This window comes from Camelus dromedarius, chromosome 4, assembly GCF_036321535.1.
Source record: "Camelus dromedarius isolate mCamDro1 chromosome 4, mCamDro1.pat, whole genome shotgun sequence".
NCBI lineage: Eukaryota > Metazoa > Chordata > Mammalia > Artiodactyla > Camelidae > Camelus > Camelus dromedarius.
The window spans coordinates 61167387-61311565 of record NC_087439.1 but is presented as its reverse complement, the minus strand read 5'-3'; the positions used below and the strand labels follow the sequence as shown (position 1 = coordinate 61311565).

Below are 144179 nucleotides of genomic sequence, written 5' to 3'. Positions count from 1 at the left end.
GAGCAAGGAAGTGCAAATATCAGACTGTGCTTCAGAAAACAATGGAAAGAAGACTGTGAAATGGTTAGGGAGAGGGACTGGAAACAGCGAGAAACAAGGGTCTATGGAAATAGCCCCGGTGACCTCTGCAGACAGCCTCCTCCTGGATGGGGTCTCCCTGCTCCTTCGGCCGTCCCAGCACCCATGTCTGCGAGTGCTACAAGGGTGGGGTTAAAGGACTGCTGGATGAGGAAGACGAGGAGAGTGTGAATGAGTCAGGTTCCTCACTTACTAAAAGATGGGAAAATCTAACTGAGGAAATGAGTTTTGAGCAAAGGACAACATTGATTCCTGCAGCTAAATCTGAAACTAGGTGAAAGATTAAGATCATCTGACAGGTGAGAAGTTAGAGTCACGAATGACTAAAAAGACCTGGAACTCTACTCATCGACTCTACAGCTCTCTCTCCCCTTCTCTTAACAGGGGGAATAATTTAATAGGTATATTCTCTTTCTTCCCTTGTTACTGCCTGCTGCTGCCTCAGAATACACACAACAATGGACAACTTTCATTAAAACACAGATTTTAAAAACCCACTTGATTGTATTTTTCCCAGATACAAAAATAGCATCTGCTCATCAAAGGTAAGTAATTAACAACTTAGATAATTCAGAAAAATCACTGAATTCCATCCCAGAGATAACCACATTTAAATTGTATAAGCCTTTCCAGATATGTGTGGGTATGTGGAATTTAAGTCACTAGTTTGGTACTCTCACAGATAGAGTGAGACATGTTGCTAGGTAAACTCTTCCTTTGGAGTGGTCGACTAATCCATTCATTATCTGAAATAAATTCACGGGCTCTTGGTTATCTTAAAATTTTGTCGTTGTTATCTTTACATCTCGCAGAGCCATCTCAAGATTAAGATCTACACTGAAATTAAAGAGCCCTGATTAGTTAGCTCTTGGACCACATTACTTACTGTCCTTACTTTAATTAGTTATAATATGTATATAGGACATTTGCTGCAAGGGAGCTGGCGGCCCTTGTCAAACTCCAGGAAGTAAACAGAAACTACTTTTCATCTCAGTGCTCAGATATATATACTCAGGCATTCAGCAGTTCATAATGAGCTCAAGGTCACCTGGTCTATAAAAAGCAGGCCTGGAAGTCAAAGCCAGGATTCCACAGACTGAAACGCTTACCCAAGGATGGAAATTTCTTCAGAGAACATCCAGTCTCTCGTCTCTGAACCTGAGAGGGTAGTTCAACCTCTTCACTCTACAAACATTGAAACAAAGATACAGAGAAGTTCCATGGCTTGCGTGGGTCATGTGGATGGTTAATGACTGATCTGGGTAGTTCTTTACATTATTTTAAAATTGGACAGTGTCCAGAATTCCCCCCCACCCCAATACTGGCAGAAGCAAGATATTCAGGGAGATGTTCTTCAAATTAAAAAAAAAGGTTAATTAAAAACAAACCCTGATTAAGTTGAAAATTAGAGTTCATTAAAACTGAAGAAAACATAGCCTATTTTTGACTTGATGAAATTGATTTAAAAGCGAATTTAATTTTTTTAAAAACTCAGTGTCTATTACTTCAATGAGTTTTTAAATTAAGTTATTAAGTCAATACGTGTTTTATGATTTTTAACTAACTTTACTTTTTAAACATTACATTAAGCTTTGCTACACATTTAAAACAGAGTCTGTCGATGTGTGATATGACTCTTTTTAACTATGTGTCACGAGGAAGGGGGGATTTTGTACGTAGGTGTTTGAAAGGTCATACATCAAAATATTAACATTGGATGGTGAGATTTCAGATGTTTTATTTACCTTTTGCTGATCTGTGCTTACTTATTTTTTCATTTTTCTATAATAAATATATATTTTTATATAATGCAAAAGAAGATTCTGCCAATGAATAGATGACATTCCCAGCCTTTGTGGGAAAATAGCCATTTATTTTATTTGAAAAGCTATGTGCTAGTTGCTCATTGTGGCAATGACTGTGTGTGGCTTGCCTGCTTAATACCACTCCAGCCCCTTTCTGTTACATCTTCTGACAATGCAGGGTTTGGAAAGCTGAAAATTATATTTTTAGACTCCTTTGCAGCTAGGGTTCCAGAGGAGACTTAGGTTCTGCCCAGCAGACACCCTCACACGAGGCTAGACTGTGAAAGTGAGTTGAGTGGGAAGGGAAGTGGGAAGGGAAGCAGGCTGTGGTGTGCAGAGGGAAGCAGACCACAGCAGGGGATGTTTCCTCTGCCCCAGCCCCAGCTTCCTGACGCCGCAGCTTCCTACAGCAGTGGTGCTAACTGCCCCGATCACAAGGGAGGCAGTGTGATTCTGGAGTTGTTCCTGGAAAAGCCTCCCACCACCTGTTCCTTCCTCTTTTCCTGTAACGTTGTGAGCCATCTTACACATAGTGAAAAAAAAAAATAACCCATTCTGCCTAAAACTGGCTATGATGGTTCAGCTGCTTGCAGTTGGGCACTAACCATGGAGTCATATTTAAAGAGATCCTCTCCTCCCAGCCCTTAAGCTCTACCATTCACTGTTCTCCTTTTGTAGTTACAATAATACCTGCTTGTTGTAAAAAAATAAAAATAAAAAATTCAAGCAATATGAAAGTTATACATTGGAAAAATGAAAATCTGTCCTCATGCTCCCCACCTGTCACCCTATATCCTAAAATAATTTTTTTTTGGAGGTACTGGGGATTGAACCCAGGACCTTGTGCATGCTAAGCACACACCCTACCACTGAGCTATTCCCCTTCCCCCATTTTTAATAGTTTGTTGTTTCATGTTCTTCCAGTTATTTTTCATGCCTATAGAAACTATGAACATACACAGAGGGTATTTTTTCATTTTTACAAAAAATAACTTGCTACTGCATATACATAAACCCTGCAACTTGATCTTGTTTAATCTTTCCATATTTGTATGTACTAAGCTACCCGGTTCTTTTGAACTACTATGTATTATTCTATACTGTGGAGAAACTGAAATATATGTCAACATTCTCCTATAAATGGACATATTAACATTTCAAAACAATGTAATAACCATCCTTTATAATACATCTTTGTATATTTGAGTATTTCTTGAGACAGGATCTAAAATCTAAAAGCACAAGAAAAAGTTAAATGTTAGCAGATTGCATTTAGCAATGTTTTTAAAGAAAAATGTCTGTTTTGCTTATTACTGTATCACTGGTGCTCAGAACAGCATCTGCCATGTGGAAGGCACTAAATAAATATGTGTGAAATGAATGCCAAATGAATGATTGAAAATAGATTAGGAAATGCACTAATGCATTTCATCACATGAACAGATTAAAGGAGAAAAATAAATACATAGGCAACTGTTATGATGCATATCTCCCAAAACTGGGTAAAACTCCACATCCATTCCTGATTTTTAAGAAAAATTACTCATCAAGAAATAGACGAAAACATCATTAATCTGATAAAAGGACTTATCAGAAGCCAACAGCAAAATGTATTTCTAAATATTTTTAAAGAAAGGTTACCACCTCCAAGGAGATCAATTATGAATAAAAATAAACTTGCAGACCCGAGATAGGAAAGGACGCAAAAATATTACAGTAAGATATAAAATATTCAAAACCTATAGACTTCCACAAAGAAATGCAAAGCAGGTCTAATCAAAAAGCAAAAGCACCAGCCACACAGGTGCATTGAGTTTACTCTGATGTTCATTATATGGAGGGCAGGCCTGGTGGTCCATTTATAATACCTGGAAAACTATGGGATCTGACAAGGAAAGGTTTTCAGACAGCAGTGAGCATCCCGCAGCCATTCTGCCTCTTCCCTGTTGCACCCAGCCTCCTCAACAGAGACAAAACCTATTCACATCTTTTCCCTAATGTTCTGCTGTCTCCGTTCCAAATGCTTCTCATCCGCTAACTGTGGTAATTTGTAGGATATGGACAGGCTCTTTTTAACTTCAGGAAACTCTGTGATATAAATTTGAATTACAGGAAAAAAATCAGCTATCCCATAATTTGGAATATTACATAACCATTTAAAAACATAGGCAGCTTTATATATTCTTAAAGGAAAGAACACTCTAAGATGTGTTAAATGAAAAAGTAAGGCGGTGGTGTGGATTTTCTTGTTTCTAACAACTTTTTTGAGATATAATTTGCATGCCATAAGCTTATCTATATAAATTGTACAATACCATGATTTTCAGTATATTTACAAAGTTGTACACCTATCACCATAATCCTATTATAGAATAGTTTCATTTAAAAAAAAAAAAAAGCCTATTATCAGTCACTCACCATTCTCCCTCCCTCCAGACCCAGATAACCGCCAAACTGCTTTCTGTTTCTATTGATTTTCCCTGAAGACTTGTGGTAGCAGTTTACACACATTATTTCTGTTGTGCATAAGAATCCTCATTGGTAGGTTCTATTATAATTTCCTTTTCCAGATGAAAGATCAAGACACAGGAAGATTAGGTAGCAGAGTTTCACAGCCAATAAATCAAACAAGCAGAATTTGAACCCCGCTGTTTGAACCCAGAGCCTGTGCCCTTAAGCACTGACCATCAAGTTCAACCACCACCAGTCATGGTTAAGGAGAAAGTATTTAAATATGCCACTGAACAATGTCTCTCAAATGCCTTCTCACTTAAGTCTTGGAACATTTATTTTCAGTTCATCCTTGCTTGAAACCATCAGGTTGAATGGGTAACACTGTATTTTAAGTGTCTAAACAACCAATTAAAAAACCTAAAAGCATCACATACATTTAAGTGTAAAACTCCAAACTGGATAGCAGCTGAGCGTAGACTCATATCGCCATGAGGACAAAGCAGGTGCACTGTCTTTTTCATCCTTAGGTCCTTAGCACAGTCTCTAACACTACAGATGAGAAACTCAACAGTATTTGTTGAATATGTGATTGAATGAAGAAATAAACAAAAGAACAAATTAAAATAGCTACTGAACAAAAAAAATTAGTCACAGAAAAGAAATGAGGACATCTCATTATGCAAACAAATATGAGTGGTGCCTCGATTACCTCCAATAATACAAAAGTTGTATGAAGATGATAGTTCACAATCTTGACATTGAGCTTATCATATCATTTGAAAGCTAGAATATTCGTTTTCCAAGAGACATACAAGATACCTAGTCTGACTCAATTCTGAAAGCTCCCTGGTACCTAACAGGATGTCCTTAAGCCTCCACCTGGATACACCCAATGGTGAAAAGTGCCTGTGATCAGCTTTAATTGCTTAATATACGAAAGTCTTCCTTTTTCCCAAAAGATCTTGACCCAGGTTCTGCCTCTGGTCCTAGTTCTACTACTGGAAACTACAGAGAACAATCTAATCCTCATAGCTCATAATAACCTATCAAATATTTGAAGACATTTATCACGTTTTCTTGTTTGCACTCCCCTATCTTTTCCATTTTCCCTGAGCACCATTTTTTCCTGTAGACTTCATATGACATGTGCATGTGTGTTTCAACAGAATGGTGACATGATTAATAGAAGGTAGCTGTAATCATGGTTAGAGGCTTGAGAGGTCCTTTAACAGCACATATTCCAAAATATATAGACAAAATTATGGGCTCCTGAATGGAGAATCTCCAAAGTTCCTCCACGGGAATAATAGATGGAAATACCACCTACCCATCTTCCTAGAGCGAGCATCCTGCCGGGCATATAAGCTCACTTTTGCATTTTCTTGGGGAAATTTTATATCCTCATGGCCTCTTCTCAACCTGCCTATGGTAGAATCTTGGTTTATACACTCAACAGGTGCAAAGAAATAATGCAACATGAGCGTAGGTATTTTCTGTGTTTACTAAGTGTTTACTGTCAGGGAGACTGACTTTTAAAAAGTCAAGTTCCCCAAAACATTCCTCAGCAAGCCTAAGACTCCAGCCTGGCTACGTTTCATTCCTTCATACCCAGGGTGCTTTTTTTTCTTTTCCTCACATCCTAATTTCCATCCCCTGGTCTTAAGTTTTCCAATAACCAGTCTTCCATTCCAGGAGAATGAAGGTCTCCACTCACACTATGCCCAATCAGTACCACTGTAGAAAAAAACCAGTTCAGGCTCAGACTATAAAAACAGGACTCTGCTGTGTGTAAGAACTGCCCTGCATGAAGTAAGGACACTCAATGAACGAACCAACCAACATATCCAGTTCCCTAACACATCAACATAAAAGACTTTGGTTGGTACATGAACACAATCTAAGATCCTTCAAGATTTGCTTTGTGGCCATCAGATGGGGGGGTGACATGATATTCAGTTAAAAAAATGAGAAATCATGGCATCCAATAGGAAAGGAAATTTTGCAGTGTGTATTCAAGTTAGCACAGTAGACAAAGGCTTTATGAAAAGGGTACCAGTAACAAACCTCAGAAGGAGGTCACAGGATTGTACAAGAGGACATTTAGGATCCATAAAGGGTCACAGCGTTTCTCCAGGACAACAAAACATTGCAGATTTATAAAAGGATCTCAGTATCTGGCCTGCAGGAGAAAATACCAATGATCTCCATTAGTTGAGAATATTCTCTTTTGGAAACTGACACAGAGTTTTGTGGCTTGTGAATCCTGTTTCCTTCTTTGGTACAGAACAGGCTGTGAGTCTCATTTCTAAAGGGCAACGTGTCCCCTTCCGTCTCCCTAGAGGAGGCTGCCCATTGCTCGCCACATCTGGAGCTGTCTTGCTCATCGTGTCTCCTGCTCCCGCTGCCCCCTCAGCCACTGGGAACTTTTAATGTTTTCATGTGGGCAGAGAGTAGTTTCAAAGTGTCATTACTAAACTAAATCCCCATTAAGAAAAAGAAAAAAAAAGTTCATATTTATCTGGCTCTTTACATTGAAATTATGTTAAGGAATTCCTTCTCTAAGAAGTCATTTTTTTGCCACTTAGTAATGAAACATCATTGCACAAATCAATGTTAATTTATGACAATGAAACAATAAAATATTGATGAAATAGAAATCCCTTCACTTCAGTAATGAGAACAGGCATTAAATCAATTCTCCACACCAGTAGCAAAGCGATCTTTCCAAAATACTAACCAGTTTGTGTTTCTTGCTTAAAGCACTTTACGAGCTTCCCATCATTTATAAAATAAAGTCATCAGTAAGAAAAAATGTTGCCTCCTCGGTTTACTCTTGCTTTTGCTCATATCCCACCATTCGGATTCAATCTCTTGTTTCATACTATTGTGATGCCATGCTACTTAGATTCTCCAAATATACCATGCTATTTTATCCCTCCTTGCTTGCATGTTTATCATTCTAATGGAATTCCCTTCTCCAGTGTCCGCTCAAGAAGATCCCACTCATTCTTCAAATCCCAGCCCAGATTTTACCTACTCCTGGGAATCTTTTTTGCACCAATGCTTCCCTGAATGACTCCGTCACTGTCCTCTCTGCCGCCTCTGACCCTCATCCATATTTCTCTATCTCTACTGTTTCCTTTAACCACAATGTCTTGTGGGCTCTTTGGAAACAAACTAATTTGTGTGTCAACAGTACATAGAACACTCTGTAGACGCAAGGACTCTATAAAAAATGTAAATTGAATGACACGGTTTAGATAATTTGATAAACATGTACTTTATATTTTCATAGACTCTGCAAAATGAATGCAAATACTGGTACTTTAATGCTAGACAGCTCAGACTTGATGCTCATGGTAATCTTGCAAACTGAAATATACAAATATTTTCATGTCATTAATATAGAACAGCTAGTGAGTAAAAATGCTAGGCTCCAACCCAAGACTTTTGACCCCTGCATTGACTAGTACTCCACATACCACCCGCTTTGACAACAAAACATTCACTCTCAGAGACTCTTCTGATCAGGGGCCTGATGAAAAAGATCCCTATGGGATAAGTATCAAAATAATGATGCTGAGGGAATGAAGCCAGACAAGAAAGTGTATGTATATACCATGGGATTTCATTCATATAAAACCCTAGAACAGTGGTTCTCAATCAGGGCCAGTTTTGCCCCTAGGAGACATTAGGCAATGTCTGGTTACATTTCTGGTAGTTGTAACTGGGGCAGGGGTACTACACACACAGCTGGTGTGGAGAGACCGGGGATGCTGACCAACCGCCTGCAGTGCAGATAACAGCCCTCTCAACAAAGAATTATCTTGTCCAAAATGTCAATAGTGCTGAGGTTGAGAAACTCTGCTGTAGAAAATGCAAACTAATCTATAGTGACTGAAAGGAGATCAGTTGTTGCTTAGGGATGGGGTGGCCAAGGAAGGATGAGAGGAAGCGATTACAAAAGACCACCAGAAAACTTGTAAGGATGATGGATACATGCACTCTGTTGATTTTAGTGATCAGTTGATGGATATAAACATATGTCAAAAATAATGTTTGTAAATTTTAAAATGTGCAGTTTATTACTTGTCCATTATGCCCCAATAAAGCTCTTTTTTTAAGTAGTTTAAAAATTAAATGATAGAAAAACAACAATGACCCAAAAAAGTCCCTGTGGTATGAGACAAAGGTCTCAAAAATCCTCTCTTATTGGAGGAATCATAATGTAGCTTTAGGATGCCATCATGATCTCTTTGATAATCAACATGTCCTTTCCAAGCATAATCCCTGGCAAGGCATGATCTGTTACTACTTCAGACAGAAAATAATATAATAGAATTATATGGAAGATTCAGAGTCCAAGTTGTTAGTGAGGGTTTGATACAAGGCACAAGGTGTTTCTTTACGTTTCAAACAGTCCAAAGCAGAACAGAGATGATGATCATAAACACTGTCCATCTGTCATTGGAGGAAAAGTCTGCTGTTCAAACTAAGGACCTTGTAAGTGCCCATCAGTGTGAATGAGTTTTGTGTATCCTAGAGGATATGCCCACTCCAAGAAATGCCCAGTGGTAAGACTACTGGCTTTTTTCTGTCCCCTATAGTTGGTGAGGACTGGTATAGTCAGACAGCTGGGTAGAATGCTTAATAAGAATAGGTAGAGAATCTCATCAAAATTCATACAGTTCTCTTGTATTTGGTCCAGCCCATCTGTGGTAGCGAGATTCTAAGATGGCATTCAATGATCCCACCTCCTCATACTGATGTTGTTATACAGTTTTATCCCATATTGTACTGGTGTTAGTCTGGATGAACAATAATCTACAGTAGAAATTATGGTATGTCTTTTCCAAGGTTAATTATAAAAAGTACTTCTGTTTATATCTTGGTCTCTCTGTTTCTCTTTCTCACTCTGACAGGCACTCTGGGATAAGCCAGCTACCACATTATGACCAGCCCTATGGAGAACCCCATGTGGTAAGAAAATGAGACTGCTGACCAATGGCCAGAAGAAACTGAGGCTGCCAACAGCTATGTGATGAGGATCCTCCAGCCCCAGTCAAGCCTTCAGACGACGATGTATCTGCAACCTCAGATCCTGAGCCACAGCCACTCAGCTAAGCCACTTCTGAATTTCTGACCCTCAGAAATTGAGTAAAATAATAATAAATGTCTGTTGTTTTAAGCTGCTAAGTTGTGGGATAATTTGTTATACAGCAATAGATAACTAAAACACTAACCTACTCTTGAAACATGAGTTAGACTTAGTCTACATTTGGTATGTATACGGTCTTAGGATATCCACACCCCAACATGAGAGCTACTTACAGGATGGCATCCCAGAGCCTACACATGATCCAGTATGCTCTTTGGATGATAGAAGAAATGGAAGAGGGATACAGGGTGGGCAAAGGAGAAGATACAACTCCACCCGGACTCTCTGGGTCTGTATAAAGGATCTGGGTACAGGAAGGAGATCCCTCTAATCCAGAACAAGTACCTGAAGCTGGTTGAGAAGCGTAACATGCAGACTTTAACAGAGGTCTTTCTTATCTATCTGTTCTAAGCAGACAGACCGAGGGCTGGAATATGACTCACAAGTAGAGACTTATTACTAAGTAATTCAGTTAAAATCTGTATCATTAGACTCCCAGCATTGAATAGAAATCAGACATTGTCAACAGAAGACATCAGTTAAAATGCACATGCCACATGAGAGAGTAGTAAGAACTCTCTTCCATTAATATTATGGCAGAAGTGGGGTTGGATATTAAGGTTAATTTCCTTGTTTTGTTTTGTTCTGCCAAAGACACAAAGAGAAGGGGAGAAAAATGAGACTAGGGACCAAGGTTGTTTTAACTGTGGTGCTGTCAGAGGCAGTTGATTTTAAAATAAACAAACAATAATAACAAATTCACAAAAGTGGCCCAAAACCTTAGCAGCAAATGGGAATTATGTAGGGGGATTTTAAAAATTCTGCTGTCCAAAATACACCCTAGATCTATATTAGCTCAGTGTCTTTGAGCATGAGAAGCAAGAGTCATGTTATTTTTAAAAGCTTACTGGATATGATTCCAATATACAGCCAAGTCTGACAAACACTGAGCTGTGAGATATGAGACATCTGAGAAAGAACACTGAAAGAGCAGAGACAAAGCAAAACAAGTCACTAAATTCAGCAAATTTGTCCTGTCCCTTTCATGGGGATAACCTAAAGGCTGTGACTGTCACTGTTTACTTGACAACATTAACTCATCAAGCAATCGCAGTACTGTAGTCCTCATTTTTCACAGCACCAAGCATGCTGTTGACATCCTGTTAAAGTCTTAAATAATAACAAGGTTTGCTGTCAGTTTTGTTTTTTTTTTTTTTAAATAGTTGCTGTTACTGTGAAGCTGGGTATCAGGGGAGAGGCTTTGTTCAGCAAATTCCAATTATTTGGACATCACAGAGTTTACCATGGACCTTAGGGCAGTGAAGGTACAAATGGAGTGTCAACAGAAGCCGTTCCTGGAGTGTCATCTTATTTTTCCAATAGCTACATGGCTCCACTGGCTTTCAAGAAAATCTGGGTCTCTATCTCTGCTCTCTCACCTTGCAGTCATCCTGTATCCCTTCCCATTGCTAAGACATGCTGTGACCTGAACCCATAACCCAGCCGACTGTCTCCCAGAGAAATGGCCCTCTGGCTCTTCTCCCTCTTAACATTTCTAAGATCACCTGCTGTGAACATTTTGGGTAGCTGTTGCAAAAGGAAGACTCTAAAGTATGCCAGGCCTGGGGAACCCTCCAGGTGTTGATAAGGAAAAAACAATTAAGGATCAAAGCCTTAAGAAAATTACATTTCCAATGTCATAGCAAATGACCTTTCATTGTGAATAGTTAAGAATTATTCCACGTTCAGACTCTCATGTGTCTATCTAGAATCTTTACATTACAAAATCCAAGCTTCTGCTTTGTTTTAATAATGTCTTTAGGCTTCCACTGAGAATTTTTTCAATACACAAAGATGTTAATTGGTGAACAAGAAAAGTATTTGAAGGACTTCCTGCCCTACAATGATTTGGGGGGAGAGTTGGCTTTCTTATCATATGAAAGAACAGCTCTGCATTATCTTCTCAGGGATTAACTTGTGGCCATAATTCTATCAGCACTAGGCTGTAGTGTTTTAGAATTGAGAACAAGAGTTTTCTCTGTCAAAAATAGCATCCCAAGACAACTTAACGAGAAAATAAAGCAAGAAAAGTACAGTTCTCTTGTGGATACAAATAGCTAATTTAATGAATTACACAATAGACAAAAAAAAAAAACTGAGGAAAATGCAAACAAGATTCTCATTTTTAATTTAATTTTTAATTCTCTCTTTCTTTTGCGCGCGCGCACACACACACACACACACACACACACACACACACAAGGCTCAAAGTTTCAAGTTTCTTTTTCTTTCCAATCCAGAGACCAAGGACATGAAAGGATGTGATTTTTTTCTTATTAAAAAAGACTTTTACCATAGTAATACCACATATTATTACCCAGAGTCCATTGAGAAGAGACGGGGGTGTCTTACAAAGCAGTGTTAGTGTTTTGGGGCAATTTTTGTGTGCCTGCAGTTCCTTATTATAATAATTTGAAATGGGGAGATGCAATTATTATGCAGCAATAAAGGACTATTGTATGGAAGGCTTACTCGTTCATTACTTGGTTTGGAGTACATTTTTATTGTGCTTTGTGCAATTGCTTGGTGGCTACTGTGACACAAGAAAGCACAATAAGCAAGGCTTTTGATTAAAGCACTGTTTATTACTGCAAATGACTGGGGGTAAACTAAATATCCATCAACAGGAGATATTTTAAATAAATGATGATATATCTATGTAATGAAAACTAGGCAAATGTTAAAACAGTGAAGTGATTTCTGAAATTCTCCTTAACAGATGGTTACATGAAATTAGAAAGGTGCAGTTTAGTATATATAATATGCAATCATTTGTGGGACAAAAGTGGGATTAGACATGTATATATAACTTGTATATGCACAAGGTGATAATAAAAAATCATACTCATGCAGAAAAGGATTGAGAGAGTAAGAAAGAGGGACAGGAAGGAGAATTTTCGCCTTTTCTGGGTTGAATGGTATCTGTACCTTTCTTTAAAAGACTAACATAGTGTAGTATATGTGTGCACATTCAATATTTTAAACTTATTCCTGTACCCTGGAGGGTTAGCTAGTATTTGAAGTGCCTTAATCAGGAATACACACTTAAATAATTATTGAATAATAGTAACTATTATTATTAATAATAACTAGCATTTAAAAGTACTAATCAAAAGTCCATATTTCACAAAGAGGCTAATATAATCACATCATCAGTCTTGCTATCTGATTAGTAGCAAAAATCATGTTAGTTTAAAAAATTAGGTTCTATTGATTTATTCACATATTTAAGAAATATTTACTGAGCAACTACATGATAACAGGCATTTTCATCACTTGGCCCAAATCAGTGAACAACAACCAAAAAAAGACTTACACTCATGTAAGAATTTAAAATATAGTTTTAAAAGTTTTTTTTTTTGATAAAATTAGTGGGTTTGACTTCTGATTCCAGCCATGATAGATTAAATAATACCTGACTCCCTCCTCCTCCACCCCCAGCACAATTAGAAAATTAAAAAATAGAAATAAATGTTACAGACACTGTAAAGCAGGGAGCCTAGGACAAGAACCCTAAGAGAAAGTAAACAAATAAGATGAACCTGATGTGTTTCCCTTGCTTTCTGCCTACAGTCACTTTCCAGACAGTAGCCCAGAAATGGGGACCCCAAATAAACCACAGGGGTCTTACTGGCTGGAGGAGAGACAAAGATCAGAGTCACAGAGGTAGCTGAAATCTGCAGGGCAGAATACTGGAGAGAAGGATTCTACACAGAGGAAGAACCCAAGAAACCTGCATAAGCATCCTCTTGAGTCAGAAAAACTATAAGCTGTACGCTGAGTAACTTTCAGTGCTCTCACAGGGCTGGGAGACATCCAAGTTGCAATGAACCAAAGTGGAGACATCATCGAAGCACCTGCACATTTGATAGAGACCCCAGAAGGGCCATGCGTTAGTAATGGGGCTAAACTAGTGCTACTGTAGAGGCTACACAAGACTCACTCAAACAACACTTAAGAACAAGCCTCAAAATTACCACACTCTCTCAACTGCCTGACAAAACAAAATTCAACCTTTCTAAAAAAGACAACAAAATCTTGATTCTCAAAAATTTAACATTATAATGTCTGGCATCCAATCAAAAATTACTATGCATGCAAAGAAGCAGAAAAATGTGATCCGTAACCAAGGAAAAAATCAATCAGGAAGAAAAGTCAGAATGTCAGAGACAATGAAACTAGACACAAAACAGCTACTATAAATATGTTCTAGATTTTAATGGAAAACAGAACAAAATGAAGAAGAAAATGGAACTAAAAAAGTAATAAGAACTTCTAGAAATAAAAAGTACAGTATGTGAACTGATAAACTCACTGCATGTGCTTATTATCAGATTACACACAAGACAGACTTGGAGATACGGCAAAGGAAACCATCCAAACTGAATTACAGAAAGGAAAAAAACTATAAATTAGCAAACAGTTAGTTATGGGAGAGTATCAAGAATTTAAATATATATGAAATTAAAATATTGAAATTCAAGAATCATCAGGGGGCAAAGGAAGAGAAATTAAAGAATTAATGGCCAAAATTTTTCAAATTTGTTGAAAAACATAAACCTGCAGAGATCCAATATGCTCAGCAAACCCAAGCAGGTACATCATAATTAAACTGCTGAAAAACAGTGATAAAAAGCCAGTCTTAAAAGCAACCAGAGAAAAAAGACACATCACTTGAAGGAAAACATTCCAAAAGACAATAGAATGACAGCTTTAAAGAGATAGGGAAAAAACTATCCACCTCAAATTCTATGGTCAGTGAAATTATACTTTAAAGATGAAGGGAAAATAAAGGCTTTTATCAGAAAACAACAGAAAAGAAAATTGTCACTATCAGACTTGTGCACAAGAAATACTAAAGGAAGTTCTTCAGATTTAGATGAAAGGCTCTTTCATGGAAACTCAAATGTACAGACTGGAATGAAGAGAGCTGGACATGGTTAATATATAGATAATACCTGACTTGTATTTCCCAAATTTTAACTTTTTAAAAATAATAATGAAACATTGTGGGGTTTATAACAGATGAATAAATATAATGAAACAATACTAAAAGGGACAGGAGAGAGAAATGGACATAAGGTGTTTAAGGCTCTTATGTGTGAAGTGGAGTAGTATTTTTTGCATTTTATTTTATTTATTTTTATTGAAGTGTAGTCAGTTTACAATGTTGTGTCAATTTCTGGTGTATAGCATAATGTTTTAGTCAAACATATACATACATATATTCCTTTTCATATTCTTTGTCATTACAGGTTACTACAAGATAATTGAATACAGTTCCCTGTGCTATACAGTAAGTCCTTGTTGATCTATTTAATATATAGTAGTGTGTATCTGCTAATCCCAAATTTATCCCTCCCCACTGCCAATTTTGCCTTTTAGCCGTAAGTTTGTTTTCTATGTCTGTGAGTCTGTTTTGGTTTTGTAAATGGGTTCATCTGTGTCTTTTTTTAGATTCCGCATATAAGTGGTATCATACAGTGTGACATCATGTATGACACCATACATCATTTTCTTTCTCTTTCTGGCTTATAAAGTGGTATACTATTATTTTAAGTTAGATTCTGATAAATTATAAATATATATCATAAATTCTACAATAGCCAATAAAAAATTCAGCAGACATAAATCTAAAAAGCTAAATACTATATAATTTAAATAATTTACACTAGTAAATAATTTTTATAATTTATATATTAACATATAAACTTATACAACATATGAAGAAATGTCCAAAGAGTTGGGAAGGATATTATATTATTTATCTGAATTTTGTGTTGGGACATCCATCAGTTCCACAAAAATGCATAATTTTTTGTGATTTCTTTTCTCTTTCTAAATAAATACTCATTTTCTTCTCAAGTTTTATATTTGGAATTTTGTACTATTTTTTTCTTAAAGAGAACTCTCAGACTTATTTCAGCTTTAGGCTACGTAAGACCTTCAGGCAAGGTGCTGCTCAAGGGCCTTTAAGAACAAACAGATGGCTTTCCATCAAGATTTCAGAACAGGCTATATGACAGTTTTTGTGCCTGCTTGCTAATAAAAGTTTTTATATGTGACAGAATTGGGTCTAAGACTTGTTTCCAATGTAATATACTACCCAGTAAGGAGGTTGCTGGGAGGAGACCAAAGCACTGTAACCATATAATTTATCATCCAAGCAGGACACTTATAAGAGTGCTAAGCTACTAAACTGAATGGGACTCTAGAATAACAGACACTAATGGAATCTGGTCCAGGCAACCTAAACCAAAAACCCCTTACTTCCTAACTACAGGTAGCTTTCATAAAAGGGCTTTTGTCATTTAGTGATAGCTCAAGTGTATATGTGTATGTGTAAATACATATAAATGTATACATACTTACATATACAGATGAACATATATACCTGTATATACATATATAGGTATGCATGTATGTATCTGTATTGTATACATGTGTACATGTGTGTATATACATATATTTGTGTATACACACTTGTAGATATGTATATGTGCATGTGTGCCTATACACATATATTAATTCAAACTGCTTTAGGTATATGTATAAATAGATGTGTATGTATGCATGTGTGTATGCAAGTGTATACCTGAACAGACATATACATGTAATTCAGTTTTTCAAAAATAAAATCTACTGCTGAGGTTTTTTTGTTTGGGGTTTTTTTTAGTAACTTGATAATTATTTCAGATATGCAGTCTTTGGGGGAATAATTTAAGACATGTTTTTAGTGTCATTTTGCACTGAAAAGACACAGAAACCCAAGAACAATATGAGGAACTTTTTTTTAGGAAGAGTAATTCTATTACTTGCATTATTTGCCTTTCTTATGGAATCCAATTCATTATTAGGCACAGTAAGAAAACCACAGACATCAATACATTCCCAGAACCCAACAAGGCAGAGATGAAAGCTGGGAATAAGGGAGCTATTTAAAGGGCTCTGAAAGCAGGAGCTACACTAAGTGTCTTCAGGTGTCTGCACTCTATGTACCCAGTCCCCAAAGCTCCCTCTTTATATGTGACTATCCCCGAAAGAAATTTGCTACAGGAGAGTATGAAGTTTCTGGCATTATAATCTCATGAAATAAGTAAATATGACTAGACTTCTCACCATGTTCTATTTTGAGCTGACTTCCTTAGACTCTAGAACTTGAAGCCAAACAATTGCCATAAAAAATATCATCAGATTTTTGGCATGTAGTTTTCAAGTTTATGAAAATCTCAAATATTTCCAAATGATGCTCTTTGTCTATTTCCTGTCTGGAGAGAAATCTGTCATCTCACATTTCCCAAAACAGTTGCCAATGGGCTTTCATCAGAAGAGGTTCTGAGTGCACATGTCAGTCAACACCCAAGTTTCCAAATGCAAGGTGACGGCAGAGTCATTAGGAGAAAATATATACTTGGTGTGGCTTCACACTCGAGTAGCTTTTCAGTTTCTCTTTTGACAGTATATTAAAGACAGTGAAAAGTGAAGATGTGCAACACAGAGAAAATAAAGCACTCAATCCTTAGTGCCCATGATTAAATTAACAGTAAGATTAAGAACAGTTTTTAGAAAATAGAATCTTCTGCCCTTGACTTTTTTTTTTAATTCAAAAACAGTTTACTTTTAATAGAATCTGGGACGTGGTTGATAGAGTTACATGATTTTTTGGAGGCTTTAGTAAAAGGGGTATTGGGTTTATTTTCTGTTTGTCAATATTTCTAATAATGTTTGTACCAAGTGGAGTTACTGTCATTTTCCCCATTGTCATCAGCAACCTTGAAGGGAACTTTCTTATGGACTGAATTAATTAATTAATTAATTAATTAATTAATTAATTAATTAAAAGGACTATAAAAAATTTTCAGGAATTATAAACGGGATTTGCTCCGCCCGTCCGTGCAGTGGCTGGATTTTGACTCAAGCCTCCCCACTCCACAAGGTCCCTTCGTGCTATTTCACTCTCTCTCCTGCTCCTCTGCTTTTTTATTGTCCCTTTTTTGTCTATATTTTGTCTACCTTAAGTTAATGATGCTCTACTCATGGCACATCATCATCACTAGCTTATTCACTTCGTTTTATTTTATTCTCTGCTTTGTCTCGGTCCCCATTCCATTCCCTTTCCTCATCTCAAGTCCCCTACTTTACTGTGTTTAAAATATATCCCCTAAATTACCATCTTTATGCATCTTAAACATGTGTCCTTAAAACATGTTCGTGTATAAAATTTCATATGTGATAGTAGGTTTAAATCTTATTATTTATTAACTTTTTTTAGTTACACTTTTCTCGAGCTCTCACCACATTGTTACTGGTTAATCCAGTTGATTGATTCTGGCAGCAGTATAGTATTGCTTCATGAAGTTATACCACAGTTTGAGTCTGATTTCCCAAGAGACCATCTTCTATCAAGGAACAAATTTTGCCCAATAAAAATGCAGCTGTGAGCTTCATCAAACACATCGCCTTATGTGTTTGTGCCAGAGTTTCTCTGCAGTATATGCACTGCAACGGGCTGGTTGGGTCTATGAGTACATCCATACTTAGCGTCACTAAGCACTGCCAGAACAGTCCCCAAATGACTCTGTATGACTATTCCCTCCACGTAGCCTCCCTACCTTCACCATGACTTTCCACTTTTGATGTTTGGCAAAATTAATGTTAGTCATAAATATAATCTGCATCTAATTTCTAAAAAATAAACATCTCTTTGTACACTTCTTAGCCATTTGGTTTCTTTTTCTCTGAATTACCTATTCATTGTCTTTGCCCAATTTTCTGTTGGTTTCCCTTCTTTTATTTGTTAATTTGCAAACCTTTCCTCTTTGTTCTGGGTATTAATCCCTTCTTATATTTTAGAAATTGCAAATATCTTCTCTGAATCTACCATCAGATTTTTCACTTGGTTCTGGTAAACTTGTTAAACAAAAAAAGTTAATTTGTGGTAAATGTCAAACACATGAAGTTTTTCTGATGGTTTATGCTTTAGGAAATCCGATTTTTTAAAAAATCTTTCCATAATCTAAAGTCATAAAGATATTCTCATTATGTTTTTTCTTATTTAGCTTTAAAATTTTGTCTTTACAGCAAAGGAAATGATCAACAAAATGAAAAGGCCACCTATTGAATGGAAGAAGATATTTGCAAATGATATATCCAATGGGTTAATATCCAAAATATACAAAGAACTCATACAACTCAACATCAAAAAAAAAAAAGAAAAAAAAAAACTACCTGATTAAAAACTGGGCAGAGGATCTGAATAGACATTTTTCAAAAAAAAAGACATGGATGGTCAACAGGCACATGAAAAGATGTTCAGCATCGCTAATCGTCAGGGAAATGCAAATCAAAACTACAATGAGATATATCGCCTCACATCTGCCAGAATAGCTATTATCAAAAAGACAAAGAATAACAGGTGTTGGCAAGGATGCAAAGAAAAGAGAACCCTCATGCACTGCTGGTGGGAATGTAAATTGGTGCAGTCACTATGGAAAACAGAATGGAGGTTCCTCAAAAAATTAAAAATAGAACCACCATATGATCCAGCAATCCCACTCTTGAGTAGTTATCCTAAGAAAATGAAAACACTAATTAGAAAAGATACATACATTCATTGCAGCATTATTTACAAAAACCAAGATATGGAAGCAACCTAAGCATTAATCAATAAATGAATGGACAAAGGAGATGTAATATATACATAAAGGAATATTGCTCAGCCGTAAAAAAGAATGAAATCTTGCTGTTTGAAATAACCTAGAGGGTATTACACTAACTGAAATAAGTCAGACAGAGAAAGACAAATACTGAATGATTTCACTTACATGTGGAATCTGAAAAACAAATGAACAAACAAAACAGAAACAGTCATAGATACACAGAATAAACAGGTGGTTGCCACTGGGGAGGGCAGTGGGGAGAGCAAAGAAATAGGTGAGGAAAATTAAGAGGTACAGACTGCCAGTTGCAAAATAAATGAGTCAGGGTGTAAAATGTACAATGTGCAGAATACAGTCAATAACTATGTAATGTCTTTATATGGTGACATATCATAATTAGACTTACCAAGGCGATAATTTTGAAGTGTATAGAAGTATGAAATGACTATGTTACGCACCAGGAACTAACATAGTGTTGTAGGTCAACTATACTTCAAAAACAGACAAACAAACTCAAAGAAAAAAGATAAGATTTTTGGTTCCCAGAGACAGTGAGTGGGGCAAGGGGGAATTGGATGAAGGTAGTTAAAAGGTACAAACTTCCACTTGTAAGATAAATGAATACTAGGAATGTAATATATAATATGGTAAATTTAATTAAAACCAATACATGTGTCATATATTAAAGTTGTTAAGAGAGTAAATCCTAAGAGTTCTCTAAGAGAAGACAATTTTTTTCTGTTTCTTTAATTTTGTATCAAAAAGATAACAGATGTTCACTAAACTTATTGTGATCATCATTTCATGATATTCGTGAGTCAAATCATTATGCTGTATACCTTACACAGTGCTATCAATTTTATCTCAATAAAACTGGAAGAAAAAATACATTAAAAATAAAAATAAAAAAAGCTATTAATTGCAATAAGGATTGGAACTTGATGCATAGAAAAAAATGACCTTTACAAGCTTAAATCTTTAACTCATTTGAGGTTCATATGGTATTTAGTAATTCAAGTTTATTTTTTCTCTCCATTGAAGGAAAGTTTCTCCAAGATCACCTAATAATACTCCATCCTATACTGACTTTTCCATGATGGTCATATACCAAATTCCTACATAACACATAGCTCTGTCTCTAGGAATTTTATACTCTTTCATTTGTCAATTCTCTTCCTGAGTCAGTACCATCTTGTTATTTCTTTCCCCTAGATCCCAAGGACTGATAACACATAGTCCTTGATTTTGTTCTTAAAGAGAGCTTGTTTATTAGTAGGCTTTTATTTTTCCATGTAAATTTTAGAAAGTTATTTTCTCCAATTGATTCTTCAAAGAATCCTCAAGGAATTCTAATTGGAATTGCATTGAATTTAAGATTAATTTGGGGGAGAAATGTGATCTTTACTATATTATATAATCTCATCTTTGAATACATTATATCTTTTGACTTAATTTGTCTTCTTTTACTAACTTAAAGAACTTTAAAAAATTTTTCTACTGGAAGATCTTGTGCAATCTGCTAGTTTTATTCCACAACATTTCATAGTTTCTGCTGCTCTTAAGAAAGCCATTTTATTTTCTTATATTTTCTACTTAGTTTTGACTATCTTTTGCAGAAGAATGCTATTGACTTTTGTATGTGGAACTTGTTTCAATCATTATTTACTTAGGTATCATTTCCCTTACGTTAATTTTTTTTCTTTCTGTGATTAATATCAAAGAAATGTTGGCATTTCTACCTCTAGCCATCATATATCTTAATTTTTCTTTCCTTCTTTCCATTTTTTTAAACCCTTTCTGATGCCTTACGAGACGGTCTCGCAATCTGATCTTCCAATGAACTAATTCCTACCTTAGTTGCATTCATTCTTCACCTCAACCTATCCACTGAGTTATTTCAACAGCTCAAATGTTAACTGAAGACCTGAGTCCCCTCACTGATGCTACATGGTGTAAAAGAATCACTTGGGTGGGCTCTGACCTAATCCCTGACACACAAAATTGTGAGATATAATAAATATTTTTCTTAAAGATGCCACTAATTTTGGCCCAGTTCACTACAGAACAATTGACAACCAGATCGTCATGAGATGGTAGTAAATGAAGTTGCAAGATTTTGAAAAGAAAATAAAAATAACCTAAAACTGGCTTAATCTGGACTTTAAAAGGAAAATAAAAGCTGCCCAGACTGGTCCTAATGCAGATGGTCTTTTCCCTGCTCTCATCTCTCAGTGGTGTCACAGGGGACACAGGAGGGCAGAAGTGTCAAGCTCTCAGGGGCCTTTCACATCACTAGTTTCATCTGTGTGGACCATTTGGGGGGCACTTCTGTTCATAGTGCTGTGGCCTGTTTATTAACTGAAGTAGCTAGCCTCATTATGAATACATCAAAGTGTGCTTATGTTTGCTCTTTAGATTCTCAGAGTGATTTTTAAAACATCTTTTTTTTATGCTAAGAGCCTCTAATGAGGACAGAAACCATCAATTCAAGAAAAACATTAGGCTTCAAAAAGAACAGCTAACTATCCTTTTTACTGTTAGTTGACAGTCCACACATAGGGGTTGAACAATAGACTGTCATTCATCTAAAGAAGACAACCTACTACTGACCTTGAAGAAAACAAACACATATTTGTCTTTAATTTACCTCAAGGATATAAAATTCAAGTCACTTGCCCAGGAGAGAACCCCGAGTAGCACTGTGTAGAGTTATTAGATACAATAAGCCCAATGCACCATGTGGAAAGAGTAGAAAGGTCCTCAGGACGGTTGTATTTTGTTTTTGTTTTTGTTTTTCCTATTAGTCTCAGCATCTTCATCCATAGAAGGAAGATAATAATATCCATTCTCAAGACCAATGTGAGAATTTAGTTAGAATTTATATCTAAATTGCCTGAGAAATATTCAATAAATGGTAGCACAGAAACCATCAGTAGTAGCTATCACCTTTATTACTATAATTATTAAAAAGGGAGGAATGAATCTCCGTTCTTCGGAGAAGGTTTACAAGATGAGATGATGGAGAGTGGAAAGCGTTTTGTCAAGATGTCACTCCAAAGCCAGTGAAGCTGTAGATTACTTAGAAAACCACCAGAAATACCACAACTAAGTTCCTAGGGACTGCTGGACTAGAACCCAAAAAGTCAGTTTAGGCAAAGTACTCAAATGAAGTCAAGAGGATGAAGAGCTCATGAAGAGAGAAAATTTTTGACCTATATAAGGCATCCCATTCTCTATGCCATTTAAAAAAAATTGGGAGGGGGCATAATTAGATTTATTTATTTACTTATTTATTTTAATAGCAGCACTGGGGATTGAACCTAGGATCTCACGCATGCTAAGCATATGCTCTTCCACTGGGCTATACCCTCCCTCTTTTCTACACCATTTTTAAAGGTTAATTTGCCTTGATCAATTCCCATTATAAAATTCAAGAACAGGGAAATCTTTGAGTGAGGGGCAATAGGATAAAACAGGAGGGAAAGATGTCATCAAGAATTCCCCTTGGAAGGGCAGTCACTATTTGGAAAGAATACTTCGATAAGAGTAGCAGACACTGTCAGTGTCCAGCCTACATCTTTTTAAATCTCTCACTCTGTTTCTTTGTGCCTCTTCACCCCAGCTTCAATGTGCACTTGCCTCTCGGGGACCATGGTGGTACCTCTTCTTTGAGGGACTACAGTTGGACCCCTGGAGTTCTTTGCCTGCACATACAGAGAGCCTCAAATACATGAGAGTTTATTATGCTCAGGTTGGTTTTTGGCCAATGATGGTGCCAGAGCATGGACGCCTAGTCTTCTCACTCCAAGTAACAAATTACGAGGTGTAATTTATACCACGTGGCAGGAAGCCTAGGACTTCACCTGAGGTTACAACTCTGCTTGGCTTCTTCCTCTTCTATGTTCTGCTTCCCTCACTTCTCTGGTTTCTCCTGGGAGCATCTTAAATAAACCACTTGCACTTGAATTCTCATCTCAGGGTTTGCTTTTGAGAACCCAACCTAAGACAATGAGCCACCTCAGTGTTGGCTGCAACACCAAAAGGATGCACCAAAAGGCAACTGCTATTCGCCCTCTAAAATTGGTAGAGCCTATTAATCAGAGAGCCCTTTGTTTCCATGGATTTTGAGAATTTAAATTTAGCTGAGACAGAGCTGGTGTTTGTGTGATATAACTACTCTCCCCACCACCACACACACACATAGTCAAATCATCCCCTCTATAAAATACCATGTATGTCTACATCACACACTTAGATGTTCACACACACAAGTGTATTCTTCTGAAGAACTGGACCACAGGCTGAGGTCTTCACTCAGATGGGCAAAAAGCAAATTCAGAAACTACTCTTGTGAATCTACACAGGGCCACAAAACTAGGGTGCATTTCACTCTGGTTATGCATATAAAAAAACAAGATTTTAAGCTGAAATCAACAAATGGAATGTTAAAAACAACAGCAATGTATTATTAGCCTAATCTATTTGCTCTCCTCTTTCATTAACTTTTAGTTATATAAAATGCTTACCCCATCTGTGCCAAGTTTCTCATTCTGTTATCAAAAATCTAACATAATTCAAGCATTTGCTTCCCTTCTTCCTTCAGTGACCAAACCCTACTCTCCACCCTCTAAACGCCTCGGCAGCTCTTTTCCCACCTTTCCCTCCCTCCTTCCTTTGGGTGTCCTCCATCTTCCTATAATTGAAGGCTGATGTCATCTGGAAAGAACACACAGTCTCTATTTTCAGAGGCTCTGTCATCAATGCAGCTGTCTGGCATCCTGTCATTGCCCGTCTCTGTCAGTTAATATAGGAACACAAGACTTCGGTGACATTATGCAAATGTTTAACCTTCCCAGGAGACGTTCTCCCTGGATGGCATTGTCGACCTTTAACGGAAATAACATATTGTCCACTCAGACAGCTGTAACTGACTCTAATGTGTCAGGAGAACAAAGAAAAATTATCGTGATCTCATTTGCTAAGGGAATCCACAATTTCTAGTGTGGAGTAGGCTTCCAGACCAAAGGTCCCAGAAGGAAAAAATGCTTTTGAAATCCATCATCCATGTCATCCAGGAGGAGCCCTCAAGAGAAGTTGAATTTAAAACTCACTGAGTAAAATTGCTCCTGCTGGAATCCAATAGGCAAGGTAGGATTTTCATGGTTCGTACCACACCCAAACTGAAGGGGACATCCGCTCTTCCCATTTTAATCACGTTCTCTTCTTCCTCCTCCTCTGTTCTCCTCTCCATCAGGTTCATCAGCCCAATGCAAGTAACCTAGATGTACTCACCTTCCAAGATAGCAAAGCATGTAAAGTCTTATTATTCAAGCATCTTAATAGACATGCTCACTAACAATTGCTCCTCATGGTCATTTTAGCCACACGCATCCTTAGTCTTCCCTTTCACTCAGCAAAGAGCTCTTGACTATTCACTGTGTTCAAACACTCAATAAGTCCTGGGAAAAACACAACCTTCAATCACCAAGGGCCTGTGGACAATGAGCTTAGAACCACTAGGGGAACTAAGAAACACAGACACACAAAATCAGTGATAGACTATGCATTGTTTTGATGACCCAGAAGTGTTTCAAGAAGGTAACAGTTATAAGCAAAGATAGAAAAGGAGGTTATAGTGACTTTCTAGTTGCTGCTGTAACAAATTCCCACAAATGTAGTGGCTTAAAACAAAACAAATTTACTCTCTTACAGTAAGTATCGGTCTGGAGGTCAGAAATTTAATGCAGTATTAGAGAGCTAAAATCAAGGTGTCAGCAGGGCTGGGTCCTCTCCCAGGCTCCATAGGAGAATCCAATTCTTGCTGACAAATCCTTGTTGTAAAATCCAGCTTGTAAAGGCTACCTTGGCATTTTTTAACTCATGATAGCATCATTCCAATATCTGCTTCTGTCTTCATATCACCATCTCCTGATCTCATCTCCGGTGTCTCTCATCTAAGGGTCCTGTGAATACGTGGGGCCCACCTGGGTAATACAGAATAATCTCCCCATCTCAAGATTCTTAACCAAACCACCTCTGTGAAGTTTCCTTTTCCATATAAGGTAGCATATTCACAGGTTCCAGAGTTAAGGACATGGACATCTTTGGGGAAGGGGAGACACTATTCAGACTACCAAAAAGGTGTTCCAGGCCACAGAAGTCTTCTGATGAAAGGCATGGAAGCAGGTGGGGGTCTCACCATTTGAGCAATCGCAAGGTAAGAGTGTATGCCATGGAGGTCAGAAATTCCATTATATGTGGTAGGAGAAAATAATATTAATGAGGCTGAAAACTGTTCAAAGACAACTAGAAGCAATCAAAAGTGCAGAATAGAAGTGTGTTTTCAAAAATTAATATGACAGTATTGTACAGAATGACTTAGGAGTCTCAAATATAAATGCTCTAGGGGGCCAACCTTAAATGAATGAAATGCTCGTAGGGTCAAGAGAACGGTCTTGAGAGGATGGGAGAACACAGGCTCCATCCTAAAAAGGCCAGCACTGGGCAGCCCTAGCCAACTGCAGCCCCAAAGGATACAGACCCAGTGGTGTCATAGCATCAAATTTATTGAAAGAAATGAGAAATCAGGATTTTATATAACATCCCTCAATTTGTAAATATTAATAACCATGCAAGCATTTTTTTCAAAAAGATTATAATATTGAAACAAAGCCTTATCTGTGGACTTGACATACCCAGAGCTGGCAGTTTACAGCCTCTGAATGAGAGGAAAGTGAAAGGAGTCATTCAGTGCTCAGGGTGAGTCTCCACTCTGGAACTCGTGGAAGTGTGACTGAGATTAGGAACAAGGTCATAATCTTAATCCCTAAATTGTCCTTTTGCTGATTTCCAGACGCCAAAATGTTATCCACCACTATTATCTAGTTGGGGAAACAACATAGACATGAGAGGATAATTAACTCCAAAAGGTCAGATATGCTAAGTGTCAGTGAGTATTATGCCAACAACTGCTACAGGAATCAAAAGGGACACTGATAGTTTGGCCTGACAGAAAGCCTTTTGAATAGAATATTTCCTCAAGTCTGATCTCAGTTATTTAGCCCTCGTTATTATGTGTACAATGATTCTGTGCAAGAATCTGTATCCTTGTGTTTAGAGGGAGCTGGGCCCCTCCCCAGTTCCGGAGGAAAATCTTGTTTAGTATAAGCCAGTTATGGCTATTCCATCCCCTTCCTAGTGACTGGCTTCCAGAATTGGTCCAATAACACAGTTATGACCATTGAGATGGGGGAAGCAATTCTGCTGATGTAACTTGTAGGGGAGTCTTCTTTGCTCTTATAAAGGCACAGACACTCTTCCAGACTCTTTTCCAGGGAGATTGCTGTGTGATGTCTGGAGTTGCTGCAGCCATCTTATATCCATGCTGTGGCAAGCAGGAAGCAAGATTTAATATGCTGAAAATGGCAAGGCCAAAAGACGGCATGGACCAGTATCAGTGGTGATAGTAGCTGCTAAACCTAAACATGGGAACATTACAAAAGGTGACGTGTGTCTAATTGGTTCAAGAACCATAAGGAAAGAAATGCACGTACTTTAATAGCAATGGTTAAAATCAGGCCTTTCAACACCCAAGCCAGATGGGTGAGAAGAAGAACATGAAAAGTGAGAAGGAAGAGAACAGATGAGCACAGTGAAGTGTCAAGGGAGCAGTTAAGGGAACTGATTGTAGAGATTCCAGGAAATAATAATCCAGTGACAGCAGGAAGATACCAAGCACAGCAGCAGGGAACGGGATGAGCTACACCAACTTCAGGGGCCCTGAAGGCATCCCTAAGTGTGTGGCGGTTCAGCCAGCCTAGCAATCTGGCGAGTATTTAGTGAAAAGTCAAATAATTTTTAAAGAAAAATTTTAATAACTGCCTAAAGAACCTCAAATGGTACCACTCTGAAACCGGGCTACACAGTACACAAAACCTGGGGACAGTGAATGGACAAGTTAATTTCTACTCTTTTAGTAGCAAACTAAATTCTGTCAACTCAAATGGAAATAACTGAGATAACAGGGGCCAAAGTAGGCATAGGCAATGATAAGGTAAATGATAAGACAGTGGGGACAAAACAGTGTACGAGTGAATGTGCAAAGCAAAGGAAGCAAAACAATGAAGACAGAGAGAAGCAGAAAAAGCTATATTTATCCTAAAGGAGAAATATGAGATGGCCATGCAATTTAAATAGAGTAATTTAATTAGAAAAAATTAATCAATAAAATATGACCCTATGGAAGTACAAACTAAATATCAGAAAATAAAAGCTAGTTAGACTTTTGAAAATTATAAAAACTATAAAAATTAAGACAATTATGGTCAAGTAAAATGAATAAGAAATACTGTTAGATGAATGGATAACGATGTGGTATACATATACAATGGAATATTACTTGGCCATAAAAAAGAATGAAATAATGCCATTTGCAGCAACATACATGGACTGAGAAATTATCGTACTAAGTGAAGAAAGTCAGACAGAGAAAGACAAATATGATATCATTTTTATGTGGAATCTAAAAAATAATTATACAAGTTTTATTTACAAACCAGATATAGACTCACAGACATGGAAAACAAACTATGGTTACCAAAAGGGAAAGGGCAGGGAGTGATAAATTAGGAGTTTTGGATTAACAGATACACAGTATATTATATAAAATAAACAAGGACCTACTGTATGGCACAGGGAACTATATTCAACTTCTTGTAATAACATATAATGGAGAAGAATCCGAAAAAAATATATGTATACATATGTATAAGTAAACCACTTTGCTGTATGCCTGAAACGAACGTTGTAAATCAATTACACATCAATAAAAAACAAAATTAAAAAATAAAATAAAATAAAAAAGAAATACTCAGTTAGAAACACAATTTGAGCAACTTAACTACATTTTTTTATACAAAAATCTCAGTAAAAATGTATAGAGTAATTTTCTGTCCTTGATTTTGGATAAATGAATATGTAAATTAATTTGTATTAGTAAACGTGTTATCTCTGAGTCATATGAATTTTCTCAAGGTGATATTGTTTGAAAATCCAATACAGCTATAAGAAGCTACATGTATTTTAAAGGAGGGGGGTCAGCAGACTATAACTGCTGAACAATTTTCCAAATTCAAAATAAATGTTAATATTTATAAATATCAGTAATATTTAATACACTTCACAGGTTGAAATGCAAAGTATTTAAGGACTACTCTATAAAAATCCTACCCTATCAGGGGCCAGTGAATTATAGTCTTAGGGAATTTCACCAGTACCAGGTAATTGCTTGCCTAAATACCAAGGCTTAGAGTGTCTCATAAAATACAAATTTATGCAAATAAACTTGTTTTATAAAGTAAAAATTATACTTATATCCCCAGATATGTATTATCCTAATTGCCTACATTAATGGTTCTCAACATTTTTTTTTCAGCTTTAACACATATAATGGACAACGTTCACACGTTCCATTCTCTTGGTTATGGAGATTTTGCTGAAACAAAGAAAGAAATAGCTGGGACCTAAAGCATTTTTAAATAGTCCTATGGATGTAATAGAAAGTTATAATTCACATTTTTATTCATACTTTCTTTATCCTTACTTTCTTTCCTATTATGGGTAAAAAAAAATAATAATAATAATAATAATAATAATTGCAATCTACAAGGATTTAATGATTTATAATCTCTCTGATAATCTCGCAATTATCAGTACGTTAATAGCAGCTGCATTTCAAGGACAAAGCTGTGCAATATGTACACTTCCCACCAAGCTAATGAATTACAACTCAACCCCTTTTCTCCCATATCAGAAAGCAGGTGAGAGAGACAATCTTGGATACATCTTAATTTCTAACAAACAGTAAATCATTTATAAACATTGGTACTCTTCTAAGTAGCAGATGACCTATACCTTGAGTTCACAACCCATTTTATCACAGATGTGTTAGTGTGACTTGATATGAGTTTCGAGAATTGCTAGCCTGTTAAATGCAAACTAAAGTGTTTGGAAATAAAAAAAATTCAATTTCATATGTTTGTGCCTTCATGGGGGGAGGGAAAAAGACGTGCTCAGCATAACACTTCTGCATCTTTATAGAGCATGAATTTGGAGAGTAGGGTCAGTGCATATTAGTAATTTTTATTATTTTCTATCTTCCAAAGTCATTGCATTCATTCTACCAATGGACCAGAGTTTAATGAAAATATGAAATGTTATTATAGAAGAAACTGCATAGGAAAATTCATTCATCATGCAGATCCTATGCAGATTTTCAAAATTTCATTATGAACTTAATATGCAATTTCTAATATTCCTTGCGCCTGGTGAGATACAATAGTGAGGGAGGGGCGGCAGGAAAGAAGTGGCTTCAAGTATTTAGAACTCTGAGTTGACAGTAAAGCTCAATACAAGGCAACAGTAGCAGGAGGTAATCAAAAAATCTCACACATTCTTTATTAGAAATGTAATATTCGGAATGAGCTCTCTTCCCCACCTCGCAGACTATGCCTAGATTAATATATGCTATTTGGACCTCAGCTTCTTGAATGGGATAGGGAAAAACAAGAAAGAGTTCAGAGAACAGTGACTGGGATGCCTTGAAATCCTGTTATAAAAGAACTACTTGATAAACAACAAGTTTATACTGTATAGCACAGGGAACTATATTTAACATCTTATAGTAATGTATGGTTAAGAAGACTATGAAAATGAATTTATGCATGTTACTATATGATTGAAGTATTGTGCTGTACACCAGAAATTGACACAACATTGTAAACTGACTATATTTCAATTAAACTATATATATATATATATATATATATATATATATATATATATATAAAATATAACAACAACAAAAAGAACTACTTGAGGGCATACGCGGTGAGATATGTCAGTCACGAAAACAAAGACAAATATTGCATGATTCCACTTGTATGAGGTACCTATAGAGTAGTCAAATTTGTTGAGACAGGGGCTCAGGGGAAGGGGACATAGGGAGGTGTCATTCTATTTTGGGGGGGCAGTGTAATTAGGTTTATGTATTTACTTTTCAAGGAGGTACTGGGGATTTAACCCAGGACTTTGTGCATGCTAAGCACATGCTCTACCACTGAGTTACAGCCTCCCCCCAGGAGTTATCATTTTAATGCTCATGGAGTTTCAGTTCTGTAAAATGAAAAGAGCTCTGGAGACTGGTTGCATAACAATGTGCCTGGACTTAATACTACTGAACAGCTGACTTAAAAAGAGTTAAGATGGTCAATTTTACGTTATGTGTATTTAACCACAATTAAAAACTTAAAAATAAATCTGCTGAAAGAACCAAGATTGTTTAATCAGGAAAAGACAAAGATTCAGGGTCAAAAGATAGAAGGAAGAGGGCAAATCTGTTAATGAAGAGTCACTCCATAGGAAATCAAAAAAAAAAAAAAAAAAAACTTATTCCTGTGATTTTCAGAAAAAGCCAGCACAAACTGATACTAGCTACTGCGCTACAAATTTTAGCTCAGCTTAAATAAGAATAATTCAACAGTCAAAATGTAAGACGGACAGAATAAATTATTGATACTTATGGTCCATGATATTAGTGACTCTGGAATAATTCATGCCCCAGGAACCAGTTAGTAGCAATGATGTAGTATGAAAGAGCCTTGGGGAAGGAGTCAGAAGATCTAAGTGTAAGTCCACCTTTGTCCTTATTAGCTGTTACTATCTTAACATACTTTAATGTACTTTAATGCCCTCTTCTGTGAATCAAGGGCTTGGAAAAGACTTCCAAGTTAAATGGCAACCGAGGTGGGCATTTCACTCCACATCACACAGATTTCTATTCAAATAATCAAAAGAGGAAAAAGTTGTGTAGCTATGTCAGAAACTAGGAAATCTGAGGGAGATATAATGCACATGGGTCAGAGCGAAAGGAGACACTGAGATGCTACCTGCACCTCTTACCAGTGAAAGAGCACCTCAAGAGTACAGAGGATCTTGGAGCATCACATTATAAAGCTAATTATCAATATAATCTAGAGGAATCAGAAATTAATTCACGGCTGAACCTAGGGAGAGATGAAAAACATCACTTTGACACTGCAGAGCAGCAATAGATCAGCTGTATGAGACTGTGGTTTGACTTTGTCACCTCTCTTTACTGAACCCCATTCAAAAGATGGTAAAGGATAAAAGTCCTCTAAGACGAGATGGAGGCCATCAGCAGATGAGCTATTTCAACATATTCCTAGAAGAGAAAAGGGAGATGGAAGAGCGTTGACAAATGAGACAAAATTGTCAAAGCTGTAGTCTAGAGTTTAAACGAAGTGGGATGCAGTGCAGTAGAGACATAATCAAGTCTCCAGACTTAAGACCAAGAGCAGGAAGGAAAAAGGACAGGAAAGAGAGAGGAGGTAAAAAATAGGGTTACTGTTGCCAGTCTCCGTACAGCACAGAAAAGCTGATTCACTTCCCACTCTACGCCCAAATCGCCATGCTTGCACGGAGAGTGTGGATAGCTGGTATTACCTCCAAGGGAGAAAAGGAAAAGCAGAGATCATTCTTAGATATTATTTTTCTGAGATCTGGGGACAATGAGCATAGCTAGTGAGTGTGTTCATGCCCTTGAGGATAGCCTTCCTGATTCTGACACTTGGCAATAATAATACATTGCTCCCTCAACACTCACTATGGGAGACAAAAAAAAAAAAAAAAAAAGCCCAATGGTACAAACACTGCCCTTATACATAGAGCTTCCTACCCATCAGTCCCCCTTTCTAGAATGTGACTTAATATCCAATGTCACCAAAAGCAGAGAAAAATCGAAAACATTGAAGATGAATACCAAGAAAAGCAACCCCAGATAAAATGACAGCTATTTTGTATCTTCAAAGGTACTGAAGAGGATACAGCATGCAAACAGGAACAAAACTGGTGTGATGACTTTTTAAAGTCTTAGCATTTTTAGAAATAAAGCTATAAGGAAATTTTTCACTACAATTTTGAAGTCAGAAACATTCTTTAGGGTTTCAAATTTATGTATTTTTTTCTTATCACTGTTTTCAATATCCTACAACTTCTTGGAAATATTCTTAGATCTAGATAAACATATCTCCGTGTTAATTCCAAATCAATCTATGGTATTACTTGAGATGATATCAAGAAAATAAAATAAGAGAAATTTATATTTAGAAAACAAGAGCACTTAAAAATTAATATGATTTTGAAACAAATTTTTCAGTAAATTGAAAATGCAATGAAATCTCCCAGAAGGTAGACTAAAAGATAAAGATATGAAATTTTTCAGCAAAAAAAATCAAATAAAATAAAGCAAGCAAGTAAGAAAGAAAGAGACAAAGGAAGAAATTATAGAAAGAAAGAAAGAAAGGAGGGGTTTAGAGGGAGGAAGGGGAGGAGGAAGGAAGGAAGGAAGGATCCAGAAGTTTAAATTTGAACGGATAGGCATATCAAGAAAAAGAAAAAAAATACTGAAAATGTATATATACTGGCTATTATTTTTAAAAATACTTATGTGTACAACCTCATACTCAAGAGATTCTGATTCAGGAGATTAACGGTCAGACTCTGGCAACTATAATTTTACAAGTGTTTCAAATGATTTTCATTTTAGTGCAATTGCTAAAAAAACAAAGGCTATCACTATTTGGAATTATCTTCAACTGGAAGGTTGGGCAGAAGTAAACATACAAAAAAAAGGAAGATTGATGAACCGGAAAAACTAGTAAGTACTCTTCCCAAAAGCATTTCTGCCATCCTCCATTCTTAAATGCTACAAAGTTGTACCTGTGAGGAAACAAAAGCATATTTCACCTTAAGGCTGAACAGAGGTTGTCTAATATCCTGTAGTATTTATGCTTTGTTTAATTATAAGATCTTCAAAATATTGGGAAGAGGTTGGTTTGGGGCAAGAGAGAAGGAAATGGGCCCTCCTAGAACTGCATAAGGATTCATCCTTTCCCGTAAAAGTAACCCAAATCTTCTGAAGGATCACTAACTGCCTTGTGCTTGACAGATGAGGAGGAATCAAGCTCTATCAAGTTGCTAAAACCTTTCAAACTGTAGCTTCTTCCGTTATGACATGATGCCACCTGGAATTTTTTTTTAAATTTCTTCAAGAAAAGCTAAGGCTGCAATCATGAAAAAGTGAAGGATTTGTGGGAAGTTAATGGCTAACCATGTAGAAATTCTTTTAAAAAATTAGAATGCTAGGTTCCAGCATACGCTTTTATTGAAAAAAATTATATATACACACATACACAGATAGGCATATCAAGAAAAAGAAAAAATACTGAAAATGTATATATACAGGCTGTTATTTTTCAAAATACTTATGTGTACAACCTCATACTCAAGAGATTCTGATTCAGGAGATCAAGGGTCAGACCCTGGCAGACCCCTGATCTATACATATACTCTGCTCTATGTATATATAGATCAGTAGTGGCTGACAATAAATAACATTAATAACAAAAATAATAGTTAATGTTATTGAACACTTTATGCTGGGCACTGTCCAAGCACTTTACAAGTATCTATTTAAGCCCATAATAACACTAAGAGGTAGGTTTTAAGAGGTGAAGTTATTTTCCCAAGTTCTTGCAGCTGGGATCAGAGGCAGAGCAAGGATTTGAATCTAACAGTTTGACTTCAGAATCTGTCTTCTTAACCAGTAAACTTATAAACTTTAAGACAACAATGGAAATGGAGAAAATATCATAACAATATAACAATGAGATGATGGGAGGTCAACAACTGTGACAAGAAGATTAAGAGTTAAAAAAGAAGAAGATGAATGATAAAAATAATCATTTTAACTTCAAGTGCACTGGGACACAGCATGAAAAAAGGGAGATAAAATTGTACAGAAAATTACGGATATTATCTTAGGTACCTCCAAGATTTGGTAATATGGAAATTGCGGCTTGAATGTAGATAAATGCTAACAATCAAATCAAATAGAAAGAGAAAAGAACTATATGTAAAGAAGGTATCTAAACACTTTAAAAATCAACACATTTGAAAGTGGGATGGACAACTTTTAGGTGAGAATTAAGGAAAACCAAGTGAGAGCTGTGAGAAAGTAGAAGATAGATTGTACAGACTGGCTATGGCTAATATATCTCTACTACTTACTACAAAAAAATCCCAAAATGTGGTCAGGATGAGCCTTTCCCAATGCCTCTTGGGAAGAAAATGCAGTGGAAAGACCATGGGCTCCGACATAGACAGAACTGCTTTCAAACCCCCGATACATCACTTATCATAGTGACTTTATGCAAAATTACTTAATTTTCCTGAGTCATATATGAAAAATGAGAACAATTCTCCTTACAACATGGCATTGTAATAATTAATTAAAATAACACATAAAAACATACTGGCCTATTAAATTTCAGTTATTTTCTGCTGGAACTCTAGTTATGCTGAAAGTAAAAGATGTACTACACACTTGACTTTCTTTGCTGCCCACATAACCCCTCAAGAGGAGGAGGGAGAAAAACTATTTTGTTTTGCTGATTGCTGATCAATCAGGAAAACTGAGATCAAATTAAGAAAAATATGGAGTATTGTAAGTGGTGAAAACACAATAAAACCATGGGAGGATCTATCCATACATACAGGTGTAAAATGAAGTGAACAATGGTGTGTTCTGTTAAGTGCAAGTTACATGCTTTTAGAGTAGGATCTGCTTCATACTATAAATTATTAAATTTTCTTTCAATATTTATTTTCCCCTTCTTATTCTATACTTTGACATCAAGGGTAAATATATTCCTAATAAGCAATGGATTAATGAAGCAATCACAAGAAAAAGTAGACAATATTTTGATATTAATGGAAATGAAGACACAATGTACCAAATTTTATGGGATGCAACAAAATCAGTGCTTAGAGGAAAATTTATAGCTGTAAATTTCTGTATTACAAAAAGAAAAATTTTGAATCAATAATATACTCTTACACCTTGAAAAAACAGAAAAAGAGAGGAACAAACTAAACCAAGCAATCAGAAGAAAAGAAATAATAAGATAGACTGAGTATAAGTGAAAGAGTTGAAACATAAGAGACAAAACTAATAAAGCTAAACATTGGTTTTTTTGAAAAGGTCAACAGAATTGAGAAACCTTTGCTTAGACTGACCAAAAGAAAAAAGAGAGAGAGAGAGAGAGAAGACTGAAATTATTAAAGTCAAGAATAAGAAAGCAGATATTAGAACTGAGTTTACAGAAATAAAAAGAATTTTAAATGACTACTAGGAACAACTGTATGCCAAAAACTATATAATAAATGAAATGGACAGATTTCTAGAAAAACAGAAACTACTGAAACTAAAGAAGAATTTTTAAAAATCTGAACATATCCATAGCCAGGAAAGAGATTAAATTAGTAATTAAAATATTTCCCACAAAGAACCCAGGCCCTGATGATTTTACCAGTGAATTCGACCAAATATTTAAAGAAGGCTCAACATCAATCTTTCACCAACCCTTCCCAAAAAATAGAAGAGGAAGGAAAATTTTCCAACTCATTCTTTGAGTCCAGAATATCCCTGATGCCAAATCCAGACAAAGATATCACAAGAAAAGAAAATTATAGGCCAATATCCTCTACATATGGAGCCACAAAATTCATCAATGCAACACTAGCAAAAATAATCCAGTAATATATAAAAAGGATTATTTACCGTGACTAAGTGGGATTTATTCCAGGAATGAAAGGCTCTTGCAATAAATTAAAATCTTATCAATGTAATGCACAATATTAACTGAATAAAAGACACAAATCACATGATCATCTCAATAGATAAAGAAAAAAATATGACAAAATACAAAGTCCTTTCATTAAGAAAACACTGAGCAAACTAGGCATAGATGTAAATTTCTTCAACTTGATAAAGAATATCTACAAAAACCCCACCACTAACATCATACCTTATGGTGAAAGAATGAATGCTTCTCTCCAAGATCAAGATAAGGATGTCCACTCTCACCACTTCAACACTGTACTGGAGGTTCGAGCCAAGGAAATTAGGCAAATAAAAAATAAAAAACATCCAGATGGAATGGTATAAATAAAACTACCTCTGTTCACATATATTATCTTGTATATAGAACATCATAAGAAATGCGCAGAAAAATTATTAAGGCTAATAACCATTCAGCAAGGTTGCAGGAATATAAGATCAATATACAGAAATCTGTTGTATTTTTTTAACTAATGATTTTTAAAAATCACAAAATAAGGTTAAGAAAATGCCATTTATGACAGCATCAAAAGATAAAATACTTAGAAATAAATTTAGCAAAAGATATATGAAGCTTGTGCACTGAAAAAACTACAAAATAGCATTGAAATAAGTTAATGAAGAACTAAATAAATGAAAGACACGCATCCCATGTTAATGAATTGGAAGACTTAATACTGTAAAGATGGCAAGACTCCCCAAATTTATTCACAGATTTAATAGAATACTTAACCAAAATTTCAGCTGCCTCTTTTACATAGACCAGCTGATCCTAAAACTCAGTAGGAAATGCAGAAAAATACAGAATAGCCAAAGTAATCTTGAAAAAGAAAAATACTGGAGCCCTCACACTTCCCAATTTCAAAACTTAACCACAACTTTACAGTAAATCAAGACAGTGTGGTACTGGCATAAAGCCAGTCTTTTAGATTAACAATAAAATTGAGAGTTCAGAAATAAATTTTTACTGTTTATGATCAATTGCTTTTTGGCAAGGGTACCAACAATTCAACAGGAACAAAATAATCTTTCTAACAAATGGTGCTGGGAAAACTGTATATTCACATGCAAAAGAATCAAGTAGGATGCTTACCTAACACCACATGTAAAAATTAACTAAAAATGGATCATGGACCCAACTAAATGTAACAGCAAAACGATGAAATATTTAAATGGTAACATACGAATTAATCTTCATGACCTAGGAGTAGGCAAGGGTTTATCAGATATGACACTAAAAGCACAACTGATAGAAGAAAAAATATATAAACCAGATATCATCAAAATTAAAAAGGATTTCTTTCAAAAGACAGCAGACGAAAGAGAAAGCCAGCTCACAGAATGGGAGAAAATGTTTGCAAATTATATATTTGATAAGGGACTTATATCTAGAATACGTAAATAACTCTTACTGCTCAATAATAAAAAGACAAATAACCCAATTAAAAATGGACAAAGAAGATGAACAGACATTTCTCCAAGGATGATATACAAATAGCCAGTAAGCACATTAAAAGATGTTTCACATCATTAGTCATCAGGGAAATGTAAATCAAAACCCAAATGAGATGACAGCTCACACCCACTAGGATGTCTTGAACCAAAAACTCAGATAACAACAAGGGTTGTGGAGGATGTGGAGTAATCAGAGCCCAAATACACTGCTGCTGGTGATGTAAAAGGGTGCAGCCTCTTTGGGAAACAGTCTGGTAGTTCCAAAAACGCTTAAACATAGCTACTGTGCAACCCAGCAATTGCACTCCCAGTGCAAGAGAAATGAAGACGTGCCCACACAAAATCTTGTACACAAAGGTTATTCTTACTAGCCAACAGCAGCACTATTCATAATAGCCAAAAGGTGAAAATAACTCAGTTACCCATTTACTGATGAACGGGTAAACAAAATATGGTATATCCACACGACAAAAATTATTCAACCATTGAAAGGAATGAAGTACTGATAAATGCTGCAGTACAGATGAACCTTGAAAGCACTATGCTAAGTGAAAGAAGCCAGTCACAAAAGGGCACATATTGTATGATTCTACTTGTAGGAAATGATCAGAATAAGCAAATCCACAGAAACAGAAAATAGGTCAGTGTTTGCCAAGGGGCAGGGGGTAGTACTAAAAGGGGGATGACTGGTCATGAGTATGAAGTTTCCTTCTAGAGTGACGAAAATGTTTTGAAATTAGACTGTGATGATGATGGTTACATAACTCATTGGATATACTAAAGCCCACTGAATCATATAGTTTAAAGGGTAAATTTTATAGTATGCAAATTATCTCCCAATAAATCTGTTATTTTTTTAAAATAGTACCATAGGCGTAAGGCCACAGTTCCAATGAAGAAAATTGTCAGAGCTATGTTTAAATATCTCTATCTACATAAAAATTTTGCATAATTTTCTTTGTATTGATTTTGTATTGATTATATTTTAGTCATGCTGATATTAAAATATTGAGGTTTCTACTTGATTTTAATTAGACTTACCCGTTTTCTATTTGGGATTCTCAGTAGCGCTCTGATAACCAAAGCAACAACCATGGAAGAGTCAGCTTTCTTTGGTGTAGTCTTTGGCCGATTATGGCTTGGCAAACAACAATCAGAATATTATCAGAGGCCAGCTTTAAAGTTTCCTGAATTTTCCTTGCATGTAAATGACCATGTATGAATACACAATGCTTCTTTCATTGAAGCCACCAAACAAGTGCCAGGCCAAAAAGCAAAAAAACAAGAATCACGTTGAACACATTACACACACAGAAGATATCTGACTACATTTTCACTAAGTTTTTAAGTCCAGGATGGAGGACTAGCTCAGCAGGTAAAGGAAGTTAAGTTAAGCTTCGCTCCTTATAACCAAAAAAAAAAAAAAAAAAAAAAAAAAAAAAAATCCCAAAGAGAAGTAACTACTACAGGGTACAAGTTTATCTCCCACATACAAGAAATCCTAAGGTTGTCACCCTGGACGGGTAGAGGCTCCCCAAGATGTCATCAGGGAAGCCGACTCTTTCCAGCACCCCATGCCATGATATCTGGGTGTGGTCCTTGTCCAGATCTATCCACTTTCAACAGTAAAATGAAAGAAGACAAGAAGGGTTCATCCAATACATTTCGTGACTGATCGTTGGCATTTAATCACACAATGAACTGCAATGGACACTTGGAAATGTAGTCTTTTGTTTAGGCTAAAAGATTATAAATCTATACCAAGAAAAGAAGGGAGAATAAATAAAAGGAGGCAACAACTGGAAATCTCTGCTAGGAAAAGTATGTATAACAATGATCAAAATTCGTCAGCTTGCAAAGTCTCACCAAACAACAAACATAAACAGGCTGTTTTTTCTTCTGTTTTTATGTGCTGATGGTAATTATCCTGCAGTCATTTACAAACATATATTTTTCCAAAGCTGTCTGCTGGATCAAAAAGTCACAATGTTCCATAAGCCAATGAGCTCTGTTATGAATCATTAAGCAATGAGGAAGGATGTTTAGAAAAAGCAAGTAATCATCTAAGTAATGGCAGAATCTGAAATAATTTACAGGATGCCATGACAATTTCTCACCAGACATGGAGACTTTTTCCCCTGCCACAGACTGAAGATGATTGCAAACCGTCCAGTCCCTCCTTCCTTTGAGATGTGGGCTCTGTTTCCCCTCCCCTGCACCTGGGCTGGGCCTGGGATGTGCTTTGATCAGTAGAAGGCAGCACAAGTGATGGTGTAACTTCTGAGGCTAGACCTCAAGAGATTTGCAGTCTCTTCCTTCACTGCTTGAAATACTACTCTCATTGGAACCCAGCTGACATATTCTTAGAAGTCTAAGCCAAGTCTAAGTTGAGAGGCCACGTGGAGAAGAACCAAGACACAAAGAGGTTGTGCAGCCAATACTGACCACCTGTCATGTGAGTGACACATAGTGAATGGCCCAACCCAGTCAAATCTATAGATGCCTGCAGTTGCATCTGATTACCATTAGAACAGAACATCCAGTGAGTCCAATCAAGCCACAGGTTGATGAAGTATGTTCAATTTTTTTCAAGCCACCAATCTTGTTACATAGTAATATACAATTAACACACACACCCTCCCATGTCAGATTAGTGATAAAATACAATTTGTTTTCATCTGACTTAGACTGAAAATATTTGTTCTTTTTAAAACAATTCTTAAACTTGTCAAATCATCAGAAAAAGCCAATTTCTCCTCATGAATCAAAAACTATGTCATTTCATCTTTAAATCCATATGCCTTGACCTGTAGAAGACCTGGTCATCGTGTAAATATTTATTTAAGAAATGATGCTTTTCAAGAGATATACATTTATAATGTCAAAAGTAAACAGAGTGTAAAAATTGAAGACTTTTTGATAAGCAGCTTAAAAATCTCTATCAAAGATATTCTTTTGGAAATTATTTTGAGCATTTTGAGAATGACATTTACACAGGGAATGCTTTCCTTTAAAAAAAAAACCAACCTAAAAAAAAAGAGAAGGAAGGAAAAAAGGAAATAACTTTTAGTAATCTCTCTGTTAGTCATATTGAATTGACCTTCAATTTCTGACTACTCTTGAGAACGTATTTCCTGTACTATTATGTAGTTTTGCAAGTTTATAAGTTTAGAGCCAAATTTCAAATTCTCGTATTTTTAATACACTGTAAAGAACAAAAATACATGTAGTTTTTTAGATCCCTCTCATGTGATTACTTTGGGAATTCTGTAGTCTAAGCCATCAAAGTCCCCGTTTTTAATTCTTGAAGGTGATATTGAATATATGCATGACTGAGAATTCAATGTAAAGATTAATCTTGATTGCAATTTATGATTCTCTGATACCAGTGAGAGTATGTAATTATGAAGAATAGCTCAAGAAGATACTCTTTATACTCTGTGAGGTTAAAAAAATACATGAGGATTAGGAATAAAATGTTTTCATGTCAGAGTATCTCCTTACTGAAGAATGTAAATAACCTCTTTCAATAAACAACTCACCACCTTAAACTCATACGAAGGAAGGACAATAAATAATCTGAATTATTATCAGAATTGCATAATAGTTGTATCTTGGAATACAAAAAAGTACCCATGATTTTGATAAGAGTGTAAAGCATTTATTTAAAATATCATTGATTTTATTTACCTTTAATTACATGACATCTATAAAACAGTTCTAATTTAGATAGGTGGCTAATATTCTGACAGTACTATTATAATTCCTGTAATCCTGTATGTTGAAACTAGAGAGCTTCTGGAGATGTTATCCATCTCTCAAACATCATACCTATTTGATGTCAAAAAAACTTCCCATTTCTCCTGACAGCCAATAACTTTGTCTGCTTTGATCAACTATATCCCTCAGCGATTTTCTTCCCTCGATAGGATAAACCCTGCATTTAGAAAGGCTAGTGTGGTGTTAAAAGCCTCCTAAATTGCGATTCCTCATACCTATAAAGGACCTAACAATTTACGCATGCGTTACTACTTGATGTGCAAAGCAACCCCACGGGAGAGCCAAAGTTTATTATTTTTGTGATCCAGGTCAATAAAAGGAGGCTGTGAAAAGCCTTGTCCGAGTCGACAGTTAGTAAATGGCCCAGTGGGAACTCAGTCCAGTACATCCGACTCCTGGCCTAATGCACTGGCTGCTTTATCACGCTGTTTCCCACCACGCGATATACTCTAGCTTGAGGGATTGATAGCAGAACCTACGGCTGCTGACTTAAAAAGAGAAGTGTACATTTATTTTATGTTGTATTAGGAATTACAGAATATTGTAAAGGACAGGACATAAAGTGTGGTTATTGTCAAAAAGAGCCTTTGCGAAAACAGCGCCTCAGAAGAACATATATTTCCCTCCCGTTTGTCTTCTGATTCACATCTGCTTAGCTTACTCAGAAAAAATAAATTTTTTACTACTGCCTCCTCTGCGGAACCAATATTGCTACAGAAGAGCAAAATGCATGCTATTCTGCCTCATAAATCAAAAACATAGCTGCCTAAATTCTGATTTCAGAGCCACCATCATTGGCAATGAGATATAAGCCACAGGAAACTTTCTTTGTTAAAAAAAAAAAAAAAGGTTTCAGTGCTATATTCTCAATATATAAAATAAAAACAAATACTTGGCAAAATGTTATATCTGAACTCTGTTTCAGAAATACTTGAATTTGTTCTGAAAGAAACAGAAATGCTTGACATCGTAAGTCATGGACGTGAGAGTATGCTCCCAGTCACAGATCTCATTATCAGGAGATGGTGATTTAATTTCATCAATCCTTGACTTTTATGTGGCAGAAATATGTAGCAAAGCTCCAAGAAATTGAGAAACATTGTACTGGCCCAATCATGCCTCACTGTGACTTGAAATTAGGTAAAGCAGAATCCTTCAAGCCACAGAGAGCCCATCTACATAAAATCAGGGGCTTCTGGGATTGCATCAGCCCTTATCTCTATAATGGCAATACCCCAGCCGCGGAGGCCAGAACACTCCATCAATGCCACAGTGAAACTGGCTCGACTCATAACTGCAGGACACAAATAGGCCTATCTTCCTCAGGGCAATGACGACTCTCAAACCTGCAACATCAAAGGCTCAATTCTGGATCTGGGGGTAAAATCCAAAGACAGACCAGCATGTAAATATTTCTCCCATTTTTCTAATGTTCCTTTTTCACTAGATGGGACAAAGTTTGCCTCTTTAATGCATTCTTTTGTTGCTAGGACATTCTGCCTACCGAGCAAGAATCTTCTGTGAAATGGCCTATGTGAGGAGAAGGTAAAAATGAATTTTATCAGATCAGAGGCAAAAGAAATGTATACAGGTCACTGTCCTCTCTCAAATGCAGGCATATTAAAATCATTTTTAAAGCAGAGAGAGAAAAATCATAGTTACCTTGTTCAGCCAGGCGGTTTCCTAGCATTATAAGAAATTTACCATTAGCTGTGCACCTGGACATTACTCTTCATGGGTTATATTTCTATCTGTTCCATCCATCTTGCACTGCCACTCTTGAAGATTCTGTGATTTAACCCCTTAATTATATGGCTAAAAAATGTATGTCCCTGTTGTTTATCATCTTAGCTAGTGAATATTGCCAATTGAATTTTTTCCTTTTTTTTTTTTTTTTGTTGGGAGGGATTAGGTTTATTGATTGATTGACTGATGGAGATACTGGGGATTGAACCCAGGGCCATGTGTATGATAAGCATGCCCTCTACCACTGAGCTACATCCTTCCCTGACCAGCTGAATTTTTTGAGTGAAACTCAGTATCATTGAAATTACCCTGTTTTATGGTTACCATTTCCTTGTTTTAAAGCAAACTCAGAAATGTGCTTGGCAAACCTATCTGCGTTTATCCTCAGATGAACTCAAGCTTTGTCAAACAAAGACACCAAAATGCTATCTAAATATAATCTGATCGTGTATCCAATGCTAAATTAACCTTTGATTACATAATTGTTTGAGCGATGGAGCCTGGGCATTGAAAGTCTTTATTTTTCATTACAGGTCAATAAGGCTCATGAAATCAACCATTTGCAGGGCAAAGGTCAAATAATCCACTGGATTGTCTTGGTAAGGAGAACTCTGATGTGAAAAGTTCACTCCAGAAAAGAATCCAGTGTACAGTGGGCTGATGACAAATGAGCCTTTTCTGGTGGCCACAAAGCCCCAAACCGACCATGTGCCATCTGTCACCACAGACCACCACTTGTCCTTTAGAGCAAAGATGATGCTGTCAGTTCATTATCTATTAAGGGAATGTTTTGTGGTTTTGGTTTGCTTTTCCCAGGGGAGTGAGGATCGGCTGAAAAAACCCACATCCATTATTGTCTGGACTACATCCCTTATGAGAAGGTTGGCCAAGGACAGGCGATAAATTAATCTCTGTGGAGTTCAAGCCCAATACAGAGGCTTTGTTATGACTCTGCCTAACCAATTAAGGGAACTTCTTAAGACCTGAATGTGACCTTTTTTACATATATAAAATGGCATTTGCATGCCATTCTTTTGCAAGGGTCAAGTTCATTTTTTCTGTCTTCGTATTTTACTGTTTGTAGCAGGAGCACCTTTTCATTCCCTGTCCAACTTCTCTCTGGCTTCTCCTAGCTGCTGCTGCTCCTCAGGCTTGCTGCTGGCCAGGAAAACTACTGATCTGTGATGGTTCTTTCTGTATAGCTTCTCATACATAGTACACACATGTAATCGCCATGTAAAAACACACACGCACACAAACACACACGCACACACCTGTGTTGGCTAGCCCTTTCTTCTTCGCTAACAGTCCCATTTTATTCTGTTGTTGTTAGAGTCAACACTCTGCAGATGGGGTGATCATGTGACTTTCTGGTCAATGAGACAGAAGAAGCAGATTTTGGGTGTGGTTGGCAGGGCAGGGGGGTTCTTTTGCTCTTTCCTTTCAGTCTAAAATGATGGCCAGAGCTAAAGTGAATGCTTTTTTTTTTTTTTAATTGAAGTATAGTTGGTTTACAATCTCATGTTAATTTCTGGTGTACAGCATAGTGATTCATTCATACATATATATATATATTCCTTTTCACATTCTTTTTCATTATAGGCTATTACAAGGTATTGAATATAGTTCCCTGTGCTGTACAGTAGGACCTTGCTGTTTATCTATTTTATATATAGTAATATATATCTGATAATCCCAAACTCCTAGTTTATCCTTCTACCCACCACACTTTCTCCCCCCTGGTAACCATAATTTTGTTTTCTATGTCTGTGAGTCTGTCTCTGTTTTATAAATAACTTCATTCATGTCATTGTTTTTTTAGATTCCACATAAGAATGATATCACATGGTATTTTTCTTTCTTTTTTTTTGGCTTACTTAGTATGACAATATGCAGGTCCATTCATGTTGTTGCAAATGGTATTATTTTATTCTTTTTTATGGCTGAGTAGTATTCTATTGTGTATATATATACCACAACTTCTTTATCCAGTCAACTGTTGATGGACCTTTAGGTTGCTTCCATGTCTTGGCTATTGTAAATAGTGCTTCTGTGAACATGAACACCCTTAACAAGGCTGCAAAGAGGAGAATGGGACTCACTCTATCAGCCTAGGACCACTTGCCTCTAGATTTCTAAGATAAAAACAAGTTCATCCCTGTTTTAGACTGCTGGCTTTCAGATCCATGTGACTGATCTATTCCTGAGACAGATCCCAGGTATAATTATTATACTATTCATGCCAAGCACTTTATATGTATTCATTTAATCTTCATGCCCTTTCAAGACATTTTTGTCCCCATTTTACAGATGAGGAAAACTGAGTGTCAGACATGAATCATTCAGGTTAACTTTTATAATTTAAAGTTAGCTCATTATTAACTGCTATACTACACTGCCTCTTTCACACTGCTTTTCAAAGTTCATTCTCTTTAGAATTGTCCCTTCAGTGGGCTCAGGGTTTGATTCTTTGCACCAAAAACTTTTCTGGAGTCACTTCTGGGTTCAGAGATGTTGTGGAGGGCTGAGGTAGTAGTTCATAATTCACAGCCTTGAGTCCAACTATCTGGAGTCAACCTTCAGCTGGACTAAAGCTATCTATATGACTTTGGTCAAGGAACTTAAACTTTTAAAGCTTGTTTTCTTATCTTATTTTTTTTAAACATTTTTTATTGAGTATTGTTTTCTTATCTTAAAATAAGACAAAAATAGTACTGAGGACATAAAGGCTGTTGCAAGAATTATTTAACACAAATATAAACCAATGAAAACAATGTCTCATCGTGATGGGCACACGACAGGAAAGCATTCCCTGCTATGGTTAGTACAGAGTCCTGACTTTAAGGAGCTTATACAAATTAGGTAATGGTTTCTTTAATAAGAGCCAAGGGACCACTGACTTTCACTAGTAACTAGAAATACATGTTTTGGTAATTTTCTGATAGCTACACTGATTAAATGTTGAAGTAAAAGCCAAATTCTGGGGAGAAAAAAAGAGAGAAAGAAAAAAAAAGCTAATCATTCATAGGGTGAATTTTTTTTTAAAGTAGTGTTTCATTTACTAAAGTGGGTGAACCTCTGATGTTTTTATAAAAGTAGACAATGCCAGGAATCCTGTGGAACCTTTTTTCCTCTTGGATAACAAAGCTAGAAAATAACTGGAGAGCATCAAAGCTTGAAATTTTGAGACTGAATGCCATTGAACAGTTAACAAGGGGTAAAAACAGGGAAAGCAGGAGGGTGGTGATACAGGGGGAATGGCAGTCTAGAAGAAGCAAAACAAAAAGGCAAGCCAAAGACAATGCAGTTAGTCTGTGTAAGATGTAGGACAGGAATGGAAGTAGAGACCTGTCTACTAAGGAAGAATCTATTAAAAAAAATCTGGTGACAGACTTGGCAAGAAGAAAACACTCAAATATAAGATAGAGGAAAAAAGGAAAAAAAAAAAAAAAGAAAACCTGAGGTCCAGTTCTGAAGCCAGTTCATTTAGTTTACATGGGCTGTAACACTTCAACCAGAAGATACCTGAAACAGTATGCTGTTTTTCGTGATCCTTATGATCACCTTCAAGTGGAAATGATTTATAAGGGAACACAATTTTAGAAAAAGTTCAAAATAAGAGAAGGAAATGGCTCAGGATCAAGATGCTAATTCTTAATTTCCTGACACTCGGCACAGCTGACAACATGACCAGGGATGATCCCAACCAAGGACGTGTTCATCTCTCAAATTCTTTTTTGTTCTAAGGATTCTTCTCCTTCAAAAATTATTGTATAGGATTAATATATTCTCCAGAGATAACCACCTGAATATGATAGTTCTCTGGATCATGTATCACCTAAAGCAGGCTCAAAAGGTTGTCCTTAACTCACACAATGTAGAGAGACATTGAAAATAGAATGACTATATTTCCTTGCAGATGAACAGCCATAATGCCACAGACTTTCCTTTCAATAAAGAGGCATAGCTTACCTGCCAATCCTTAAGAAATTATATTATAATATAAAATGTCATGAAGCTTCATTAGGTATACTTCATTTTATTTATTCTTTCTTCCTCTTTCCTCAACCATGGTTAGAGGAGATGGATAGACTTTCTACTTAATATTCCACTCCCCAAAATGTCCAATTCATCATCATTCACTGGCTTTATTTTTTGGGTCACTGTTAACTGATAGCTTTCTCTTCTTATGCTCTTTTAAAATCCCCACCACCTTCCTACACCTAAATGACTTTCATTTCATTTCAGCAGACCTCTTGTGAATACAGCCTTTACTTTTAGGCTATAAGATTTATAAACCTCAATAGTACTACCTAAAGAAAAATGTGCCAGGCCAAGAAACAGTAGATAGGAAGGCTTACTGCTAACAAGATTAACCATGAATATCATGAGAGTTTGTATACAGAATGTTACACGTGGAATCAGTGTGCTTTCTGGGCAAAGAATGGTATAAAATCATCATTCAAGGGCCCAAATCTCATTCAGAGAAGAAACTATTTAACTAAGGTAAGTTAGCAAGTTGCTCCAAGCCCCATATGACTAACCTGCCTTATTTTGTTAAACATTACTCTAAAAGGGCCAGATTACACCGTTTTAAACAAGAGTATGCTCAGTGATTTCCAAATGGCAGAAGTAGTCCAAAACACCATTTTATTAACTACATAGAAAAGGTAAACATTTCTGGCTTTCAGAAGAGTGAGTACAGACGTTAAAGACACTGCTCCATTGCCTGCCACTTTTTCTGCCTCAAAAACACACTGAATAATCCATGTAACTCTCAAAACAATATACAGTGGATGCAAATGACTTTGTATATGGGAGCAAGTTTAAACCCCAGCGCCTACAAAGGGAACACAGGCAAGAAGTAAGAAGCTGATTCATCCCTTAAAAGGGAAAACAATTGTCACCTAAAAATTATCTACTAAGCAAAATGTCAGGGGTGAGAGCAGAATAAAAACATTTTTCAGACAAAATATATAAGAGATTGTATTCTTTCTCATGAAACTACTGGAGGATGCCTTCCATCAAAATACTATTGTACACACCGGTCACAATGGCCATCAGCCAAAAGTCTACAAATAACAAATGCTGGAGATGGGGTGGAGAAAGGGGAACCTTCCTACACTGTTCGTGGGAATGTAATTTGGTGCAGCCACCATGGAGGGCAGTATGGAGGTTCCTTAAAAAACTAAAATAAGAGTTATCATATGATCCAGCAAACTCACTCCTGGGCATATATTCAACAGAAACTCTAACTCAAAATGATACATGCACCCCAGTGTTAACAGCAGCACTATTTACCATAGCCAAGACAGGGAAGCAAACTGAATGTTCATCAACAGATGACTGGATAGATGTGATGTGTGTGTGTGTGTGTGTGTGTGTGTGTGTGTGTGTGTGTGTCTGAATAGGGGTGTGTGTGTGTGTGTGTGTGTGTGTGTGTAATATTACTCAGCCATAAAAAAGAATGAAACCATGCCATTTGTAGCAACATGGCTGGGCCTCGAGTTTTTCTTACTAAGTGAAATAAGTCAGACAGAGAAAGACAATTATCATATGATATCACTTATATGTGAACTCTGAAAAAAAAAGATACTAATGAACTTACAAAGCAGAAACAGACCCACATCATAGAAAACAAACTTATGGTTACCAAAGGGTAAGGGGTGGGGAGAGATAAATTAGAAATTTGGGGTTAACAGATACACATTACTATATATAAAACAGATAAATAGCAAGGCCCCACTGTATAGCACAGGGAACTATATTCAATATCTTGTAATAACCTATAATGGAAGAGAATATGAAAAAGAATAGATATATCTATGTACAACTGAATCACTTAGCTCTACACCTGAAACATTGTAAATCAACTACACTGTGATTTAAAAAAATGAAATTAAATGCCACACACACACAGAAAACAGGGACTCCAATAGAGAAGGGAAGCAAAGAGGTTTCCCAGGATCTGGGAGAGATGGGAAGTCGCAGGATGAAAGCTATGCAGCAGATCGTACTGGCAAGCAGTCCACACTGGAGAGGGGAAGACAGAGGGCTTCAAGAGGGAAGTGTCCAGAAGACACTGAAACTAGTTTGATACCAAATAGGTTCATCTTGGAGAAAAATTATATTGTGAGACGTTTTTCAAAGATGTCAGAAAGTAGTGGAAGATGTAGACACAGGTTTGAACATTTAGACATAAATTCTGAAAACTAAGAAAAATTCAAGAAAACCAAAAAGGTTCACAAAAAGGAAACAAAATCACTGCAAGTAATTTGGAGGAGCAGGGACCTATTCACAACCATCACGGTGAAAATCCAGAAAGAGATTTAAGTTACCTATTAGGAGGATTTGGAGAAGCAAGGAGACAGAAGCTCAGAGTGCGGAGATGATCAACTACTATGAGAGGAAACCAATAGATGTCCAGGATGGATGAATCAAGAGATTCATTACTCACTAATACACAAGGCTGATACCAGAGTAAACTGCTCAGAGTGCCAAGTGATTGTTTTTGAGGAGGGACTGAGAGAGAAGTACGACCGATCCTTTTTCGTCTAAATCTTTTAGTACTATTTGACTTTTTAAACTACTTACACAAATTACTTTGCTACAAAATGGAAATATTTTAAACACCAACAATCCATTTTAAAAACCTTTCTTACATTAAAAAAAAACTCTTCTTAATGACTACATCTGAATTCATAGAAAACTGGCATGAATATTAAAAATATGCTTTTTTTAAAAAAGGTAGATGAAATAAATCTGGATAGCTTTAACTACTGTTTAAATTATCTTGATATTAAATTTGCTAACTTAGCAAATTAAACACTGATAGCCAAAAAAAAAAAAAACCCTCATTTCCTATTCATGACTTCAGAAAGCTGCGTTTCCTATTTCTGACTTGACTTTCTAATTAAAGAAAAAAAGCTTCTAATAAAATATTGATAAAATGTCATTCTCTTCTGCAAAAGACTAGAAGTATCACTCAAGGGGAATCAAAGTGAATACCATGGTGAATATTAATTCATCTGATCAGAAGAATGAGTTCTAGAAAACTTTTCAAAAACTAAGACATAGAAAACAAACTTTTGGCTGCAAGGAGGGAAAGGGGGCAGGAAGGGATAAATTGAGGGTTCTAGATTTGCAGATACTAACTAGTATATATAAAATAGACATACAACAAGTTTCTTCTGTATAGCACTGGGAACTAGATTCAATATCTTATAGTAACCTATAATGAAAAATATGAAAACAGATATATGTATGTATACATATGATTGAAACATTATACTGTGCACCAGAAATTGACACAACGCTGTAAACTGACTATACATCAATGAATACATATACACACAAAACAAACAAAAATAAATAACCTTCATGTCCAGAGCAAACGCTGAGTTGGCTCTTCTGCCAAGTAAGTCATGTGTGGCTATGTGGCTAGGTAGCCTTCTTGATGTCCTGACATAGAAATGCCCACAAGGGTACAGGTCTCCACCAATCTTCCTGCACTGGTAACAGGCCTGCCTTGCTGGAAACAGTACCTGTGCAACCATCTGTTTACTTGTTTGACTCTCCTACTGGAGTTTAAGCCCCTCGAGGGCTGTTTTTACGCACCTTAGTGGCTCTAAGTGAGCAACAAAGTCTGATATTCAATAGTTTCTCAGTAAATATTTGATGAAATAATATACAAATCAGTGAGTGAATCAGTATCAGATTCTTGTTCAACCTCCTTTGAAAATGGAAACCAGATCTATATTTTTCAAAAGGAAAAAGGCTAAAACACATAGGTATCATTGTGAGTGAAACTTTGCATAGCATTTCAAATAGGAGGATACTTCCTGAAAAAGTCAATTTCCTGCCCTTTGTGCCTCTGTCACAGATCAGCAAAAGAAAGGTCAATAGAAAATGCCTTCAGACTTTATTAACTTTTCAGGGTGTCTTAATTCCCTTTAAAAATAAATTAAACATCATCCTTGTTAATTATTACTTCCACAGCCCAGAAAAGTAATATGAACTTACCACCAGGTGTCAGAACTTCAGAACTCACAGAAAAAGGAAATAATTATTATGGTGAAAGCAGTGGTGATTTTAAGGCACATGCATCAGCCATATTCTATGGCAAATTCCACATACCCTAGCTTTAGAAATGCGAGTCTTGAGGAATCAGATATATTATATACATAACACATGGTTACATTAGGTCAAATGCATACATGCACATTTTGTATTGCAATAGGTGCCTGAACCAGAAGTACAGTCTCTAAGTGGTGCAACCACATCACAAATTTACAGCAAAAAGTGGTGCCAAAGCAGTAACTTGCAACTGTGGGAAGTACAGGCATAAGTCACCTAGGGAGATTTTTCAAACCCTATTACTCTTTCCCACTCTTCCCTTGTCTTTGAGCTTCCCCACCCCCTTCAACTCCCAGTTAGGAGGTCATGGCCTCCCAGTTGTGAATCACTTCTACCCCGAGCCGAGCCGTAATTACTGACCAGAATAGGTCCTCTACTTCCCGTACGCTGTGGGGAAAGCAACACACGTATTAAGATTACTTAAGTTTTTAAGCATGGGTGAGTGATGATAAGTACGTCTTAGCTGATAAACCAACTTGACCAGTTGGTTGTAGCTGCCTAAAATAAAAGTCGAGAAAGATTTTAAGACCCTTTTTGGTCTTGATGGATACACATGACTATTAGACAAACAAGGAACTACTGTGTAACATGGGGAACTATATTCATTTTCTAATAATTTATAATGGAAAAGAATCTGAAAAAAAATGCACATATAACTGAACACCTGAAACTAACACTGTGAATCAACTACACTTCAATAAAAATTTAAAAAAAATACAACACATGCAGCGATTAGCAATGGGTTAGAGGTGGGGGCTGCAGTACATGAGGGAGAGATGCCATCTTCTTTTCTAGATGTTCTAGACCAACGTAATAAATTCATTCAAGTCAAAGTCTGATTGCAGTCTCTGTGAAAGCAAGTGCTTTGGTTTTCTTAAAAGAAGCAGTGCACCCTGGAAGGTGATGCAGCAGAAACAAAAGAACACGTGCTTTTAACCTGGGCCCTGCCTTTAATGAGCGATGTGATTGGACGTTCTCTGGGCCTGTGTCCTCATCCTAACACAAGAGCTCCTCACTGCCATGATGATCTCTCAGGTCTCTACCAAGAGGCCTAAAATTCCTTTTTTTCCCCCTTCTTTTTCTAATTAATCTCTAGCCTCTAAGAGCTGGAGTGTTCTGAACCTTACATGTAAAGCCTCATCAACTCATGAAAATCATGGCAATCAACTAAGGCTCATTTTCTAATTTTTATATTTCAAGCATAACTATAGATCTTAATTTAAATATGTAGGGTGTGAGCTGCATTTTATAGAGATGGTAATGATAGATGGTGACTTAGCTTGACATTTTAAAGAAAATCTCTCCCTTCCCCCAGCACCAGAATGTATTACAAAGAAGTTTATAGAGCTTTATCTGTAATGGAAATAACCCAAATATTCAATAGCAAGAATTTGATAAATTATAATACATGTTGTTGATAGGCTACTATACAAGCATAGGAAATCATATATAAGAATATTTAATTACATGGAAAAATATGGAAAGTATTTTTCAGGGTTTAAATCCTTAATCATAAAAGCTATATGTGTGTGTGCTTGAATAGAAAAAAAGACAAGAGTGTTATTCTGAGTTGTGGATTAACTCAGTATTTCCAAGGCCCAAGTAAATGAATAAAGTGGAAGGAGGGTAAGACAGCAGGAGTGGTGGGGGCTGTGGAAAGTTGAAGCACACATGCCCTTTCAAGAACATGCAGCCTATTTTTTTACATTATGAAGGCTAAAAAACAATCTGTCAGTTTATGGTCCCTGAATTTGGAGATGATTTTCTTGCTTGTGTTTTTGCACTTTGCAAATATTCTACAGTAATTATGTAATACTTCTGTAAGAAGAGTTATTTAAAAACTCAAAGGTAGCCACACTGATAAAATTCAAAAAAAGACCTACATATTTCATTGATGGAAGAATATTTTGGTAATATTATTTTAGCCAGCAGGTAATAAGGAGTGAGTTTGAAAAGTTTAAAGTGTTAATAATTAAAATGTAAGTTTCACAAATTATGAACTAAAGGTAGAAAAAAAATTAACTTCCTTTTTTTTTTTTAAAAAAGAGATGTGTAAAACAAGGTTATCTCAAAGTCATATAGCAGAAGAGCTGAGGTGCCCAAAAGGGATTGTGACACAACACTCACAGAAGTTTGCTTTCTAATGTGCATATAGTAAGTATGGAGCCATAAGTAGTCTTGGTACCCAAAGTAAATGCATTCAGAGGACGAAAGCTAAACAAAATCTTAGCTGTACGGGCAATGCAGGCTACATAGCTGGGGAAACTTCACTCATAGCTGAGGAATCAGAGGGAAGAAGTTAGCCAGACAGGCCATGTCCTGGATGTTGTTAAAATCAACAATAGTAAAGTGACCACAGGAAGGCCAGTAGTTGAGCTGGGGTTGGGGACAATATCCAGGTCTTCTCAGGATGGAGGTGGTTGTGCTACCAAAGGCCAACTTTCAACAAGCTACTATTCGAGATGTCTCTGTCTGATCCGTCTTCTCACACAGGTTTTAGAGGGGGATCCTGTGAGTGCCTGCCGGTGCTCAGTGCTTTTATCCATCTTTATGTCCATGTAAGATGGACAGTATTTTCCCAACTTTATAACTGTGGACCCAGGTTAACTGAACTAGTAAAGAGATATAAACAAACTCGGGTCCAAGTGACTTCAAGGCCCGTGAAGGAGTTATACCCTCCTGGGGACTTTAATCCAATTTCCAAGCCTGGCATTAAGTTTACTGACCTTCTCAGAGCGGCAGCACAGGCAAACTGGAGCACTGGGGCCAAAGGAGTCCTTATCCGAGCCGGGGTATTAGTCACAAACCCTTCACATCAGGTACAAGTCGGAACAGTCGAGGGCTTTCCCCGCTTCTCCCATGTTGCTATTCTGATAGAAACTTCCAGGTATCAAAAGGTGCACTCTGTGCCTTAGAAAGCTACACAGATCATCAACAATCCCGAGTCATAAGAGAGTATGCAGCTAAGGAGCCACACATAACATGTATCAGTTGACTAGGAAAAAAATTAAAACTGTTTAGTTTTCATTTATTAGGTGATTCGATGTGCATATCTTTGAAAAGGGTTGACTTATAAAGATATACATTAAGTTCACAACTTGTAATTCAGTCCATCCTCAAACAAAATAGTGACATAGTTATTAAATAAAAACAGCAATATTTCCTGCCATGTTGAGAGAACAGAACAGACATTTGTGACTATGTGAGGTCCACAAAACTTCAGAACACCATAGAGCACTCCTTTTTCCCATCCCAACCTATGGCGGCAGTAAGAGCTAACGTGTAATGTGGTCCTCCTCTCTGCATCTTCTTATTTCCATGGGAAACATTAAACCTTCCAAAATGCAATCTTCACCTATGCAGCGGTCACTTAATTGCTGAATTTACAAAGGCGGCTCAAAAGAAATCAAGACAGATGAAATAAATGGTAAGTCTTATCTATGAAAATTTAAGTATCTACCTCCCAGATGAATCACTAAAACTCTCACACATCATTTGTTTATCCTTATTTCATTCATAATTCTAATATACTTCCTATCTAGTTTCCATGCGTCAGCAAGTCAAAAAAAAGTTAACAAATTAGATAGGGTAAACTGTTAATAGAAATAGGTAAGTAGCTACAGAGTAGCAGCTGTCAAGGGAAAAAGGGGGAAAACTGCAAAATACAGGGAGGAATAGAACTAGAAAACAGTCATGTGTGTTGCTGTAGAAGAGCTACCAACCCTCTGACTTTAACAGAACCATGAGAAGTCCCTGATGGAGGTGGTTCAAGATGGCAGCATAGGAGGCTGACCTTACCTCCTCCTATAAACACAAATGTACAACTACATTTGTATCAATTCCCTCTGAGTAAAATCTGAGAACTAACTGAACACCTGCTCCACAACAAAAGATGAAAAGGACATTGAGATGGGTAGTAGTGGCAGAGAAACACTCTCTCCAAAAATCCTACTCCACACATGGTGGCATACAATAGGGAGGGATCTCACCAGGCAGGAGCTTGTCCTGGAGGAGCATGGGGTTGGAGCCCCACATCAGGCACTCCAGCCCCTAGGATCTACACCAGAGAGACCAGCCCCAAAACGTCTGGCTTGGGAAACCAATGGGGCTGATATACAAATGCCCCAAAGTGCTATAGGAAAACTGAGATTTCTACCAATCAGGCTTGAAGAATACCATAAGTGAAATTAAAAATACACTAGAAGGATTCAACAGATTAGATGATACAAAAGAACAGGTCAGCGATCTGGAAGACAGATCAGAAAAAGAATCAGAACAGCAAAAAGAAAAAAAAGAGACTAGCTTAAGGGATCTCTGGATTAACATCAAGTGTACTAACATTCACATTATAGGGTTCCAGAAGGAAAAGAGAATGAAGCAGAAAATTTATTTGAAGAAATGATGGCATTTTTCACAGAACTAGAACAAAGAATCCAAAAGTTTGTATGGAATTACTAAAGACTCAAGTAGCCAAAACAATCTTGAGAAGGAATAGCAAAGCTGGAGGCATCACAAAACCTCATTTCAAAATATACTACAAGGTTAGAGTGATCAAAACAGTATAGTACTGGCATGAAAAGAGACACAGGTAAATGGAACAGAATAGAGTCCAGAAATACCTGTGTATATATGGTCAATTAATTTATGACAAAAGAGGCATGTATATACAATGGAGAAAAGAGCGTTTCTTCAGTAAATGATACTGGGAAAACTAGACAGCTACATGCAAAAGAATGACACTGGGCCACTCTCTTATACTATATACAAAAATAAATTCAAAATAGATTAAAGACTTGTAAGATCAGAAACCATAAAACTCCTATAAGAAAACTTGGGCAGTAAGCTCTCTGAAATCAATCTTATCCATATCTTTTTGAACCTTAACTCTTCAGGTTAAGGGACACAAAAGCAAAAATAAACAAATAGGACTACATCAAACTTAAAGGCTTTTGTATAGGAAACAAAATCAACAAAATGAAAAGGCAACCTACTGAATGAGAGAAGGTATTCAAAAATCATATATTCAATAAGAAGTTAATATCCAAACTACATAAAGGACTTTTGCAACTTAGTATCAAAAAAAAAAAAAAAAAAGAAAGAAACCACACACACTATTTAAAAGTGGACAGAGGACCTGAAGAGACATCTTCCAAAGGCATACAGACGGCCAACAGGCACATGAAAAGATGCTCAACATCACTAATTATCAGGAAAATGCAAATCAAAACCACAATGAGGTTATCACCTTACACTTGTCAGAATGGCACTTACTAAAAAGTCAAGGGAGGAGGGCCAAGATGGCGGAGCAGGACACTCATTGCTCACCCTCTCCCACAAATACACCAAGAGTGACATCCACGAACCCACCCATCCAATCAAAACACTTGCTGAACTTTGACAGAACATCGCCTTCTTCAAAAGGCAAAATACGCCACAAATCTGGTAGGAGAAAAGGAAAAAAGAAAGACGTAAAAGCAAAGCAGTGCATGACCAGTCCCGTGGGGAGTGACCAGCAAAGACAGAATAGCATTCGTTTGCTGGGTCTCCCTGTCTCCAAAGGAGAGGCCAGCGGGACGGAGGGGGATCCTCTGAGGCTCGGATCTGTACAGAACAGCCCTTGACAGACAGAACTAAGTTAAACGGGCACAAAGGGTCCCTGCAACACCCAGCCCAAGACGCGAGCTGGCAGCTGGAGGCCGGGACAGGCCGCCCGAGCCGAGGGGAGGACTGGGGCAGCCGCACTGAGGCAGCCCTGGGGGACTGCAGGGTGCTGCGTGCAGTGGCTGGGAGGGAATACAGAGCAGATCAACCTCGGTCCCCCATAAACTGCAAAAAAAAAAGCAAAGCAACACAGCTGGAGTGCCCTAGCATGGCCTTTGTCTCCACAGACCCACGGCGCCATTACTGGCGCGTTCCCGGGGAGAAGAGAGGCGCGGCGCAGCCACGGCCGCCATATTCTCCAGGACGCAGCTCCCAGGCAGAGGTGGGGTGGAAACCTGAATCGTTACCTGGGGGCTCCGCAACCTCATAGGCAGGACTGAGACTTGTTTACAGCCCCGGGCAAGGGGACTGTTCTGCCCCAGTGCCTCTGTGAACACGCACCTCTAAGGCAAATGAACAAAGAGCAGTTCTGGCACACAGCGGGGGCAAGGGCTGGTGCCGCTGTTTCCTGCAGGTCTGCCTACAGAGCACGGGCCCTACAGCACGGGGAGCGGCACCGAATGGGGGAGCGACCTGCCCACCTACCGTGCACCAGCGGGCTCCAGGATATGGTGTTGGGAGGGGGCGCAACCTGCCCGTCTGCTAGCCCTGGGGGCAGCAAAGACCAGGAGTGTGACCGGAAGGCCTCTAGAACCAGCGAGCGGAGTCTGCGCAGCAGGGCGAGGGTAGGAGCAGCAACAACCACAGAACACAAAGGAGGCCCCGCTCAATAGCCAGGGCAGGCTCTGGCCACAACACTGGCCACACCCTCAACCAAAGGGATAACAGAAAAAAAGCTCGGAAGGATGGCTTGGCAACCACCTATACTCAAGAAAGACCTCTCGACAAAATTATTAAGGCGGTCTCCATGGGAACACATACACCTTTTTTTTTTTCATTTTTCTGTCTTAATTTTAATTTTTTAATTTTTAAATTCCTTTTAAAATTTTCTTTAAATTTTTTTAAATTAATTTTTTGGTCTCAATTTGATTTTTATTTGTTTTGTTCTTCTGTTATTGATTATAGTTTTCAAATCTTGTTTTCTTTGAAATTTTTAAAAACTTGTCTCAACTTGATTTTTTTCTCTTCACTTTGTTCTTCTGTTATTATACTGTTTTCAAATGTTTATTTCTTCTTTTTAATTTTATTTCCACATGTTTTAGATAAATAAACCCCTTCAGGACCACAGTAGATAACTGATACTCTATAATCCATAGTGCCAGAGAGTTATACATAAAATGAAGAAGCAGAGGACACTCCCAATTAAAAGAACAAGAGAAATCCCCTGAAAGAATCATCAATTAAATATACCTTGATAGTCTACTATATCATGATTTCAAAAAAGGAGTGATCACACTACTGAAGGAACTAAAAGAGACTGTGATTAAAATGAAAATTTAAAATGGAAATTAAATAAAAATGGAAAACTCATTTGCTGAGATAAGAACTGCACTAAAGTCTCTAAAAAGTAGGCTAGATAATGAAGAGGAACAAGTAAGTGACTTAGAAGACAGGACAACAAAAGTCACCCCATCAGAACAGCTGAGAGGAAAACAAATAAAAACTAATGAAAATAATATAAAGGACCTATGGGATAATATAAAGCATGCCAACCTATGCATAATAGGAATCCCAGAAAGAGAAGAAAGAGTAAAAGGGATTGAAAAAGTATTTGAAGAAATCATGACTGAAAACTCCCCAAACCTAACGAAGGAATCAGATATCCAAGTATAGGAAGCACAGAGGGTCCCAAACAAGAAGCAGAACAAAATGACAACCTACAGAATGGGAGAAAACACTTGCAAAAGATGAGACTGACAATGGCTTGATTTCCAGAATATATAAATAGCTCATGACTTAAAAAGAAAAAACAAACAACCCAATCCAAAAATGGGCAGACCTAAACAAGAAATTCTCCAGTGAAGACATATGAATGACCTACAGGCACATGAAAAAATGCTCAATATCACTTATTATCAGAGAAATGCAAATCAAAACTACAATGAGGTATCACCTCATACCAGTCAGAATGGCCATCATTCAAAAGGCCACAAGGGAGAAATGCTGGAGAGGTTGCGGAGAAAAGTGAACCCTCCTACATTGTTGGTGGGAATGCAGTTTGGTGCAGCCATTGTGGAAAAAAGTATGGAGATTCCTCAAAAGACTAAAAATAGACTTACCATATGACCCAGCAATCCCACTCCTGTACATACATCCAGAGGGAACCTTAATTCAAAAAGACATATAGCAACACTATTTACAATAACCAAGACATGGAAAAAACCTAAATGTCCATCAACAGATGACTGGATAAAGAAGCTGTGGTATATTTATACAATGGAATACTACTCATCCATAAAAAATGATAAAATAATGCCATTTACAGCAACATGGATGGCCCTGGAGAATGTCATTCTAAGGGAAGTAAGCCAGAAAGAGAAAGAAAAATACCATATGATATCACTCATATGTGGAATCTTAAAAAAAAAAAAAAGACAAATGAACTATATATAAAACAGAAACAGACTCACAAACATACAATACAGATTTGTGGTTGCCAGTTGGGGGAAGGGTGGGAAGGGATAAATTGGGAGTTAGATTTACAGATACTGACTGATATATATAAAATAAATAAACAAGTTTATACTATATAGCACAGGGAAATATATTCAGTATCTTGTAGTAGCTTAAGGTGAAAAAGAATATGAAAACGAATATGTGTGTATTCATGTATGACTGAAGCATTGTGCTGTACACCAGAAACTGACACACTGTAAACTGACTATATCTCAAATTTTTAAAAAAAGGACAAAAATAAGATGTAGAGAAAAAGGAACCCTCGTGCACTGTTGAGGGGAATGTAAATTGGTCAGTGTGGAAAACAGTATGGAGATTCCTCAAGGTAAAAATAAAACTACCATTTGCTCTAGCAGTCTCACTTCTGGGTATTTATCTGAAGAAAACAAAAACACTAGCTTGAAAAGATATGTTACCCTAGAGTTTACTGCAGCATTATTTACAACAACCAAGATACAGAAACAACCTAAGTGCCCATCAAAAGGTAATAGATAAAGAAGATGTGGTATATATGTACAATGAATATATACAGTATCAACATGAAAAAGAATGAAATCTTGCCATTTGTGACAACATGGAGAAGCCTAGAGGGCATTATGCTAAGTGAAATAAGTCAGAGAAATACAATTACTGTACGATTTCATTTATATGTGAAATCTAAAAAACAAAACAGAAACATACTCATAGATACAGAAAACAAATTGGCAGTTGTCAGAGGGGAGAGGGATTGGGAGGTTGGGGGGGACAGGCCAAATTGGTGAAGGGAATTAAGAGATACAGACTTCCAGTTATAAAATAAATTTAAGTCATGGGGATATAATGCACAGCATAGTGAACAGAGTCAATAAAACCGTAATAACTTTGTATGGTGATAAACAGTAACCAGAGTTAACGAGGTGGCCATTTTGAAATGTATACAAATATTGAATCAGCATGATGTACACATGAAACTAATATGATATATGTCAATTATATTTTAATTTAAAAAACATTTTTTAAATTATTAAGAGTACTACCTGACGCTCTTGATTCCAAACTACCAAGGTTACGCTGTGTTCAAAAAACAAAAATATTTAAGTAATAAAGTACCTAATATACTTTAGAAATATTGCTTAAAAAGATAAGCTTTGTCAGCTGAGATTTCCTCACAAGTCCTTCAGTCTCAGTCTGCAAAGTGCAGAATAAGCCACTTCTACAGAAGAAACAGAGATACAGAAGCACAAATAACTTTAATGATTTATGGTAAATAAAAAGGAAGCTTGAATCTATGATTGAAAAATTAAAATAATTACAAGTATATCTATATAGAAAATATAAGACGTTTCAAGAGTTGAACTGCTCTTAATTAACTGCTTAATTAATTGCTGTCAAAATACTTAAAGAAACAAAAAATAACACTGCTTACTAGTGAGACACAAAATACAACAGAGACAGAGACAAACCAAGAAAATGAACGAAGGAAAGCGAGTAGCAACTCCCAAAAGTGTTTTTACAAACAGGGATTCAGATCAGAAGAGCAAACATAAACCTGTCTAGGAATACGACCAATGAGGCAATAGAAAGTGACTACAAGTCAGCTATAAGTCAAAAATGACAACTCAAATCCCAGAGAGTCTTAAATTACTTAAACCAGACATTATCTAACCCCTCAGATTTGTTTGGTGCTGTGCTGTTCATCAGTCTCCATTAGAATGAAATGTGGGACAAACACATTACCAGTTGGTTGGAGAGTGTTTCAGAGCTAATTCACCCGTGAAGGTCAAGGCCAGCAGTATTGTGCTCACATAATATATTTATTCATATGGAAAAATAATATGTCAAAGAAGGGATTAAAGTAAATTTTATTTTGAAATAATCAGCTGAGTCTCAAACTTCAAACAAACGGATCTAAAAATGTTCATCAACTTCAGACTCTCAGCATTCCAGTCTAATGGTTATCAAACTACTCTCTTTGGGTCAAAAAGGACCAAACTGGCAAGTCTCAACAGTGACTCCCTTTCCATGTATTTAATATTTTAAGTATATTCAATTTCTAGGAGGACTTATTAAAGAACTCTGCTTCTTAGAAAATGTTTTAAAATGATCTAATCTACCTTGTCAATTCACAGATAAGAACACTCAGACCAGAGTAACCTGCCCAGGTCTTCCCATTCTCGGGAGATGCCCTGCCCACAACTCTGCAGCCCTGACGGTCCTGGTATTACGAGTAAGTCCTTCTCACTCCTACCATTAGACTTATTGTCGTAGCCTTTTGTAGCATCTGGAGAAAATCTGTCCTAAATCAAGTAACTGCCAACTTCTGCCTCCCCAGCAATCTAAAAATGAAAAGAAATTTATGAAGAAAGAAATTAAAACCTTCAAAAAATTATTTTAGCAAGACATAGTAAGGTCTACCAGAAAGACTGCTTTCTAATTTATCTGCAATGGAGTGACAATTTGCTAGTCTGATGAGAACTCCTAAGAAATAGTGAAATTATAATACACTAAAGAAAATGCGTGTGTGTGTGTGCGTGTGTGTGTGTGTGTGTACAGAGAGCACACGCAGTTATAAATTGATTATTAACAATAAGGAAGTATATACAATAAAAACATGTACCATGAGCCCAGTGTTGATTTTTAGCACCAAAGAATAATGTTAAGATTCAAATCATGATTTCCTGATTAACAGATAAGAGTTTTTTAAAAATGGGGCTAAAAATATAGGAACAGATATCCAAGTAAATTCTAAGTAGCTATATAAACACAAGCGTAGACAGGAGAAGAGTTTAACACCTATGGTGGCACATTTAGACCAGGTACCCTATTCTCATTATAATAAAGTCAGAATAAATTATCTGACAATATTATTTGCTTACTAAAGGAAGGCAAGTATTTCTGCTGATGGCAGGTGTGGATTTTTTTCATCAAATATTAAAAGGCTGAGACATAATGATACCACTCGTATATTGAACCAAAGTTCTGATACCCTCTCATTAATCTTTGATAGCTAATAATGTGAATAGAAAGACATGATGAATCAATACATACGCCAATTTAAAAAAGAAAAGTCTTTAACGCAAATCTTGGCATCTAACTGGTAAATAGAAGGAATTCCTACTCCGGAGTACAATTTTCTTTTTCTAAATTCAAGGAAAAACAGTATATGAATGAGTCTACCTATTTGTAAAAATGTGATCAAAACAGTGCAATCACTGGGTTCTCACACTGTGCACATTCAATCTGAAATGCTCATCTGGTGTAGTATTCAACTGTCAAGAGGGAGCAACTCAAAGGACATCACACAATCTATAAACCAGCTGGAAGGAGCCATCCAGACTTTGCCCTGCCGAACTCTCTCTGGGCGATGATTAGACAAATCTTCATAGATGATGTACTGTGTGCAGAAGCGCTGGTCAGAATCAGGTCTGGCATGGTACGCGACTGTGCTGATGCTCTGCGTCACGTCACTGTCCGGCTTGGGCTTTCTGCTGAGGATCTGGCCCCCAGCTGCAGCGACCAGCTTAGTAAGGTTGTCCTTTGGATGGTGTTTGAAGGTTCCACCAAAATAGAAGTAGCATCCATCAAACAACTTTGGTAACTGAAATAACGAGAAAAAGCTCGTTAAAAGCAGATCAGAATATTTTAAAACACTGCATATGAATGAGAAATAAAAATAATAGTGAGCAGTTAAGAAGCTACTTAATATGAAAATGAATATACGTTTGTTCACATATGACAGAAGCATTATGTTCCACACCAGAAATTGACACAACGTTGTAAACTGACTATACTTCAATAAAAATATATATAAAAAAAGCTACTTAATGAGGTTCTGGGACAACTTGTATTTCAAGTAAACTATTTGGGTCAAGAAAAATACTTATGAAAATAAAGGTTTCCTATTTACAATTTTTTTCCTACAACTCTGATCCTTTTCACTCTTCTCACATTTTAGGTGTGCTATGTGTACACACACACACACACAACCTGTTTATCAATCTTCTTTTATCAGAATGTTTATTCGTATTTGGTGGGACTTAAAGCTCCAAGAATTCCTTCCTAGGGTATCTGAAATACACTTCAGGGTACTAATTAAGCTCAACTTAACTGTAAGAGTAACATCTTTTCCATGGAACCTTCCAATTGTGCCCATCCATATTCAGGTTCCTAAATATTACCAACCTAAAATCTCCAGGGCAGCGACGTGGGAGTGTGGCCTCCAGGGTTCTACAGATGTATTCCTCGGAACACAGTACACTATAAAGCCATGGCTAGGGATCCAATTAGCTATGAAACACACTTCTGTGTGCTTTACAGGAAAAGTTCCACAATTCCCTTCTACAAAAACTTTTGACATTTCTAATATACTTATCTGTCAACAGGATAATGGAATATTATCCATTAAAACTGTAATATGTGGCAATAAAGACATGGTTAACTAAATCCAAGCAGCAGCTGTAAGTCCTCTTTCAAGCTCCTTCCTGTATATGAGACTTATCTCAGATTCTGAAAGGTTTATGGGAATGTTCAAGATGCCAAAAATCCATTAAGAGTATGAAATTATTACCTTCTGGATTTTACTGCTCATTGTGATCATCTCTCAGAATCAAGTGCTTGAACTAAACACAATTAAAATTTTAATCAGTCACCTGTACTTGTTGAAAGGGCAGGAGAAGTTTTTCCTGACGGTAATAATGATACTAAGTTACAATAAGAACACTGAAAGTAGTATCAAAAGGAAAATACCAGCTGTTCTCTGTTGAGCCTGCTTCTCTGTGGTCCTTCAGGAATTTCATACTTTTCTTCCTGTTCCCACTCTTTTCTTTGTAGACACGCTTTCACCCCTGGCAAAAAAAACAAAAACAATGAAAAAAGCAAAGTAAATATCAAGCAAGCATTATTTCCTTCACACTGAAATTAAGCACTTTACCTAAGTGATTTTTCTTCATGGTTAAATATTATTCTGAAATAGAAACCTTACCTGTGCCAAAACAAAATGTAATAAAACTGGTTTTCCACATAAAGAAATGTAAGGATTGAGCAATGAAGTAATATTGAACACTAATTTAGTTTCTCTTCTAAATCAACACACTATTTCACGTACAAGAATAAAAATCTAAATTTTTCTTAATAGCTATTATCAAAATTAAGGTGAATAAAAAGTCCCTCATTTAGTTCAGCCCACAATGATGTGACCCTGCGGGCTTGTCATCCACACTCTCATTCTGGTAATCCTATGTCCAACCTCCTGTTAGACTAAAAGTGATCTGACATTAAACAAACTACTCGAGTCCAGAGCACCTCGCTAAGCTGGCCACATAAAAAGGGCACTACAGCACTTGTTAAAATAAATAGTAGGCAGAGTCTGGGCCATGTCTGGGATTTGACAGGTCCACACTGAAGTCACCAGTCTAGAGATGACTTGGTCTCAGTATTTTCAATGCTTTTAGAGCTGCTTCAATTGAGATGTTCCAAGATGCTGCTTAATATATAAAAGTTGGAATATTTTAACGACTGAATACTCCATCTCTCCAAAAGCAGAGCTTTGTCAAGAGACAATTTTTCTTAACTTGGGACTATTAATGCATATTCCAATTTAACACTAAACCTTGGCATATCTATAATAACCTATCATGTAATTCCTAATTTTCTGTGCTTTGGTGTCCCTTCCCCCTACTATTTTTAATACAAGGATCACATTTAGCCACGTTTGCTATGCTGAATCCTGTTCTTCTCACTAACCGATCAGAAATATGATGGTTTCATAAAAGCTGTTCTTTAATGTTCATTAAAAATTATATTTTTAAAATATGTTTTAATAACAACTCACTAGGTAAGATTATCCTTCTAATGAAGTTAATACTAAAATATTAACTTTACTGTATATTGAAAATGCATCTCAAAATAAAATTTCTGACTAACGGTCAAAATCATACAGGAAAACACTGACAGTGTGCTTGCATTATTACCTCATATACTGGTTCTCTGTTAAACACCAATGCAAAAAACATTAGCAGTCTAGCCAAATCATTGACTTACCTCACTCATTATTTTACATATAAATTATTACTTTCACTTTTTACCACTTCAGCACGTAGCTCCTTTCTAAATCTCCTTTCCTGAAGATATCTGCAGAGCATTTATACCTCTATCTTTAGATGAATGTATATACCAGCATACAAGCCAAGGACTGAACACTGAATACTCCTATGATATCTACTGTAACAAGTAAACAGCTAACGTCTAATTACAGAAATAAATAAATGAGCTGTGCCTATGCTGGCTGCTTATCCATTTTATGGAGTTAGTTGGTTATTTAAACAATTAAAAAAAAAAAGCATACTAAAATGTTATTTATTGGTCCTGGCAATGTGCTGGCATTAGTCAATCAACAGAATGTGGCCTTAAAAGATACTAGAATGAGATAAGCATGACATGGAGAGAAATGAGACAGCAGACACCAAGAGGGCAGCATGGTGCCTCCAGGGGAAGATGCCAATGCTCCTATAGTGTAAATATGCCCCCAAGTCGTACACCTTTCAGCTTTATACACTTGTTCAGTAAACTTCTGCAAAGGCTGGAAGAAAAATCCAGTGCTCTAATGACAATTTCCTGAGCTGAATGAAGAACGCAGTCCTCTGATATTCTCTTATTCCAAGTAACAATTTGCCAAGTCTCTCTGCTACCTAATATCAACTAAAGAAGGAAAATATAGCACCGCCCTGCCAAAAACTAAGGAACAGTTTGCAGGTCTATAACATGTTAGAATTGCTGTCATAGCAAACACAACATGGAGAATTTTTTTAAAGTTGGGCATGACATCTAGTCCAAAGATTGTAACTCGAATGCTTACCAGGGCCATTCAGATTACATACAGATTACGTGAGGAACCTTAAGTTAAGTGGTAGAGTTATGGAGACTTTAACAAATACGAAAATGCACATCATACCTGAAGACACAAAAATCAAAGGTTATGCTGAACTAAACCACATGAATTATATCTCTTTTGGCCCTTAGATTGCCAGTTTGAAACTCCTGATGCTCTGTCTAATCAACCTCTTCATTTCATAGATAAGGAAACTTAAATCCTAAAGATTTAAGCAGTTCTCCCAGTGACACTAGTGAGATGAGAACTCGGGTATCTTCCAACCCCTTAGATCAGATTTTTTAAAATCTTTATTTTATTAAAAAATAAAGCATCTTAGGAAATGCCAGGTACTCTCTACTCAGGTTTAATATATTGTATCTCTTTTACAATAAATCTCATAACCACTTAATAGATAACTAAATAAAAGGACCCTTATTTTTAAGAGATCAGCCAAAAAGTATACCAAAAACAGCAAAAACTGCTGACTACCTAGGGCAGGGAGCAAGGCATTTGGCTTTGTCTTCAGTAATCACTGAGTTTGTTTAATTTGACTGATGCCAAAGTTGCCACTCTCTAATTTGTACCCTAGGAGTTTCAGAATGTTCATACTTCTCATTAGACATTGACGATAATTACAAATTCACATCAACTTTCTAGTAAACTTCCTAGTAAACTTCTTTTGAGATAAATCAATTGAACTGATTTACTATAACAAAAAAAGAATGAAATACTTTAAACTTTGAGCAACTTAAATGGTGATATATCTTCATCGATGGAATGAAAGAATATACCAGCCAAATTATTAACTAATTAACAAACCTAAAACATATATAATATTTTAAGGGTTTAATTATTCAACATTAGCTAGCTAGGCAAACTACATCAGGAACTATTAAATCTATTTTCCATATTAAATTATCAGAACTTTCATAACACTGCTAGTCATAAACTCATCTGAAGTACAATACATACTGTAATCCTTACTCTCTATAAAGAGGTTAAAACAGGCCATTTCCCACCAATTTAAAGACACTTCTTAAAACTTGGCCAAATTATATTTTTAATTTGTACTTAATAAAGTCCATATTATTATTATTCCATCATCTGCCAAAAAAAAAATAGTTCAGCAGAGACAGATTCTTGTGAAGAAATAAGAAGCATATGCAAGACCACTAGTTAACTTCCTCAGCTAGTAATATTTAAACTGAAATGACCAACATGAATAAGTTGTATTATTTATGTAAACACAGGTTTCTGCATATGCCAGAATAACACATACTTTAAAATATGTCAAGCGACTATCCTTGTAAAATGTATGTTTAATACCAACTTTCTTACTTTTTACATGTTTTATATTTTAAGATTTTGACTAAAGCTATCATTTTGCAGAAATATAGAAATGAACTACCTATCTTATTAAAACTAAGAGATTCTTTTCTGCTCAGATGTACTCCTGATCATGTCTACCATTTCAAGTTAGCTTTCCTTTTGCCCTGATTTTATTACTTTCTTATATAGAGGTAAGCAGCCAATTCCCAAAGTACTGCTTAACTCAAAGTCGTTAGCTCAAAGTCATTAAGGTAGCTCTGGTCATCTAAGCAAAGCCTGGAATCTGCACACTAATGCAGCTTATGAATTCTGGGATACAATTTTTTTTTTAAAAGAGGCTTGTATCATTCAGAAATGTATTCCTTTATTCTAAATCTCTAGTAACCACTCTTGCTTCCTACCTCATAAAAGCACATATATCTATGGATGTATATTTTCATTTTAGCTGCGTAAACCACTGATGGTGTTCATTAATCTATATTAAGGTTAGTCACTTTTCCTAGTTTTAGAAGGTAAAAAAAGGATTATACAAATGGGAAGGTTCCAGAATCCACAGCTACATACAAATGATTATAGAATACAATGAAGACAGAATAAAGCTTCAAAATCAAGATCTGTTAAATGCTCCAAAGTCCAAATGTCCAAATAGGGAATTATCCCCCCATGAAGACCACAGAATGTGTGCATTTTCTTCAAAAGCTAGAGTAATAAATACATTCTTATTTTAAACAACTATTATTCTTCTAGAGCTACTGGCTATTTGTAACTAAAATAGCACTGAAAATCAGAATTAAATATCACCCTCAGTCAACACTAAATATCCTATAAAACAAATTAAAATACTGAATCAAACACTTCATGTCAAAATAAAAAATCTTAATAAATATGTCATTAGATCCAAACTAAGCACTTAAAGATGTCAAGAAAACTGCATATTATTAAAATAAACATCAAAGAATTTCCCTTCTGATTCTATTAAAAATAAACACTCAAGTTATAAAAACAAGATTTTTTTTAAAATGCTTTTCTATTCAGCTTTTTAGTCAAATAGGCTATAATATCACTAAACTTTAGACAAAAGGAAATCATTTTTAAGAGGTAACTTTCTACAACAATGACAAAAATGGAAAAACAACTTTTACTCTGTCATTTTTAAAAAACTGGATGGCAAGTAAAAGAAGAACTAAGCCCAGTATTATGAAATTCCACAGTGAAGAGTGAAAGGACAATACAATGAAGGCCGAAAATGTAAAACAAAAGCCAAATGCTCCTGTCATGCCATCATAAACATTTGCATTTAGGATATCAGCTGTTACAGATCATTGGACTTTGTGTGTCCATACAAATACCACTGAACAACTGTTTATTTCTGGCTATTTTTTAAACCAATATTTTAATTAAAAGCATATTTATACATAAAAACATATTTCCTCATAGAATAGTATGCTAAACTTATTTATTTTACTTGATGCATATTGAGAAGCAGGTCAAATTCTATTACAAAAATATATTACTACATCATAAAATTTGCTAAGGCAAAATCTGGGTATCAATTCTAGAACTTTGCATTATGAATAATTATCAAAATAATCCTCTTTAATTAAAAACTCATACTTGGTGTTCTTTTTGAGTCATATATTTAAAATTCAAATATTTATGTAAGATTTCCATACTTTATTGAACAGTAAACATATTAAAATGTATCTGCTAGATCTGCATAACAGGTATGAATCTGGTGAATCAGACTGGAGCAATATACGCACACAGGTTCTATTTCCCTGATTAAGACCAAAACTCTTACCTACCCAATTAATTTTTGGAAAAGTCCAGAAAGAAGATCTAATTGTTATTAGAACTTGAGAGTTTAAATTTCTTCTAAAGAACTTGAATTTCATTGAAGACATTGTTTTTAAAACTTTATAAACAAACAGGCCTCCATCTACCAATCCACCGCTTTGATTACTTCTTTGCCTGTACATATTCACACGTTTATGCTATTGAAAGTGAAGGTATAATTGTTTTATGCTTTTTTAAAAATTTAAACATTTGTTTTTTCATATTTCAGTCCTAATAATTATCACTTAAAAACATAATTCTCTTTAAGAAAACATCTTTAAGCACTTCAGAATTTTTTTACTTCTTTCATATTCAGGTTATTCCCCATCTTGCAATTAGAAATAACAATGCAAATAGTTTTTTTTTTTCTTTCTGCATTACTTGTGTATATGTGGGTATATTCTCAGAAGTACCACTATTATATCAAAGGATATTTACTTTTTATTCCTAGACCATTTTCGGTAAAAGATTTTTGTAAGCATGAAGTTGCCTTATCAACCCGAGTGAATAAAAATGCTTTGGTATATTTATTTTTTGATAATTAACAAAATCTGAATAGAATAAAAATTACCTTTATTTTCAAAATTCTACAGCACTCTCAATATCCATTTGAAGAAATAAATTTTAACAGAAAACTCTAAGGTTACTAATCTAATTATGAAGTTATTTATAAAATGATAATATAATGAGTGCCTTCAAAGAAACACCCTACCTGGCCCTTCCTCTCCTGCGTACAGACACAAGACCAGCATAAAATGTCTGGCACATTCCCACAGCAATTCCCTTAGGTGCTAAGGACTTTCATAACTTCTACAGCAGCAATTTTATTTAAACTCAGATGAGAGTGGGGAAGAGGAAGAGATTATGAAAGAAAAGATGACAGCCATCTGCTCTCCCTTTCACAATGAGACGAGAAATGAAGAGGCAGAATTAAAGTTTTTTTAAAAAGGTTGGACTAGAGGAAATTTTGAAAGCAGTGTACTGAAAGAACAGGTCCGTAAAAGATATTTCATCTTTAAGGTTAGTTTACATCTTTAGGATGCAGGCTCAGTTTTTGCATACTCTAAGAAATGAATAAAATGGCTTATTTATATATCTTCTACTTGTCATTCTAGTCACCTCTTAATTACCAAAATTCACTCTGCACAGGGATGGTTATTAGTTGCCTGTAAGGAATTAACACCAAAACAAGGACTAAAGCAGAATCTCAGGCACAAATTTAATCTTGAAGAAGGAACTTTCCTATCTATATCGCCTATTTCTGTAAAATAAATACCATTCTATAAGATACCTGTAAAATAAATATGATGAGACAGGATGGCTGGTACAATAGCAATAATCAGGATGTTCACACCAAGTTCATTAACTATGACACTGTAAGATGCTTTATATATATATAATGTAGAAAAGTAAGAGATATTAACCAATTAAGACAGTACATGTTTCAACAGAAAACTTCCAATAGCCAAATCTGGATCCAATGGATCCAAATTGTTTTAAATAATTCTTTTTGTTAATTTGTTTAAATTTGTTTAATTTTTTAAATACGCCAATTCTCTACAAAGAAAGTTTAGGTAAAACTTCCTCTTTAATGTACTTTGTTTGTGAAAAACACTGTAAGAAGTTAACACTGAACTTTCTATATAGTTCATCCAGGTTCTGTCTACCAGGCAAGCTAGTGGACATTTTATAGATGGTTTTCAACTAGTTTTGAATAGCTCTGCACTTTTTGTTTAAATCACACTAAGTTGTCTGACATTAAGAAAAACATAGACACCACAGAAAAATATATTAGGATAGAAAGTGAGGATTCCTGCTCTCTTTTTATAAACCCAGTGGCTATTTAAAGTAATTGTCTCAAAACCCTGAACCTATTTCTTTTTGGAATTTGTATCACAAAGTGTGAGGATATGAACTTCAATAAGATATTCCATCCATCTTTCATCCTTAAGGAACCACTGATATAAGAGTATGCTATTCACTACTGTGAGAATCATCAAATAGCACACTATTAAGTCAGCTTGAGTCCATCAGTGATTCTATAAAAATGACATGGCCAAGCCATTAAAGTGACAAAACTTCCATTTCTTAAAGAAGGTAGATTATATGGAAATGAATCACGTAGTCTGTATGTGTAACCAGATGCAAGTTCAGCAAATTCACAAGAACTAGACTTAAAGGGTAAGTGTAAATGCCTTATTCAAAATTTCACATGGCTTCTTTATTACTGAGACATTATTATTATGAAAATCTATTCCTTCCTATAACCACTGGCAAAGTTTCTGGCACAATTTCAGTATAAAAACATCTATAATCAAGGAACCATTTTAAGTCAATTTTTAAAATACTGAGGCCTAATAAGATTTGCCACAGATTTGCAAAAAATGAAGGTTTAAAAAGAAGAGTGAGACATAAAAAGAAACTTTTTCTCTATGTAAATGGCCAATCAGTCCACTTGCTTATAGTGCTTCTTAAACTGGTCATGACTGGCAGAGTCTAATAACAGATACTGATGAGACCAGATACAGACAGCGGCATTGTTAGCCATCGCGGGATCAGACCAAATTAGTGCAGACTAGCATCCCAAGAAAAGTGGCAGCTGCATTTTAAAGGGATGGGTATCAATCGCTAAAAAGAAACTGTTTTATGAACCAAGTTAATTTCAAACAATAGATTCATATGTTGATAGCCCACTGAGGAAACAAAACTGTCACCCAGATTTGGGTGATGTGGCGATCAATGTGTTAAATGAATAAGATTTTGATTAAATCAAGTGTTTCTACCATAAAGCCTTCAAAGCACAAAGCTATAAAACAAAGTTAAAAAAAAAAACAAATTCTAATACATCATTTTCTTCTTAAAAAGAAAGTTTTATTAAAAATATTCACTATTCAGGGGGGTGGGTGTAGGTCAGTGGTGGAGTGAATGCTTAGCATGCGGGAGATCCTAGGTTCAATCTTAAATAAATAAATAAATAAATAAATAAATAAATAAATAAATAAATAATACTTAGTTTCTAAAAGAAAACAGTCTATACTTAAATGAAAACACACTTAAAAAATACTATTTTTTTTTACTTTTTAATCTGAAATAATTATAGATTCGCAGGTCACAAAGAAATGTACAGGGAGGTCCTATATACCCTTCCTTCTAGTGTGCAATATTACCATCTTACACAACAATAGGACAATATCAAAACCAAGAATCTGATACTGATACAATCCAGAGAACTGTTTCAGATTTCACCAGTTATACACGCACTCATTTGTGTACACGGGTGTAGATCTATGACATTCAATCACATATGCAGACTTGTGTAGCGTAACTACCACTGGGATCAAGATACTCAGCTGTATCATAACCCTGTGTACCCCCTTTACAGCCACTATTCTTTTATAAACAGTTAGCAAAAAAGGTCATTTTATTGTCCTATATTTTAGCCATCATATCAAAAATAGATATTTCAGTGAATAATTGTAGAAAATAAACCTGTATGAGCCTTCTTTTTATTTTAAATCTGAGGTGAAACCAAGGTTAAGAAAAACAAACAAGTGAGAGTTGGGAAGGTGAGAGGCAGCCCCAAAGCTGGTGGTGCTTGACTACAAACAAGAAGCGGGTAACGGGGATAACTTTTCATCAGAGGTTTATAAAACAGCCGAAGTAATTGCCCCAAACCAGGTAGTACAAGGAAGTCTAAATTTCCAAACAGCTTCCTAAAATACACTGTATTAGCTAAGAGAGTAAAAGAGTGTTATACAGGTAAGTTTTAGAACATAAAGGGAAAGCAATAAACTACTTTCATTTCACAGTTGTATATTTAAAACATGCATTTATTGACTGGGACATTGTGCTGCACACCAGAAACTGACACACTCTAACTGACGGCACTTCAATAAAAAATAAATAAATAAAATAAAATATGCATTTATTAAGTTTAATGTATCATGTAACAGTGACACAGATTGCTTAAGCTTACAAGTCTATTATATAATCCATATACTCGTTATTAAATTAGTTGGTATTGTAGAACAAAAGATTTTGAAACCACAACATACTTGTGCATATTTACTAAAAACATCTAAATGATTTCATTAATATGAGCTTTTTCAAAATGCAGTGACTAACCAGAGGTTAAAAAATTAGCATAAGTTCCCTAAATAATTATTGGTAGTAGTGCACTATAAAAATGAAATTCATCTACTTAACTCCTTTTGTAATTCTCCCGAATCTAATACTTACATTCAAATTTTAGGATCCAGCATCCACTGAGAATCCCAAGCATACACTTCAGGGTGCTTTGAACTGTATCACCAGGAACAATGACATGAGTTACTAGAATACAAAAAAAGCAGTAACAGAAACAGAGATATAAACCAAAAGATGTAACTGGTCTGCTTTTTATAACCAGTCAAGTCTACACTTTATAAACGTACACCTGACTCTTCTTCAAAAGCAACAATTCTTATACTTCTTTTATTTAGTTTCATTCTCTATTCTTGCCAGCAACATGAAAAAAATCCAATCATAAACCATGTACCTTAAAGCCACATTAGCCAACACAAACTTTTCTTTTATTTTTCAAATTATAACTTAGAAATTAAAGCATTACTGTAATTTATCTGTCACTAGCAAACTCATAAAATTGCTCCTCTGACATATTATTCTGTCCTAAAATAGCTGCAAAGCTTTAAGCTTGGTATTTCCTAACTAAATAAAAACTATAAGTAGTTTATAACCGTAAAAACACTTTAGAATTATTATTAGATTCAACACATAGGTCATATCCCACTGGTTAAAACACGCATTATCGAAGGGGGTTCTACAATGGAATTATGTCTTTAAAAATTTCTTCTACCAAAAATAAATAAATAATCCTCACCTGTACTATCAAACTCAGCACATTTTTTAGCCTTTAGAATTGCTGCAAGCTCGTTGAGCATTTTCTGTTGTTCTGAAGAAAGCCCACTGCCTATAAGTACAAGGGGTCCATCCCTACGCTGACCAGTGTTTACCTGTTAATGAAAGAAGAGATGCCACATTATTAAAAACATTTAAAGACTAGAGAAAGATATGAAACTGACTTTCACTTGATACAAGCTTGATTTCATTTCTTAGCTTACTTTATCTAGCAATTCCCAAAATTTTCCATTGAATCACCACTCAGAAACTTAATGCTCAATGCATTTGAACAATTGTTTTTCTATTTCTTTATCCATCTACCCTCCCTACCCCCTAAAAACACTCTACTTGGGATAGCTCTCTATACCCATGGTATCTTTGTTTCCTTGATTCTAAATTGGGTCTCTTTAGAATTTTACAACTTCATTCTGTCACCAGTAAGCCCTTTTTAAAAAATAAATAAATAAATAAATAAAAGAACCCAAAATATCCACTCAAAATGATCAATTCTCTACTCCCTTCCAACTAACTTATTCCAATAGTTAAACTCAACTTGGTCTGTTTAATTTAAACTGAGATTATGTAAAAAATTAAAGAACACTAAGGCTTATAGAACAGCACTGATTTCAAAGACAGAAAACAATTTTTTAACATACAGTTACCTCTAGAAACCAAGAAAATGAAAGCAGACAAGGGAATACCAAAGTTAGATCAGATCCACCAACAGTAACAAGTTAATGCAGCTTATGAAAAGGAAAGCGCTCTAACAAAGACTAACATTTTCACTTTAATAGAAAGACTTAGAACTTACAGGAGACAAAAAAGACAAGAATAAAAAGAAGGCACCAATGGATACCATTAAAGATTAGAAGTGAAAGATTCAAAGAAACAATGGGATAGTGTTTTCAATAGCAGCAAACAGAAATTTAATAAGTGGAACTGGAATGAGAGCCAAAAGCTACCTGATAAAAGAAAAGCAATGAGCCAGTAGATAAGGAAGAAAAGGTACATCAGCATTGCTGTATTACAAGATAAAAAGCCAAATACAATACTTTAATTTTCAAATACAACACATAGGGCCCACCTACACATATGAGCATACGTGTATTCTGGACATCTGGGCTCTCAAAAGCTCCAAAGAGAATGAGTGAAACACTGCAGGTATAATCACCAATATAATTCAGCAACTAGACTGGAGAAAACTGATATTTAAATATTCCCTTCATATATCTGAGTAGCGATAATTTAATTTATCCAGTCTGATGCCCTACAATATTACATGTAAATTGTGGCTAAATCCATAAACAGACTGATCTCAATAATTCATTCACTCAAAATACATTAAATAGGATTCTACTATGTATTCAGCAAGTATGTATTCAAGATATGTTTTCAAAAGGTAAAGTTTAAATGGCAATATTTAGCACTTAAAAGCTCAGCTTCCTGAATTACTTACTTCCCTAAGGTTCAAGCCGCATAGGTTTTATTGGACATGCTATGCACATCGTATTTCTGTCTACTTATCTTCCCTATTCACTAAATTATAAGATGAGGTAAACATGTCTAACCTAAACACTGTAAACACTCTAACATGAAAATAGCTCAGACTACTTCATCAATCATTCAATTACTATTCAATGATATTTAAAAAGGAGTATTTCAAATATTCTTGTCAGTTATATAAATAAGTGCCATAAAAATAGCTCTAAATGGAACACATTGCTTTTCGATTTATAGAACTCCACTTGGGCTAAATTAGTTCTCTGCACAAAACAAAGAATGAAAAGATACCAATTCTAAATATAAACATAGTGTATGATACTATTTCCACCAACTTCAGGAAAGCACCGAAGTGGGTCAAGTATTTTCCTATCTCGTTTTTAAATTTGAATAAAAAATAGAAACTGGCACTAATTTCTCATAGTTAAAAAAAAAAAAAGCTATTTAAAAAGGTAAATAAAATAAAGCAAACAGCTGCCAAAGCCATATGTCTGATTTGGGGTGGGAGTGGAGAGGCATCTGATTTGAATAAGCAGAGGTCTCAAAACCAGTAGGTTCAAAAGATGCTCAGAAAACATTCCACAGTTCAACACCCTGATTTTATAGAGATTAGATACTATGTACATTGGCATGAAACAAACTTTTTTTTTTGGCAGGGGAGGTAATTAGGATTATTTATTTACTTATTTGTTTGTTTGTTTATTTTCAGAGGGGGTACTGGGGATTGAACCCAGGCCCTCATGCATGCTAAGCATGTGCTCTACTGTTTGAGCTATATACCCTCCCCTCCCCAATAAACTCTTACTTAAGGAATATTTAGATATGAAACTTTTTCTTAGAAAAAGTAGTTATTCTGACTTTATCAAAATTAATAAGTTTGTCAAAAAACAGGGTTTAAAAACTACAGAAAGAATAAAAAGGACAAACATGCTGCTCGAAGGAATCATGAGCAGGAAAGTCACAAAATGAACATGGCAAGCAGCTTTTTAAGTCTTTAAGCTTAGAAACTGCTTAGAAATTTAACATAGTGCTTTCCAACAGCCAATAAACTTTACTTGAAACAAAACAAAATAAACAACAACAACAAAATCTTTCTAAATGGGAAGTAGAGGAATTCAGACTCCATCCACTTATCAGCCTTCCCTTCTTCATGATGCTTTCCCTGAAGCAGCTTGGAAATCACTAATTTGAAGAATTTCAGACTCAGCTCCCAAGCCCCCGTGCTGGTTTCGGGGCCAGCATGTATCAGAAAGGGCCCTCCAGTACTAATTATGCTGTCAACACACACTTAATAAGCACTCACTATTTGCCAGACCCTGTTCTCAGCGCCGGAGCTACTACAGTAAACAAGAGAGGCAAGTCCCTGCCCTCACACAGCTTATACTCTAGTTGGGAAAGAAAAAAAAATCAATAAAATAAAAATCCATTAGGTCAGGTGGTAAACAGTATGGTCAAACAAAGTGGGGTAAGCACTGGGACCCCTCTGATAGGACTGCACTGGAGGTGGAGCTGAAGGGAGGGGAGCACACCGTGTGGACATTTGTTCCTGGTGGAGAAAACAGCTGGTGCTAAGGACTGGAAATGTGAGCATGTCTGGGGGACTGAAGAAACAGCAGAGCAGCCTATGAGGCTGAAAGAGAGTGAGTGAAAAGGAGTTCGGTAGTGGTCAGAGAAGCAGGTCCCAGAGCTTTGACGGTAATGAGTGCACACAGAGAAACAACCCTTTCAACTTAAGGACTTGTTATCATTATCTTTTCCTTAGCCAAGTATCCACCAGTAAGATAGTAAATAATGATATTCACAGGCCACGTCCATGTGACGTGTTTAATAAAAGCACAGTAGTAACTGGTTGAATTAAGAGGATATTCACTTTCCTCTCCTCTGCAAGGCACTGCCACTCTCAGATTCCAATAATACCATAAAGATATCTTTATTTTTGATACATCTAAAATAATCCTTTCCAACTTTTACATTAAAAAAAATTGGCAAACAACTTAGTTATGTGACATCCTCCAAGGAAAGTTCAAGTCCAAATGAATAAATAAGTGCCAATTTACAACTAAGTACGGTGGGACTGAATGCATACTGACCTAAGATTTAAGAAATCTGAGTTCTAACTGATCCGTTGAAAAAAAAATTTTTTTAAACGGCTAGTTAACCCCAGGACAATCACACCATGTCTCAGTTTTCTCATTTGTAAAATGAGGAAATGAAACTGCTGCTTTTTAGGTTGTTTCTTCCAGTTCACCACCAAAAACTATAGTTTGGGACACATTTAGAAGGATTAAGTCTATGAAGAGTTTTCAAAATATAAGGGTAACTAGCCCTGACAGCACCTATGACCACCTCAAACTGTAAATACCTTAGGTTACCTTCTTATCATTAACAACAGCATTAATCACTATTCCACTGCCCTTTCTGGCAAGAAGTCTTCTTTGAACGGTCCTAGATCTCAACTCATCCTTTTTTCTCATTTTCCCCGACCTGAGCAGTTGCTTAGTTAGACAGTGAGTCCACCATCCCTCTCTCTCAAACCCCTCCGTCTTCTCTCCATCCACCCCACCCCAACCCAAACCTGCAGCTCCAGTCCATTTCACATCTGGATTCCACTACAATAGCCTCCTAACCAGTCCTCAGTCCTGGCCCACCCCAACCATGCCCTGCAGAGTCCCATTCCACTTAGAGATACTCTGCGGGGAGCCCACTAACTGGGGAGACAAAGTCTCAACTCCTCCACAAGGAACTCAAAGTCTTTCACAATCTGATCCCAACCCATCTCTTTACCTTCAATTCCTCTTCAAGCCATCTCCTGCTCCTGCTCCTCTCACACTCAACTCTATAGTTTCTCAAATTTCTAAGGTCCTTTATGCCTCCTTGTCTCTGAGCAGCTGTTCCTTAGATTTGGACCTCCAACCCCGCTTTGTATACCTGATTACAGTGGGCAATCAAAATCCATTCCTCACTCCCTCCACACTAATACAATCTTCATTTCATTCACATATCCAAGGGCTGACCCTATCTTCAACCATGATGTATGTCAAAACAAACTGTGTCACCAGTTCTGACTAATAAGACACAAGAAGTCCACTGGAAGGGTTCTGGGATAGGTTTTAGTCCTTCCAACATGGGACACTGCCAGATCTGGAACTGCGGCAATCATCCTGCAACCACTAGGAGGGAGATTAGTGAGGACAAAGCCACCATGCTGAGGATGGCAAAGCAGAACAACAGAAAGAAATTTTGGTCTTTGGTGCAGCCACATAACTGCTAAAGTAATCGAATTAAGAGCATCATATATGGGATTATCTTTATATATAAGATAATACACTGTCTTTAAGCATTTGAGTGAACGTTTCCTGTTACTTGCCACCAACAGCACTCTATTAGATACCGTACTGTCACCTTCTCTGTGAGACTCTTCTGAGCCCGTCAGAGGCCAGCTTCTCCCTTACGATTCTACTGTTCATTTTTATGACACAGTTTGCAATAATTTTTTTTGTATCCACATTCCCCACTGAACTATAGGTTCCTAAGGAACAAACACTTTCCACAACGCAGCAAATGGCACAACCATCTACTCTACTGCTAAAGTTGTATTAATTCTACCCTTTCTCCACAGTTCAAATATAATCTATTCAAAAATTCAGTTGGCATTAACTCAAAAATATATACTAATCCTCATTATTTCTCATAACATCCACTGCTATTACCTTAACCCAGGTCAACATGGTATCTCTCTCCTCTCACAAAGGAACAGTCCTAAGTGATCTCATTGCCCCTACTCCTGTCACCACTCCACGTCTCTTTACTAGAAAGCAGCCAGAGAGAACTTTCTGAAGTATAAATCAAATCATACCATCCCTTCCTTTAAATCTTTCCAGTGGTTTCTCGTTACTCTTAGACAATCGCTGATCACCAGCACTGATGTCCTGCTCTCTAACCTTCAGACACACCAGGCTCATCCACTGAGGGGCCTACATGCTTGCTGTCCCCTCTGCCTGGACACGTGTCCTCCAGGAATTCACCGGATGCCTCTGCATCATCACTCCAGTTCCAGATCAGTATCAATTTTTAAAGGCTCTCCTCAACGACTCAGCCACAATGGCGCCTTTCTGGAGCCCGCAGCCTCTACCCTATTATGCTCTATAAAATCTTATTAGGCACCCATTTTTTAAGTTTCTGAAATTGTTTTATTTATACTACTTTACATATTCACAGTCTGTTTTCTCTCACAAGAATGTAAGCTTCTTGAGAATAAGAATTCTAGCAGTCATATTTATTGCTGTATAAATGATGCCTAAAATATAGAGAGGGCAGGTCACTAAACACCTGTTCACTTATTCTGATTATGTCTTTGAATTCACAACAGCTAATGCAAAGGAAGCGCTCAGTAACTGGTGAACGAAAGCAATTTGTTAACTGGAAATTTTTCCATTACGTTCATTTTGTAACCAGTTTCAATAAAATACATAAATTTCCCAAAGCTAAATCCATACTCACCGCTGAGCAGTGGCTAACTGAAGACGACGCATTCTTCTCTGGCAGCAGCAACAGCGATTTCACCTCTTCACTGTCTGCGTAATCCACAGGCCGCAGACCAAATGTGTTCCTGGTAGAATAAGTGCAGGTGGGCTTCAGTAAATACAACGTGCGATCTGATTCTTAACTAAATGAATACACTAATGAAACTTTTTTTCAATTTCCTTAATAATATACAATTTTTACTAAAATAAATGACTCAAGAATTCACCCAAGGCATGAGGATCAAGTACCACAAGCTGCTGAATTCAACAGAAAGAAGATGTGAAATTTCAATTTGACACCAGGCTATTATGGGGAGTATTTTCAGCTGAATGTATTGTTACTTACACATGAATTTTTCCACAGCTCTGTATTCTTGTGTATTCATATTCACATTTTAAAACAGAGATTCATAATCATTAATCATATGGGGTGAGATGCTTGCAAATGCAAATAATCATTTAGTGTAGCGATTACACACTCTACAGTCTATACAAGCAAATACAGAAATTAGGTAAGTTCACAAGGTAGGCATTTAGATCCACTAGAAGGGAAACTATGCCACATGACCAATAATTTAATAAAGTAGTTAACAGGGCATTTTTAAAGTTAATTTTAATATGTATGTACACTACAATCTATAATAATCACAGCCATCACAGAACAAACTGGTGTGGTTCAGAGAACATGTTGATCCAGACTTCCCGGCATGTGCTAATACGTGAATCACCGAATATTACATTGGAAGAGACTTCAGAGACGTGGTATTGTTATTTCATAGACAAGAAAACAGAGAGAGAAAGTTTCCAATGGCTTGACAAAGATCACATTTGCCTCCCATTCATTCCAATAATATTCCAGAAGGCTCATCATTAGTCTTTAAATCATAAGTAAACTATTAAAACTATTGCACTTTTGTCTACTCTTCTACTTTCTTACATATGGTTTCAAGATGACTTTAATATATTATACCATGGCAGGAAGTTTTCTAAAATGAACATTTCTTTTAGAATCTTCCATGGTTTTTAAGATTATGGTATATTTGTACAATGGCCATTAAAGTTCACGTAAAAAATGCAACATGTTAAAAAGGATATAAAATGATAAACCTGGTACAATACCAGTTTTTAAGTTTGTATCAAGTATATAGAAAAAGATCTGGAAGTAAACAGTGGGAAACACAAGGAGGAGAGGAAGGAGGAAGGTGTCAACTCCAGCACTGCATGGGGGCACACAGATGAGGGATATGAGCATCTACTAGGTTTAGAGACAAGGTCATTAAAGATTTTGGAGAAAGCTGTGTTGATGGCATCGTAGGAGAAGAAAGCTAATGGATTAAGAAATGAAATGAACCACAGAAAATGTTTCTCCAATGACTGCTATTCACAACTACCAGGTTCACTCTTTCTCCCTGGGAAAGTCTAGGTAAACACTGATAAGTTTATATTCTCAGATTGCCCTTTATGCCCAGGTCCTATAACAGGTAACCTTCTGGCAATAGTTTTCCTTGAAGCAAAGTATAACACAATCAACTGTATTTCAACTTTCTGATTTACAACAAAGTGACACAAGTCATCGTACTGGAAGTTGGGTCTTCCCAAATTCCCATACATCTAAAGCAGACAAGCTCAGATTATTTCAAAAGGTAGCTGATCTCATTTACTACACTTGCTACTTCTCAATTTCATTCTCTATCATGCCCATGTACCACATACATAATTCCCTCACATACATATGCTACATGAGTATGACAATCAAAAAAGAATCAATATTCTAGATCTTAAACCATCAAGTGAAAAAATGAATAAATAACAACAAAGCCACACTATATACCATCCAAAAAATCAGTCAATGCACCTATGAGAACTTTTTAACAAAGACAAACATAGATTTCTCCAAGAAAATAAAATTTAAGAGCCCAATCAAGTGCACTATTAATGCACAGTAACTATAGCATAGTTATTTTAGAAAAATACAAATAAAAGTTGACTGTGGCAACATTAAAAAATGTTAAGTGACTCCTAGAAGAGAATAAAGACAAAACACTTTGAAATAAATTGTAGCAATGTTTTCTTAGGTCAGTTGCCCAAGGCAATAAAAAATAAAAGCAAAAATAAACAAATGAGACCTAATCAAACTTACAACCTTTTGCACAGCAAAGCAAACCATACACAAAATGAAAAGACAACCTACTGGAACTGGGAGAAAATATCTGCACATGATGCTATCGACAAGGGACTAATTTCCAAAATATACAAACAGCTCATACAACTCACTAACAAAAAAGCAAAAACCAAACAACTCAATCAAAAAATAGTTAGGAGACCTAAACAAACATTTCTCCAAAAAAGACATAGAGATGGCCAAGAGGCACATGAAAAGATGCTCAACATCACTAGTTAGCAGAAAATATGTGAATCAAAACTACAATGAGGTATCACCTCACACCAGTCAGAATGACCATCAGTAAAAAAAAAATCTACAAGTAATAAACACTGAGAGGGTATGGCGAAAAGGGAACCTTCCTACACTGCTAGTGGGAATGTAAATTGGTGCAGCCACTATGGAAAACAGTATGAAGGTTCCTTAAAAATCTAAAAATAGAGTTACCACATGATCCAGCAATCCCACTCCTGGGCATATATCCAGAGAAAACTCTAATTTGAAAAGATACATGCACCACAATGTTCACAGCAGCACCATTTACAATAGCCAAGACATGGAAGCAACCTAAATGTCCACCAACAGATAAATGGATAAAGAAGACGTGGTGTGTATATACAAGAGAATGTTACTCAACCATAAAAAAGAATGAAATAATGCCATTTGCAGCAACATGGATAGACCTAGAGATTATCATACTAAGTGAAGTAAGTCAGAGAGAGAAAGACAAACACCATATGATATCCTGAGTCCATGCTGTTACAGCAAATCTAAAACAGCAACAACAAAAAAACCCATTTCTTTCTTATGTAGTGATGGAGAATAACTGATTTGTCACTGTCTTTAGTGAATAGTCACATCAATAGTCCTTGTGACTTTTATTCCATGTATTACCTGTCAAAGAAAGCTTTTTATAATTCAGTGAATTCCAAATGATTACACATAGATAATATACTTTATCAATACTAAATGATAAAAATTAGTAATTGAAACATTTTATATACTCACTAACTCACTAACCAAGAAGGTTATCTTTTTGATTCTGAATTTTTTGGAGGTTCCTTCACAACACAGTATATTGGCAAATTTTACCATTTTTTTTTCTGTAATATATTCTTGCTCTATTCCTTCAGCTGTGATTTTAAATAATAATTTTGAAAGTATAAAATTTTTGAAGATAGGCCTAAAGATTTTAAATTTACCTTAAAAACTTGACAAAGACCTAAGTGCCCATAAGTTATTGCTTTTTACTATCAAAAAGCTACTAAGAAATACTGAAGGATCACTGTTACTGATACAAGTTAATAGATTCACACAAAAATGTATATATGTATTAATACACATATACATAGTATACATACATCACAATTAGTAATGATCATTTATTTATTTAACATACACAGAATGAGTATATATGTATATAGTCAGCCCTTCATATACACAGATTCCACAACCACAGGTTCAACCAACAGCAGATCAAAAACATTTAAAAAAAATTTTTTTTTCAGGAAGTTCCAAAAAAGTAACACTTGAATTTGTCATATGCTGACAATGATTTACATAGCATTGCATTGGGTATTATAGGTAATTTAGGGACGACTTAAAGTATATAGGAGGATATGTGCACCTTATATGCAAACACTATTCCATTTTATATAAGGGAGTTGAGCATCTATAGGTTTTGATATTTGTGGAGGGCCCTGGAACCAATCCTCTGTGGATACAAAGGGACAACTATGTACACACAGGGTAAAGTTACAAACATCACGTGATAATCAGTTTGGCAAACAGTCATTCACTCAAATACTTCTAAGGGTTCTCTTAGTCACTGAAGAACCAGTGAGATAAAAGGTCCACACAGAGCTCAGTGGGGCAAAAACAGAGGAAAGAAAACAGGAAGAACTTAAAAGCCTGGTAAAGCTTCTCAGACAAGAAAGGAGAAAGAATAAAAGGGGGACAGAATTAGACTAAGAGTCTCCCAGCAGAGAGAAAAGCTTGTGCAAAGGCCCTGAAGTGAGCTAGTGAGGCAGACGAGAAACACCAAAGAAAAGAAAATGAGAAGAGCAAGAAAGACAAGAGGGAGAAAGAGAGAATGCACAGGGGAATGGGCTGTTTTGGAAATATAAGCTGTGGCCAGAAATGGAGGAACAAAAGGGTGGTGTTGAAGAGGTGGACTTCCTCCTTAAGGCACAAGAAACCCTCAACAGCTCCCTAGGGCTGTGAGCAGGAGGGATGGCATCAAGACAGCAGGGGAGCTAAGAGCTGGGGTTACAGAATCAGACTGCCTGAATTTAGATTCCAGCTCTGCCACTCAATAATTGAAGGACTTTAGAGATACTTAATCTCCTGTGTCTCTGTTTCCTTGTCTGTAAAATGAGAATAATACAACCCACTTCATAGGGTTTTCACAGGACTGTCTAAGGACCAAATAAACTAATATATCAAAAGCACTTAAAACAGTGCCTGGCAGATAGTAAGAGCTCAATAGTTGCTTGCTATTAATATCATTAGATTTGCATTTTGGGGAAATAGATACAAAATGAAGATGAGGGAACATAAGTTACATCTGGAATATTGACCTCTTCTCTTCATTTTCCCCAATTTTATGATACACCTTATGTATGCTTTGTAGTAACAATTTGGATGTATACTAAAGGAAAGTAGAATGTTCTTAGCAGCATTAAAATTGGAGTATTTCATGACATTACACGGTACAACATAAAGATAAAAAATATATATGATACGATGTAAAGATAAAAAGTATATAAACTAGATGACTTTGAAAATTCTCTTCCTCACTAAGATTCTTTTTGATCACTAAGGCTAGTAAAAAGAAAGGATTAAAGTATGTTTAACACTTCAGCTTTTTTTCAAGTATTCACCATTTTAGCTCTACCCCAAAAGCAGAGATCAGAATACAATATAACCCTTCATTGTCCTTCTCTCAAGAATGATAGGATAGACACCTGCTTACAACTGTGCCTGAGATGAGTTTCACCACTAGGAAGAAGGGAGAAGGAGAAATGGGCAAATTTAAACCTGTACATACAGATCATTTGATCCCAAACACACACGTAAAAAAGCATTTTTATTAATGCTAAATGCACGACAGGATACCAAGATGGTCCATGATGAAAAACTTTTGGAACAAATGTGAAATTGCAAACACATAGATTTTAACTTTTCAAGTCATTTGGCTTGTGGTGAAGGAGAGAAATTCAAAAGAGCAACATGTTTTTTTTTTTAAGCTGTAAAATATAAACTACCTCTGTTATAGGAGATTAATTTTTTAAAAATTAACTAGGCAGTGGAACAATTAATAGGTCCAATGGTCCATATACTATTTTCTAATTAAGAATTCTACATCCTTGCAAAGAAAACTCCGTTAACAGCAGACCAAGTCTCAAATCCTAAACTCCGTATTTGTTTAAAAAAAAAAAAAGATGTATGATATGCTCCAGATACTTAAAATGGTTCTGATGTGCCTGGAAGGGCTTTTGTTTCAAGTTCACATTGGGATGCACCAGAGGCAGTGGGGAAGGATAGCCAATGAGATTCTGAAAAGTTATCAGTATAAATATTATTAGGCAACAAAGAATTACAGAAGATATGAACCTTATTCTCACATCTGTTATTAAAATAGAACTAATTTTCCCTCTTGGGTAATGGACTCTTATTTTAGCCCTTAACAGGTAAATTTCTCATGCAAAACACATAAATAAATTCAGAAGTAAGTGAATTAACAATGTATTCAAATGCAAGATGAATTTTTAAAATGCCAAAGTTTGCATAGCAAAAGCTCAAAGCACATAAGAAAGTATTCTAAGTACAACGTGACTTTAAGAAAACAGTAAAGTATTAGAATATTTAAATTAAGTCAAAACAAAAGATAAAGTCTGAAGTAGATATATAGCCTCAGATACAACGGCAAAATAAGTAATCTTTATTTTTATACTCCATGGGGAGGATTTAGGGATAAATTTAATGGGATAAGAATTAGTCCATCTTCTCTTTAGTAACTGTGTTCTATTGTTAATATGTTAGTATTTCAGAGTGATAACTACTAGTAACAAAATTAAGAGAGATCTCCAAATACACAATGTGAAAGTTACCAAAATAACTACTGTTATACCAGGTTGTGTACAGGGGTTGGGGGCGGGAGCGAGAATTATTTCTGTGACATTCCACTCGTGTCCCAGAGACAGAGAAGGTGGAAAGCATCCTGATTACTTTTTAAAAGGTGTATGATCTTAATATCAAAATCTGAGAGAAAAAAGAAATATAAAACAACAGATCATTCTAACTTACAACTATAGATGCAAAAGCCTTACATTAAAACCCTAGCAAACTAATGCGAAGTATTTGTTTAAAGAATAAGACACTTCACCAACATGGTGTAACATTTAAAAATGTGTGAATGACATAAACAGGCAAAAAGTCTAAGACCATCTCAAAATCATTTAGTAAAATAAAAGTCTTGTTTAAAAATAGTAAAATAACTGGAAGGAAGATTTTTACTTTTAATATTGATTTTACCATTAACTTATAAACCTACAGTCAATATTTTTAAAATGAGAATAAATCAAGCAAGCCAATTATCACCATTATTTTGTAATTTTGTTCTCGAAACCAACAAATATGCTAAGAAATAAAAGTTAATAAACAACAAAGAGATCCTCAGAATTAGGTATTGGCTAGATAGAAGAGAAATGCACTAAAATCAAATCTTTATTTATTAACAGAAAATCCAGTTCCCCAAAAGGGCCAAATATGGAGAAAAATCTCAGTTAACAGTTGTATGTGTATACATACACATACATAAAACAGACTGAAAACTTTACTACAATGTATAACAGAAGGCTTTAAACAAATAAGAGACATACCATGGTCCCAAGAGAGAAATCAACTTTATTAATCCACTATAATTTATACACTTATCCAATTTTAATCAAAACCATAATAGGATATTTTTGAAACTTAACACAGTAAATCAAACTTCCTGTGAAGGAATAAATTGATAAAAATAGCTAATTCCCCACTCTACCCCCCGCCGCTACTGTCACTGCTTTAATTCAGACCCTAATCACTCCTCTACATTATTGGACACACGTCTTCACTGAGCTTCCTGCCCAGTGTGGAGGTCAAAGTTTTCAACATAAAATTTGACCTCTTCAGCACACAAGACCTTTCACTGCCTCTGCCTACCTTCTCTGGCCTCTTAGCTCATCTCCTCCCTCCCTTCATTCCAGTCTTCTATCAGTTCCTAGAAGTGAACAAATAAACTGTCTGGCCTTAGTACCTTAGCACCCATCTCCTCTTTCTGAAAAGCCCATCCTCCTACCCTTTTTCTTCAAGTTCAGGTGAAGTGCTCTTTGCCTACAAAGTCTTTCATGGCCTCCTCTAGTCAGATTTCTAGCCCTAGGTTTTCATAGAATCTTGGGGCATGGAGCTACGGAGGCATGTATCATACTGTTCTGAAACCCCTGAGAGAACTGTCTGTTCACTCCTACCAGAATACAAGTAGCAGATAAAACACCCGGGGAGATGAAGAAGTAAAGGAAGTGATGGAGAAGAGTACGAGAAAACCTACCAGCATTTCACTGGAGCCCCAGTAAAAGGCATCTGAACAGAAAGAAGACTTCACCCTTGAGATAATGAAGAAGACTGCCGAAACGTCTGTTCTAGAGCTACACAATGCCACTGAGAAATTTAGAAAAAGCAAAAGGACCCTACTTATCTACAACTTTAATTAGTCAAAGTTGGCCCAGCCCTAAAGAAGGATAGAAAAATAGCCTTTGCCCTTTCTGATCCCTACCCTTCTTCCAGGGATGGAAAGAGTCCAGTTACTGAGAGAAGAGGTACATTAAGAGTAAGAGATGTTAGCAGAGAAAAAAAGAAAGCATGCTTGTCAACTCAGATTCCAGAGTCTGAGATATTAATGGCTTAAAAGGAACAAAAACTTCAGGCAAAAAAAAGGTAAGAACCCCATATAGTCTCATGCACCACCCCCCTCCATGCTTTGCTTAAGAAATGGAGGAAGGGACAGAAACAGATTTCATCTATTCTTACCTGTAGTACTTAACTCTATAAAGACAACAGATTGAACACCAGCAGAAAGAAAAACAGACCTTAAAATGGCAAGACCAGAGGAATTACTTCGGGCAGCCATGATCCCACAACAGGGAATATACTGTGGATGTCCAATAGGCTGGAGGCTAAGAATTCTGCTCAGGGAGCACACATCACTCACTCCAGCATCTACTGGGAGCCAGTTCCACCACCCCAGAAAAGGTGCGGCTTATGGGAACTTGGTTTTAGACATTCTTTTCACAATTACAATGAAACTAGGAGCAGAAGAAGGCAATTCCTATTTTCATTTCACCAGACCCTTTATCAAGAGAGGAAAAAATTTATCATCTTTTTATGCATTCAAACACTAACTAATTCATTCTACAAATAAATGTAGGTACTGACTACAACAGGCACTTGGCGGGGCCTGGGGCCACAGGCACGATCCTGGCACACAGCGCACACTACCTAATGAGAAGACAGTGCCAAGCAGCTGCACTACCACCTCTGTTCTACGACTGGGAGGAAGCACCGGGTAAAGACAAGGATTCAGGAAAGCCAGCCAAAAAGAAATGATACCTAAGATGAAACCCAAAGAATGAGAAACGGACCACCAAAAAAGAATATTCCAGACAAAGGGAAAGTATATTTAAAGGCTAGGAAGTAAAATGGCTTGGCACATTTTAAGGAAATAAAAATTTAGAAAGGCTAGTGCAAAAAGTTCCGGAGAAGAAGGGGACAAGAGGCACTGCAGAGAGACAGGCCGGGGAGGCGAGGAGCGCCAGACCCTCTGGGGCCTACGAACCATGTTCTGTTAAGTCTGACTTTGATTTTAAAAACATTAAGAGCTGCCAGTGAAAGGTTTTAAGCAAATGAGCGCTTTGGCCAGAATTGTATTTTTTGAAAGCTCTTAGACTGCTGTATGGAAAGTAATCTGAAAAGGAGGCCAGTTAGGAAATGGCGAAGCCAATCAGGTCAACAACAACTACGACAAAATAAAAAGAAAGCAGAAGACACAGAAAATACTTAAGTATGATGACCTAGGGTCTGGAAAAGAAGCAGTAACAATGTTTAGAAACAGCTCCCACACTGTGATACCCTGGATTCAATCGACTCCTGCATTTGCCCTTTAGCTGCCTTACTATCCTCCATCCAACATCATTCCCAACTTCTGTCACCAGATAAACCTTCCTTCCCTACTATCCTAGCTATATCAATCAGCTCTCCAATATGTGACTACTTAATTTACATAAAATACATTTGAAGATTTAGTTCCTCAGCAGCAATACATTTCAAGTGCTGAAGAGTAACAGATGTCCGGTGGCTACTGAGTGGGGCACTTCCATCGCTGCAGAAGGAGCTACTGGGCAGGGCTGGGCTAGAGGAACACCTGAACCTACCACTCCACTCTGCGAGCCTACTGAAAACAGCACAGCTATCTGAGAAGGCACCTGGGAAGGCGGACTCGCTGTCTGATGCCCACACCTTGTGTGTTAATGAGCTTCACAGTGACGTGAAGAATCATGGTGTACAAACCATAACACAGGCCCTGTGTTTTGGCTCATTAATCCTCACTATGCTCTGAGGAAACAGAAAAGCAGCAGGCATCACCCATGTTTTATAGGTGAGGACACCAAGGCACAGAAACTAACCTGCCTGAGGCTATAAAGTCAATAATGGAGTCACAAATAAAAGCTGGAATCCCTAATGCCCTGACCACTGCTCCATTCATTAGAGTGGTCACAGCAGATTTAAGAACCCATGAATAGCAACTATTCTGTTTCACCCAACCAAAGCAAGCACTTGCTCTATCAAATGTCTTGCTATACCCACAGGAGGGGCATATGTTAGGGAGGAGTGTGTGTGTGGGGTGTACGTGTGTAGATCTAGTATAATATACATGTATGTGTGTGTCTGTAAAACACAGAAAAATTCATAAACAGAAGATACGTATTCCCTGAGTTTGCCCCAATTATCACATGTGATGAGAAATAAGGAATATTAAGCACACCAAGGTATGGTATATTCCTGCATTATTGATTTGTTTTTCAATTATGTTATACGATTATCTATAAAAAAAAAATTACAACCTAGAAGCTCTGCATTTTGTAATCCTTATTTGTCTCTGTAATCAGAGTAAGTCCTAACTTTTGTGTGCTCCTCCCAAACCCGGAGAAGTAATGGAGGTATGGAGAGGCAATTCTTGCATTTTCATTTCAACTAGTTCATTAATTGAGAAGGGTAAAATAAGAGGGGGGCATGAACCAAGTTACAGATTAAAGCTACAAAATCCACATATAGCATTTGCTTGTGACACTCTTGACAACAGCAATTTAAAAGGCAGCCACCAGCATTCACTAATACATCTCTGTGCCCTAACATTGCAAAACAATTTACCCAGAGCTTCATTTGAGTGATGTAAGAAAATCTAAGAAATAATTTGACCACACTTGCCTAAGATCTGAATTCTTACATATTTTAATTGTTGTTATACAAAATATACAGAAAAGGCAGAAAAGGAACAGAATAGTTAAAAACAATTCTAAAGTATTGAGAAACATAGAATGGTTACTTATATACTTCTAATTCTTGCCTCATTAATAAGTATGAATCAATCTACAGAATATAAAAACTAAGTGAATTTTTCCAGAAAGTCAAAGCTTTTAAAATTAATTTGACAACTGTTTCTGAATTAAAAGATTAAGTCTCCCTCAAATATGAAAGTATCATAAAGGAAAAGGGCATGAATGCTAATTTTAAATCCAGAATAGAATGGCCACGTCTAACATTAGTCATGAAAGAGAACAGAGCCATCAACCTGGGTAGTTAAGTCTTTGCTTCATCAGACCTTGACTCAATGGTAAATCAGAGAAAAGAAACAGTTTTAAGCTGAACGACTTACACAGCACTTCTGGAGGCTCCATAGGAAAGTAACAGCTTGACTATATCCACGTGCCCATTCTTGGCTGCATCGTGAAGGGGTGAGTCATTCTGATACCCAGTGGTGTTCACCAGCGCCTTGTGCTGGAGCAACAATTCCACCACCTTCAGGTGCCCGTGATTGCAGGCTTCATGCTAAGTAAAGAAAAAAGGGTGAGAAGAGAGATGATGAAGAGCAACAGATGACACTGTAACAAAACTGTATTTTAGAAAAATAAACCTCCATCAGTAAATTGTTTCTTACCTAAATACTCATACAGACCATAAGCTGTTGTTGACAGAGTAAAAGCCACTATTAATAGTCTTTATGATAAGATACATGGTAATCAAGATTTATGCAATCCATGGAGAAAGATTTTTTTCCATTTGAGCCTTGGGTCAAGCACTCTTCTTTTTTTAGAAGAAAATACAGCTTTAAACCAATTATAGCCCCTAAATTGTTCAACAGTAAGAAATTTTTAAAAATAAGGAAAAAAATGCAGAAAATATTTAACCACCACATCATGCATAGAATCTGAAATTCTCCAAGGCTTAATAGAATTCACTAAATCAGGTACAGCACAAGGAACTATATTCAACTTCTTATAAAACATATAATGAAAAAGAATCTGAAATATATACATGTATGTATGTATATGTATAATTGAATTGCTTTGCTGTACACCTGAAACATTGTAAATCAACTATATTTTGATTAAAAAAAAAAAAGAATTCACTAAATCTTAGGTGCTTAGCCTTAAGCTAAGTGGTGCACCCACACATTGACATAACCCCAATAAAGCAAATATCCCATAATGAGTATTTGCAAGAAAAGCCTCTCGCTTTTGCTGAAACTACAGAATACTGTTTGGCTGGTGCTAATGACAACAGAAATAACAGAGTAGGTGCTCAAAAAGAGCTTACTGAATGAATGACATAACTGGTAACAATGAAATGCTCAAAGATGCTTCACATGCAAATCCTTCCTCATGTCTAATGATCTGCTAACAATGCCACTGTGTTGTATTCTAATAAATCTCTGGTATAGTGTGCTTTTTAAGTACATCTATTCAAATCTTAATAGGCGATCACCATACTCAATGTCTGTAGGTCTATTTCTAGGAGAAAGGAATCTAAATTAAGCATCAGGTCCTCTAAATCACTCATCAGCTTTTACTACAATTTACCTTAGTGGCTTAAAAAGAAAAATTAACCTTTCTTCAAAAAGGTTAGCCAGCCTGTGGAGTCCAAACAACAAAGTGACTCTGATCCAGACTGAACACTCCCGGCTTAAAAACTGGCAAGGAGAAATCACAACTTTAAACCTTTTTGCCCCTGGCCTAATGCAAATCTCCCAATTTCTGTGAATTTGCAGTTTACAGAATATGGGTATCCACCTCACCTTCTGACACTTCTATGTGTGCATTCAAATCACATGTTTATTGTCCTAATGTGATTAGCCAGTATAGCACCTGTTCCCATGTATGTGTGCCATATTTTTTCCAGACTCTCCTTCACACTATATTTTTAGTAATAAAAGCAAAGGCTTTAAAAAAAAATGTTTAATGTGAGCAAAGATTTCTACTGCCTCTATATGTTTGCAATTGGACAGAGTATAAGTGAGGATAAAACAGATCCTCAGTAAGAATCACTGCCTTGTGATTCGTTCTATACTCAGTTCCTCTGACCTCTCCTTGTTCCAAATGTGGTTCCAATGACATGCAACGCTGCACATCGAAGCCTGATGTCAGCTGTAGCAGTTACCTCTCCACAAATGAGCTACATTCAGCAATATGGTATAACTGGATTCCTAAATCTAAATGTAGTCAGTCAAAAGGTAGCCAGTTTTTTGCTGGCCACAATAGAAAAGTTAGATGAAAAATAACCATTTACTCTTATTTGTTGAAAATATAAGTTCAGATTAAAAAGAGAGGGTATATACGACAGAGGATGACATATAGACAACTATATAACTATAAACTATAATAACAATAAAACATAAGTAGAATGATGATAAAAAAAAAAAAACAAACAACTAGAAAACTACCAGTGGTGTCCATCCAGCATGGTCTTTAACATTTGGGTCGCTTCCATTTTGCAAGAGGTATTCAACAGAAGGTATGTCACCCTAGAAGAACAACAAAAAAATAAAAAGAAATTAAAAATCATCAAAGAAAGAAAAAAAAAATTAAGATTTTTTAAAGATTTTGTCTTCTTCAAAATAGAATAAAATTTAAATCTTTTCTCTTACATGCCTACTAATCACGAGTCAATAAATAACGTTACACATGCACAAACTGTTCTGAGATATCAAGTCATCAAAGTCACGTGGTCCACCTTGAATACAGATTACAAAACCTCTGCTATTAGCCAACCTACATCAAAATTCATTTCAAAATACCAAATAAGGGACACAAGCCAAAGATCATCTGATCATAAGAAAGTTTTTAAAGTCATCATTCCACTTGTGAAAAACACCTCTTTTGAACATAAGTGAAAAATGTTTTCTGAGTATTGTTTAAAACAAAATTAAAGCAAAGAAGGCTGCTCAGTGAAACCAATGTTAAAGAGACAAAAACGACTGTCTAATTGGCAGTTATTCCACTTATCTACAATATATTAATTTTGGGTATAGTCACCCTATTTGCTCAGATTTTTTTAAAGCAAAAGTAGAGCTTATTTTCTCCAAAAATAACTGATAGCTTTCCCTGAAAACGGCTGAATAAACAAAGGTTCCATAAAACAAAACTCACACATGCCAATGCTGTATTTTGAGAAGAGCTTCTTTAAGGAGAAGAAAATCTCTCTCCTACCACTCTCCAACACTCTTCTGAAATGAGTTTTTTCTCTTTTGGCTTGATAATGCAGAAGTCACTAAGTCTCCTAGAAACAGTGACATTTGCTTTTATCGGGTTCTTTTGAACTACCTCTCAAATAGGGTAAATCTTAATATGGTAGCTTACTCAGTTTTCTAAGAAAACAAATCCACATGCAACATATACTTTTTTGTTCCTAAGTTAGTAAAATGGCCTTAAATATTTAATAGGCCTTAAAAAGATTCTGTACATTTCAAATCAATTACCCCACTTCCAATTAAAAAAAAAAATTCCTGTAGTTCCTTAGAGGTGTAAGTTCTACACCTCTAGTGCAAGTTAACATCTATTTAGCAACTTTTGCTCTATATTCAAGTCAGCTCCAAATGAGCTCAGGAACATCTGTCAAGATACAAATTTGAATTTTTTTAAACAATCCCATGAATATTGGGGCAGATCAACTGCCAGAACCACACACATTCCCAACCTTCAAAATGAAGGTATTCACAAAAAATACACAAACAACTTCTCTAAAATGTCCTCAATCTAATTCTACATGGCAATCACAAATATATTAACCTAAAAGTATATTAACCTAAAGAAGTCCATAAAATAATATAAACACAACTGTGGAGTGGAAGAATCACACAGAACCGTCACACAGAGACAATGAGTGACAATTTAGAAAGTACAAGTAGAATCTCTTTTAAGTGGTATTTTTCTTTCATGCCACCTCTTCATGTTATCAAAGGTGTCTTCTGTTAACATTTTACCCCTAGAGTTGCCTGATGTAAGCTGACTTTGCAAATTACTTGCTTTTCATACTCAATCTGCTTTTTCCTCCCTAGTACTTAGAAGTTTGTCATATTTTCAACCTTCCAGTTTATTTAAATTTAATGTCATGCACATAAATAAAATTATGATAATTAGATAGGGTCCACAGTAACTGGAGAAGCTTGAACCAATACAGAGTTTCTGGGATTAAATTAACTTCTGCTTCTGATTTCTTTAAATTACTTTATTCTCAAACAGAACATTTTCTGAGTAATAAGCACTCACTTATAGGCTTCTCACAACTTAAAATAATAATTGAGATTCTCTTAAACCACAGGAAAAAAAATCATCTAAGGAAAAAGTATTTACTAAGGCTTAAAAATTTTTAAATACACTTGGTGTTTTCAAGTAATACCTTAAAGTCTGAAAAATAAGGGAGCATGTGAGTCACACTGAATTTTCTTATTGCTAACCTTTCATTCAAAGGAAATATTCTACACACATTTGGGTATACAGTAACAACATAAATTAACTTTTTAAAAACAAATACATACACAGAACTATTTTTCCTTATAAAGGTTAGCTCTTCTAAAATATTATTAGGAATAAATATCATAATAAAAATGGAGGACATTACAATTAAGTACAATAATGACGATTTACCAAAATGGTTAAGCTTTTCCACATAAATGAACTAACTAGGTACCTGAAATTTCTTCTTTTAGCAACTAGGTATTGTTTAAAAAAAAAAAAAGAAAAAGTTTACTCATCTGGAATGAAGCTCTAAAGTATATTAACCCTCCCCAGTGTTTTAGTTATTTACTGAATAAAATAATTTCACAGATGATTCGGACAACCTAGACACCGTGACAGTAAGTTACCGGTATTACAAAGATGGTAGATGACAAAGGGAAAGATAGATACTGACGCCAACAGGTTCTCTAGAAAGTTAAATCTTGAAAATATCACAGATGCCAGTTTGCTTTCGAGTCCTTTGCTATTTTCTCAGGAAGCTAGTATAGAGGATCCATAATAACATGGCTTTACATACATATAACATGACTACCTCCAAGTATAATGAATTACGAAGTCAAACTCTGAAGGAGACTCCCCACAAAAGATTTTTCTCTCTACCCAAGAGCTTATCACCTTTGTTATGTTAAACATACCATGCCTTATAAGTTGCCTTCAAAATATTATCTACCATGACTGTACCATAAATACATCATAGCATGCCAGCTTCAAGCCATTCTTCAATTTCCAACACGTTCATTGCTATGGCAAGAATTATGAGTAATCATTACCATTTTAAGAATCTGTGCTAGAGAACTTTGGGGAGGTTTATTCCAGAATCAACAAATTTTTAAGCCAAAATAAAATAATAGAGTAAAAAATCAAAATTTTCTCTGCGTATAATGAAATGTCAAATAGTAAGATTTTTAAAATTAAATTAGAAGAATAAACAATGAGTGTTTACCTTAGTTTCTACTTAGGCATAACACTTTCTCACAGAATCTCTCATTTACAACATAATGTCCTCAAAATCACCCTGACCAGAGGTGATGGAGATATTCAGGTACAAACACGGGGCGTGAAGAGAACATAATGGATTCCAACTTCTGTTCTGGCTAAATGAGAATATTCACAACATCCCAGACATAGGATTAATAAATATTCTGCTTGAAATTCCACAGTGTAAGAAAAGAAAAAGTATAAATATGGAATTCAAAAATGAACCTGTCTAAGGTTTGCATTCAAATGGTACTGAAAATCCAAAAATGAGCTGGCTGGCCTATAAGCCCATGATCCTGAGGGGAAAAGGATTTGAGAATTGAGAACATACACATTATCTGCTGATGATACAGTAACTCTCTACATTCAGGCAGCCTGAGTATTTGGGCAGTCTGGCCATTTAATAAGCGTCTTCAATTGCCAAGTATGGAGTTTTTCAAGATAAAGAAGGTAACAGATGCTTTACATTAACCCATAAGCCCCACTTCTGGGAATTTATTCAAAGGATATACCTGCTCACATATGAAATAAAAACTGCTGACCGCCGCACTGTTCATAAAACCAAAAGAACGGAAACAAACAGGCATCCATCAGTTGGGGGCCAGTTAAATGATAAAAATTCATGGAATGCTCTGCTACTATAAAAATGTACAAAAAGTGCGTACGAATACGGAAAGCATTTGCTTATATTTGTGTAAAAAAGTTCACAGAAGATACACAAGAAAGAAAGGGTTTGACAGCAAGAGCTGGGAACAGAAATGGGAGTGAGGCTTTCTTTCCATTACAAATATTTTTATTCTTATTTTAGAAGTGTGAAGTTATTATTCACATTTTGAAATTAGACTTTAAATAGGGAGTATACTCCACATAACCACAAAGTCTAATTGAGGAGTCATATAATAAACAGAAAGTTAAAGGAATATGAATGCAAACAAAACAATGTTACCGTAGAGAAGAAACTAACTCTGGGAATTCTGAAAAAGACTTACTAAGAAGGTAGGATGTAAGCTAGATTTTGAGGTTAGATACAAAGGACCACAAGGGAAAAGGGAAAGAGGCAGAGGAAAGGATATAAGAGAAAGAAAAAGGAACATGTGCAAAGCACCAGCAGCATTAATGAATGCGCCTGAATAACTCGTAAGTTCAAAGTTCAGTGTGTCAGGAGAGTAGGAATCAGATCACAGCTGAATGGAAAAAAATCGCTCATTGACTCAACAAACAGAGCAATCTACTAAGCACCAGACAGTGTTCTAGACACTGAAGACAGAACAGTGAACAAACAGCTCTTGCTCTCATTCTAAAGAGTGAGACAAGAAACAAAGAGATCTGTAATAATGTCAAGAAATAGTAAGAGGAGGAAAACAAAACAAGCTAAGCTTTTGGCAGAAACTACTACTGTATGTGAGTTAAGAAAAGTCTCTTTGAGGAGGCGGCATCTGAGCAGAGGCCTGAAGAAGGCTGGATCAGGTAGGGCTGCACAGGCCATGAGGAGGACTGTGGATTTTATTTTAAGCAGGCCAGGAAGTTATTGGTAGGGCAGCACAGAAAAGACAAGTTCCGACTCTGGTCAGCTGACTTTGGCTGTTCTGTAGAGAACTGAGTGGAGGACATATAAAGGGAAAACAGAACAAGAAATTCAGCGGTGTGAGTGAAGAATAATGACCCCACACCTCTACCACCAGTGTCCGCGTCCTAACCCCCTGAACCTGTGAATGTCACCTTACACAACGGAAGGGACTCTGCAATGACTCTTGAGGTGGGGGGATTATTCTGCACTGTCCAGGTGGCTCCCATCTAATCGTGTGAGTCCTTAAGAGCAGTGAACTTCTCCTGGAGAGGATGAGGACTCCACCCGCTGTTAGCTTTGAAAACAGAAGGAGAGGGCCACGCACCCACGAATGTGGCAGTCTCTAAACCCTGAGAACAGCCCTCAGCAATAAGCCAGCAAGAAAACAGGATCTCAGTCCTACAACCACAAGAAGTATGTAGTTCCTGCCAACAACCCCAAAAACCAAGGAAACAGGTTCTCTCCCACAGCCTACGAACTGATTTTAGTCTGGAGAGAACCACATCAGATTTCTGAACTACAAAACTGTAAGAAAATAAATCTGCCTTGTTTGAACTCACTAAATTTACCTATCCTTGGCCTAGGCTGTGGACAAAAGCCCAGTGGACTCTGAAGACAGAGAATGCACAAATAGCCTCCACTAGGGTGATAGATATGAAAGGTCACAGCCAAGACAAAGATGTCCGGAAGTCGATTAGAGGAGAGAGATTAAACAGTTTTATTAATGATGTGACCAAGTTCAAAGATCATTGTGCAAAGCCATTGCTGCAGCAAGGGAGACTAACCAGCCCGACAGAGAAGTAATACCACTGTGGGGTTCTCTGCCCTCAGTGCATCCACCAAGGACACACAGTGCAACCGTGCACACTTAGGATCCAAGGGAAACGAGGGAAATGTGGAAAACGCAAGTCTACAGGGTACTTCAGGGAAAAACAACAACCACAACAACAAACTCTGTCTTTGACAGCAAAAAACTTCATTTGCTCTGGCTACCTGCCGTCATCAGATCTGTCGTCTTTATTCAGCTGCAGTAACTCCTTTTCCCTGCTCCTTGTTCCACGTTATAGTACAGCTGACCCTTGAACAACATGGATTTGAACCACACAAGTCCACTTATACACAATTGTTTTTAATAAGAATATTGGAAAATTTTTACAAGATGAGCAACAATTAAAAAAAAAAACTTGCCAACAAACCAGGTAGGAAAGAACTAGTGAAAAAAATTAAGAAGTTAGGTATGTCATGAATGCATAAAATATATGTAGATAATAGTTTATCCTTACATAGATATGAGGTGAGCGATGTTTAATATTAAATTAATAATGTTACTCTTCTGTTTTAGAACTCTGCTCTCAAAGAATTACATTACTGTACAGTATGCCTCTCTCTTGAAATTGGAGAAACTACACATTAGCCTATCACCACAGGTAAATGGTTTTTAAAAAAACATTAACGATGCTTCCAACACTGTATGAGGAATATGACTGTAACACCGTACACCACAAAAATTTGATAATGATTCAAGTATATAGGCTAGGTTGCCCTGAAGCGACTGCATCCATGGCACTAGTCCACCACACAGTAATCAATCACACTGCTGCTGCGTCATTATCACTGCATGACTCATTATACCTGTAAATTAATGTAAATTTTTTTCACATTATCTTTTCATTTTTGACATCTACTGTTAGCAATAAGTATACAAACCACAGTGTTTTGTATCATGTAAGACAATACACTGGTAGGTACTGACAGACAAGTCATCTTATAAACAGATGATGTAAACACACAGTATCTATAAATACAGTACAGGACTATACCTTTTTTTGCAGGGGGTGGGGGTGGATTAGATTGATTTATTTATTTTTTGAGGAGGTTCTGGGGATTGAACCCAGGACCTCGTGCATGCTAAGCTTGTGCTCTAGCGCTTGACTTATATCCTTCCCGCAGTATAGTACTATAAATGCATTTTCTCTTCTTTATAATTTTCTGAACACTTTGTCTCTAGCTTACTTTATTGTAAGAATACAGTGTACAATACATATAACATATGAAATATGTCTTAATCGGCTGTTTATATTACTAGTTAAGGTTTCCAGTCAATAGTAGGCTATTAGTAGCTAACTTTTTAAAGAGTCAAGTTATACGCAGATTTCAACTGTGGGGAGGTCAGCACCCTTAAACCCCGCCTTGTTCAAGGGTCAACTGTAGTTTTAACTTTAGAGCCACCTCAAATCCTTTTCTGAAGTAGGTGGGTACAAAACATAAATAAGACGGTAGGATCGCAACATTTGGTTTCCAAGTATACAGATTATTCATTCTCAGCTGCAAGTGAAAAAAATCAAGATAGAAAATAAAATGAATATCATTTATAAAAAGATAAATATACTGATAAATCCTTTGGTTTTGCTTCAAGTATTTGTTTTGACTATTAAAATCAAGCTGAGATGGGAGCATGCATTCAACTTACAATAAATTTTTAAAAGAGAACACTATTGTTAAATAGGCATTTAAAAAACAATAGAAATCAATTAACTTTCCTTAAATGTACTATATCAGAATCTGCCAACTAATGACAATATAGTATTTTATAAGTTCAAGAGAATCAAATGAGTAATTCTAATTCTGGCAAGACACTTTCTAAGTAAAATGACAACCTGACAAAACTTGTATTGACGCCATTATGAACACATCAATAGAGAAAATTCACCAAGATGGCATTATGCCACCATTTTTTCCTGTCTTCAGAGTCCACTGGGCTTTTGTCCACAGCCTAGGCCAAGGATAAGTAAACTGTGGCCTGTAGGCCCCACACGTGATTTTGTGTGTAAGGTTTTTTTGGTTTACACATTGTCTACGGTTACTTTTGCACGAAGAAAAGAGTTGAATAGTTAAGACTATATGTCCTATAAAGCTGAAAGTATTTACTCTCATTGCCTCTTTAAGAAAGAGTTTGCCAAACCATGGCCTAGACTCTAGGTCCTAGGGATCCTCACTAATAAAGATAAATTATTCTAATGATTGAAGAAAAATTCTCACCAATATAACTGGTTACCTCGTGATCTAAAAATAATTCCCGAAAGCAAAACGTAGAAACTAAAGCAGTCTACATTCATGTATTGGTCAGAAAAATGAACAAAAATATTTACTATTATGCTAGCTACTTATGTCTATGAAGCATTAGTAACATTATAATGTTAAGGTTATTATACTTTACATATTATATACATAATACACACGTGTATATATATAAAAATAAAACAAAGAGGACAAAAAATATACTCTGATATTTAAACTCATGCTTTGCAAATATCAGACTAAAACATAACCAGAGCCAATTCCAAAAATTCAAGTTGTTCAAAGGCTACTGAATGCTGAGAAAGCAGTCATGTTGCTGGTCACCCCCTCGCTAGCATCAGATGTATTCTACATTCATCATTTATTGGAAGATAAAGAAGAAGAAAAAAAAAAAAGAGTTGGAAGAAACTCACTTTTGTGCCTTTCCCTCTCTCCACAGGAAAACGCAGGAACCCTTGGACTCCCTGCCTACCCCACGTTCTTCCCAGTTTTATGTTGCTCGCCAGTTCTATGTTCAAGGGCCTCCAAGAGGTCTTTTCTGGATCTCCCAAAGTTCTCTATCCATGCAAAAGACCCACAGACTTCCCAGAAAGACCCTAAAAGCTGTCCTAATTTAGTACTCAGCTCTCCCACGTGATATTTTCACAACACTTGCATGAATTCACAGACCAAAGGCTATAAAGCTACGGTGCTAGCTGCTCCCCACTATGTGCAGCACGTGTGTCAGTTTAACCACTGCAAGTACATCTCACACTCAGCAAGTGAGCCAGGTTCTAAAAAACAAACACTGCCACATCGCAAGTATAGAGTCAAAAAATAAGGAGCGTTAACTCAATGGACAGGCTAGTAAAAGGAATGGCTGGCGGAGGGACCCAGAGAAGCCCCTTTGTGGTGAACCATAGGAGCCATTTCTGACAGTCAAATTTCCAGGTTATTGGAGAAATATACAGACCACATCTTTTAACCTTCTAGAGTCTGGCGGTGCCCACGAGCAGTGTCAACCATACAGACACTTGTCACCTCTCACGTCACCCCCTAGCTCTTAAGCGAGGTAAAGACTTGTTGCCAGCAGCACTTGGCAACTGTCCATCTGCATTCATAAAGCATGAGAAGAATGGGTACACAAAATGGTGAAAACTGAGCAAAAACCATTATGGAATAGACAAAAGTGAAAGCACTAGGCAAAGCTGAAGCTGAAATCCTGATATATGGGTTTTCTTCTGCAAGATCATGCTCCTCAGGCCCAGGGGCCACTGCTCTAACCGAGGTAGGGATACAGTCCCTATGAATTTTTGCTTCTCTGGTTCAAAGGAAGTATCACATCTGGTTAGGTCAATCATCCTAGTAATCTTACGTCATTTTTCACAAACTCCACAGAAATCATTCTGTACTGGGTCTCATTCTAAAGCTGTATTTCAGAGTAAGCATCCTACCTTAATGGAAGCAACATGGAGCAAAGTCTCTCCTCTGTGATTTCTTTTCCCAGCTGTACGGCTACTGTGCAACAGCTTCGTTGCTGAGGGGCTACACATCATTCGTCTGTAACTTGGGCTATTCAGCGTAGAAGGGGGCGTACCTGGTGAAAGGCTAAAGGATTCATCTAATATATTACTGCTCTTCCTCTTTAACGTGTCACCAACTTTAAGTTTGTTTGAAGGTGGTGAAGAACATCCGGGTAATGGCATGTTTTCTGACTGCGCCGTTTCCTTAACAGAATTTCCACTGGTGCTCACAACGCTGCTCCTACATTTCTTAGAAACAGGACTGAAAAGTCTGTTGTGACGCCCACGTTTCCTGCTGTGACCTGATGGCAAGGACTTCTCAACTGTAAGATGATTTTCACAGAGAGTCTTCTCAGGAGTCACTACTTCATTCCTGCTCTCAGTTTCTGGAGACTCAATGTGCTCAGCCAATGGTAAAAAGACTTCAGTTAAACTTCCAAAACACTCAGATTCTGTTGGGGAGCCACTCGCTAGTAAGTCTATTTCACCGTTTGTCTGAGGACTAGCAATGACAGACGGCTGGCTACAGAAGGATACCAGCTTTTCCTTAAATTCCTCTTTGGAGGTAAGTTCACCATCTTCCTTTCCTGTCTCTAAATTCCACTTCTGGTTGATTTCAGCTAAAGTTTTCTTTTTCTGCTTTTTTCCAGATCTTCTGGAAGGCTTTTTAGCCCTCTCAGAAACATCCACCGGAGGGCTTGGAGAGACAAACTCATACATGGAGGCCTGCTGAGCAGTTTGACTGTTTATCACAGGAGGACGGGTTTGCACTGAAACTTTACTCACAACATACCTGACCTTCTTACTTCGAGGACTAAACCACATTTTTATTGAATTCTTCTTATATTCTGCATCACTAAATAAATTCTTCCTAGATGTTTCTTCTTTCAAATCTGATAGGAAAAAGGAAAAGAAATCTGTTACATGAACTTAAGATCTCTCCCATCATGAGCTTTCAAAGGCTTCTGTTGATAGTTCTCCTAAGATGTATCACCTTTTATTCATGTACCTCTTCCTCCCCTCCTAGATTATGAACTCCTTGGACAGCAGATATCCTCATTCAACACATATTTACAGAATCCTACTTTGTTACAATATTCTCAGGGCTGGAGATATAGCAGAGAACAAAACATGGAACAAAATACTCCACTGGAAAGACAAAACATACAAATAAATAAGTAGAACATACAGTCTCCTGTATGGTAGTGATTAAGAGTCATGGAGAAAAGCTATACTAAATAAAAAAAGAGACAGATAGACAGATGTGCGATTTAATAAGCAATAGTCAAAAAAATTAAGACTTGTTAATTGATGCTTAATTTTTTTAAAAAAAGACTTGAAAAATCAATCAATATAATTCACTAAATCAACAAACTAAAAGAAAACCATAGAATTTTTCTCAAAAGATAGAGAAAAAAAAAACTTGACAAAATCTAATATCCATTCATTATTTTAAAAATGACTCAGCATTAGGGACGGAAGGAAAATTCTTCAACCCAATGAAGGGCATTTGCAAAAATACACACAGCTAGCAGAACGCATAATGAGGAAACACTGAACTGCTGTTTTGTTCCTAATGTCCTGCTCTTATCAAGAGCAAGGCGAAGAATGTCTGCTCTCATCATTCTTATTCGACATCATACTGAAAGTCCTAGGCAGAACACTAAGTAAGAAAAAGATATAAAAGGCACGCAAATTGTGAAGGAAGAAATAAAACTGTATCTATTCACAGCTGACTTGATTGACTATATAGAACATCCTAAAAAATCTTTTTTAAAAAATTAATAAAGCAAATGACTTTAACAAAATCATAGAACACAAGGTCACTATAGCAAGTTTAACTGCAACTGTATTTCTGTATACTAACAACGAACAAACGTAAACCATATTTTTTTTAATTTGGTAGTTTATAATAGTGCCAAATACATAAAATACTTGTGTAAGTCTCACAAAATATGTACAAATTTTGTTTGCTAAAGATTACAAAATATTTATGAAAGAAATCCTATACAAATGGAAAGACATACCATGTTCATGAATTGGAAGACTCATTATTGTTATGATGTTAATTCTCCCAAACAGATTTACAGACTATAACATACTCCCAATGAAAATTCTAGTATGCTTTTTTTTCTTTAAATAATAGATAAGCTATTTCTAAAATTTTCTAAAATTTACATGGAATAGCAAAGGAATTATAATGTGAAAAGGCAAAAGACCTGGCTGGAACAGCCAACATAATACTGAAGAAGAACAAAGTTGAAGGACTCACACTACTGACTTCAACTTACTTCCAAAAAAACAAATCTAGGGATTTAAAGATAATATTGACAATTCTATAGGTACCATCTAATATAAACTCAAGCTATATAAACCAAAAACTAATGAGAATGAGTGAACCAGAGCTACATACTCAAGTCCACTCTTGAGCAAAAGAAGCCAGATACAAAAGAGTACACAGCAACAGCTGGAACTAACCTAATGTGTTAAATCAGGACAGTGATCATCCCTGTGGGGAAAGGAGGCAGTGACTGAAAACAGGCAACAAGAGGGGCTTCCAGCCTACAGTTCATTCTTCTGGGTGACTTTAGTTTGTGAAAATTCATCAAGCTATACACTTTTGATGAGTATATTATATACTTTAAAGTTTTTAAAATATGTATATATATTTATAATCAGGAATTTTAAAAACACAAAGATTCAGTAGAGTTTAAAAAAAGAAAGGAATCATTTTCCCTAAGTAAACAAAGTGTAACATTTTGTGAGCGAAGGTCATCAAGGAAGGCCTCTGAGGAGCTCACTTTTGAGCTGAGACCTAAAAGACAAGAGGAAAGCAGACACGAAAGGATTTAGGAAAGTGTTTCCCAAGTAGGAGGAGGAGCAAGTGCCAAGGTCCTAAGATGGCAACAAGTTTAGCAAATTCAATAGACAGGACACCAGTGTGGCTGGAGTCTGGAGAAAGAGCAGAAAATGGAAGGAAATGAAGTCAGACAGGTACGCAGCAGCATTCCACAAAAACCTCAGTCTCAGGGGTTTTTCTGCTGGTACTCCTCATTCCACCGCCTCTGAAGTGGGAGGGATCGGGGCTTTACCTGCAGTCACTCCCTCAGTAATCACATATATACACTTATGTACATATACGATATATGTAATAATGCGTTATATATAACACACACAGTTATTTATACATACACTGACAACTCCAAATGTCTGTGTGCAGCCCAGACCCCTCCCCTGAACTCCAGGTTCCAGTATTCAACTGTTCACTTAACAAGTGTACCTGCATGTCTACTCCTAGTAAGTATTACACACTGAACAGCACATCCTCCTAAACCCGCTCCTCTATAGCTTTTGTCATTTGAGTAAATGGCACATCCATCAGTCCAGTTGCCTCAGGACAAAAACCTTAACTGTCTCTGCTATCTCCCTCATATCCTGTAAGCAAAATGCAAGTGCCATCAGTTCTACCTGGAAAATACATCCAAAACCTGACCACTTTTTAAACCTCCGTTCCTGCCACTATGGTATCATCATTTATCACTACATTATTACCTTACCCTCCTATGGCCTCTCCCTAAATATGTCTGCCTCCTCCCCTCTAAGTCAATGCTCAACACAGCAGCCAGTGGTCCTTTTATAATTGTTTAGATCCTATCACTAAAATCCTCCAGAGACTTTCAATCTGACTCTGAATAAAAGTCAAAATTTTAGTCTGCAAGACCAGAAACAACCTGACCTTCCATTTCCTTCCTGATCTCATCTCCTGTTCTCTCCCTTCTCACCATTCCAGCCACTGGGCCTTCTGGTTGTTCCTCAAATACACAAGGCATCCTCTGGCCCCAAAGCCTTCACATTTGTTGCCCCTTTGCCTGGAGACCTCTTCCCCCAAATATGTGCACGGCTCACTCTCTCACCAATTACAGGTCATGGCTCCAAATGTCACTTTTTTTTGTGAGATCATCCCTGACATTCTATTTAAACTTACAAACCCCCACCTCCTACTTATTTTACTTCTGTTTGTGTGTCTTGTCTGTCTCTTCCCATCAGAATATAAGCTCTAGGAAGGCAGTAGCTTGTGTCTCCACCCTACCATATTCCCCATACCTATGCAGTGTGTAACACACAGCAGATGTTCAATTGATATCGGCTGAATGAATAAAATGAATGGGGTTATATAATCCAGGTAAAGCTAGCTGGATCTCATTCAGACTCAACTCAGGAAACATGATGTTTTATGCTTTAGAATGACCACTCTGGCTGCTATGTGAAGGAGGAACTTTAGAAGAATGGACACAGTGACCAATTATGTAGCTATCATCCATGAGGAAGATCATAGTGGCTTTGACAAGCACTGTAGCAATAGAAACGGTAAAAAGTATCAGATATAAAATCTAAAAGACTGCTAATTAACTAAACAAATAGGCAGGGGAGATGACAATATGCTTAAAGGCCCAGTAAGAGGTGGGCATATATTTAAGGAACTAAAAGACAGCCAGTATACTTGCCTTGCAGAGAGACCAAGGAAGAAAGTGGTGCAAAGACGTGACTATAAAGCAATAATCGGACCATGAAAATTTCTTGCTCGCAGTGTTAAACACTTTGATACCTATGCTAAGAGCAACAGAAAATCAATAAAATGCTTTATATGAACCAGGCAGCATCTGTGACTACATCTGTATTTTTAAAAGATCTCTCCTGGTTGGAGGGTGGAAGAACAGACTGGAAGAACACATGAGTGGATGCAAGAATAACCTTACCAAAATTAAGAGTGTTAGAAGAAGATAACAGACTGGGGAGGTGACAGTAGGAAAAGAAAGTAGTAGAATTACTTGAAAAATATTTAGGAGATAAAATTTACAGGACTTGGTGATGAAATGAATAAAGGAGAAGGTGACAAAAATAGTCCACATGTTTCCGGCTCACACCACTGACTGCATCTAGAGAAGAAACACTGACGTTGGGAGAGACAATCTGCCGGGGTCCTGAGCACCCCTGCACGCCCTTGCAGGGTGTACCAACAAGGCAAGGCCCTGGCTGCTTTTTACCCAGGCCATTTCTCAGGGCTGTGTTTGCAGCAAGCAACCCTGAGGGATGTAGTGTCTCCCCATGGAAAGTAAGCAGGCTTATTTCAAATTACGATAAAAGTGATCAACTCCCCAAGCTTGGTGTTCCTTTCCTGTATCGCAACCCCCTGTATGTGCAGGAGTCCCCGTGGGCCCTGTGCCAATCATCATCAAAGGTGTAAAGCTGCACTGAGCAATTTCAAAGGCAAGGTGATAAATTATTTGCAATTTTACATGCACACACTCTTTCACAGAGCAATTTCACCTTCTCTCGTAATCTATCTTGCAAAATACACAAAATATTCATGCATGTACCTGCAAACACAGATGTGTAAGTGTTAATCTCAGCAATATTTGTAACAGCATAATTTAGGAAAAAAAGTCAATGTTTATCAATCAGAAATCAGTTAACTATGGAGCATTTATACTACAAAATCTTACGTAGCCATTAAATATACCAACTAGCACGCAAAGTTGTTCGAGACACTTGTAAGTGTAACATAATCCCATCTACGTTTTAAAAATTCTATTGTGTTTATGTCCAAATATTTTCATAAATTCATAAAAGACTAGGGAGGTTAAACAATAAAACAGTACCTCTGAAAAAGATTTTGTGCTTTTTGGTTGAGGATAAAGGGTAGGGGGGACACATTTTACTCTGCACACTTTTACACTGCTTAATCAATTGCTAAGAGAATGTTCTCTTATATTTCTTTACTAAATCAAACAAGTAGAAAATAAAACTTGTATAAGGTTATATACTTAGTTGGTGATGGGGCTTGCATTTGAATTCGTATCTGTTTTCACTAAGTAAGCATTAAAATTTTCACTAAGTACACACTATATGTGGCATTGTGATTACAAGAAATGTGTATTTGGTCTTTGTCCACTGTTTCTGGCACATAGCTCCTAGAATCCTTGTCATTTCCCATATGAACCGTAGGGGCATATTTTGTTTTATTTAGTTGTGTTTCTAGTTTCTGAAATAGTTTCAATGAAAAGGTGAACCAGGTGTCTTACTATTCATAACAAGCCCCTTTCAACCACACTTGAGTTTACGTTAATACAGTGACTTCTGAAAAGCCCCTAATGGTGAAGGTTGTTTGCCAAATGAACCAACCTGGATTAAAGGGTTAGAACTTTCAGTTCCACTCCAACCTCCAGGAAAACAGGACAGAGGTTGAGCCAATCACCAATGGCCAATGATTTAATCAATTGCACCTACGTGATGAAGCCTCCGTAAAAACCCAGAGAAACCAGGGCTGGAGAGCTTGCCAGGGTGGTGAACCTGTGAGGGTGCTGGGAGAGCAGCACACCCAGAGGGGCTTGGAAGCTCCTTGCCCCTTCCACATACCCACATACCTTGCCCTCTGCATCTCTTCCATCGGGCTGTTCCTGAGCCATATCCTTTTATAATGAACCAGTGATCTGGTAAAATGTTTTCCTGAGCTCTGTGAGCCACTCTAGCAATTATTCAAAGTTCATCTGAACCTCCGATCTATAGCCAGTCGGTCAGAAGTACAACTGAGATTTGAGATTGACATCTGACGGCAGCAGGCCCGGAGGGAGGCTGTGTGGTCTTGTGGGACTCTTAACCCGTCAGATCTGATGCTACCCTCAGCTAGACAGTCTCAGAACTGAGTGAACTGTAGGCCACCCAACTGGTGTCACAGAATGGCTCGATGCATGGAAAACCCACACACGTGGTATCAAAAGTGAAGCAGCACCATAGGTAACACAGTCGTGTGAGCAGAGGAGACACAAAGGAGAAGTGGGTTTTTCTTTACATGACATACGGTATAATCTTTGTGCGTACTGAATTTTTTTAGCCCTACCAACGTTGCCCGTTAACAGATGCTCCAGAGCTAGTGCGTGACCTGCACCGCCCCCACGTTCTGATTCTGGCAGTGACCCCTCTTCAAATTCTTACTTTGTTCTGCCTTAAAGCCCGTTCACTTTCCCTTAGAAAATTCCCTTAACATTCTCTTCTCTCACTCCACACAGACAGGTAAAAACAAGCCAGGTCAGCCCAGCACAGTGGTGAGCACATAAACGGCTGCTCAGAAAATACAGATGAACTGATGAATAAATGATTTCCTATCCTCTCTTAAATCTTGACAAATATTTATACAAGGGAGGTTAGAATTCATTTTAAGGGCTAGAAGAAAACATGATCACTCATCTAATTCAATCATTTTAAAGATGAGGAATTAAAGTTAAAAAGAAAGGGAGTCTCCCTAACTCCCAATCCAGGGCTCTTCTCTCCACACAAACTCGATTATCAGGCCATTTCAGGTACCAAGAAGAAAAGGGAAACCAGAAAAACACCACCACCACCTGACAGGATTAACATGACTAGCAAATAATTTCTTATCACCTGATACTCATCCTCCAAATTAACACAATCTCCTATAACCAACCAGGACAACTGGATTATGTTTTATTTCTCCTATTTTTAAAAAAGAAAAAGGAAACTATTTAAATTACATTTTTCTCCTGAAAGGTCACTCCTCATTCAAACTGAAGAGAACTCTGTATAAAATTTCTCTTACACTACGGAATCCAGAGAAAAATTGTAACGAACCAAATTCTAAAACTAAGTCACTTAAAGAAGAAAATCAACAGCAACTAGTGCATCTCACTCCTAAGGACTGGTAACATCCTCCACGTAGGAAACAATACGTCTGATGTTACCGAGGTGTTACATAAAATTGTCAAGTGTGTTATTCCTGTGAAGCTTTAATACTTAAGAGATACAACATAATTTTAATTTCATTTTTCTTAATTGTTTCTGGGAATACATTTCTTTTCAACATTTCTCATGTCTTAAAATATTAGCAAGAGAAAAGGAAGTTATGAAATACTATTTTTAATTTGTTTTAGATTATTTATTCACATAGAACACTTTGTGGTTTTATCAGTTTAAAATTATTAATACATAAGAGGATTAATAAACTCAAATCATCTCAAGTTCAAAATCTCTTCTTCTGTCTACTCTTTCGCCTCATGTTTCTTAAGTACAAAAGTCCTGTCTTTATAAATAGATCTGCCAAGTAAAAGACAGCACTTTAGAAAGATTAAAAAAAATGAAACAGTGGATTTTGGGAAACAATTAGTATTTACCTCTGTAGAAATTTCAGAGATATGATCCCTGTCAAGCAAAAGAATTCAGTCAAACTCCATTCTACTCCAAAAAACAGCTATCCCCTCCTCGTGGAAGTGGAAAAGGAAAGCGTTGCATTGGAAAGACAGTAACTGCTAAACCCAGTGGGGAGGAGGGATGGGCATCTGAGTAAGAGCAGACCCTCTGACACCTTTTTTAATCCTAACTGAACATCACCTGCTCCAAAGAGTGCTCTCAGGACACGATCTTGGAAATTAAAACAATCAGAATGAGGATCCATTTACAGAGACTTTATGTCTAAATTCAACAAGGTCTTTTCTCTGCATTGACAAGTGGATTTCAAAACCAAGCCATTTCCAATACAACCTCAAGTCTGGAGAAAAGGTCAAAATGTAATGTTACGAGAATTACTTTTTAAGAAAGACGCAGTATTACAAAGACTGAAAGGTTAATCCTCAGGTAGCTGTAAAAGCTCATATTTGATTTTTTTAAATTTATTATTAAACATAGCTGATTATTAAAAATAGCTGACATTTTCAATTAAAAACAAGTCAAATTCTGAAGTCCTCAACGCTTATAAAACATACAAAGCATAGAATGAGGCATTTTAAAGGAAAATTAAGGCTTGTAGGTAATAACAACACAATCAACTAAAAAATCTAAATTGAAAAAGACAACCAAATTTCAGACTCAGGAAGGAGCACGTATTTCCTAGCTAATGAAGGAGTAAATGCAGAGAGCATTTATTCATGTAGTTTATGTGCACACAATAATTTCACTAATCATCCGGTAATAAATTTACTCAAGATTTTAATTATGTATCTTGTCCTAAGTGAGCAAGAACCACACAAGCACGATTTTAACTTCTGGATTTTACACAGCATAACTAAGTTAAGACTGGAAAAGGCAAAACCACCACCACTGCTGGAACATAAATCATACCATTAACAGCTACAACAGTCTTTCCGGGTGACTGCTTCTAAACATGATAAATGACCATATTCATTTCATGAAGAAAAATATTGGTCCTTCACCTACATAGTAAATTTCTTAATGATGACATTTAAAAGACTCCTATCCTCTGAATTTAAATATTTCTGAGCACACCACAAAATATCGAGGAACAGAGACGCACATGTTGCGAAGGAGTGACCTGGCCAAGTGTTTTGCTTAAAACTTAATAATAAGCTACAGAAAAGGGAGGCAATTAGAAAATGTGATTTAGCTATCATTAATCTACATCAAAGGATTATAATGATGTACATTGTGTGCCTTTCAAATTATTCTCTATTATAGGTTTCATAACAGAAGTTGAGAAATCCCTTTGACAAACTAGTCCCTTATTAAAAATCAAAGGAGAGTACTTTGCTACCATCTGTGCAACATTAACACCTTCACTGAAGAATGATTATTTTGTAAGTTAAGTATTCAGTTCTATTTAAAACAAAACAACAGCGACACAGCTATTCAAGTGCTCATCTTCATCTATTATAAAAAAGTCATGGCATATATGAAACACTGTGTTATTTGTTACAGAAAGACCTCCATCTCTCCCGAAACCAGAAAAGAAAGTTGGAATCCTATGAAAGCATAATCAAAGCAATTTTTTTTTAAATGTCACCAACACCAACATAAGCTTCACAGAACCTGACCAGCACCTGCAAGGTCTGATTTAATATGATGAGGGGGAAAGAGAAAATAAAAACTTTTAAATTTAACTCCACTAGTAGAAAGCAGATTATGTTTTAAAGAATAAGGTAAAATTATCCATAAATGGTTGTCAGAAAAATTTATGACAATCTCTTCTAAGTACACTGAACCAAGAAAAATCTGTTCAAGTATTTAGAAGCTCATTTTAGAAAGTACTACTATAAATCAGGCTTCTTTATCTCCAGTATACCATATACTATGTCCATGATTTGACAAGTTCTTCCTAATTACCCACCTTAATTACAGTAATCATATATTTTATAGTAAATGAAAATAACAAGGTTCATTTGGAAGATAAACTGTGAACTACAGGTTTAAAAAAAGACGTGGGAGGTGCCCAACCATTCCACTTAATTCACCATCTTCAACATTTGACCGTTTAACAAAACCTCATGGTTTTTGAGCTAGAACTTAGGGAACACTTAATCTAATATCTTTATTTTATAATGAGATCATTTTCCAATTTCCTCAGTATAAAGAGGGCCAACCACTATCTGTCCCCAACTGTTAGTTCCCTCTACCTATTCACCTACTGTGCCTTGTAACACTTTAGTTTTAGAAGTACTTGCTAGATAATAAACTAACATAAAGGTATGCATGCATGAAATACATTGAATAAACTATAAGGAAACAAAGGGATATACCAAAAGAAAACACTTCAAATGCCCTTCAAGGCTAGTTTGTTTTTGGGTGACCTTGGGAGGAAAAGTTGATCACAATGAAACTAAGAATAAGTAGAAAAAACTTTGAACCATGGAAATTACAGATTCAGATAGAAATTTATATTTCAAAATGTTTATACTCTAGACTTATTTTATCTTCTCTTAATGTAGTAAAGGAGGATGTTACCATTATAACATGGATTGTTGAAAGCAAAACCTACAAATTTATTTTAAAATTGTTTTAATTAAGTTTAGTCTCTGGGATATGAATTAGTCTTAACACTGTCAATTTTTCTCCAAATCAATTCAAACTACAATACAATACAATTCAACAAATATAACAAATACCCGTACCAAAACAAAGCACTGTGCTAAATGATAAAAAAAAAAAAAGCAAGAAACTGACAACATGACCACCCTGCCCAACCTAGGCCCTCAAGTTCCTCACCTACAGAATAAAGATCCTAAAGCTCTAACTACAGATTAGCCAAACTGTGAAATTCCAATTCATCTTAAAATAAGTAAAATGTTAAAGCCAGCCCAGCTAAAATCTGGTAAGAACTAATGTAATTATTACTACAATAAGGAAAACAAAAGTATACAATTACTCATTATAATAAGGAAAATAGCCTTTGAAAAGTGAATCACTGTAATTCTCTCCGCAAACTCCATCTCTGCTCCGAGAGGAGGATGACAGCATTCCAAAGGCCTCAGATCCCACATAAAAACTTGTTCTGAACTCAGTAATTTTCCTAAGTTTCTTTTTTTAATGATGAAATATTAAGGCATTTAATATTCCATGGCCCAAATATGAGAGCTGTACTGATTAATTCAGACATTACTAACTACAGTAAAATTTCTCGAGGAGTCATCTAATTCTGCTTTGTACCACACGGCACCCAGTACCCCAGGTACCATAACTGACTACAATCAACCCACTGAGGGTTACTCTTCTGCCCCACTTATCACCACTAAAAACGTCACATTATTTCTTTATGAGTTAAAATGTATCCCACTCAAAATTCATATCTTGAAGTCCTAATCCCAGTACCTCAGAATATGACCTTATTTGGAAACAGGGTCATTGCAGATAAGGTGGGACTCTAATGCAGTATGAGTGGTGCCCTTATAAAAAAGGGAAATCAGACACAAACATGCATACATGGGGAACGCCACAGGAACATGAAGGCTGCTCTCTACAAGGTAACAAGAGAGGCCTAGAACACATCCTTCCCTGGCAGACCTCGAAGTAACTGACCTCACCTACACCTGGATTTAGAACGTCTAGCCTTCAGAACCATGAGACAATAAATTTCTGTTGTTTAAGCCACCCAGTCTGTGGTACTTTCTTATAGCAGCCCTAGCAAGCTAATATATTACTATTCAACAACTAGAGAGGAATCTAATCAAAATATCATGACAGCCACAAAGTAGCACCCCAAATTTCAACGCATGGCCAACATTGTTGAAGAATCTGATGAAAGCCGCTTTCACATAGACATGAACATTCTTCATATTGTACACTTAACTCAGTAGGCTCACTAATCCTCCCCCACTAACCCCAACACTGCCAGAGATGCACAGACTCTTGATGAAGAATTCCTGCTTTAATCAATGGTACTGGAGGTGGGGGGGGAGCAGATCAAACACCAATCTTTTTTAACTTGAAAATAAAACACTATCAGCACTGTCTTTGATAAAGAAGGAAGAGAACACAGATAAACTAATAATGAAACTTTTCCTCATTGTGCTCTGAAAGAAGTTTACAATATATTATTTTTTAAAAAGGTAAGTACTTTTAAAAATATGTGTGTGTATAATTACATCTGCAAATAAGTAAAACTTTATCACCGTAGCACACTTTACCATAAATGGAGTCTTAATAATCAGAAAACTAAATGAAGAAAACTTTTCAATATGTAAATTACGATTTAAATTCTTGTTAAAATATGGACCTACTCAGTAAGACTCAAAGTATTTGCCTTATTTCTTTATTTTTGCCCAATCAACTTTACCTTTAGTAGTTGACGATAACACATTATGTTGGAACTCTTAAGAGCAAAAGTTTCTTTTTAAATGAATATATGTATGTATATGCATGACTGGGACATTGTGCTGTACACCAGAAATTGACACATTGTAAATGATTAACTTCAATTTTTTTAAAAAAGTTTTTTTTTTTAATTTAATTTTTTTTAATGGAGGCACTGGGGATTGAACCAAAGACTTTGTGCATGCAAAGCCTGCACTGTACCACTGAGCTATCCCACCCCCCTAACATCAAAAGATTTAAACACAGAAATCCAACCATTTTATATGCGCATATATTCATGGCATCCTGCCAGTCAAGAAAAGTTCTCCCATTAAAAACAAGCTAAAATGATGTTATCTGGTCAACAAAAAGACAATCCCAATATCTGATTATAAGATTCAAAATACTTTACTTTCTTTCCTCAGCTATTCAGTTCTGAGCAGAAAGCACAATGGGAAGATACATTAACACACAGACTATAAGAACAATATGAAAAACATTAACCTCCATTTAAATAGAAAAGAAATTGAATATTAAATTTTTGCTCTTTCAAAATGCATACATCTAATTAATTCATAGAAAAGTGATCCACAGAAAGTTGTATTCTATCTTGTAAAAGTGTATTTAAGTAAGTTTAAGGACAAAATCACCATTATTAGGGACAAAAATCACTATTCCACATATATTATACAGAAATTATTTTAACTGTAAAAAGCAAGTAAAATAAGTGATGCGAAAGTCTCTGGACTGACGATCAGAGGAAACAGGCTCCACTTCTCCTGCTCCTGGTACTCACTGCACGTGTGACTTCAGGCAAGATCATTTAACTTCTCTGGATACTGGTTCTCATCGATAAAATAAGCGAGTCAGACTTACTATCTCTAAGGTATCCGTCACCCCTCAAAATGATTCCTAACACTCTAAATATTAAAGTCTGAAATATGCCATTTGTATTTTACATACTTTATGTGATCAGTATGAATTTATCAGTTATTTAAGTAAGAGAGATAGTGATATTTCTCACCTGAAAAATCAGTGTCATGTAGCAAGTTTCGAAGCTTACTACAAAGCTGGATCATGCTGTCCAATTGTCTATTTATTTTCACATCTTGTATCCAGGCTGGGGTATAACACACTGGACATCCGCTTCCAATGCAGTCACATACACAATTACTTAAAAAAGATTGAAAAATATATGGATATCAATAGATTCAGCAGAATGTGAATTCAAAAAAATAAACAGTTTGAACAGAAATAAATGACGCAGAGGCTGTTCCAACAATGGTCAGTTATATTAGTTTAAACAGTGTTTTTGAAAGAGTACAACACACACACACAGTCTAAATCTAAAGCTGCTTATATAATTCGCTATAAAGAGACTATACCTGGCCAGACAATAGCATGATGTTTCCCTGCAAATAAATCTTTAGTTTCTTTTTTTTAATATTTTTATTGAAGTATAGTCAGTTTACAATGTTGAGTTAATTTCTGGTGTACAGCACAATGCTTCAGTCATACATGAACACACATATATTCATTTCCATATTCTCTTTCACCATTAAGTTATAAGATATTGAATATGGTTCCCTGTGCTATACAGTATAAACTTGCCGCTTATCTATTTTTTATATTTAGTTAAATCTATAGTCTCTAAAGAGTGAAAGTACAGAGGGAAATATAAACAAACGTATTCAGTACCTATTGCATGCAAGCCATGCATCTCAAACTTTCCTACCCTGAACCTAACACCGTGCTTCTTGGAAATACCTAAAATTATGACAAAAAGATGGTGGAAGCTATTTTTTCTTTTGTTTTTGCAAAGTATCTAAAGGCTTTAAAGCAGTTTTTGAGAAAAGATCTTTGGTTCTTTCAGACACTTTCATAATGTGTAGACTCAACTAAATGACCTCGGGTTATCTGTCTAAGAGTTACAGTCTCATAGTTAGAAGGGTTTTCCTAACTTTGGGGGTTACAAACCCTTTGTGAATCTGATGAAGATGTGCACAAGCTTTTGGTCACAATCCCCCCTGAAGCCTATCTGTGAATCCTGAAATAAGAGACCTATAAATCCACTGCCTCCTTAGCTTCACCAGGTGGGCTGCAGCAGGGCTGGGTAATATAACAGTGGTAAAAGCCACATCTCCTCCAAACACTACATCCCTTTTCATGTGACCCTCTCATTCGTAGGCACAAAGGATTACTGAAGTAGGAGCTCCCTTCAGAAAAAAAGCCTGTGGTATTTTTAGTCCTTGTATCCTCAGATCCTAGGATGATTCTTGTCACAAAGTAACTCAATATATGTTGTAAAAGAAATTGTAAACCATAGTGGGGCCAGGAGAGGTCTTCTAGATCACTGGGTTCTATAAATGTCAAACTTCTTTAGCAAAGAAAGGAATTCTTTGATTTTGCTTGCTTGTAGTTAAGAACTCTTATCTTGGAACCCCAACGTACAGAACAGGTAAACTGATTCCTCAGGGGATTTAAATCATTGCTGGCTATGTAATATTTATTTGAGGAACACCAGTGAAATACAGTCAAAATCTTCTCATCAGGAACCACTACCTCATTTTCAGATGAATATGAGATCCAGTTCAGACACTTACCCAGGACCACACTAGTATGCAGATCAGTCTATTTTAAATTTTCTGTAACATATGTCTTGTTCCCAAATTATTTTGTATACTTAAACCAGAATTCTGGGGAAATAAGTCATTTCTCAATAGACCTGCATAAGCCAATATTTTCCAAATGATGAATGCACAATGTCATAAAATGATGCTGGGTAAAAGATCCATTTCAAAGCACAGGATAAACCAATGAAATTAAATGTAGCAAAGTACAAAAGTTCACTGATAGGGTTTTAGATTCCACACTGTAACAAATCTAGAGAAACTAACACTTGCCAAATGGTGTGGTATCAAAGGATATCCATAATTATCTAAAAAGACTACTAAAATATTCCTCCTTTTTCCAACTACAGATATGTGTAAGAGTTCATAGACTCCTTTTGTTAGGCACTGGCATGAAAGTATCCTAAAACTACCAGAATGTGTCAATAAGAAAAAAATCTGTGTCCCTCCAACCTCCCCTCGACTCTAATGCTTCCGTTGCCCTGGCACATATCAAAACTATCTTTGAAGAGTGCCTGGTATTTACAGCGTTGCTCAGCAGCTTTACAGAGCTACAAATCTGCAAAGAATACAAACAGCTGCCCGAATTCTGGGCATCATATAATAAAAATGAACCAAAACCATACTGAATTCTTTCCTCTGTCATATACAGATGACCATTTGCTCTTTTAGGATGTTCTCATGCCTTTCCTAATCTTTCATTGGTCATTTTAAGTCACAGACCCCTTGAGAATCCAACTAAGGGTATGGAACACACACACTACACATGCTTTACAATTTACTGGAGTTTATTATGCTCCAGCAGATTTGTTGCTAATCTATTATATACAGTGAGTACATCCGCTGAAACAAAAATCTGCTTGCTACTGAGTGGAGACAAGAAGTGAGCAAAATTTGATACAAGGGTAATGGGAGGCCTTCTGAGGAGACAATATTTGAGCTGAAATACAGCTGATGAAAAGCTAGCCTCACAAAAAAATGGCAGAAGTACATTCCAGATGGAAGAAATAGTAAGTGCAAAAGTCCTAGGGCAGGAGTGAATTTGGTGTGTTTAATGAACTAAAAGGAGAAGGTGGCTGAATAGTGAGAACCAGAAGGACATGTGGTCCAAGAGGCAGGCAGGGACAAAGCCCTGTGCAGGGTCTTATGGACCTTAGTGCAGAGTGTGGACTTTATTCTAATTGTAATAGGAAGTTACTGAAGGATTTTAATTTAGAGAGGCAATGATACGAATGTGATTTACATTTTCAAAAGATCACTCACAAGAATGTAGAAAATGGGGAAGGGGACCACCTATGAACTTACTATGATAGTCTGAGAAGAGATAATTTGATGGTGGCTTGGACCAAAGTACAAACAGTAGTAAGTAGAGAGAAATAAAGGGAAAGTTCAAGATTTAGGGCACATTAGAACTTAATGATGTAGAATAAGAAAGAAAAATAGCAACCAGGTATGACTAGTGGTTTTTACTTTGAGCAACTGTGGTACCACTTATTCCAGTGCACCGTTTATAGCTACGAAGATTACCCAGGCAGAAACGGCATAAAGGGGAGAATGATCAGCAGACCTGCTCTGAACATACCAAGTCTGAAATCCCATTTTTTCATCCAAACGGAGATACCAGGAAGGCAAGAGACACTACCTCCTACCCTCGCCTCCTGCTGGATATGCCCCATGTAACAGACCTGTTTCTAGAAACAAAACTGGGACCCCAAGTGCAGCTGCCTCCCACACGTCCCCAGCCCACTGAAGCCACACAGTAAACTATTTTCATATGTGCTTAAACTTCATATTGCAGTTTGCTCATCCCAGATAATCACACAGTCATAACTTGAAATAATTAAAAGATTGATTCAAAGGAGGATATATTAACCCTGTCTCCCAGACAATTAAACTAAGACATTCACTCCTCTAATTGATTTCTACTGAATGAGAAATAAGATGAGACGAAAATCTAATATTCTAACCTCTAAGCCAGGGCTTTAACGGATATACTTTCATAATAACTGTTACGGCTTGAATTATGTCCCCCAGAAAGATGCTTAAGTCTTAAACCTTAGGACCTGTGAATGTGGTCTTATTAAGAAATGGGGTCTTTGTAAGGTAATCAAGTTAAGATGAGATCACCAGGGTGAGCCCTAATCCAATATGGCTGGTATTGTTATTAGGAGAGGAAATCCAGACACAGAGACAAACAGGCACACAAGGGAGAACGCCATGTGAGCATGAAGGCTAAGGTGAGAGCTGTGTACTGTAAGCCCAGAAATGCTCAAGACCGCCAGAAACCAAAGATTCTCCACCGCAAGCAGGAGAGAAGCGCAGAACAGATGCTCCCTTTCGCAGCTCTCAGGAGGAACCAACCCTACTGACACCTCGCTCTCAGACTTCCAGCCTCCAGAACTGGGACACAGTAAGTTTCTGTTGCTCTCAGCCACCCCGTGTTTGGTACTCTTGTGGCAGCCCGAGGAAACCAACAACAGTAACAGCAAGAACTAAACTTTCACAGTGTGGAAAGTCTAGACTCAAAACTAACTGGAAGAATAAAAGAGACATATGTGAATTATAAAATAGGTATTAATTTTTTCCCCAAGCTTAGTAAAGCTACTTACTAAGCTTTGTAATTTTCAACAAGTCACCCTCTTTGAGGTTTGAGCTTTCTGATTTGGAAATTAAGATAGTTAAAAGGATCGAAATGAGATAACGTACAGTCTACAAGAACGACGTGACATAAGGTAATATTAGTATCAATATGATTACGTGACTATCACCTAGTAAAACATATAGTTACATTAAACGTGTGTGTGTGTGTGTATCTATCACAAGCCATAATTACTCACCTACAGAAGATGTGCTCACATCCTCCTAAGCACACAGGCTCCCTCAGAATATTAGTGCTGTTTGAAGAAAAGAAAACAATCAAGACCTAGGTCATTGTTAGATAAACATTTTTTACCCAACATTTCATAAATCCAAGGCCTAACACTACCATAATTCTTTCTCAAAACAGAAGATATCAAGGAAGTATTCATTTGAAAGGCTGTTACCCTGTGATTAAATACTGTATGATCACACACCTGCTAAATTCAAATAGCACCTACCAAACTCAGTACAAATTATAACACTTTTTATAATGGATATTCTTTGAAACCAAAGCAAGAAGCAACCTTGCTCAGTATCTCTGAACCACTGACAGGCAAAACCAACCCTTGGCTGCTTCTTTCAACTGATGATTCAAAGTGTAGACCATAAATCTCAAAATGAGACCACAAGTAGGATGACGATAGAGTGTATTGTCCAAATGAGAACATTTCTGAGGGTGAAGGGGAGTGATAACTGAATAAGATAGCAGGTGTAAACCAGGACTTCCCTAGGAAAATAGGACCTCTGGTCACCTTGACCATAAGATTTTACGGTTTCCCATTTAAAAACAAAAAAAAAGAAGTTTCTGGTTGCTGTTAAGCAGCCATCTAATTTTCACAGATGTCTTATCAAAAATACAGCCATTCTTTCAGTTTACAGGAAGTTAATTGTTTTTTTTATTTAAAACAACTGCAAACAAGAATCAATCTGGTTGGCAGTCTGCAGACAATTCCGTATTGTACTTCCAGCATTGTCCATTAAAAACACCTGCTACGTTAGATAATTCTAAGAAAGTAATGGTACTTACTAATAAACAAATATCAAGTCACTATATTCAGAGGGCGTAATGAGGTAAGAGCAAACAGGAGGAGTAAAGCTTTTAAAAAATGAATGCTTTTTGTGCCTGGTTTATTATCCTAACCCCTGGACCTTTAGGTATTTACACCATTATTATCCAATTACCTCTGTACACATACCACATATCAATAAAAATTGTTTTCCACATTTCTTGAAAGATCAAATGTATCACACTGCACATTTTAATAGATATGAACATTAAAGTGAAATTGAGCTTTCAGGAAGAGTGCTAAAAACAGAGCACACCCACAGTGTTATTCTCAAGATACCGAAAACGGTGCTCACTGACATTATAAAACCCATCACTTTTTAAAAACTCGCAATATCTGATTTTTCTATCATACTACAGAGAATATAGTGATAAAAAATAGGACTTGTGATGTGCCAGCTACTTCTGTGATTCTGGCAATTAAGACGATCTCTGCTACAAAGCTCATGCTTCTCCTGTAACTTCGGTTCATTATTTGGCCTCCCAAACCTAGCCTCTGACCTCCTAATCAAGTGTGTTGAACCCCACTTCAGTACAAGCTCTGCCTCTGCGACCTCAAACATGGTGCTCTCTCACCTCCTCCTAGCATATCCCTCTCCTCTTTCATCCCAGCGCCCTGACCAAACCTCCGTGTTCAGGTTGCTCTCCATCCGGGGAGACTCCCGTTCAGGATTAGCTCCTTGGATCCCCTACCCAGCCCAGAACAGAGTTTACTAGTTCACAGCCATCCCCGCCACCACGTTAATTCTGCTAACCTCCCAGTCAATCAAGGGCGTCAATCAGTAATGCCAGACAGACCAACAGCCCACTCCTGCCGTGCCTGCTCTCAGGCCATGAGAGCCATTATAAAAAGACAGAATGATACACAGACTTGTGTGTATAAACTCATTTGGTAGTGTCCTCACCTTTGTATCTCTACCAAAGTGATGTATTTGATATTCTGTGAGTAAAATAACAAATGAATAGACAGCTATTCAAAACAAGCTCCAAGCTCGAAATCCCATTAACCTTACTGAAGCCAAACAGGGTGAGCTTTTCACCACTAGACGCATTCCTACCTCTTCACCCATAATCTTACCCCTCCTTCCAGGCTCAGAGGAAAAGATCTCCTCTAGTCATTCTTCCTTCCCAAACTGTGCTGCTCTATTTGCCCGTAGATCCCTTATCTTCTCTGCCTTCTGAAATAGTCTGTTCTCATCATTAGAGTCACCTGTCTTCTCCCATCGGCAACTAAACGTGCATAGGTCACGTCTCCTTCAACCTAAAAAGCCCCTTTAGATCCTGCCTCCCACTCTACCGTCTGCCCCAGCTCCTCCCTTTCTCGCAGATGTAAATTGTTAACTAAGTGCTCTGTGCCAGCTGACGCCAATTCCTCACCTTTCTGGCTTTAACACTCACCATTCTGCTCCATCTGCTCAGCATTTTGTGATCAAAGCATTTTGAGATCCTCACTCTTCCTGACCTGTCTGAAATAACACTGACCTCACCTTCTCTCCTGAACCCTTTCCTTCCATTCAGTTTTAATTTTCTTATAGCACATTTATTTGCCTATTTCAGCACTTCCTTAGCTGCTTCGTTTCCTACCTCTCAATGTAGGTTTACCCCCAAGATGCAGCCTCCAGACTTCTGGCTTTCTCTGCCAATACCTGACTCAATGCCTCGATTGTGTTTCTAAACTGAATTTCCTTCCTAAGGTGACTCTGAACCCTTTATCTATAGTTCTTACCCTTCCCCGTAGCAACAAGATGCTACAGTATAATTAGCAATGACTCCAGTAGCTACAAATAATTGATCAATTGGACTAATTATTCTAATTAGTGACCTAGAAAATTTTTTTATGGCTGTTAATAGATGAGACAAGACACTGGGAGAGTGAATGAAAAGTATGTGCCTGTGTGTGTGTTGGGGAAGGAGCAGGGAGAGCAATGTCACAGCCAAAGCTGGGAGAGGGCAGTGCCGAGTTCAGAAGAATTTTAATGGAAGAGCTCAAAGAACAGATGCACTCCACAGAGGGCGGCCCTGAACTGCGTCAAAGCCAGACCTTCTGACAATGTCTAGAGCTTCGCTGAGAAGACACTCTGGAAGAATTCTTATTACAACCAGATATATCTATCAAAATTCCAAATGTACCGAACTTGAACTCAACTATTCTACTGCCAGGAACAGAGTATGATTCTTCAGATTATCTCAGATGCTTACAAAATTGAAAATTCAAAACTCTAAAGATATCTATCTAGACAAGATACCCAAAGCTTCCAGAGATTAAGAAACAATAAAATGTCATATATATGTGTGTATGTGTGTGTGTATATGTATTTTTTAAAGGATAAAGAACAGTATAAGACATCTCAAGGGAAACAAGGAATGTTTAGCCTTCACAGTAATGACTGAAAATCGGTTTGTACTCTGAATTCTATGTCCAGTCATCTTCAGTAGCAGAAAGTTAACAGATAATTGGTAATAAGAAAATTCATCTTCCAGAGCAGGATGTTAGGAAGTTAACAAATAATGTCTAAGATGGAAAAAAAAAATCAAGAACTAGCAATACAAAAACACTTGGCAACGTGAAAGTTACAGAACTAAAAGAGATGAAAGAAGCTGTATTTGGAGTATAGAACTCAAGGAATGAGTCAAAAGAATGTTCTCGTTACAGTCTTTGTCATACTGACTTTGTCAACTATTTTCATGTATAACTCTAACAAAAACTTTAAAATGTAAAGGCACATGGACAAGGATATTCTCTCCAGCACAAGTCTTGCGTTTATTAAGGCGCAAGACTGGAAACAATCTAAACTTCTACCAAGGAAATGGTAAATAAACCGTGACACATCGACCTGATGAGTGGTATCCTCTCATCTAAGATACAAAGTGCTCTTAAAGGGCACACGAGACACTGATCGTGGTGGGCTCTTAAAGAAGATTCAGACTTACTTGTCGTTCATTTAACAAATATTTAATGACCATATACCGTATTGTTTTAATTCTTTGGCATATGCATATATTACTTTTCAAAAACGTACTATTACAAAGTTCTTCACAATCTGGTTACTCCGAAGCCAGGGAACCTTTGCTCTTGCTGCTCAAAAAAAACTGCTCTTACCAGGCCAGTGTCTGTTGTAAAATCTCTCAAACACCTTACAGCCAATTCCAAGGCCACAACTGCTCAGACTGTCCCCAGCATAGAATACCCTTCCTCCTCCCCCAAAACTATTCCAGCCCAACACCTTCTTTGAATCCTGTCCAGGATGATATATAATAAAAATGACACTAAACAAAGAAGTACAGAAATTTGGGGGATTTAGTTTCCATGCAAAATCTGTCCCTGCAGCAGACATACGCAGAACTCCCAGTTGACTGTGTTCCACTTCCTCCCAAGAGGCTTATAATCTAGCTGGGTAGTTTTCATAAGCCAAGTTAACGTCTGACTTAAGTACAAAACACTCTTAAGTTCCAGAGACGACATCTAGCTGGGGCTCTGGAAATCAGTGTTGAAAACTAAGTATTTTGTATTTTATCTGCCTGATTCCTTTTTTTTTTTTTTAAGTCTCCAGATAGACTGTAGCCCTACAGACAAGAGATCTTGAATTTCATTTTTCCTGAGCTCCCCAACACGCCATCACCTACCGAGCATGGTGCTGTACGAGCACCAGGATTTCAATAAACCCTCAGTGAATGAACCAAGTGGAAGACGACGCACAAAAACGCATTTATATTAACAATTCTATTTTATCCTTATGCTATTTTTTGTTTGATATACATATATATTAAAAACAAAAAATCCAAAAGAATAAGACATTTGCATGGTAACAGGATTTCCATACCTTGAAAATTTAGCTGCTTTACTTTTTCCCATTGCAGTCATACTTGTTACTTTACACGTAGTCGATTTGGAAAGGTTTTTGCAGTCAGAGGATTACAACTTAGGGAAGAACTAAGCAAGGAAAACAAACTTAAAAAAAAAAAAGTCCTATTGATAGAAAATTTTCTTTGCAAAGAAGAAAAGGAAAGTAAATTCAGTTGCGATTACAATACTGAGGAAGACCTATTTCTTAACTGAATGGCTCCCTAAGCTTCCGTGAGGTTATCAAATGCTATTCAATATTAGGCAAGATAGCTACCCTAGTGCTCTTGCATTTTAGAAAATCTCCAAGCTATTTTTAAGAGTGGACCAACACATTTTAATACTAAATGCAGAGGCTCCTCAAGCCAACTAAACAATTTGTTTGATTTATCTTGAGGAGAATAAATAAAATTGTTAACAAGTAAGGGATATGATGACATGAAAGTATCTTACTTTGCATAGTTATTTTGTATGCCCGATTCAAGTAAATCACATGGGAAAAATAAAAAATCATGTGTGTGTCAACTGGTTAGTGTCAATAAATATTGAATAAATCAATGAGTCAAATATCCCAAAAGTAAAGGGGCGATAGAATTCTATTAATGACTAATCATAATAGAATCTATTACAGATAAGCCACAGAGAATATCATGTATCCCCAACTCAAATAGTTTTGGTTATTCTGTCTTCTATTCTCTTTCCTCCAAAGCAAAACTAAGTAACTGCTGACATGCCTCTGTCCTTAAACCATCATGTCTTCCAACTGACGTTCAAATGAGTTTCAAGCCTCAGACACAGACATTCACGTTTATACCCTCTTTCCTGGTCATCCCAGAAACCTGTCTTCAATTACCATGTAATGCAGTTGACTATCAAATTTGTACTCTTAGCCTAAAACCTCTCCTCTGAGCCCCGACCTGGGGCACAATAATCTCACGTGTAAGACCATCTGCTGGGCTGTGGAGGGCAGGGTTAAAGGGAGCTCAGTGTGTCTGGTAGTTTCTCTGCAGTCATAAGCCCTACATAACAGCAGGTGTGCGTAGCCTGTAACAGGACGGCACATGTCGCGGTTGTAGCTCCAAATCCAAAGGGGCAAGAGCTGCACCTTCTCCACTGCCCTGAAACCTTAGTCACTGTTTACTGTGGGTAATGTCCCCCGGAACCTGTGGAGGATTCTTGGAGATTCAAATGAATTAACCAGGTCCTCCGCAATTCCCACTTGCACTGTGATCCTAATTTAACCCAAACTCTTTCATGTATTAATTTAACAAACACTAAGATGTGTCCAGCATTGTGGCTTCAAATGTGAAATTATGAAATGTGTAGTATAACTGAAGGAGACAGGTGTCAATCAGAGAATCAAAATACCGCATAAGTAAATAAATCCCACAATTTGGAGGGACATATGAGACGTGAACACCAACAATCTGTGTCCTTTTCCGTGTTTAAGTCAGACTTCACTAAAAAGTTTTAAACAATATTTTGCATCCAATAGACAATAATAATTCCAGAACCTGCAAACTGGAGACAGCCTTAAAAATCAATTCATCCATTTATTTTCCTCACTTTACAGATGAGGATACAGGCTTCCCAGGAAAGCCACAAAGATGCTCTCCTTAGGGAGTAACTATGTGAAACAACTGAATCTTCTGTTGGGCTTCTAATCGCTAGCATCTGACTTTGTCTTAACTCTCTGCCCACCTGACTCATTCACTCCACCTTTATTCTGCATACTTTTTAGCATATCTTTATTTGCTATAATCCTCCACCAAGTTCTATCTATAAAAATCTATCCATGCCCTAATTCAAAAATCCAGGAAGCTTTCCTCCACTGACCCTACCCAAGTACTCTTCTCAGAAACCCCTTGGCCTCCATCATAATTTAGCCTGAACTATGTGTAAATTTTATCTCTTAAACATACGCTCCTAAGGGTAGAAAGTCTCACTGCATCACCACTAACGCAGTGCCTCAGTGATTGCTTGTCCTAACGATTCAGCTGTACCAGAGCACATGGAAGGGAGTAGTCATCCCATTTAAGACTCAATGGCCTCTAAGAACGCCTCTGAACATTGAAAACTAATGGAGAAAGACAAAAGCTATATGCTGGAGTCAGGAAATCTATCCTTTATTTTACAAGCACCTATATAGCAGTGAGAACGCAACAGGCGCTGCTCTAAGTACTTTATCAATATTAACCCAATTAATTCCCCTAGCAAACTTGTAAGGTAAAAACTACTACCAGCTCATTTGGCAGATGAAGAAAAGGAAGCATACAAAGAGGAAACAGTTTGTCCAAAATCAACGAGCCAGGATTTGAAGCCAGGGTCCAAAATCCATTCTCTTAACCACTAACCTATGCTGTCTAAAATGTAAGAGAAAACAATCTTAATCACCTTTACTAAAACGGCAAGAAGTAATTTAGAAAAATAAAATCACTTACCTTAAAAGTCACAATACTTTGACTTTTTATGAAAAGTTGATTTAAAGGCACTAGAACTCCAAATTACAATTGTAGTAGATGCCAACCCCCCCCAAATATATCAAGGTACCAAATTATTTTTATTCACAAACAGTGTCATATGATACCTGGGCTTTTTAGACTACAGCTCCTACCATCATCATTCCCTGCTTCTTTCAGGAACACATTATTCCCATGCTTTCCGCCAGCATCTCAAATGATACGGTCTTCCTGTCTTATTTTTCCAAATCTTTAAATAGCTTCTATTTGGTGGTGAGGTTTGGACCTAACACAAAAGCCACATCTGGCTTCTTGAACAATTTTGTCAGCTTCAGCTTGGAGTTATACTTATGTTAAAGGTCAAAAAAGGATGCCCTATAATGCAGCCAATCCACCCTCACCTGCAAGTAATGCTTGCTGCAAAACACAACCAACGCGCTACACAGGACAGGTGACAGCTGGGAGCGAGAGACGGATGACAGCTGCAGGCTGAATGTGAGGGTAATTGGGGTAATCACTAACCCACTGGGTAAAACTTTGAAGCTCTGTAAAAAGAACATACTGACACACTATTTCAAATAATATGAAATTGTCTGAATGATGGGTAACAAAAGCAAGAAGCCAACCATTCTGAGTTGCTCCTTTGGAGCAGTGATGTCAGGCAGCTACTAGGCAGAGCACAGGTGGAAAGAATGGGATGGCTGTCTTCCCATAGGTAAAGAGCAACTGGCCGTGTTTTACTCACTGCAGACAGTAACAAACGTGCAGCGACAGGGAGAGGAACACAAATCATTTCTAAACATTAAACCCCATGTGATATAAAATTTTACACCAAAAAGAATTTTTAACCTTAAGTCATTTTACCTGTTAAAACAAGAGTTTGGCAAACTACTGCCTATGCACCGAATCAAGCCAGTAGCCTGTTTCTGTACAGCCCTTGAGCTAAGAACTTTTTTAGGTTTCTAAGAGTTGTAAAAAATAATAATAATAAAAACTAAGACTCTTTGTGGCCAGCAAAGCCTAAAATATTCACTGTAGACTTTTAACAGAGAAAAGTCTGCAAAGTCCTATGTTAAAATACGCAAAGAAACAGCTACAGAGAAAACCTGCCAGAGTGATACTGATGCAGAAGCAGCTGTGCACACAGCAGGTGCTCGATAAATGCTTTTGGAAGAAATGAAAAGTGAGACAAGCCCTTCTTGGGTTTTTATAAACCTTCTTGATTTCTACACTAGGAAAAGCTACAGGAAAAGGAGAAGCAAGGTGAGTACCAGTCATAAAAATGATGTCTTCAGATGGAATGAAAACCTTGAACTGAAAGGATTCCTACGGTGTAAGAGCATGAAGGAAAACAAGCAGCAAAAAATGGTAAATAGCCTCTCTAATGAACCCCATGCCACACAGTCTTTGATCAAACCAAGGAAATGTCAAATTGAACGAGAAGTTGGTGGTGCCCATCACACTATTACCTTCAATCTATCCCCAACGAGGGTCCCCAAAACTCTCCCTCCATAAAGTTGCTACGGAGAAAAGGTTAAAAGGGCAAGCTAAGCAAAGAGTGACAGCTGCTGCAAACTTAGCGCGCCTCTTTAAACTTAACAGCCCTCGGCCTAAGGTTCTGGAACGACTGATGCCTCAGCCCTACAGATTCAAACTCTGGTGGCGGGAATGGGGATCTACATTTTTAGCCACACCTCCAGACGCTTCTCAAGCCCGCCAAAGTTCGAAAACTACCATCTTAGTTGGGTTTGGTGCAAGGAAAGGCTAGAAAGCCTCCCAGAAACGATGTGAATAGGGGTTAGAGTGGAGTTAAGTAACGCAGATCCCCGGGCAGGTCCTAAATCAGCTAGCCAGCCCAGCTGCAGAGCGGGGATGAACCGAAGAAACCGGAAGTCTGAAAAGACCTCCCGCCCCCGAGACTGGGACGACCCCCGCCCGCTCCGCGACCCTCCCGGCAACCCCCTCGAGTCGAGGGTCGGGCTTTACCAGCGCGAGCAGCGCAGCAGTTTCTCCAGCCGGTCGAGCGCCGCGCGGCTGTGGGCCCAGACCTCGCGACCCGCCGGCTCCATGGCAGGCGCGGGACGAGGCTCGTTCCCGGAGCGGACCCTCAGCTGCCGGTTCCCTGGCATCGCCCCGCCTTCGCGGGAAAGGCTCCTCGGAGAGCAGGAGGCAGGGCGGACTAAAGCAATCACCGAGACACCGCAGGCCTGCGCCGGGACCCCAGCCCCAGCTGCTCCCGCGTCTCGGACCACGGGACGTCTAAGGGGCGGGGCGCGCGGGGTGGGCGGGGCGGGGCCGAAAGGCGCCAGAAGTCCCGGCGCGCGGGCCAAGGGGGGGGCGGGGCCCCGAAAGCATACTTAAGCTCTGGTGGGCGGGGCCTCGGGGCGGGGCAGGCCTCGGGGAGGGGGGCGGCTGCCATAGCTGTTGGCGGGAAAGGGGGCGGGTCCGCCTGGAGGGGTAAAGGCAAGAACTGGAGCAAGTCCTTGCTTTCCTGGAGCAACGGTTCAGTGGCCCCTTAGCTGAATTTAATTGATGGAAAATCACAAAAGAAACTTTCAGTTGAACGTTATCAATAAGGAGTGCTGTTTTGACTACTGTTGGGCTTTGCTCATGACACTGAAGGTGCCACTCTAATTCCTAAAAAAGTAATTTTCTGTTCTCTCCCCACCCCCACCTCAGGCTTTTCATTGATGGACATTTTTAAAGATAACACCTACCGCGCACCCCTCCACCCTCTCCATTCACTTCAATGCCAAATTTTTCCCCACCCCTCTCCGTCTTCACAACAGGCCCAGATGTCTCGTCTTCACCTGGATTGTTCCCATTAGTCTTCTAGCTGGTATCCCTGTGTCCACCTAGGTCCTCTTCAATCTTTAGGCTTCACCGCAGCCATCTAAAACATTTCCAAATAAACCTTTGGTTAGTAGAAGCAGAACGAGTAAAACGAGAGTTTTAACTGGCCTACCATAGCAAATTAAACTAACCAAATATGTTTATATACACACACAAATACATATATATACATTTTTTAAACTCAGAGTTAGCCAAGAAGTTAATCCTTGATTATTAACCCTGTTAAGCCATCGCTTACTCTGTACAGAGAAATCAAACTCTAGAAAACTGAAAATGTTAAATAAACTTGAAGAGATGCTATAGTGTATAATGGAGAGAGTCAGAAATTTCAGGAGTTAGTCCTACTTCTAATCCCACTTCCTCCACTGAATAATTCTGTAATTTCAATCAAGTCTTAAGTTCTCTGAGCATTTGTTTCCTTATCTGAAAAAAAATGGGGATTACATTTATCCTGTAGATCTGGGGGTCTGTTAAATGAGCTAATGTAAAATCACCTATAAGCACTCAAAACTAATATGAAGATGAACATATATAATACATACTCAGTACTGCTTTACTTACCATACAATAACATTCACTATTTTTATCAGATTTTTTAAAATTAGGGCATAATTTAACTGTGATTAGAGTAAAGGAAAATTTCACATTTTGGTAAAATGCTTTGAGGACCAAGTAATTGTTTCTGGCTTGTTTGTACAGTGCTATTAATTGAATTATGACGCAGGTGCAATGATTTTTTTTCTCCCACTAGTTTCCTCTTTTCCTTCCCTCCCCTGTTGCCTCATTACCTCTCCCCAAGGCTCATGAAATTCTTGGTAGCTGTTTAATGGTGGCCATAGCAAACTGGTCAAGAGGACAGGCAAGATTACTCTCCCATCTGCAATTTCCCCTTCCATTTGCTTCCTCCCAGCCTTCTCTACTACAGCTCAGGTGGATGATGCTCTGCTTTTCATGGAGATAAAAGATACGTGTTTTGGAAGCAGCTCTTCCTCTCAGCTCTGGATCCTGAATTTCAAGAGCTGATTCTTTCTCCCATGTCCATTTCTGTGTGCAAGTAGAAGATGGGTGATCTGTCCAGAATGAGATACACCAAAAATGTGTGAAATCCTGGAACTCTCACTTCAGAGAAAATTTCCCCAGGGAAATCCAGTCCATCTATAGGGTCCTGGTAAAGCCTTAGTTTAAGGCATTAACAATATCCTCTCTCCACTCTAAAAATGGTATCTTATTTCCCTTTCCGTTTCCCTGCAGGTACCTTCTGAGTTCATCAAAGTTTAGGTTTGTTGCTCCATTTCACTCCTAGCCTATCCTCCTCCTCTTCCAATTAAGCAGTATTCCCCAGAAATTTCGACTCTTCCAAAATTATTCATCCTACCCCAATGTAATACTCTGGTCCCAGGGGGGATTCTGAGGCATACAAATTGGCTTGTTTTAGTCTATTTACCTGTCCTCCTCTCTCCACGCCCTCCCCCACCCCCCACTGCTTTGATTACCATCTGTATTCTGTACTCCCAAGGCATCTCTGGCCTGGTTCTCTTTCCCAATCTTCAGGCTTAATATAACAGTTTGTTGAAAACAGTCTAAATGCTAATTTTTGTCTTCTATTGTGAAGTATTTTACAAGTAGTAAATCTTCCTCATATTCACTTGGATACACATATATAACAAGCAAAATGGAATGAGCATAATACCCAGACACTCAGCCAGTGGAAAGTAAGCTATCTTACAAGTTCGGCATGAGCGCCAGTTCCTCTCTGGCTTTTAATTACGGTGTCATGCAGTGAAATCAACCACCTCAATTCTTTTGAGGGCATTCTCTTTGACAGATACAAATTTCATTTGCAAGGACCTCTATGAAACCTAGAGTTCTCCCCCAGAAAATGCAGTTTGAAAACAATTGATAAAGAGCAATCAAATAGTAATTGATGGAGTGGAACAAACCTCCACAGCATCTGGGAGTGCGGTGTCTGCTCTCGACACTTGACTGAGCTAGCCTTCATATGTGAAAATGCCATTAACCTCAGTTAAAGTCATAAGCACTGTGCCATTTTTTTCTGGCACCCAGTGTGGCATAATGATTAAGTGCCATAGAGCTCTGGAGTCAAGCAGAACTGGGTTATACAGCAAGCCCCGCCACTTCCTAGAACGGCGCCCATGGGCCCTCTGTTTAACTGATCTTGGAACTTAGTTTCATCTTTTGCAAACGTAGGATTAATGTATACCAACCTCACACTTGTCGAGTTGGTGTGAGAAAGGAATTACAAACTATGAAAGTGTTCTAAACCAGGAACGCAGCACAGCCAATGCAAACCCCTTCACAATGGACTGTACTGAACTTTAATACATATGTTAAAGCTTAACTCACAGTTAGTGCTTAACACATTTTCCCATTTTTAGAACTGGTTTTAGCATTGTTGAGTCTCACTAAGCCAGTTACGCTTGCTTTAAAATTCTCTTATGAAAGAGAACATCTTGCGAGCAAGAAGGAGCCGCTCATTCCGTGAGGATGGAACAGAGATACTTGCTGTAGCAATTCTTTTGCAAATGTGATGCGATAACTCTGAAAGGAAGCTTGAATTGTGTTTAATGATCATAATCTCCTTTAGTAGCATCTGAAATGAAGTATCTGCTGAATTCCCAACACCACCCTTGGCATGATATTAGGACCCTGATAATGAAAATTCTTACAGTTTTTGTTCAATTAACTTGGAGATCTTTTATTTACAACATTTTGTTCCTCCTTTAAGAGCAAATAAAAACCTCTCATTAATTAAAAATAGTAATTTTGTCTGGTGTACTATAGACTGCTTATATGAAGCAAACTAAATAATATGGCCAAAACTAACCAGTGCCCACCACTGATGGATGCCATATGATGAATATGGATGCCTGGATACCTTCTTGACCAGTACAGTTGAACATATATGTATTGATCAAGTTAGTGGCTGCAGTCTCCTTGAGTTGCACCTATAAACACAGTCTCAATGTCGTGCTGATCTTGGCATTTACTGAAAAATTACCTAAATCTCTGGAAGCATCTAGATATTTTGAAATGGTTTTTGAAAGGATGTTAGCCCCATTCTTGTCGGCACCTGTCAAATTTCTGTCACAGAATCAAAAATACGTAGTCTAAGAACATAGTCACTTTAATATGTCCCTTCAGCCATGGTTTTAAAGGTTTTGGTGTCTTCTGTATTTCCTGATCATTTATCACATTCAGTCTAACACAGATATTTCACTGGTCATTGTTTTTTAGTCCAACAGACTTCAGAGTTCAGCCCATTCCACTGTCTTTTATTGCTGCTGTTTTTAAGGAGACACCTCAGTAGAAACCCCCTTTTTCTCTACAGTGTAATTACTGAAGCACATAAAGCGGTTATAGCAGGAATTTATCACTTTCAGGTGGAAACACTCCCAGCCAAATAAAAGATAGAGTAGGAATGCCAGAAGCAATTTATAACAGGCTCACTGACATTTTGTATTGAGAAGCTCTACCACTGAATGAGCATCAAGTCATAAATCTCTGTAAACGTGATTAAAGCAAGCAAGTTATTCTTTGAGGGGACACTATAAAAAAAAAGAATGTTGTGATGCAAAGCAGGAAAATTCTGTTGACAAAAATCACCAAAACCAGCTGTCAGTAAAATTTACAAACAGCTTGCTTTAAATTCTGTTGAATTCCAGCAGCTGTTTGTTTGCACATAAAATGTTCATTTAGGAAATGAGCATTGGCCCTAGTTTGGGTTCCATTGTGTTTCACAATTTTGTAATCAGCTTAATCAAATTTCATACAATAATTTAAATTACTTCCCACAGATAAGTGAGAGGTAACCAGTATGTGTAAGTCTGCCTTGGACACAGTATATGCTCAATAAACAGGGAAATAAATGAGTAAATGACTGTTACCATTGTCCCTGAGAGCAATGACCAATTGCAAAGTGCATTTCAGCTTTTTTTTTTTCCTATCATATATACTATTTTGGAAATGATGCCTTGTTCATATTGGATGCAGTTTGCTAGTATTGGTAATAAGCCTTAATAGCCCTTTAGCAATACATTTTCGAGTTTAGAACACTGAATTAAAATTTAATTACTGTTATAAAGTCACTTTCTGTGAAAGAAAGCTTACTGAATCTCTCCTCAATATTTTTGCAAATGCCTTCATTTAATTGCTTTCCTCACTATCTCAAAAGATAGCTTATATATTTTTTCATCGGTGAAAGAGGGATAGTAGAAAATACCTCATTGCTGTTGCATGGATAAAGTAAGCTAATATCCTTAGCGAAGTCTTTGGTACAGAGTAAATTCTTAATAAATGCTATCACTTATTACTGTACAAAAACTCTAGGTTCAAGAATAATAAAATGATAAGAAATTTATTCTTAGGTAGTAAGAACCAAAATATCCTCTTGGATACTCAACTAGACAGGAATCCAGTGTGTTTCAAATTATCTGTTCCCGCAAGCCTCAAAATACCAAATACATATATATACATATATGACATTTTTAGGTGTTAATCAGGAGATTGGAAAGTTGTGTCAGACCAAAAAACATTAGCTTAAAATTAACTATAAAAACACTTTTCATTCTTCAGCCAAATGTACACAATGACAATCTTTCCTTTACCTGAATTGCTCAAATTACTAAGAAAACTATACAGTCATTCCTTGGCATGGGGTGGGGAGGTGGGTATTGGTTCCAGGACTCACGCAGATACCAAAATTCAAGGTGCTCGAGTCCCATGTAGGCCCTCTGTATCCACAGGTTCTATATCTGAGGATTCAGCCAACTTCCAGTCATGTATTAAATTTGTGATGCAGGGTTGGTTGAATCTACAGATGTGGAACCCACAGATACTGAAGGCCAACTGTATGTGTATTAATTGAAAACATTCCACCTATAAATGAACCTGCACAGTTTAAAACCTTATTGTTCAAAGGTCAACTGTATCCATTGGTTTTAAGTTTCCATAGACTTAATATAATCCTAACAATCATCTTATGGTACAGACATCATTATCTCTTCATTTGACAGAAGAGGAAGTGGGTCTTCAGGTTGCTTAGTAACCATCCCAAGGACACACAGCTTATAAGTGGCAAAGCAAGGAAATAGATCCAGGTCTGCCTGACTTCAAAGCCCAAATTTTAAGCACCTGCATAACTTAGTTTTAATTAAATTTAACTTCCAAGGACTTTAAGTCCAAATCAGTTTAAATACCAGATTGCACACTGGTTTTCAGAACAATTATGCATTGTAAGATTACAGAAGAAGTTTAACTTACAGTCTCTCCCCTCAGAGAATTTACTGTCTACAGACAAGACTAATACAAGAACTAATACAAATAATATGAGACAGCTTATAATTAGGTGTTCAATTATGTGGTACACATATAAGTATCACAAATGGTCAGAGGAGAGAATGCTTAAAATTGCTTAAAATAAACAAAGAGGTTCTATGTATAGCACAAGGAACTATATTCAATATCTTGTAATAACCTATGATGAAAAAGAATATGAAAAGGAATATATATGTATCACTGAATCACTATGGTGTACACAAGAAACTAACAAACATTGTGAATTGACTATACTTCAATTAAAAAAAAGACAAAAATATTGCTTAAGAGGACTGGAGTGTTCATGGATGTCTTTGTAGGAGACATGAAAGTGAGAGTTAAGTCTTGGAAGATAAACAGGGTTTGAAGGAGTAGAAAGGAGGAGGAAGATTATTTCAGATGAGCAAAATTATATAAACACAGAGACAAATGATGGGGGGAAATCAGCAGTAGTTTGAAAAGGGCAAAGATATTAGATTGAAGCATATGAAATTACTGTTTTTGTAGGTCAAAAATGGTCAGATAACAGCAATTTCATCTGGCTCAACCTAAGGCATATTAGACAGTAGTGATTACAGACAGTACCTAGCTGAATGCAATAAGGAACTCCTGCAATTTGGGGAGGAATCAGTGAAAAGTCACCTTCGTGAGAGGGGAGCTAGCAGGAATCAACAAATAATGGCTGAGATTATTATCTGCTTATTTATGTACTGTAAGAGAGATTTGGAAACAGGTTGCTTAGCTATTCAAAGAAAAGCCCCAGGCCAATCAAAGCAAATAGAGTAAAATTAAAGGACTGAATTTTTTTTAACTTGCCTTTTCAGGGCAACTTGAGCCTGGGAATAAAAATTAAGTCACATTATTAATAATAACAACCCATATTTATATATTTTTGGCATCCACCAGGGATGTATGGTAACTGATTTTACAGGCTCACAAAAGCCAACATTAAATTTGTAGGAATTTTAGTAGCTATTTGTTAAGCATAACCATTATTAAAAACTATACTGTGTAACCTTGGAATTAAATAAATTATTTCTTAAAGCAAAAGTATTTAAAACTCATCCTTTCCTAAATATTTTACTATATTTTCTTATTATCAATCCTCTTGAAGTGAATTACATTTTTAAAAACTTTCTAATAGACATGCTATAGTATGTAATGATGTGTCCTTGCACATTTCTTGCTAAATTGATGTTCAGTAACATCACCTTGGTGGCTTGAAATCTATGTTACTAAGACAGATTAATATGTCATGTCTGTAGCTCTTATATTACGAAGGGGCACAAAAAAGTGATGATTTATTCTTCTGGTATTCAAGCTGATTCAGTAAACAATTCACTCACATCACTGGACGAACAAGTTTCACTTTTGTCTTACTCATCAATTTAACATGAATACCAACCTCCACGTGTCAGAATTGCACTCAGAAAGCCAGCTGTGTGACATTTGCCAACACATCAGTGCACCTTCCCACCGTGTTGGATCTGGTGTCTTCCCTGCCTTGCCCCCTTGGAAGTCTTCAGGCCGTATTTCACTTTTACTTAGAAACACAGTGCTGTTGGCTACAATATGGCATCGAGACTTCCCCTCTTCCCAGGCTCTGATTCTGAGCCTCACAGTGATTTCTGCTGCCTAGAAATGCTCTGAGGTCTTAAGATCGTCATTCCTTTGGACCCCACAACTCCTCTGAGCTTGCAGATCCTACAAGTCTGGAATTGTTTCTAACTGCTGCCTTTGGAAGTGTCAACTCTGCTCTCCACAAATAGGGAGATTTTCTTTTCCCCAATCTTGTACCTGCTCTAATTGTGTTGCCTTATGCCTTCAGTATCTCAAAAATGACGTATGAAATTGGCTCTTTGGTTTTGCTGTGCTTTTTATGGTCACATCACAGGTCTATTAGGGGCTGGTATGGAGGAACACTTTACCTTGTCTATTTGTTTCCAGCTGGTATCACTAGCTGATACATTATATAGTTCACTTATTTATCTAACTTATCCATATTTCCTTATGGAACATATACTCAAGGATAGCAGGGATTTTTGTCTATTCATTGCTATATCCTCAGCACTCAGGACAGCACCAGGGACATAACAGGTATCGCATGAATGAATGAAAACAAAATGACAATTATTAAGCTGTCAGAATCAGTTTGGCATTTTAATGCTGGGGCTATTATTTCTGGACAAAACTTTCTCTCCTTTCTCGTTAATTAAGATAAGTTTTGGGTTTTTTTTCCCCCCAGAGATTCCTAAATGACTTATGCCCTACATGGTCTGTAACTGACACAGGGAAATGGTACGTGAGAGGATGACTGCATCCCAGGTCTCGATGGAGTCCCTGGGATGTGCCCCATCAAGTGAGGGTCCTTGGTTTCACTCAGGAAAGAATTGAAGAGTGAGCCATAGTAGAATGAATGTAGATTTATTCAGAGAGACACATACTCCATAGAGTGCGGGCTTCTCAGGTCAGAGAGGCCACGAGGTACGGAGTTGTTAGTTTTTATGAGCTCAGTTATTTCATATGCTTATTTCATATTTCATATTTCTTATATAAGTTGGAGGATTATTCCAACTACTTTGGGGAATGGGCTGGGATTCCCAGGAACTGGACCATTGCCCACTTTTTGACTTTTTATGGTTAGCCTGGGAACTGTCATGGCACCTGTGGGGAGTGCTATTACCATGCTGATATATTACAGTGAGCACATAATGAAGGCCCAGGTCTACTGGAAGTCAGATCTCCTGCCCCCTGGGGCCTCAAGGTCTATGGGAGTTGAAGTTTCCACCATCTTGGTGCTAACTGCTGTGTCATTCCTTTAATAGCTGTGCCCTGTCCCCTTCCTTTCTGCCTCACAAGGATGACTAAATTCTTCTCACTGTGGGGTGTTGCTTAGATTCCCCTCCCCACCCCACCCCCAGTCAGACATAAAGTTGTGACTGGAACATTATAACATAATCTGTCTGAAGAGAAATAAAGCCTTTGAGTGTGTCAAATCAGAATGTCAAAAAAAAGCATTTTCTTAATGATTCAGACCAAATTTCTTTTGTGAGATGGTTTGGGATAATTCTTGATAAGGTGCTTGGCTAAGAGGAGTGTTAGCAAAAGCCAAAGCTGCAACAGGCAGTGTTTAAACTATCATCCATGGCCAAGGAGAGAGAAATTGGGTTTCAGGCCTGGGAAGGAGGAAGGGAGGAGAGAAGGACCAGAGACAGAAGGAGAAGCCAACAAGGTTGTCACGAGGTGGGACTTGCACCAAGAAAAAGCAGCCAGTGAATCGTTCCAAGAGTTGGGTGACTGAGAACTTTAAGAGCGAGTCCTTAATTATGGAACATTTTTAGCTGGATAATGGGTTGCTATGGAAACTAACCTGAAATCTATTAATTTATGGGGCCTGGCTGCCCAGAAAATACTACAGCTGCTCTTTATGTGAATTGAGTGTAAAGGTGATGGTATTTCATGACTGAGCTGGTAGGTTTCTTGTGCAATTGATGTAGTTGAACACATTATTGTTTACAGGTCAGGGCCAGAGCACATCATTACGTGGCATAAAAAAAAAAAAAAAGAGCAGGAAGTGCTTGGGGACTTGGGACCTTGAAACAATTAGGAAAGTATGTAATTGTTAGCAAAGGTGGCAAGAGCTCCAATTTGCACGAGTCTGGTTTGAAATCTTTTGTTTTATCTCAGTTGGGAAGAAGCTTCTGGGGGGCTTTTTGTTTGTTTTATTTTATTTTATTTTTAAATATCAGATACTTCCTGCCTCCAAGGGGAGATGTTCTGCTACCAGAACAAGATGGATAAAGGCTGTGGTGCTGCACAATGGTTCCGGCTTCTACTGTCTCACACTCAAAACTGTCCAAACAGCCCATGAAATGCAAGAAGGCAAGAAACGACAGTTACATTACCTGCATTTTTTTCTGATTATATTATCTTCTCAACAGAGTGTTATTTTCACACTCAGCGACTTGATGTCAAAGATTTTCACACCTTTCTGGCTTATTGCTTTAGGTGAATGTGGATGCTGTGATAGCAGTAATTATCAAAACCCAGAAAGAACAGGAAAAGAAAAAGACCCTTTGTTTTCCAGCTGGTTAAGAGTATTTAAAACTAAAAGGAGAAATATACTTTAAATGTATACATATTTTTAAAAGAATTTATGAGCATCTATTGGGGGAGGAGCAGGCAGGAAAAACAGGAGAAGTGGATAACAACTAATGAATAGGCAAAAAAAAAAAAAAAAAAAAGCCAAAAGAAAAACAAAAACAAGGCATTGTTCTTAAAACTATAAGATACATAGTCAAGCCCTGGTCCTGCCATTTGCTATTTTTTTGGCCTTAGTTAAGCCACTTCATGCATTCTTCCAATTACTCTCATGCATCAGTGGTTCTTAGAGCTAATCATATGTCCTCACTATCTTAGGTGCTGGAAGACCAAGCTGATCCTGTCCTCACAGAGTTTACAATTTCTGTTTCCCCATTATTAACTCTAAAATGGGAAAAATCATAATTGCCTTCTCATAGTGTTACTGTGTGGATCAAGTTGAGAATACCTTATGTAAAAGCAGTGTATAAATCATACATGTGAAAGATTATTCTTATCCTTCTGTTTGTTAAAATGCAAAATAAGATGTACTCAGCCAACCCTACATTTGTTCAAATTAAAATAATTTTTTTAACTTCAATTGTCATTGCACAATGGCCTCTGCAGAAGAAAGTGCCTTCTTTAAAATAAAAAATCTGTCAAGATTTTGTGCAGTTCCCATGATGATCAATAGACAAAGTGGCTTGCTTTGAAATTTCTCCTCTATGTTTCATTTCCAAGTAGGAATTAAATTTCCTTTAGAATCACAACATCTAATTCACTCTGCCCTGATATTTGAACCACAAACAGAAAAAAAATCCTATAATTTGAATAGCTCTATCTTCAAACTTAGGAAAATTTTTATGACACAGTACAACATAGTTTAAGAAAAGCCATAGTAAAGATAATTTTTTAAAATATTGAATTAAAATAACAATTTAATCTGCTTGCTCAGAGAATAAATTTCATATCAAATCAAAAAGAACCTTAGCCCTATGTTCTCTCTTATTCTCATTCATAAATGGTATCTCTTTAAATAAAATGACGGCACTAACGTGTTCACAGGTCAAGCAGTCTTGACAAGCTCAGCTCTAAGTTTTGTAATTATTCAAAAATTGTTAAGTATGACTTGAAATTACTATTTCTTGTATTTCAAGCGTTACCTGTTGACCAGCATAGCAGTGTTGAAGTAGTGGTAATACCTATTTTAAATAGTATTTGACCCATTGGTCTGCTAAATAAAGTTGCCACTAACTTTTGAAAATAAAGGCTACCATAAGATAATAAAATAGATAAAAAATCCCCTTCTTTCCTACAAACTGAAATAGTTTGCAGTCTTTGTCAAAAAAATCAGTGTGTATATGTATTTCTTTGTTGTGCTTTAAATTTACAACCAAGCAAACAGAACCACTACATAATACAACTAAGATCAAGTATATATAAATATGATAGTACATACATACAAAGATATTATTGTAGTAGGATATAAGATTAAATTGACTTATACTTAAATTCATAAGGTTAAAGAGTTGCAGACTCCAGAAATATAGGAAAGAATTTTTTCTGCAGTTAATTATTGCAGGCAGTTGGACATTCTGAAGAGCGAACAACTGGGTTCATACAAGTGTCAAGAATGAACAGATCCCAAAACTTGGTTTATGCAGTGTTTAAGCACAGCCGATGCAGCTTTTGCCTTTATAAGGCAAATGTATCTTAAAATCAATTTGTAATGTGACAGAAAGACAATAAAACAGTTTTAGTAGTGGAGTGAGATACTGCGAGAGTTCAGTTCTAGGCAAAAATGAATCAAGACCTCCACGTCCTGGGAGGGCAACAAAGAACCCAATCTTACTAGGAGAGCAATGTGGATTGCAAACGATGTGCTTCTTAAAGGAAAAATGTAGGGAGAAAAACAGCACTGAGCTCTTTGGAAGAGAAGTACAAGTCTGTTCCAAGTAGCTTGTATGGCAGCCTCCGTATTTTAAAGTAGCTTCACATGATATCTTCTTCATGTGCTGCTTAATGGAAATAGCTTATTTATTAAGATGCCTAATGAAAATTTAAATGAAAATACAGTAGTCATTATTTTACAAAGTTTGGTATTTTTTTTAATATAGTAAAAGTTAAAAAGAGTCACGTTTGTGAAAATCAGTATTTTAACTCGCTGAAATGAAGCACAGGAAGAGCAACCTTACGATAGTGAATTTGTTTTTAAAATAATAAACCTTTCATTGCTTTCCAGCGTGACTGTAGAGAGGATAACAGCTCCTTTCTACAATATGTTACTCATATTCTGCATGAATGAAATGAAGAATATCATGAAACAATTTATAAAAGTTTATAATCACAGCCAATGAACCATATTTTACTTAATAACTATTTAAGTGAAATATAATAAAAATCCTGAATAAATCATCTTTTTGTAAGGAATAATCATTTCACGTTTTATATTGGAGCCATATCACTGGTGAGATTTCCTTTAAAATAAACTGTTAAGATCAATTGTTAAGGTATCTGAAGAAAAACCTTGCAAATATGGACAGCTTCTTAAGATTTCAAACCCAACCTAAAATGTATGCTTAATATTTCTACTAGGCACCTGTACTAGAACTAGGGTTGCCCGAAAGATTCAGTAATAATTACATACAGTTCATCAGAATGTACCAGGAGGGTAGGTACTAATATTTCTTATTCCAAACTTGTATGGATGTTCTTGGCTGAATCATAATGAGCAAAGCTATTCAGTTATACCTCCTTTTTTAATTATCCAAGCTGGGAAGAGACCGAAAATTTATTCTGGTGATGGTATTCTCTGATACTTAGAATTAACAAAAAGAATACGTTGACTACAAAGAGATTCAGTTTCAAGTCCAGAATGAAAGGGAAAGATGTGAGAGATTTGTTTCCACACAATGGGGAATAGTGATACAACAAGAATGGCCTCCTCCTGAGATTTCACATATTGTACCTGTTCGATTTGTTAAAACTTGATTTTCATGTAGGAAAAAAAGTGTTTTGGGTCAGATAAGATCTCTAAAATGTCCCTGCTTACCAGGTGGTAAGTAAAGCATTTCAAAAACCCAATTCTTGACTTCCAGGACATTCAAGGAGAGAGGATTAAGGAAGAGGACCAAGAACCTTAGGAATGATGACATTTCAGAGGGAGGAGACATAAAATGATGCAGGATTTTAAAAGAAAAAAATTTAGGTATAGAGGAAACATCATTGAAGCTTGAAAAAAACTTATTTTGAAGAAGAGTTTGGGTTTGTAAGTAAATAAGGTGGGTGAAGGAAGGAAGAGACTGAAAAATATCACTGATCACATTCTTCTTAAAAGACTCCTCCAGTGCTAAGAGAGGTCAAGGGTTGAGAACTGGGAAAAGGCCACCGAATCTAGGTATTCCACCCCAGAAAAGATGATGGCATTCCAGAACAAGCGTTATTGATGTGTCCCAAAGGTGCCTGCTCCTTCATCTTTTTCAGGATATTGAGATTTGAAATGGCTCTGGCTCATTCCTTCTTCTGTTTTTTCCCAGAAGGTCCCCATGATCTAACACTGCTTGGTGCTGGGAAAAGTCCAGTTGAGGTGGCTCCTCTTAATCGTGGGGCCAAAATTTCCTAATTCTTCTAGGAGAAATAGCAAAAAAAAAAAAAAAAAAGGCAGGGGGGATGAGGAGGAGAAGAAGGAGGAAGAGGAAGATAAAAGAGATCTGATGGCTCTTTAGCTTGAAAAATGAAATAAAAATTCTGAAAATAAATTATCTTATTTAACAACATTTAGGTTATAACTGCAACTAGGTGTTCATTTTTAGTTCTTCTTTATTTTTTAAATGTGTTCATTTTTAGAATGAACAAAGAATGAGCCAAACATTTATTAGTTTGGGGTGTAATGTGGCAAAAAATAATGTTTAATAGTCAGACATGACCTTCTCAATCCACATTTTTCCAAGAGCCTCTCTTAATTCTTTTGTTACCAATGCTGTTGCCCC

The 144179-nt window shown here is 36.8% G+C and overlaps 1 protein-coding gene across 1 annotated transcript; it reads right to left on the bottom strand.

Annotated features, from left to right (window-relative positions):
* Nucleotides 1–59770: 59770 nt before the first annotated feature.
* On the bottom strand, nucleotides 59771–130170 carry BARD1 (BRCA1 associated RING domain 1). Its single transcript, XM_031451823.2, has 11 exons — nucleotides 129910–130170; nucleotides 120755–120811; nucleotides 116312–116460; nucleotides 102628–103589; nucleotides 93498–93578; nucleotides 91434–91606; nucleotides 80279–80387; nucleotides 74259–74391; nucleotides 73619–73711; nucleotides 64093–64190; nucleotides 59771–62944 (listed from the first exon to the last, which is right to left on the bottom strand). The coding sequence occupies exons 1-11, from the start codon at nucleotides 130050–130052 to the stop codon at nucleotides 62612–62614; spliced, it is 2331 nt and encodes a 776-aa protein (XP_031307683.2). The 5' UTR covers nucleotides 130053–130170; the 3' UTR covers nucleotides 59771–62611.
* Nucleotides 130171–144179: the final 14009 nt, after the last annotated feature.

Excerpts from the sequence above, each read along its gene's own strand:
- BARD1 (XM_031451823.2), bottom strand. The coding sequence starts at position 130,052 with ATGCCAGGGAACCGGCAGCTGAGGGTCCGCTCCGGGAACGAGCCTCGT. Across the intron at positions 116,461-120,754 it reads TGTGAGCACATCTTCTGTAG|TAATTGTGTATGTGACTGCA; the intron begins GTGAGTAATTAT and ends ATCTTTTTTAAG. Across the intron at positions 62,945-64,092 it reads GGCTCAACAGAGAACAGCTG|TTACCAAAGTTGTTTGATGG; the intron begins GTATTTTCCTTT and ends TCGTTATTTCAG.